We start from the raw sequence: 144,179 nt of genomic DNA, 5'->3' as shown, positions 1-144,179 counted from the left end.
AGGGTCAGTCCATGTATAGTCTTTAGGTAGTGGCTTAGTCCCTGGAAGCTCTGGTTGCTTGGCATTGTTGTTTATATGGGGTCTCGAGCCCCTTCAAGCTCTTCCAGTTCTTTCTCTGATTCCTTCAACGGGGGACCTGTTCTCAGTTCAGTCGTTTACTGCTGGCATTCGCCTCTGTATTTGCTGTATTCTGGCTGTGTCTCTCAGGAGAGATCTACATCTGGCTCTGTTTTATTATTACCACTAAAACCTGCTTTCTCTGAGAACAAATGGCTCCCCTAGTGGATACAGTGAATAAGAAGAAGCTGAGAAAAGGAGTATGTGAAGAAAACACAAAGGTAGAAACGTTGACCACTAGAATTTCTGAGGGCACCTCAGATTTAGAAGTTTTTGCAAGGGATATATAAAGGTGGAAAATGGTTGTTTCTTAGATCCTTTGCCATAATCAGAAATCTTGTTTCATTTTTTTAAACAGTCCTACTGCCTTGAAATTCACCACATAGTCCAAGATGACCTTAGTACTGCAGAAATGGTCTGCTGTATCCTCCTCAAAGCTATGATTAGAAATGGGGGCCATCATGGCTAACTATATACAAGATACATATAATTGATTTTAAAAATATGAGTAAACTGGGAGATTTGATCAGAAAGAATATCTGATGGATAATTTGCTTCTTATTAAAATTCTCTAAGGCATTCATTTTCAGACAGAAATAAGAAAGGGTAAATACCTATTTACCATTAAATGTATACTAGGAACTTTACATTTATTATGTAATTCTCTTTTTAGTCAAATTATATGTCTGATAGTATCAGGGTTTTTTTCTTATGAACATGACCACTAAGTCAGTGAATATTAAGGTATGTCTACATGGTCAGACAAACAAAGAGAGATGGGGACAGTACTGGGGTCTAGCTGCGACTGAGCTCACATCCCTAGTAACATACCACAAATGTCTACTTTGTGAAAACAAAAGAAAAAAAAACTGAAAATGAATACTTACACATTTCTACTGTAGTTTATAATCAGAAAAACTATACAATGATGCAATATCCTTGAATAGAAAGAATCCCATTTATGCTTAAACAAGTGTTACTTCAGTGTTTCTTTCATTTCTAAGTACCACACAAGTAACCAAAATGTATTACTTCTGTTTATGTTATCTAATGGTATTGAAGACCATCAAAACCCTTCTAAATTCAAACCAAAGAAATTTAGGTTCCCCAGATTTTGTTGCCAGAGGCCTTTGTTTCCATTCCATCCCAGAAGCATTCATCTTAAGTATGGAAGGCTGGAGGGAAGAATAGATCACAGCATCATCTTTACCTCTAGCTGCTGTGTCTTCTGACAGAGCTCCAGAGCATCAGGGCTTCCTCCTAAAGATTGTCTCCAGGCCAGTGAAGCAAATGACAGGCCTCAGTTTTCTCCTCCTTCATGCTGCTACCTCAGGGACTTCTGAAATCACACACAGCCATGTGCTCTCCTCATTCTTGCCAGCTCCTGCAGTGCTTGACTAAATCTCTAATTCTTTGCATTAAATTTCTCCCACTTGAAATACCTAAGTTGTCTTTTGAAAACTTAGGTCCTATGAGGTACCAAACTAGTGTCTAAACATGAAGTCCAGCTCACAGTCTGTTTTTGAAAATAAGACAATTGGGGGAGATTTATTTGAAAAGGGATATAGAATTGGTAGTTTCAGAAGGATAGAGTGCTAGAAAGGGAGGGAAGAAGAGTGAGTAGGGAATATGGAAAGAGACAGAAAAACTTGGAGCCCACCTAAGGGAAATAATAGAAACCTAATATAGTAGAAGCTTCCTAAATTATATACATACATGATGGTGAACTTAAATAAAAACCACCAAGTAATGAGGAAGACAGAGCCCCAGGTAGATATTGCTTGTCATCAAGTGAAGCTTCCAATACCTGGATTGCATTACATATAGTCTAAGTGTTGGCCAAGGGAGTTCCATGAGAATCTCCTCAGATCATAGGCTGTTGACAAGGGTACAGATTGTGCTTCACAAACTGACAGTGATGCTCTATTGCTGAACACAACACCTACACAACACATTGAACATGGAGAAGTTGAACTGGTATTTATATGGAGTCTTCTCCCCCATATCCTAATGTCTTTTGTACAGGGAGTTACTTTCTACCTGCTAAGAGAAATGTAAACACCAAGCCAGCCATTAACCCTTTGCTTTACAATGGTGTCCTGCCTACTAAGGCAATAGTGGCACAGAGTTTGTGGAAATAACCAACCGATATCTGATTTGACTGGAAGCATCTCCACAAAATAAAACTTATACATGATACAGCTTGTATGATCAAGCACCAAAGGCTAGATAGCCCAGGGACCATGGGTAAAGCAAAATACTCTTGTTTGGAAAACAAATAAAATCATCAAAAGTCAAATGGCAATAAAATGACTTCCAATAAAATGGCCTTTTACAATGCTCATAGGTCAGTGTCTTGTGCAGCAATCATCAGATAACCTTCCTCCCTCAGGAAATGGACACAAAATATAGAGACCCAAACCAGAAATTATGCAGAGTGAGAGATCTTGAAATGGTCAGCCCTAAATGGGATATCTTTATCAAATTTGCACTTTCAAGGAACCCTGAACCAGAGGGCATGGAGGGCATGAAGAAATGAAGGCCCTCTAAAGCAAACAGGATCACAGCTCATATGAACTCACAGAGACTGAGACAGCATGCACAGAACTTACACAGTTCTGCATCAAATCCTCTGTGTATACTATGACTTCTAGTTTAGCATTTGGGTGGGACTCCTGAGTGTGTGAACACGTGCGTCTCTGCTTCTTGCGCCGTCTCTTGAGTTCTTTTCCTTTTGCTTATTTTGTCCAACTTTTATTTGCTAGTTTTTGTTTTATTTTAATATGTTCTACTTCATTTTTATCCCTTAAAAGCCCATTTGTTTTCTAATGGGAGACAGAAATGGAGTAGATCTGAATGGAAGAGATAGGGAAGAAGTGGGAGGACCAGAGGGATAGGAATCAGAATATGTTCCGGGGAAAGACACCTATATTTTCAATGAAATGAATAACAAAATACAGATTTTTCTGTGGTCGTCTCTCTAGTGCTTTATGGAATCTCTATGGCTGGTCTTCCCTCTACAGTAGCATGGTTGTATAGTCCTGAATAGAGATCAAAACCCAAGTGTTGAAAAAGACTAGATTCCTACAAAGATATCCATGTCCTAACTCCTAGAACATGTGATAGTACTGTTGACATAGGTGACACTGTATGTGTGATTCAAGTTACAGGTTTTGATATAATAATATTACCTTGAATTTAATGGACTCAATATTAGCACCTTAAGAAGAAATCTGAAGTATGGGTTGCTATTTGAAGGTGGGTAAAACAGTCTCAGTCCATGCAGTGGAGGAGACTGAATGGTTTGAAAATAAAAGTGGATTCTCTCCTAGGACCCTCTAAAGAATTTTAGTCCTGCTGATAACTTTATTTGGAGCCCTCGGACCTCCAGAAATATAAGGTAATAACTTTATAATGTTTTAAGATCAGAAGTATATGTTATTGCCAAAATAGACAATAACAAGGAATGAAGGTCATTCTTAGACTAATATTGTCCTTTTAGAGTAGGATTGCTTCCTTTGGTGCACCAAACACTCTGTCATAAGGAAAGCCTGGAGTACTAACCGACATTTTGGTTTTGGGAAAGCAATGCTCTAGTTGGCCAAGGTTGACTGTGATGTTAATATAAAGGCATGGATACTGATAGTGGCGATGCTTATCCAAATTCAATTGGGAAATTAGTTTGAAAACATAAGCGTCCTCTGCCTCCAATGCTTGCTGAGCTTCATGGTCCTAATTCCTTCTACTCATGTTGTGTACTACCTTGGATTCATAACCACTCACCTCTACCTCACCATTCTTCTTCTACCCTGACAGGATCAGACAAGATTTCTTCTCAAGAATTTGGGTATTAACATCTTCTCCTTTATTCTTTCTGTAAAATTCAAACATTAGCTAGCCTGAATTTTTAAATCAAATTCCTTCTCCTTCATCTTCTTCCTATGTGTCTTGTTTTTCAATATGTCCTTTCCTTTGTAACTATTCTGCTTGCCTTTGTTCATTCTCTTAAATGTTTCACATTCTCCAGAAGCCTCCAGTGTACAGTTCATATTATTGTGTACTTGCCCTTTTCTGATCAATTCTTTCCTGTTAATACTCTCTCTTGACCACAATAAAGGAAGTTCTAGGGTGACGTATCTTTGAATTATACAGGACAGCTTGGCAGGTACCAAAATTTTTCTACCCACAGATTGATTGTCTCAGACAATTCTAAAAACACATCTGTCCCCAGTGATTTAATTTGCTTGATAGTAAATCCATTGTAATCTACTCAGATAACAACTTGCTATTTATATCAAACTAGTATCCCATTCTGAGATGTTAAATATAGGATTCTTCACATTTCCTGACAGTCATTTCTAATCAACCATGGCATATGTGAGAATGAACATTTAACTTTATAGAGAATTGGCCACAAGACAAAAAGGTTTAAGGCACCAGGTCAAATATAAGCCACCAGACAGACCTCTATTTCTAAACTAAATAAAGCATTAAAAAAAACCTATAGATAGAAAAGACCTTCAGATTACTCAGTGTAATCCATTTATTTTAGCAGCGAGTGAACTGACAGCATCCTGAGCTTGGACATTCATTCAAGGTCACATCACCAGCCAGGAGAAAAGGCTAGTTTGCACTGAGCCTCTAGTTTCAACATATAGAACTGATGCCCCTCCAGTCCTCTCGCAAAGCTGCACCAGAGATATACCTAGAGTTCCATCTCCTTTTACAGAGCCAATTGATCCCATTTGAAGCTCAGAATAGTATGTTGTAGTACATAAATGAGATGGACAAGCTAAAGTACATTTTTCTGTAAGAATTACATACCTAAGGCACAGCTCCTAAGGAGGACTCAGGCTGACTTTCACTTGAGACCTGAGTTTTATATTACAGGGAAAATGTCTTTGTTTTATGAACAGCAAAAACAATCTAGCAAATTTTGTGAATTTAATGTTGTATAATTAGCCTGAGATATAGACACTGCAAGGAAGAATATTATCCCATGCTGCTATGATTATAGTTGTTCTTCCTCTGTGTAACCTAAGTTTTTGCAAACGATGAGAAAATGTCATTGATATCAATTAAGACAGGCTAGTGGAGTACAACGAGATCATTAAGGGTGTGTTACATTGAAACTGGTTTCATTACACTGTGAGAAGTTCTGTTGAGACATGTTTATTCTTCCTAGAAATAGAGAGGTAAATTTAGGATCCAAAAAGAGCCAGGGACTGTCAGTGTAATGCAGTACAACAAATTCTAGAGACCCCCCCACCTTGAAAACATTGTCTTAGTTACTAGTTTTATGTTTATGTAAATTTTTCATCATTTATGTCAAAAGATACCTCTCAGATGACTCTGTCCATTATCATTAACTAAATGTAACACACACATATGTAACAATTAAGACAGAGATTACAATGCCATAGTAATTTTGCATAAACAACTCTAAGTAATTATATAACTTTATCAGCTACCTAGAAGGTGTGGACTCTTGTTATTAATGCAAAATGAAAAATTAACATCATCTAGCAGAAAAGACATCCACTACAAAAACAAAGTTCTAGGAGTCAGATTTCATTAAAAAGATAGAATGCAATAAAATGTTCTGTATTACACATTAACTCTCTTGTCATTATACTGTGTCAAACTAATAAAACTGGTGTTGAAATTTTATTAAGTGTCTTTAAATTCCAGGTGCTTATTACTCACTTGTTTAAGTATTATTAAGAAATATTGAATGCAGTTCTATTCTGTGTCTAGCCATGTTCCAGGATCTGAGAAAAAAACCTGGTGTCTTCACTCTAGAGAACATAACAATTGTCCAAGATTGAGTTCAAATTATTTTCATACTGATTTCACTAGCCAAATAGAACTACAGTATCCACTGAAGAAGTAATAATGGTAAAGAAAGGGCTTCAATACATAAGTTAAGGTGTGTGTGTGTGTGTGTGTGTGTGTGTGTGTGTGTGTGTGTGTGTGTGTGTACATTTAGTCAAAGTGATATTTTCATAATTTTGCATTTTACACATAATAACCTAACAGTTTGGTGGTAAGTCCATTAAGATCCATAGCACAGTATAGTAGAAATATCATTAACTAGAAAAAAATTGATGCTAGTCAGAGTGAGCCTGAGATTTTTAGTCATTCCACCACTTAGAGTGGAAGATGTGCTGTCATTAACCATACCAGGACAGTATATAAGAACCCAGATGTCACTGAAACACTAGAAGACCTACATAGTTTTCCCCCCTCTCAAAACAAGTACTGCCATTTATAAACTGCATTCATGTATTAGTAGTCAGCCTGGCACACTCCTCCTTAAAATCTTCATTGGGCATATTTTCATCCTTACAATAAAGTCTAACCAGACCAATGCTGCCTTTGAAAATCAGGCTGGATCAACGTCTCCAAACTTAGAACATCATTTTTCTTTGTCCTGTCCTCTTGACTATTTCACAGCATGACAAAAGTCCAGTCCCAAATGAGCTGAACTTCCTCAGTGCTGAATAGACCCCAGGTGTCTTCTGGCTCTGTTCTTCTCTTTAGTTGGGTTATCTCTTCAATCAGAACTCTCCTTAGCACCTTCTCTAACTTCCTATCAGGAGTCCTCAAGCATTCTTTTAGTTTTTTTTAACTCCAAACTTTACCCTTTCACTTCAGATGTGCATCTGTTTATTATTTTTGTGTACAATAGAACATTATAGTTGTGACGACATCACCTAATTATGGAATGGACTCTGGTAGATAAGTTTGATGAGTTTTTGTAAACAAATGCTGAGTTCATAAAAGTATTTACAGCTGATGGAACCATGACTGATTGTGTTAAAAAAAAGAAACTATAAATGAATATTTTTTTAAATCTGTAAATCTTGATTAAAATACTAATATTGAATTAGGTTTCTAGCCCAGAGCACTTATTGTGATTCCCGTCTCTGCTGTGGAATTAGCATCAAGACCTGTGAGACCAGGGCATGTTTGAGAGCAAGAGCGATAGGAGGCAAAGTGGATAATATGGTAGTGGAAATGCAGGCAGAAGTCTGATCCTGAAGGCCAAATATTATAAGACAAATTAAGCAATTTGTATTGTATCCTCTGGCAGTGGTGGTCATTAAACTAAGGTGAGATGTGGTCAGGGCTACATTGCCAGGGACGTTTCTGCTTTACTTATAAGAAATGGAGCAGGAAGCAAGACTAGATTCGGAGATACACTGCAGCTCTCTTATCCAGAAGTCCCAATTAGAGGGACCCTTGGCTATGTATCTCTTGGTTTGTTACTTAACAGTGTCATTGCCTGTATAGTTTAGAGTTTGGCTCTGTGTATGTAAAAGTGAACACAATATTCTGAAGCTACCTGTAATGTACTACTATTAAAATGGGAACTGGACAATGGGACTAATTAATCTGGAATCATTCTACTTACACTTGATCTCGTGTTGTATTTTAAAAAATAAACTCCCAGTGAGAAAACTGAATATATTTATAGGAAAAAATAAAGTATCATAAGCAAACAACAATGCTACCAGATGACCTATAATTTTAGCATATGTAGATATACCAATACTTATGAAAAGATGAAGAGAGTAACAAAATCATAGCTGAGAACCTCTCTTTCTAAAATTGCTAGCAAAATTTAACCAAAGAAAGAGAAAAATCTTCATACCAAAATCTACAACACCAATTAAGAAGTTAGAGATACCTAAATAAAAGTTTACCACATTTTATAAACTAGAAAAACACTGCAAAAAAGTTCATACTTCCCAGAGCAACCTACACATTAGAGACCATCTCTATCAAAATACTACTCAGCACTCATCACAAAAATGAGAAACAAAATTTCAGCTACATATGGAAAACCCACAGTGGCTCACACAATCCTAAGTAGAAGTTATAAAACTATCAAAACTACACTCCCCAACTTCAAACTGTGGTATGTCTGTCATAAGCAAATCAGCAAACAGAGCAATGGAACAGTTGAGAATTCAGAGATGCCAAAAACATGTAATGGAGCACAGATTTTCACCAAATAGTTTTAGGAAATCAGATACACTCCTACAGAGTATTAGAAACTCAACAGACACAGAGGGAGAGGGAGAGGGGGAGGGAGAGGGAGAGGGAAAGGGAGAAGGGAGAGGGGAGAGGGAGAGGGAGAGGGAGAGGGAGAGGGGGAGGGGGAAGGGAGAGGGGAGAGGGAGAGGGAGAGAGAGAGGGGAGAGGGAGAGGGAGAGGGAGAGGGGGAGGGGGGAGGGAGACAGACAGATACAGGAAGAAGAGGAAGAGAAACTTTACCTGAAACTCAAAACTTCATGTTAAAATATATGACATGAAACTATTAACAAAAATATAAACAAAAAGCTCAATGATATTGGTCCTATTAATGATTTTTGAGCATTGAATATCAAAAATATTGTCAATAAATGACAAAAAGTAGACAACGCGGTTTTCTTCAAACTGAGAATCTTCTGTGCAACAGAGAGAACAGTGATGAATATCAGGAGAATATTTTTATAGACTACATACCAGAAAAGTTGTTGATAGCCAAAACATATAACAATCCAAACACCTTGACAGTCACAAATCTACATGAACAAATTTAGAAATAGGTAAAAGATACATAAATGGGCATGAGATACATGAAAAATCATGCACTTTTTTTATAGAGTAATGTGAAGTAAATCCATGAGATAATACTTCAACCTGGTAAGAATGAGTACAGATAAAAAAAAAATCAAAGGCAATAGTGTTGTTGAGGATGTGCAAAATAGGAATGCTCTGACCCTTTGAACTTTAGTAGGAATATAAACTAGTAGATCATTGTGCTAAATAATATGAAGTTTCTGAAAAACAATACAGAAAAGACAACATAAGATCCAGCTCTATAGTTATAGGGAGGGAACTAGATATGCCAAAGAGGTTTGGAAAACTCTAATCTTTATAACTTATCTTTATACTGTATACCTAGACTAATTTTTACATACAGCACTACTCACAGTTTCCCTAATGTAGCTTCAACATAATTTATACCAGTGGACATAGACAACCTAACTGTAGGTCAAGGTTAATGTTAGACTGTAAGAATACATCCTTATTTTCTTTTGCAGAGCAAGATAAATACATTTAATAATAATATGGTTTTTTTTTTGGTTCTTTTTTTCGGAGCTGGGGACCGAACCCAGGGTCTTGCGCTTCCTAGGCAAGCGCTCTACCACTGAGCTAAATCCCCAACCCCAATAATAATATGTTTTATGTATTTCAAAGGATAAGGAAAATCCCAAATGTTCTTCAACAATTAAGTTGACGTATATCCAGCTATCTCAGTATGATCATCAGACAATTTATAAATGTATCAAAAATTAAAATATTGAAAACACAAACATTTCAATTATAATGTGTCTATCAAAAAAGGAGGATATTTTCTATTTTGTTTATTGGCATTTTAGCACAAATTGTTGACTATAATAATTTTATTATTCATGGTTAGGACTTTGAACAAAATGGATACACAAGAGATAGTTTGTTAAAATTAATTAATAAATATTGATTAGAAAATATATAAAAACTATTCATCATCATTTCAAGAAGTATTGCTGGTCAATATATTCTATTTTGTATGTCATCTTCAAAATAAAAAATCTTCTTGAATGGCTGCAAAATATCCCATTTTCTTCACATACAAATATTAGGCAATAATTAGAAATTTAAGTTGTTTTCAATTAAAACTACATAAGTGTGGAAGATTCACATTTTTGTTTCTCTATTTAGTAGTAGTAAATTCTACCCAAATCACTCAAGGTACTGGTTGAGGTTCACTGAGGGTGCTATAAGGGCCACTGAATTTTTGAGCAACAGGAAATAAGTGTTCCGTCTCTCCAATCTTTAGTATTTCAATGGGCAAATAAATAAGGTATTTGGAATAATTAGAAATGGTATACATCACAGATATGAAAATTCTTGTAAATGATTATACTACTTATTTATTCACCAATATATCTACAATTCTAAATTGGTTTTAAGGAGATATATACAGCTATATTCCCAGTTATAACTGAAGCATTCATGACAAAAAGATAAAATGATATGTGTTTCTAGTTCATGATTCATATGTCAAGATATTAAAAATTAGAAAAATTGACAAAACATTGAAGAGATTTCAGATTATGGTTCTTTTACATTGGGAGTAAACATGGAAAAATAAAAATAAAAGTAGGAATGACTAGCTGGGATAGAAGAGCAGTTTTATAAGGTTTCCTTTAAGCTATATCTTATTAAACTCAAGACATTTTAGAGAATTAATACAATTTGCTAGGCAAGTAAAATATTCAATATATACAAAACCAGAAAAACATGAAAACACTTCTTATAATGTAAACATTTTAATCCTCTGCTTTCTAGAGATCAAGGTTCCATAAAAGAAAAGTATAGTAAGCAAAATGAAAATTTTCCCTGACTCAGGATTTCATGTCCCCATTAGTAACAGATCAATAGTGTTATATGGAGGATTACTCTCAGCTTTGACACTGCAATTAAAATATTATCTGCCGTCATGTAAACGCTTACAGATCATCTGCATCACAATTTGCCTCAAAGAGCTACAGTGTTCTCCAGTTGTTTTTAATTCTTTTTCTAACTACATTCTCAACCTTTTCCAGATTTATAAAAAAGTATCTTAGCTATATGGCACATGAAAATGGTGTCTTCTTACTGCTTTCTATTCAGCATCCAAGGTTAGTTTCAATCAACAAAAGCATCTGAGCAAAAGTATTTTTTGATCAAAGCCTGCCAGTGTTTGAAAGTGTGGATGAGTATTCTCAAGTAAGGACCTCTAACAAGTCTGTAGGTCTTCTAGTGTTTCAGTGACATCTGGGTTCTTATATACTGTCCTGGTATGGTTAATGACAGCACATCTTCCACTCTAAGTGGTGGAATGACTAAAAATCTCAGGCTCACTCTGACTAGCATCAATTTTTTTCTAGTTAATGATATTTCTACTATACTGTGCTATGGATCTTAATGGACTTATTACCAAACTGTTAGGTTATTATGTGTAAAATGCAAAATTATGAAAATATCACTTTGACTAAATGTACACACACACACACACACACACACACACACACACACACACACACACACACACCTTTCCCCTGAGCTGACACAAACCAATGACAAGCTCGATGTGTTACATGGGTCATGAAGAGCTATTTTTGATTTCTCCCATGCCTCCTGGAACTGATGAATGAGTACATACTCTCAGAACTGACCTGAACTTACCTAGCAACAGGATGCAGTTGCTATTGGTAACCATTCCATGGGGAAATCTTGATGCTTGGGATCGTTGTTTTTACAGGAATAGAATATATTAATAAATTTTGTAAGTGTGAGTGGCAATGTCTCAATATCTATATCTGCATCATTCTCCTGTCACCTTTGCAGGTATGAATAACTGACTATAGGTTTTAATAGCTGAGTAGTATTCCACTACATAAATGAACCACATTTTCTGTTTCCATTCTTTGGTTGAGAGACATTTGAGTTGCTTCTTGTTTCAGGTTATTATGAATAAGGCTGCTATAAATATAGTGGAGCACATATCATTGTGATATGGTGGAATATTTAGGGTATATGCCCAGGGTGTGTGTGGTTGTGTGTGTGTGTATATGTGTGTGTGTGTGTCTTCAGGTAGAACTATTTATAATTTTCTGAGGATGCACCAGATTGATTTCCAAAGTGGTTGTACCAGTTTTCAATCCTGCCAGCAATGGAGGAGTGTTCTCCTTACTACACTTCTTTGCTAGCATATGCTGTCACTTGAGTTTTTGATCTTAGCCATTATTATTGGTGTAAGGTGAAATCTCAGTGTCATTTTGTTTTGGATTTTCCTATGACTAAGGACTTCAAACATTTCTTTTAGTGCTCCTCTGTCATTCAAGATTCTTGTCGAGAATTCTTTGTTTAGCTCTGTACCCCATTTTAAATATGGGTTGTTTAATTCTTTTATATACTTTGGATATTAGCCCTCTATTGAATGTAGTGTTAGTGAAGATCTTTTCACAAACCTGTAGGTTGCCATCTTCTCCTATTGACAGTTTCCTTTGCCTTACAGAAGCTTTTCAGTTTCATGAGGTACTATTCATCTATTTTTGATCTGAGAGCCTGAATCATTGGTTTTCTGTTCAGGAAAATTTCCCCTGTGCCAATGCATTCTATGGTCTTTCCAACTTTCTCTTCTATTCGATTTGGTGTATCTGGTTTTATGATGATGTCCTTGATCCACTTAGACGAGCTTGTGCAAGATGATAAATATGGGTCAATTTTCATTCTTCTATACCAGTTAGACCAGCACCATTTATTGAAGATGATTTACTTTTTCCAGTGCATGGCTTTGACTTTTTTGTCAAAGATCAACTGTCCATAGGTGTGTGAGTTTATTTCTGGGTCTTCTATTCTATTCCATTGATCAATGTGAGTGAGGCAAGCCAGACCCCAAAAGATGTGCATGGTATGTACATTCTGAGTTTTGCAGGCAAATGGATGGAACTACAAATATCATGAGTGAGGTAACCCAGACCCTAAAGCACAAGAATGCTATGTACTCACTGATAAGTAGATATTAGCCAAAAATACAGCATATGCATGATACATACAACATAAGAAGTCTAATAAGAAGGAAGGTGCAAATGAGCATGTTTCAATTCTACTTAGCATGGAGAACAAAATAATTATGGGAGGCAGAGGGAGGGAGGGAGGGAGGAATATGGGTGAGAGATGGAAGGTAGAGGGGAAGAGGGGGCAGGGGCAGGTATGAGGTAAAATAGGAGAGATGTCCAGAGGACCAGGAGAATGAATAGGGAAAAGTGAAATACAAGTAAATAATCTGTACCTATAAAATTCTAAACATGAAAAATACATGTAAAGCTAAAGCCTATAATATACTTATTATTTTTACAATTTTAAAGCAATTCATTTTTATTAGTTCATGTATTATCAGGTTTAAACTCCTATACTTTATTTTGTGACTCTAGCTATAGTGAATTGTAGAATATCTTATTATTGACCAAAAGTTTCTATATCCTGCTACAATATCAATTTTCTAATCAGAGGTTATTTTGAATGTGATAGTAAAACCCATAAATGAATGAAGCCTTCAGATTTGTATTCTTTGATATATTCCTGTTCTGTGACTCATATATATGGTATCCTCACTAATAACACCTTATTGTCTATGTTGTGTAGGTTTGTACTGCTACTGCTGTGATAATACACTAGATAAAGAACAATATGTGGAGGAAGGGAAGGAAGTAAGGACAGGAATTCAAGGCAGGAACCTAAAGTCAGGTGCAGATATGGGCGAAATAACATAACTTTATTTCCTTGTATATGAGATCTACTCATAGATTAATGTATTTCTCAATCATCAGAAAAGATATATTCAAAATGCATGGTGATTAACACAACCATTACTGCTCAAAGTACAGAGAAGAGACTGTGGAAAGCTCAGCTTTATGAAGGATATCTTTAACACATCCTTCCCTTTCATTGAGGAAGAAGGGACACAGAGTTTAAGAGCCAGAGGTGGTAAATAACTACAAGAAAAGAGTGTCTTTTGGACACAGCAGTACAGCCTCACTGTGGTAGTTGCAAGTGTAATACAAGGCCTGTGCAAGCCCATGATCGAACAAATTCCATTATGGAAAGTGAAGGTAGGAACATATCACTAGGCCAGGAGCTATTGTAATTTGATAGCCAATAAGAGAAAAAAAATCAAATTTTAGAGTTTAGTTCCTTGAGGAGCCAATACACATCAATGAAAGGCCATATACAAAAAACTACATGAACAGCAAAAATTGAATTTAATAGATATGAAAAATTAAATGAAGACACCAAGATGAGTATGTAAGAAAGGAGATTTTGATCTGGAGAATCTTGGTATGGTCAAAAATCATTGAATGAAATTCTAACAACTATATTTTTAAAATAAGTCAATGTGAGCTTTGAGAAAATTTTGAGACTGTTGAAGGCGTAGCAAATGCATGGCAGTGTATTAAGACTATGAAAAATGAAAACATAGTAAAGGGATGGATAAGAGCAGGTCTAAAACCTGGACTGGTGACCAGAATAGGCTATTTGGAGTAGAACACCTATCTAGAAGTAAGCTAGAACAAGCTTGAAAGAACTTGATATGCAGAGTCACACTGCCTTTTTATCTATAGAAATTACCTGGTATCTAAAACACAATCAAAACACCCGAGGAAGTGCCAACGTGAGTCTGAAATGTTTGCAAGTCAGCCTCTTACCTTGCTAGTAAGAGGGCAGCCAGTTTGGCCATAGTGGTGGATAAACAGATTTATTTTAGGGTGAGGATGGAGGAAGACTCTGAGGGACTACTAGAATCTGAGGTGGTAACTTCTCTGGAATCAGCTAGGTAGAAACTTGGGGCAATGGAGTCTCCCAAGAATCAATGAATATGACCCTAGCTAAGACTCCTAGCAATGGGAGATATGGAGCTGAACCGGCCATCTCCTATAATTAGGCAAGATATCCAGAGGAAGGATTGGCACACCAACCTGTCCACAATACATTCCAACCTACTGTTTTCCTTGCTTAAGATATGCTGGGGTAAAGGTTGTACAAAAATTGTGGGTCTGGCCAACCAATGACCCAGTGATCCATCTTGAGACACGTGTCATGAGAGTGACTCACCACTGACACTGCCTACAGGGCCAGGAGGAAGAGGCTGGAAAACCCAGAAATCCACAAAAGAAAGAAACATTAATGGCAAAAGAAAAGAAAAGTCAATGAAACTATTCTTAATGATATTCTGATCTATAGTCAGAGATTGACATCTAGTTCAATTATCATCAGAAAGTCTTCACTCAACTACTAATGGAAATTGATATAGAGGCCCATAGCTAAAATTAGGCAGAACTTAGTGAATCCCTTGGAAGAGGGGAGCCAGGATGGTAGGGGCCAGATGGGTCAAGAAAACCCACAGAACTAACCTGGGCCCATAGCACCACACAAAAACTGAACCTCCAACCAGAGAGCCTGCATGGGCCTGACTTAGGCCCTCTGTACATATGTTACAGTTGTGTAGCTTGGTCTTCTTGTGGGACTCCTACTGGGAACAGGAGCTCTCTCTCTCTGACTGTGCTGCATGCCTTTGGGATTCCTTCCCTCTACTGGGTTGCCATGTCCAATGTTAATTTAGGAGCAGACACCTACAAATTGATATGCCATGGCTGGTTGATATCCACTGGAGATTTGCCCTTTTCTGAAAGGAAATGGAGAAGTGGAATGTAGGGGAGGGAAAAGAGGGGAGGTCATCAGAGGTGCTGGAAGGTTGAAGGGATTTATTTATATGAAAGGAATATATGTACATTTAAATTTGATGGTGTTGGATCCAAAGGAAAATGATAAATTTGTACACAAGAATAGGCCAGAGTTAGCAGAAAAGAGGTCTTGAGGGGCTTAACTCCAATAGAAAAGAAGGCGTAAACAAACAGAAAGAAGGGAACACTAGGCTCTTGGACTAAAAAGCAAAGCAGTTTTGGTATAGAAATGATTCCATAGACTTCTATGTCAAGTCAGTAAAAGAAGCTACAGGACAGCTGAGGAAGTGATTTATAGGGACAGAAGTGAAACTGTGTCGATACTTTGGTTCTAGATTAGAGCTTTTAAGTAAGACATGCATACTCAGGGTAGGAAATGAAAACCTTGATCACAACTTAACATTTCACAGTAACCCTAAGTCTTTGGGGGTATTTCATATTTAATATGTTCCTGTGTTTCTGAAAAGACTTCTACTCTGAAGTCAAACACATTTAATGCAACTTGCAAGTTCTCACCTCATCACTACCATGAATCCTATAAAGATAGCATTTTCAGCAAATGGTGCTGGTTCAACTGGAGGTCAACATGTAGAAGAATGCAGATCGATCCATGGTTATCACCCTGTAACAAAGCTTAAGACCAAGTGGATAAAGGACTTCCACATCAAACCAGATACACTCAAACTAATAGAAGAAAAACTAGGGCAGCATCTGGAACACATGGGCACTGGAGAAAATTTCCTGAACAAAACACCAATGGCTTATGCTCTAGGATCAAGAATAGACAAATGGGATCTCATAAAACTGCAAAGCTTCTGTAAGGCAAAGGACACTCTGGTTAAGACAAAACGGTAACCAACAGATTGGGAAAAGATCTTTACCAATCCTACAACAGACATAGGGTTTATATCCAAAATATACAAAGAACTCAAGAAGTTAGACTGCAGGGAGACAAATAACCCTATTAAAAATGGGGTTCAGAGCAAAACAAAGAAGTCACAGCTGAGGAATGCTGAATGGCTGAGAAACACCTAAAGAAATGTTCAAGTCATAAGGGAAATGCAAATCAAAACAACCCTGAGATTTCCCCTCACACCAGTGAGAATGGCTAAGATCAAAAACTCAGATGACAGCAGATGCTGGCGAGGATGTGGAGAAAGAGGAACATTCCTCCATTGTTGGTGGAATTGCAGAGTGGTACAACCATTCTGGAAATCAGTCTGGAGGTTCCTTAGAAAATTGGACATTGAACTACCTGCGGACCCAGCTATACCTCTTTTGGGCATATACCCAAAAGATGCCCCAACATATAACAAAGACACGTGCTCCACTATGTTCATAGCAGCCGTATTTATAATAGCCAGAAGCTGGAAAGAACCCAGATGCCCTTTAACAGAGGAATGGATACAGAAAATGTGGTACATCTACACAATGGAATATTACTCAGCTATCAAAAACAATGACTTTATGAAATTCACAGGCAAATGGAGGGAACTGGAAAATATCATCCTGAGTGAGGTAACCCCATCACAGAAAAACACACATGGTATGCACTCATTGATAAGTGGCTATTAGCACAAATGCTTGAATTGCCCTAAATGCACAGAACACATGAAACTCAAGACGGATGATCAAAATGTGAATGCTTCACTCCTTCTTTTTTTTTTTTTTTGGTTCTTTTTTTCGGAGCTGGGGACCGAACCCAGGGCCTTGCGCTTCCTAGGTAAGCGCTCTACCACTGAGCTAAATCCCCAGCCCCCACTCCTTCTTTAAAAGGGGAACAAGAATACCCTTGGCAGGGAATAGGGAGGCAAAGATTAAAACAGAGGCAGAAGGAACACCCATTCAGAGCCTGCCCCACATGTGGCCCATACATATACAGCCACCCAATTAGACAAGATGGATGAAGCAAAGAAGTGCAGGCCAACAGGAACCGGATGTAGATCTCTCCTGAGAGACACAGCCAGAATACAGCAAATACAGAGGCAAATGCCAGCAGCAAACCACTGAACTGAGAACGGGACCCCCATTGAAGGAATCAGAGAAAGGACTGGAAGAGCTTGCAGGGGCTTGAGACCCCATATGAACAACAATGCCAAGCAACCAGAGCTTCCAGGGACTAAGCCACTACCTAAAGACTATACATGGACTGACCCTGGACTCTGACCTCATAGGTAGCAATGAATAGCCTAGTAAGAACACCAGTGGAAGGGGAAGCCCTTGGTCCTGCTAAGACTGAACCCCCAGTGAACGTGATTGTTGGGCAGAGGGTGGTAATGGGGGTAGGATGGGGAGGGAAACACCCATAAAGAAGGGAAGGGGAGGGGTTAGGGGGATGTTGGCCCGGAAACCAGGAAAGGGAATAACATTCGAAACGTAAATAAGATATACTCAAGTTAATAAAGAAAAAAAGCAAAATAAATAAATAAATAAATTAATTAATTAATTAAAAAAGATTTATTGAAAAGCTCTGGGAAATATCTTGGTCTTAGACATAAACAGGAATGCTGTAGCCTAGTTTTCCTCATTACAGCTAAGTATTAAAAATTCTTATTTAAACAACCATTAATATTTCTAATTTTACATTTGCATTTGCCAATTGACTGCTTTTCACATTTGCTTGGGCAAGTCACAGACCAATGACTGTAAAGTCGAAAGTGCAGCTCACCAAACTGGTGATCCTTCAGAGGCGCTCATCTCGAAAGAAAAACATTGCTGTTGAGATAGGATTCTTCTAATTCTGCTAACTTCTGTCTTAAAAATCTGTATTTGTGACCCTTTGCAAGCAACATATGAGGTATTCCTTTTTGATAAAAATATGATAAATTGTAGGCTTTTCATTAAGTAGTTATATCATTTCTGCTCAAATATAAACCTCAAATTCAAATGAACAGGTCAAATATGACAGCAGACTAAACTGAAAAAATAATTCACAAATTTCCAAGTATTACTGATAATTAACAATGAGTAGACTGATTTTGAATCTTCATAAAATTATTGAAGTCCCACACTCTTACAATTAGTGTACATCTGAACACTTGTCAATTAAGATGCGTTTGGAACATTATTAAGAGATCAAGATCTAGATTGGTTTACAATTAGGGCTGTTGTTGTTGTTGTTGTTGTTGTTGTTGTTTGATGTTTACATATACCTACATACAATGTATTCCCCCAAATAATCAATGTCAGTTTTAAAATCACACAGCAATGAGTAATCAGTCCTCTTTCATGTGAGGCATTAATTCAGTATGGCTGATATGTATGTATGTCAGTGGTGCTGGGGTGCCTGTACATACCAGAGATGATAAGGGAAACTAGAAGGCCAATCAAGCCCTCTGAACCACTCTGTTGGTTCCCATTTTGTCCTATTGATAGTGTCCTTTGCCTTACAGAAGCCTTGCAATTTTATGAGGTCCCATTTGTCGATTCTTGATCTTAGAACATAAGCCATTGGTGTTCTGCTCAGGAAATTTTCCCCTGTGCTTGTGTGTTCAAGCCTCATCCCCACTTTCTCTTCCGTTAATTTCACTGTATCTGATATTATGTGAAGGTCCTTGATCCATTTGGACATGAGCTTTTGAAAAGGAGGTAAGATTGGATCAATTTGTATTCTTCTACATCCTGACCTTCAGTTGAACCAGCACCATTTGTTGAAAATGGAATCTTTTTTCTACTGGGTCAAGTGACCAAGTGATCAAGATGAAGTGTATGGGTTCATTTCTGGGTCTTCAATACTATTCTATTGATCTACCTGTCTGTCTCTGTACCAACATCATGCAGATTTTATCATGAATTCTCTGTAATGCAGCTGGAGTTTAGGGATGGTGATTCCCCAGAAGTTCTGTCAATGTTGTGAAGAGTTTTCACTATCCTGGGTGTTTTGTTATTCCAAATGAATTTGCAAATTGTTCTATCTCACTCTATAAAGGATAGAGTTGGAATTTTGATGAGGATTGCATTGAATCTGTAGACTGCTTTTGACAAGATGGCCATTTTCACTAAATTAATCCTGCCAATCCAAGAGCATGGGAGGTCTTTCCATCTTTTGAGATCTTCTTCTGTGATTTCTTTCTTCAGAGACTTGAAGTTTTTGTCATACAGATATTTTACTTGCTTGATTAGAGTTACACCAAAGTATTTTATATTATTTGTGACTATTGTGAAGGTTATTTTTTTTAAATTATTTCTCAGCCTGTTTATCTTTTGGGGAGAGAAAGGCTACAGATTTGTTTTGTTAATTTTATATCCAGCCATTTTGCTGAAGTTGTTTATCAGACTTAGTAGTTCTCTGGTGGAAGTTTTGAGGTCACTTGAGTATACTATCATATCATCTGCAAATAGTGATATTTTGACTTCTTTTCCAATTCATATCCAATCTGTATTAATAATAGATGTTTATTAATTAGATATGAGAAGGGAAATGCGTATATGGTGAGGAAGGATGCAGGGCGCTGGGAAGCTGTGGAGAAGAGGAAAGGGGAATGAAACTTGAGGGGAAGAAAAATATTCAGTAAACAGGATAAGCAATGAAAAACAAAGTGCTTGGGTTGGGGGGCTTATTTCTTTGACTATTTTACCAGCTGTGTTTAAATTAACTTTGTGTTTAAAAAACACTAATTTGCTCAGAAGGTTTTTTTAAAGGCAAAACAATTATCATTATTTACATGACATATGGTAGAGATAAGGTCTGTGGTCCTTATTTGTATTTATAATGGACTCTTTACAATGAAAAATGTGGGGCTGGAGAGATAGCTAAGCAGTTACGTGCACTGGCTATTCTCCCTGAGGTCCTGAGTTCAATTCCCAGCAAACACATGGTGACTCACAACCATCTATAGTAGGTTCTGATGCCCTCTTCTGGCATGCAGGTATACACGCAGATAGAACACTCTCATATACAAGATAAATAAATAAATGAAAAACAGTCTGAATTCCAGAAGGCTTGGGGGTGGGGACCCCTGTCAGGAGTATGAGTCCTCCAATAGCTGTCCAGGACTCAGAGAACAGAGGTGTACATGGGACCAATCTACAAAAGGGTTATAGCATTGTTCCATTGTGACAGCATGGAGGTCAAATACCTCTTATGCAGATTCTGTAGAGACAATGATTTCCTAAATGTTTCATAAGTCAATGAAGAAACAGACTGTGATTATATTTGTCTTGCAGGGGAAAAAAAGAGAGATATAGAAAAATAAAGTACCTCACTCATGGTCACACTTAAAAAATAATGGAAACAGAATTATAACTCATTCATGTTAGTTCCAGAAACTATAGTTTACACTGGGCACATTATGTAATATAAAAAGAAAATTGTACATTTTTACATACTTTAACTTAATTCTCCATGCTATATTGACTCTAATGGCAGAATATTATTAGAACTGAGGTTCCTGCGGTTTTTCATTAACCTGGATCAAACCCTAACTCTCAGTGGAACACTTCAATCCAGATGCTAAAGCTTATTCATGGTCCAGCTCAAGTCTCTCTCTATTGTAGATTCACTTCAGATCTTGTCCCCAAAAGTACAGATTGGTCACTTTAATTTTCTGAAAGATGCTATTTTTCTGTACATATTTATATTCTCTAAAATACTCATCCCCTTCCTAGCATCACCACAGTTTCTCTCTCTCTTCATTTTCCATCTAATAGATTCATCTCCTTAAAATGAATTTAAACTTGCAGATAAATCACCTCTGATTTATTCAAGCACATTTTATAATCTTTTCCTATGTAGCTGCACATCTATATACAGTTGTCTTAAAGAATTTACTATATTTTCTCATTATTCTTTTATATAAAATACCCTGTCAGTTGAATGTGAAAATCTAAGATAATTATTATACATTATTTATGTATATATACTTAACCCTTTTAAAGTAACATGTAAGCTAAAAGTATTCAGTGCTTATTGAAAGAATAATTGTGAAGCTCTAATCTTGGATTTCTTATGTCCATCAGGTCTTGGCCTAAAGACCAACTCATCAATTAGTTTCTCTCCGACCACTTCTTTCTGTGATCACCACTTTCTTTATCTTACTTCTGTAATAGGATGAGCTAAATCATCTGATAATCCTCCCATCAACAGTTCAGTCAACTCCTTTCATTAGTTTCAGAAGACTCTGATAGTCAGAGACTGCAATCCTCTTCATGGAATCTTTTGAAACATGTACTCTGAGACTCATCAGCCACAGTGAGAAAGTCAAGACAGTGATGCAAAGGCCTCCTGTGAAGAGGAAGCACCAATAGTCAGTGACAAAGTGGAATCTCTGAGAGTCAAGTCACCACCATTGGCATCATATAGATAGTGTGTGCTATTCAGTCAAGCCCTGAAACAATGGCAACTATTGAGTAAAGAAAGCAATTGTTGTATTTGACTCATTAAATATATGTTCTTTATTGTATAAGTAATCTGCAACATCACTCAACACAATGTTTTGCATTTTATTTTAGTTTATTACATGTCTCTAAATGCAAGGATTGTTTTTGTCATGTGTCTAATCCAAGTCACTATCCTCATTTAATTAAGAGCTCATGTCTCTTATTACTTCTTAAAATGGTGCCCAGCACAGAACAAATGCTTAGTAAAGGCCTCCTGAATAACTGAGTGCACTTCTTAGAACTCTATCAGAAAATAATTTTGTGAATGGAACCAAGCACATTTGATTCAGTGTTTTCATAATTTCTTATGGAAAAAGAAATAATGTCTTCTATAAAACACAAAAATATTTCATGTTTCATGTTATAGGTAGTGACAGGTACTCCCTTTGATGTACTTCATAGTTATGGACTTTATGTTTTAGACATAGACTTGCTTTGGGTATCTTCTGGTGAGAAGTCTAGTGTACAAAAGTCATCTTGCTATGGAAGAGAAGCATGGATGAGTCTACAACAGAATAATTTTAAAATAAATAGTTTATATTTCACTTAAGAAAAAATGAAATAATTTTCTACAGAATTGTATGTTATTGTAAAAGTTCTCTGAAATACTATTTTTAATCCACGACCTTAATAAACTATGTTCTTTAAGAAATTCTGTCATGTTTTAATTTACTCTTAAATAATTATTCATGGTCTTTTAAAGTACAGAGCATAGAACTTGAGAAGAGAAAAATTATTTTCAAAGAAGGCATTTAAATAAAAGAACAAAAAGAATTCAAAGTTTTTATACATTTTTTTCAAAGTAGCAGAATATTATGATGATCAGAGAGGCATTTGCTCTCAGCGTACTCATTCCCAGCTTCACGCCCGAATGAGGTACTTCAGGTCCATGTGGGAAATAAAGTATCAGATGATCAGCAAGAAGCTGAACTTTAAATTTATGAGTGCACTTTCAATTTCTATGGAAATTGCACACTTTGTAGAAATGTGCTTAGATTGCCATTGTCTAGTCAAAGATAGTGAAAATGTAAGTTGAAGCAGCATAATTAAGGATGAAAAAAGAGCTGTGAGAAAAAGGCTGTCCTTCAGTATACCTAATCTGTACCTAGGATATATAGTTGGGCACAAAATGGTCAACACATTCTCGTCAGCACATGACTCCTGCTTTGTTATGTGGATGTATGCACTATTTCAGTAACTAGGTAGTTTGGAAGCTTGTTTGAACAGAAATGTTCTTTGTGTAAACTCCTTTAAATACTACTATGCTATATTTTCTTTGGGACCATGCAGTTTTTTAAGTTACCAATAAAATGGAAATACTATTATTGTGAGAAACAATATTTTGGCAACATGGTCAGTGAATGTGGAAGACAAAGAAAATTGCAGCCATTAAATATGCCATGTTTTCTGTGCACATGCAGAAATAGGAATGTCAGTGTGCTGATAGATTAGCTTTGAAGCTTACATTCCAGATCATTGTGACTCAGTTAAATGAGAACAACAAGTGTTTACTATCTGCTACCTACATGAACATTCAAACCTATATGCTATGTCCTATGAAGAGCATAGAGGATTAAGACCACAACCTATCATATAAACTTTAATGTGTATAGATAGTCCACTACTTAAGAATATACAGTTTTCTAAAAAGGTACCCCAAAATAGTAAAATGCTGCCCTGAAGTAGATGAGGAATACACCCTGAATATTATTATTCTGGCTCTATGGACTTTGTATAGACAGAATTGGTCAGGTGACATTCAGGAAGGTATATCTAGTGTGGCCCTGTAAAATGGATGCAAAGATGCAGAAATTAATTCTTTTGATTTCCAAATATTTTTAAACTGGTACAAAAAGGTTAGCCATAATCAAGAATAAAGCTATTCTCAAGCAATATTAGGTGAGTACAGATTTTCACTATTTGCCTACTTGTCTTGCTCCAGAACATACGGTGCTATATTCGTGCACTTCACTATTTCCATGACCCTGTAAGACTGAGCACATCCCAGAGGAGGAGGATTTTCTGGATTTCAGCATTCATCTAGCCCCAAAAGAGAACAAAATATGCTTTAAGCATACATCCACATTCTTCCCCATCCTCTATTCCTTATTTCAAAAGTATCTGTCTATTTTTTGCTATAAAAATGATTGGAAAGTTTTTCTTTCTTGTCTGTAGATTCACATCCATGAAATTAAATTTGCGAGATTGGTAGGTCTGCAGCCCATCTGCTATTTTTCATCTCCTTCACCTAGAGTGCAATTCTGATGACTTCAGAAACTCATTGACTGCAAGATATAAATACACTGTTTATTTCATGTTTATTTCAAGGGCGAGTTCCCTTGAAGACAAATAGAGACAATTAATTATCTTTAAAACCCCTGGCAAAACTCAGGTATACCTCAGTAGAAACCTGTTTCAAGTCATCCAATTCAAATCCAAGGGTGTAGAATGTTATCGAAGCTGAATGGGAGATTGTCAGAGAACAGCAGTCAGGGTGAAACCAGAGAATCATGTACACAGTACCAAGATATTTTTTTCTGTGGCAATGGGAACCTCTTGAAGAATTTAAAGTAGAGGAATATGATTATAAAATTTTCAGTTCAAAGGATCACTAGAAGCAGTGTGGAGAATGAATTGGAAGAAATAAGATTGCAGACCAAGACGTCATTTGCAATAATCTAACTAAAAAATGAAGAGTCTGCACTGAGGTGTAGAAATAGAAATGAGAAAGTGGAAAATAAAACAAGCTCAAGAGAAGCATACAAAGTAACACCAGTAAAATCTGGTGAGCCGACTAAGAGTAAGACTCAGGGAAGGGCATAGTCATAGTTCCTAACTTCTGGATTAATGAGCTAGATAAAGATTATTAACATCTAACAGAATAGAAGAAAAATAATAAAGTAGTAGCTGGAGATGAGAGTCATGATATAGATAATCTTAAAAGCATTCTACAGAACAAGATCTTCGATACAGATGTTGGAAAGTGTTTTCTTCTGCTTTAAAAATAAATAAAAGCCTATAGATAAATAATTATTTATGTTCTTATTTTTATTTCAAATTATATTTGATAAATACACTTTAGCATAAAAGTCCATATACAATGGGGCATCCTGTGAAGCTTTCTTAAATATTAACATATATAATATGTTTACATATACTATGTATAATATATATAAGCATATGTATATACATTAATTAATGTTTTCAGATGTATTAAAATATTTATGTTTTCCAGAAGAACCTATTGAAAACCATAGCTTCTTCTAGCTTATGGAAATACATAGCCCATTTTCATCAGCTATAGTCACCATACTAATACCCATACACCAGGACCAATTATTTCAAGCTAAATCTTAGCACTCATACTTGCCCTTCATTTATATTAGTCATAAATATTTGTCTAATATACAGGGATCCATGCATGGGTATGTATGTATATATATACATATATATATGTATTAAAAATAGGTAGTTGGCAATATTGTTATGGAGAATAGCAAGAATGGTATAGAGAGGCAAAGCAGAAAGCATCAGCAAAGCAAAGATGCTCCCAAAATAAACAAATAAAGGACCTGATGGGATGAATAGAAGACAATATCAGCAATATTAGTACAACACTGAAGTGGAATGGGTTAAAACCTGCATAAACATGAATACTCTGTATGCTTGAAAATAAATAAAGTTTTCCATGGAAGGAACACTTTTAGCATAGTATCTCATTTCATATATGAAATCTCTCTTTATCCTGCTTGATTCTGACAGGAAATATCAGATGTTCACCTAAGAGGTTCTCACAAGATACTCTGCCAGGACTCTCTTGTGCATACCATGCTGCTCTACCATGACAACCACCTCACCTTGATTAAGTTCTATAGCTCAGCTCCTCCTTTTCTTTATCCTTAATGAACCTTAACATCCTTCACTCCATCTAACAACTTCAGAAATGAATTTTCCATGCTGTGAATGGGAGCAGAAAGAAGAAAGTAAAATACTATCATAGTTGAAGTCTGCCTTTGTATGAACCTACTATAACCAAGCTCCTATGAATCTCCAGATTCTCTTCCACTGGAGGACCAGGATTCATTCAGAAGTGGCAAGTATGACAATCTATTTTGACCACCTTGGAAGAAAAGTTGAGAATAGATACGTTAAAATATTCATTAGGCCTGTCAGTGGAAACTGATAGTCTTGATTAAAACGGTTCAGCTATATTTTCTCTTGCATCTGTATAATTCTTACACTGACAGATTAACAAGAATAGAACAAGAAGTTGACTAAGTAGGTTACTAACAGTGAGACAATCTTGCACTGCACAGGATTTTAAACCTCTATGGAACAGCACTAAACAGCCTGGAAGACAGAAAACTGACTCAATCAGTTTCTGTCAGCCAGCTTCTGCTATTAGCCACTCCAATATTGACAAATTAGCTATACAATCAAGAGCTTCCATGAACCAAATGGCACTGGATCCCACTAACAAGGGATGATTTAGCCACTGAAATATCCACCATGACAAATATGATCTATTACTTTTCTTCCAGTAGGGCATAACCTGTTACTTCCTAGGAACTTCTTTTTTTCATACTTCTTCTACTCTACGTGAGGTAGAGATGAACACAGCAGACATGCACTTCATGTGTGAGTTTGCCTTTTATGCTAAATATATAGACATAAATATGCTTAATAGCCTACCATATAAAATTAATCATGAGGATTGGAAATGTTGATCAGCTGTTAAAATTCTCATTTAGCATCAACCAAACTTTGAGTCACTACCAGGACAGAATAATCCAGGTATGGTGAGTCACTACCAGGACAGAATAATCCAGTTATAATTTCAACAGTACTAAGGTGGTAGAAACAGAAAAATCAGAATAACTTCTTTCTTTGGACATATAGTAGATGGAGGCTAGTGTTGTATAACTGAGACTATAAAGGAAAAAGAAAGAAAGAAAGAAAGAAAGAAAGAAAGAAAGAAAGAAAGAAAGAAAGAAAGAAAGAAAGAGAGAGAGGGAGGGAGGGAGGGAGGGAAGGAGGGAGGGAGAGAGAGGGAGGGAGAGAAATGGGGTAAAGGAGAGAAAGAGAATGGAGGAGGAAAGAAAAGAGAGAAAAGAGGAAAGAGAAAATAAAAAGAAAAATGAGAAATAAGAAGTGATAAGAAAGAAATGAAAAAAATAAAAGTCTTTGTCCTCAAAGAGATCATATACTACTGCAAGTTGGCCAAGACTTGGTTCTGTTCTATCATCCATTACTGGATTCTGGAGAAATTGAAAATTACAAAGACGGGATGGTGAAGGAAGATAGTTAAACAGAGGTAAAGACATGATATAAAATATGTTTTCAGCAATTGAATTAAATCCCCACAAGTATTTACTAATAGAAAATTTTTCCTATAGTATGCTTCAAGCTACATAGAGATGGTATATCTGGGTTTACAATACTAAACAAGAAATTCTTAGATTCAGAGACGCTTAGGAGTTTCTCCCTGAATAATTATTAAATATGAAATGGAAAAAATTAATAAACCAACAAATCTTTTGCAGTGTATCAGAAGTGAGCAAACTGCAGGTTGTCAAACAAATTCTCACATGGCCATTCTCCCACACATTGTCTATGAAGTATCTACTCCACTGTGTAATAGGCCTTCAGACTTTGGATGACTGGCTCCATGGTAGAACCACCAGTCACACCTTGGAACCCAGAATGTAGGTACACATCAAAACAAAGATGTAATTCATCAAGTGCCATAATTCTGGGAAAATCTATAAATGGACTAGTGTTACATTTTGACTTCTATGTTTTGCTTCTGGCTTGCTAACTGAGGTGTCTCAACAAAGGCTATGCTTTTTGTGCTTAAATCCCACTGTGAGAAAGACTTGAAGCTACACTGAGGTCCCGAAAACCCAGCGTAATCACAAGTAGGCTATTAAAGACTTCCAATTGGCTTAAACCCATGGTCTTTTCTGGTAGTTACCTCACAACAATTGCTACAAATATGATTGGATTTTCTAGAGTCTATGCACCTGTGAAATTGAAACATTTATGCTCTGTCTTTGACAGAAACTTTGTAATGCCCTAAGAGTACCTCTATTCTCTTGTCCTTTTGATGCTATGGCTTGGTTCATGTTGCAGACAGGAAAAACAAAGGCCAAGATAGAGTCATTCCCCAGACACAGGGATATCTGTTCTCTATGGTTTCCTTATGTTATCAGACCCATAAATCAAACTTCTAATATTTTAATCTGAGTAAAAAATTTTTTGATCTCTCCACCAGGAATAAATGGGTATTAGGTAAATTAGCAGAGCTTCTTAGTTGTATTAATCATTAGCTTGTGTGTGAGCTGACTGTGGCTCTTTTATTACAACAAAATCATTCCTGGTAGATGTTAATCCTTGTGGTGTAATCCATAGCATGCCCCCAAAATTTTCTGAAGCTCTTTGTGGCTGATTCTCTAATTTTCTCGGTTACTGTTTATCACTCATTGATGGAAGTCTTCCAAATTCTTTTCATAAAACACTTCAGCAATCAGAATATTTCTTAACAGAACAACTTACATTGAAACAAGGGTTTATGGGCCCAAAATCCTATCAAGTATTCCCTATGGAGTCTACTCTGAAGGTTCATGATGAGATTCTTAGATTTCCTTGATTTTAGTGGACCAGACTGGAAAGCTGCTGAAAATTGAGAGATTTCTTCCAGTGTTACTTTTTCAGTTCCATTGTCAGCGTAAAGGGTTATTTCCACTGCCTTAACAAAGCCTTTGTGTTCTTTGATAGAAATAGAGCACATTCAATGTGTTCAATGTTTCCTTGTATTAGAAATAAACACCTTGACTTTCCACCATATATATCAAAAGGTTCCTCCGCCATTTCTTCTTCATTTGAGACTATGGAGGAAACCTCTGCTTATATTCAATAATAAAAAAATCAGATATTTTAACAGTAAGACAAACAAATATATTAGTAAGTATATACATGTTGATCAGTCCAACACACCTATGGAAACTAAAACATTTCAGGCAATTAGTAGGCATTAGCCTAGCTATGAAAAGACACTAGCACTCCAGAACAGAAGAGTGGCGAAGGCATCCTGAAATCTTATATCCTTTTGGTGTGAAAGAAGTAACTTAAAAAACCATAAGACCATTCTGACACCAGAAGTGTGCAGGTGTTTTGTTATAATTGTATTTGTGATAACCTAAACATATAAGGTTCTAGGTGAGAGCCACTGAAAAGCATAGCAAAGCAGAAAGAAATGAAGTACTGGTTTAAGTGAGCATAGAAAGAAAAAGAATTAAATCTTGTGTCTTGGAAAGAGATAGAGATTTCTTTTCTGGGAACAAGAGACAAAGTGATAAATGAGAATGAAGATGAAGTTTCTCATCTCTAGAATGCTCTACAAATAGGGACTTCTCATGAGAAAAGTGGTGGGAATTGGTTGTAATGTTTTGTTTTATTTAGGCTCCCAAAAGTCATGATTCCAGACTCTGCTCCCAGATGCCTTTGATTGATATTAATGATAAAGAATTGCCATGTAGCCAATGACTGGGCAGGGAGACTGGGTGGAACTTTTAGATTGGGGGGGGGGCAGAGAAAGGGGTAGGGAGAGGAAGGGGGAGAGTGGGAGGGGGAGACGAGGGGGTAATTGGAGGGGAGGGAAGGAAAGGATAAACAACATGATTCTGAGAGAGAAGAATCAGACTTAAGAGTTGCAGGAGGGAAAGCATCCAGCAATGTGCGTGGAAAGAGAATGCAGCCCTATTTGGGGGGGAGGGTGAGCTAGGAGGCTGCCCAGTAGGTAATAAGGCAGCAAAGATAAAAATATAGATTTAGAAGGAGCCAAAGTTGCTTAACTAATTCACCACTACAGTAAAAACTCTACCAGGAAAGACCTAGCACAGTTCTGACAACCCTTGTGCATATTTGAATAAAGTCTAGGTACCAGATTTGGTAGAACATAACAGAATTTCTAGCTACTTAGAAGCTTCAGAGGGAGGAACAAGTAAGCCCAGGAGTTCAAGGCTAGAGTAGGAATTATATGATGGTTAAACTGTTTCAATTCAGTCAATTGACAGCAACCCCCACAACAATAACAACAGTAATCATAGAGAAGGTGCTAGCATGGTAGCTCAGTTGACAAAGTGCTTGCCATGACGTCACCAGGACCTGAGTTTCATTCCCAGGCCCACAGAAAAAGCTATGGGTGGCTGCATCCTGTTTAAATTTACAGCCCTGTTCACAATTACAGATTGAAGATGATCCCTTGGATTTGCTGGGTGGCTAGCCTCACCTAATTGGCAAGCACTAGGTTCCAAAAAAATACCCTGTTTCCAACAACAAAACAAACCCCAAAGGATAAGCGCTAAGAAAACTGGAGCTGATCTCTGCATACACATCCCCATACACAAACTCACACATTTTATTTTTTTAAATCATACAGGAAATTTTAGAAAAAGTTTTAGTTTCCTTGCACTTACAACAAGCCAGTTAAAATGAGATCTCTAGTGGAAGGGGACCAACGATAGTAGTTCTAAAAGTTCCCCAGGGAAACCTATTGCTCAATGAGGCTTGGAATCACGAAAGCCAAAATGAATAGAAAGACATGTTTTTCTAAATCCATAAGGGAAGAAACCTACAGGTTTACTACTTGCTTATAATCTAGTTTTTGATACACACACACACACACACACACACACACACACACACACACACATATTACATTCAGTCTGTTTCTGTTGTAGTAGGAAAACGGGTATAGAAACAGATTTTTGTACTTATAGTAAAAATGTGAAGGTTTAAATTAATAAGCTAAGAAGACACAACAATTTATAGAGAAAGGCACAGAGTAAATTTTCACCTGGGTTTGGAATAATTGGATATTATCCTGCAGAAGAACCAAGAATATTGGTGACTTCCTATTCTCTTAGAACATGTGCACAAGAGAGCCCACAGGTGAGCTAATCAAATGATATTCTGAACCCTCCACTTCCTACCTTTGTTCACCTCACATAACATTATGAATGTCACAAGAAAAACTCAAAAGAAAAAAAAATGCTTAAAATTGTAACTCTAGCCAAATCATTAAAAATAGCAAGGGTAGCTTAGTGGCTTCATAAAAATTAAATCAGGTGCATGTTTCAAGTAAGCTTATTATGGAAATAGTAATCCAAAGAGCAATGTTAAGGTTGATGTCCAATCCAAAATCTTGCTATTATCTTCAGTGTTTTGTATATGCTGGAACGTTCCAGTGTTTGGCAATGTAAAAATGCCTGAAGGATGTTCCCTCCCCCAATGGGTGTTTTGATTTATATGGCCACCAACTTTATTCTACTCCCACTGATTAGTTTGCATTTACATTTTCATAGCATCCAGCTGCTCGGCATTCATGATTTATATTCATGCAATGTAATTAAAGTATTTGTTGTGGGTTTATAAGCTTTTTAATGGTCTATATTTCTGCATTTTGTGTCTCTCCTTTTCCAAATTTATTTTATTCATCAAGCTGTGTCCTAAAAAGCAGTAGAAACAATTACCTCTAAAGTATGTTAGTATACAGCATGAATAGCACTCAGGCTGGATTTAAAACTACCCTTGCTCGAATTACCAATTCAGTGCTGAAAATAAATGTGTCTCTCTCCAGAAATTAGAATCTAATTATGTATAATAAACCATGCTAAATAATATCAAGGGTCTAGCCTAAACCAACAAAGATTCAAACAGCCCCTACACAGGGCTGAGATGCTCTCCATGTGTTTGTTCTTTGCAGTCAGGTAAGTAGCAGGTATCTGTGGCACTGCAGAGTTTGTTCCTACTTTGAACAAGATAGAGTCAAAGTATATATTAAGGCATCAGGTATGGCCTACTTCTTGCCTGCTGGTGAGCACACACTCAGTGTGATAAATACTTTTAATTCAATGTCCTATAATTAATAGGTAATTAACTATGACTATGAAATTAAGAGTGAAATGCCAAATAAGCCATTTTCATATTGCAAATAAAATAGAAAATTTGCAGTTAGTGCTTCAGGGTGGTTTCAGTAGGTAAACAAACTTTAGATTTTAAATTCCCCTTGAATTCTAACTCAATGCCAGTGTGAAAGTTTTCAACATTTTGGCATTAATCACAGATTAAATCCACAGTACCCGTAGATATGTGCTTATTAAACCACCCATCAACTAACCTTGTCTTCCCTATCGTCTCTCTTAGCTCTTTCCAAAAACCATAATTTTCAACATCTAGCTAGGCATTGAAGCACACTCCGAGCTCAGGTCATAACTCAGGCCTAACACTCTAATGTAGCCCTGCTCAGCTCATGTCAAAAATTATCCACAGCTTCTAAGCTGTACAATGGTCAGCCTTTGGATAGATGATTTTACTCCAGTATCATTTATCATTTTAGTATGCACCTGTGTACTTTTTGACTATCTTTTCTTCCATTTTTGGTTGAAGGGAAAATACAGTATTTTTGTTTGTTTGTTTTAACTAGTGATAGAGAAGATCTGAACAATTGTCTTCAAAGAAATGGTGACTTGGTTGGGAGAATTGGGTTAGATGAAATGCAACTTTTTTTCAATATCTTTCCTGAAGGAAGTATAACATTTACAATTGAAATAGTTATAATTAAAATGGTTAGTTTTCTTCTGAAGGAAATACAGCGTTTGTAATTGAAATAGTTGAGAACATTACAACTCATTGCTCATAACTGTTGGCATGCTGGCTCTATTAAGGTGTGAAAAATGCTTCTACATTTAGGATAGACATTCATTGAGTAGCTTCTGAAGTTTTTATGTAACTCCCGTTTTTTACTGGCAATTTCATAATTGTAACTAAAAATCCTACCTCTGAGCTTTTAGAAATCAGAATCTAAAAGATGACTCCCATTTTAAATGATATTGTCTAGAAACTTATTTTCAAAGCTCATTTTTACAATAATTTCAAACCAATAGAAAAGCTTCAAAAATTCCAATTAGTTTTCTATTACTGCTAGAACAAATAACTTCCAATCTGTGGACTTGGTAAACAAAAATCTAAATGTCAGCAGAACTATGTTTCTTACTGGCATTTAGAAGCCTCTGGAAGCCCTCTGTGCGCGTTGTGTTATAGGTTTCTCTTCTATACTGGAGCCAGTGATCCAATATCTTCAAATCTTCCCCTGAACCTGACACTTCTTCTTGCTTCCTACATTTATAATGAAGATTTGATAAAACTCTTCATACCTACATCATTTAGTAAAATTACTATCCCAAAAATTAGCTTGAACTGAGACATGTGCATCATATGCCTTCTCCTCAAGGAACAGAGAACATAATGGAAAAGAGCAGAAAAACTGGAGAAGACAGAAGATAGGGATGCTGCCAAATAGTGTAGTCTGGAAGTGACAGGAACTCATAGCAGCTGTGGCGACTTGCCAAAGACCTTCAGCAAACATCATGGAGACTGTAAACATTGTCATTGTTCGGGATTTTATTCTCTCTCTCTCTCTCTCTCTCTCTCTCTCTCTCTCTCTCTCTCTCTCCACACACACACACACACACACACACACACACACACACACGCACACACACACATACACAGTCACACAAACACATACACACAAACACATCACACACATTCACAAATATACACACACATACCCTCACAAACACATTCATATACACACTCACACATTCTCTCTCTCTCTGTCTCTCTGTCTCTCTGTCTCTCTGTCTCTCTGTCTCTCTGTCTCTCTCTCTCTCTCATACACACACAGACACACACAGACACACAGACACACACACAGTTATCCTTTCAATTGTCACTGCATTATTTAACCAATTCAAAACATTATCTTTGGTAAAATATCATTAGCTAATCTGTAGTTATGTTTTTAGATTTTTCAAGTTGCCACAACAGCCACAGTCTCTCTTGAAGTAAATAAGAACCTCTGCACATGTTCTGCTCTTGCTGTTCTATCTCTTTAGGTTCCTTCAAACTAAAATATTTGCTCAATGTATGGCTATTTCTTCAATAATATAGATAACATTTGAGAGAAGTATAAATTAATTTAAAAATGTCCTTTGGTGTAGGTTTGTTTGATATATTCTTCTAATTAAGGTGATTACCTTGTTTTTAGTAGTATTTGTTATCAGGATGACTAAATTGTGCATCTAGTTAGGAGACACCCCAGAAACTATTCAGCTATGTTGGTTTCAGTACCACTAAAGAATAGGAAAGCCTGTCTGCCATTCCTGCCTGGACTTATTCCAGTCTACAAAGATGATCCAATTGAATATAGCACATTGTATCTAGAATTTGATGCTCTGATATTTTTATTCTAATTATAGGATCTTTCCCTTCATTTATATTGGGGGTGTAAGGAATCCCCCATGTTTAGGTTATTCAAGATGTTCTTTTCATTCTCCTCAGCCTGACAAACTTCAGAAGAGTTTTATCCTAACTGTAGAACCCTGCCCTCCTTCATCTTCAAGCTTTTAAATATAATTTCTTTCTCTGACTCTTTCCAATGCAAATATTCTCCCTGGCTCCTGTCAGTTTTACAGTTCAGAAATGTCTATCTCAGGGACCCAGGAGTCATTCCTTGGAGAAGCAATCATCAAAAATGACTGAGTGAGACTCTACTTTAAAGCAATATCATATTATTAAGATGTTGTGAGTGCAACTCTCGGTCATAGATAGAAGACATCATATCATAACAAATATCCAGACCCTCTGGCACTTACAGTCTTTCTGCACCATCTTCTGAGATAGTCCCTGAACCTTAGTAGAGGGATTATGTTGTAAATACATTAATTGGGATGTGCATCCCAAGGTCAGTTGCTCTCTGCATTTTGAGCAGTTGTTAATTTCAGTAATGGGCTCTGTTTAGTGCCAAAAGAAGCTTTTGTGATGGGGAGTGTGGCGGTATAATAAGAATGTCCCTCATATGTTCATATATTTGAATGCTTAGGGAGTGTCACTATGTAACCCTATTAGGCGGTTAGGAGGTGTGGTCTTGTTGGAAGAAGTGTGTCTGTCACTGGTGATGAGCTTTGAGGTTTTAAAAGTTCAAGCTAGATCCAGTGGCTCCCTCTTCATGCTGCCTGCAGATACGAATGTAAAATTCTCTGCTACTTCTCCAGCACCATGTTTGTCTGCATGCTACCTTGCTCTTTGCCATGAGGAGAATGGACTAAACTTCTGAAACTATAAGCAATCTCCAATTAAATACTTTACAAGAGTTGCCATGGTTATAGTACCACTTCACAGCAATAAAACACTGACCAAGATATGGGGTGAGAGCTACACTTAACTGTGGATATAAGAATAGGTTTTTTTGAATGCAGTTAGGAATCATTGTGGTTTTGGAAAACATCAATAGATTCTCCCGTAGGTTCCATGACCTCAACAACTATGTTAGTTAACTGGGTTTCCATTAAAATTCCCTCCTACTGTGCATGCCAATACACTATTACGTCATTATAGATATCTTAATGCTGGGTTTTGTTATGGTTCCTGGGCTTTCCAGCTTGGTAGGGCTATTGATAACCTTTCTCCTTTGCCAGCTTGCATAGCTTGGAAGAAGTCAGAGCTATTCCTTAGAGAGAAGACTCCCATGTCACTTCTAGGTCAATTACTCCAAGTCCTGGTGAAGTGTGCAGTGTCATCAAAAATAGGGTCTTTCTTAAATAAAGGGTTTGTGAAAGTACCAAACTAGACCACTCCATCTGTAGAAAAAATGGTTTCCTAGACATCAAACTTCTGAAGCTTGGGTTGAGGAGCAAAATGGTGGAAAACAAACAGATTCTATAAGATCCTTCAGCAGGGTATCTTTCTTGAACTGATTCAGAGTACTAGTATTAACCAGGAACTAGATGTATTTGCTGAGATAGGTGACCATTGGTGTGAAGTAAGGTTACTGCATTTAGGGCTCTGTTTGTACAATAACTTTTTTTTCAGACCTGACCAGCGACTGTCTGTTTAGGGAAGTGTCACTAGCATTGCGATTTGAGGGGACAGTACTAGGCCTAACATTCCAGCCTTTTGTTCATGATAATGGAGGACAATGGCCTTGGATAGGTTATTTGTCCTCGGGTAAAATGAGCCAATACAAACCAGGTTAGATTATATGAAATGCAGGCTTATTGGGAAGCTGCTTTCTGGCAAGTTCACTGCCCCAAGGACCGAGTTCAGGGAAGTCACCATAGGGACAGAGGGCAGGGGGGCAGAGAGAAAAGAGAAGTGAGAGAATGAGACCAAATTTTCTAAATTCTATAGCAAATAGCCTTGTGGGGGCGGGGGGGTGCGGGCGGTGCAGTTCGGCCACTGGGCTGGAAAGTTCAGGGTTGGGAGCAGGGTATGCCAGGTAGAGACTAAGCAATGCTCAGAGAACCTGGAGGACAGGTCAGTTTTGATAAGTAAACTATGAACCTCAGTCCCTTGTCCAGTCAGAAATCAAACAGTCCTAGGTCTATTTCTGCTGATTCAGAGAATGAGAAGCGGGGATTAGAATACTGGTTTAAAGCAGGCGACGGTAGGAAATCTGAGGTAATTCTGTCAGAAGCATTCCATTTACTGACTTGTAGGGTTATTTCACTAACTCTCTCTTGAAGGAACCTGAGGAGACAAGGAACAATTATTATGGGAAGGATAGAGACCAATCAGGTGAGGAGCATAGGAGCCAGGGACCCAAGGGAATCTAAAAGGAGAGCCCTGTAAGTTGGTCCCTGGAAGCTGCAGTTTGTGAGCTAGCTCATATAAGTCTTCAGTCCTCCCTTGCACTTGGCCAGACACGTTGACATTGACTCTAACAAATAAAAGCTTTCTAGTTTTGCAGAACCAAGGTCAAAGGAGTGATCTAGTTACAGAATAATTGTGAGGCTTCAGTTGGTTCCGGTATGGTGTCTGTTGTTGGTATCAGGAATTGCTTTTGCCTCCAGCAGTAATGTCACCTGATCACCTGCATCTGTTGCCATAGCAACTGCCATACATTCCCAGCATACATTTGGTTCCTTTCCCACCTTCATCTGGGAGCAACCACATCACACATCAAATAAAAGGCAGACCTTTCCTGACCCCTTCCTCTTCGCTTTCTCTCTCTTCTCTCTTCTCTCTTTTCTTCCTCTCTCTCTTCTCCCTCTCTTAACACCCCTTCCTGCCCCCTTGTCTCTGCCATCCCAATAAACCTCCTCCACGTGAGATAGTGTTGGCCTGGTGTGCTTTGTCCTGACAGCAGCCATGTTTTCCATCCCAACATCTGTCAACTGAATAGAAATCTGCTTGGACAGATATAGACTGTAGAAAAAGTGAAGTTAAGGTGCTCAAGAGAATATTTACTTAAAATGTTCAGACCTGTCTCACTGCCTGGGAGTTTTTAGAAAACAAAGAGAATATAACTAAGTGGAAAGTGAAGAAGGAGCCCATTCTCTCTAAAGCTTTTGTTTTGCTTTTACCTTAACAAGAGAAAAGTTTTAGAAATATTAGACCCCTGGCTTCTATATGCATTAAAATTCTCATTGTAGAGAAAGCAGGGTGATGTAATCAGAACTAGCAAATTAATGCTTTTTAGCCACAGTAAAAGTAAGGCCAGAAAAGTAACATGACAGAAGCATGAACAGTCTTTAGCTGGTGCTTATAACGTCCACTTAAAGCGTTGGTAGCCAGTGTTTATAACTAAATTAATGATTTATGACCTTTCCATTGATTTAAACAGAGGTTTAACACTAGTGTGTTAAATTTTGAACATTGAGTCTCATTTTTCTTATACCTTAAAATGCTTTATAAGGTCTGGAAAATACACATAACTCACCCACCCCACAATCTGAAAACATCTAATCATTTAAACCTTTATTACAACTTGCCTATTGAGAGTAGTCACTGAAAAAAAATAAGTCCTCTTCAAAGCATAATTGGAGCATAAAGGAATAGTACAGGCAATTTTTAAGTCAATAACAACAGCATGCTTTTTCTCTGAAACCTGTCCTATTAGCTCTAGGAAAAGGTAAGTCCTGAATTTTACACTTGAAGCCAATTTAGGCCAGTGGATAATTGAGCCTCGGCTACAAAGTCTTTTTATTTAAGAGTTAAGCTCTCCTTTAGGGTTCTCAAATTTGTGTTCTCAGCAAGCTTCATGTACATCTTTTGCACCTAAAGTTATTGTAAAGCTAAAATGTTTTTAAGGTGAAAGCAGACTTCCCAGCATGGGTGAACTGACCAGGCAGCCTTCAGAAGAGAGCTGGTTGAAGTCTGCTTGCTGTTGTAGCATCAGGTGGGAGGGATTCAAAAATGTATGATGAAGGTAGTCCCTATTATTAGGACTTGGAGTAGGTTGAAGTCAAACTTGGAGGAGCCAAGAGAATAGAGGAAGAAGTTTAGTGGTGTTGGCTGACTTTTTTAGCAGCTCTGTCAGAAAAAGCATTATGTTTCCAAAGCTATATCATTGGTCAGGGCCTTGTAATAAACGGACAGATTCCATAGCCTGATCAGAAGAGAGTATGGCATAGCCCACTTAATAGGAGCTGGTGGAGATGTGAGATGAGCTTCCATCTATGATCCTAGTATGGTCAGGATGTGACAGAGGAGAAAGGGAAAGTTGTGAGGTGTGTATTTAAGGTTTCAAGTGATTCTAGGCCTGGTGGTATATCCCTAGTCTAGGGAAAATAAAATAAACCATCCTACCTATACACAGATTTTTAACTATCAATGCTTTTTTGTTACAAGCTTCAAGCTAACTTTTTTATGCTTAGAGTATTATAGATATTTTTACATTACACCAAAATGGTCTTAAGAATGCTGAGAAAAATAAGTTTTAATTTCCATAAAACCTTTAATGATATCCATGGCCTTAGGTAGGACAGATTTTCTTCAACTATACTTTAGTGACTTTATATATCCTGAGATACAGAAAGTTTGCATTTCAACAGATCTTCCAAGAAACCCAAGGAATGGGGCAGTATTCAGAGAGCTAAACACTGGTGATTACATTTAGCAATTAATAACCTCCATTCAAGATAGCTTACCTCCTCTCTGTGCTGAAGAGCAAAGTGTTCCTCTTCTGGGCTGTTGGGTTTTGTTCTTTCCCCTGTCATAGAGCCAGGTGGCAAGCCTGGCCCAACACAGAGGTTTTGGAAACATCTAAACAAACATGTTTGTGTCTAGAGTGGGCAAGCCAAATCCTATCTACAAGAGCCAGTTTTTAAGTAGAGTACAGGACAGCTTGTATATTATAAATCTATAAAATGTTTGAATTTCTCTAAGACTGATTCCATTGATCAGAGGGATCAAATTTAAGTTTTTTTGTGTACTAAAACATACTCAGTTTTAAAAAAAACACAAAATAATATTTTTCTTATGGCTTTTAAATTATCCTTAGTATTCTTTCTTCTTTCCTTCTCCAGATAAAAGTTCCCTCCCCTTCAGTTTTCTAATTTCTTTCTAAACAATACCAATAATAACAAGACCAGTTGACATGTAAAAGTGATTGTAAATTCAAAGGCCCAATCCCTAAATGAAGAGCTAGAGGTAACTGGTAGTTAAGAGAAGGATGGATAATTAGTTTCTCTAGTGACAAGCCCACTGATAGGTTATTCAATCCCAAGTGATTATTACTAATCACAGGTTGTGTGTACTACTCATAATAATTATTGAAGAAGAGATCGTGAAGTTGAAAATGTATGGAGAACAAACAAATGAGTGGGGAGATGGGGAGACAGTGTGGTAGATGTGATGTAAATATACTATATATGGTAATTTAAAATAAAACTGGTCTTCCACAGGTTCATTTATTTAAACACTTAGTAGTGATCAAGAAGGAAGTGGCAGTACTTCAGAAGGATTATGGCTTTGTTGAAGAAAGTGGATCACTGGGATGGCACAAGACTGCCTGCAGATCAGGATGTAGCACTCTCAGCAACTTCCCAGCACCATGTCTTCCTGTACACTTCCATGATCCCTACCATAGCGATGATGGACTGAGTCTCTGAAACCGAAACAAGTCCCTAATACAACGCTTCCTTTTATAAGTTTCTGTCATCATATGGATTCTTCACAGCATTAGAACAGTAACAGAAACAGTACTTCTATATGGGCTTCTAAAAAATAAATTAAAAATAATAATAATAATAATAATAAAGATTTTAAAAAGTAGCATATTGAAAAGAGGATGGAGTCATGAAATTCTGCTTTCCTTTGATCTATTGGTCTCTGGGAGCTCAGAAACTTAATTCAAATCAATGCCACACATCAAACACCAGTGGCCTCAATCTATTCATAGACTTGCCCTCTGAGACTTGTCAATAGTTTTCAGTAGATTATCTCAGCTACTTTCTATCCTTTTTGCCTGCAGAGTTGTATTTAATCTCCCTTTTCTTTTATGTTATTCTCAGTTCCCTGCTGGAATAGATTTGAATGGAATATTTACCCATTTATTTTATGGGGTAGAATATTTGCACTGAAAATTTAGATAATTCATTTTAATGTTAAAATTAGTTTTCAATGAGAAAAACATAAGTAACCAAGCAATGACATATATAGTTGGTATTAGATATTATATTTTATTTCTGATTGTGTCAGAACATGGCACGTGAATGGAGTTGTGTGAGGAAATTTCTGAGAGCTTGTAAGAAAACTCCAAGTAAACAAGAGAATGTAACTTCAGTTCCTCTATAACATGGATTTATCCTTGGAATGTGTTTTGTGCCACTCCCAGGTGTAGTAAATAGGAAAGGGTTTTGCTTCAGATTACACATCATTTTATCCATTGTTAATCATAATGATATTTCCATGCAGGAGTTATTGTCCTGCTTGAATACAGTCTAAAACTCATGTGACCTTGCCCTTGTGATTGCTTACAACTTGAATATAAGTTGCTCACATGCCTTGCTTACCCTTCAGAATGCTCTTATATTCTGTAAAAGTAACTTACATTCACTAAATGTAATTTTCCTTTTCGAGGCTTACTGAGGAATAAGTTCACTCTTTCTAATTCTGAACTCTGCCTGGCTGGTTCAGCTGCTTTTTGGTTCAAACTCCTCTCCAAGCTGACTGATTCAACCTGGATCCTCTCAATTCCTCATTGAATTGATCTGCTATGTCTCAAACTAATTCTGGCAATTTGTTCTAATCTTCTGGTTCCTTCTTATTTTCTGGCTTCAACTGCCTTTGCTTACCTGCACTGAACTGCACAAACTCAAACCCACCACTGTCTCACTGAAATCAACTCAACTGCCTCAACACACTGAACTGAACTCAACTCAACTCATCTCCACTGCACTGCACTGCACTTAACTGAATTGCCCTTCCTACCTTACTCATTCTCATTGTTCTAAGTAGTCTCTCTTTCCTGTCTGTTCTGCTATAAAATGGGAGTATCCTATTTCAGACTCATCCATCAAATCTTTCTGTGATTCATCACTTTGTCTCCCTATTGATTAGATGTCACTTTCAAATATGGTTGCTTCCTTCTACAAACTAACATTATCTTCTCTTCACTGTTAGGTGTACTAAAGGGTATTAAATAAACAGTTAGATATATTAAAGGTGTATACTAAGGGTGCATCTCTATTGCTGTCAGAAGTATTAAAGGTATGGCATTCCAGTCAGATCACATAGACCTACAAGTTCTTTGGATGTGACTCCTTGCCAGAAATGTCATGTTGCTGCATTAAAATTCCTCTACAGTAGATAAATTGTCTGGTGCTCTAAATAAAGTAAACTATTGTAGACTTTAATCCACCTCAGTTTTAGGTTCTACTTTCCCAGGTTTACTCCACAAACTGAGTAGTAACAGTTAGTTTATTTCATTGAGACATGCCTCACTATGCATCACAGGCTTCTCTGGAAATCGCTGTGATTTCCAGAATGGCTAAAAATTCTTAATCCTCTAGTTTACAGACATTTCAGGCATGCCTAGAAATGTCTAGCTTTCTATTATCATCTATAATATTTCCTAGATCACTCATATGCTGTATTAAAATTTGTATTCTCATATAACTATGGTTCAATTCTTAATAGAATACCACATTTCTACATTCTTTTGTTGAAATTAAAACCCGTCTATATTTTATAAAAACTACTGTGTGTGTGGGTTCCTGAGAAATAACATATTACTGATTTTCACAATATCTGTCATTCTAAAAGCTTACATTTTCATTATTAACATTCTATGTTTATGCTACTTACAAAGAAGCAACTTCTACCAATATTTATGCCATTTAATATATCTATCTGTTTACATTCTTTGGAATGTAAACAATTTATTTAGAGGTTCACGAAAGTGTATTTGAAGCAACTCAAATTGTTTCAGACAGAACCTTGCTTTAGACAGTCACATTCTCAGGTTCTTTTTTCTCTATGCATTGGGGCTGTGGATGTGGAGAAGTATATACATTTTCTAAAGAGAAGTAAAGACTGTAGATTTTTATATCTCAGAAGAAGGTAGCATCTGATTACATTGCACATCATCCTCAGAATCCACCTCCATAATGGCTTCATTGTCTACTTAATTTATGGTTCTTCTTTCTACATACCTAAATTCTATAACTTTGTAATTGAAAATGTTCTTAACATTTTGAGAAATCTCAGAGTGCATCTGATTTTTTCTTTCAACTTCTCATTGGCTTCATTTTTATCCAAATTTCTTAGCCATACTTTTCTATCTTGAGTTTTTATATTTCGTGAATTGTAGAATACTTATTTCTAGTAAATTGACAAGGTAGTCTATCATTCATATTTAAAAGTAAGGTAGAATCCCAGTCAGAAGCTTTGTGTGTACCTCTCTAGATTTCCTTTAACTGAACAAGCCCACAGTAGTAGAATATTTCTACTTTATATATTCATTTATTTTATCTTATCAGTGAGAAATCCAACATAATTTTTTCTATTAGACTAAGATTTGGGATAAGACCTTATTTTCTATTGGACTAAGTTCATGGTATTGAAAGTATAAAAGATGACAGATATTGAGAATGTTAATTTCTTATGTGTTTGCTACAATAAATACTTGTAAAAAATAAATTATGGAATGAATTATTTGTTTTGATTTACAGGTCAAGAATACAGTCCACCAGAGAAGAGAACTCTAGATATCAGGAGCTTAAGGTAGCTGGCCACATTGTACCCAGAGTGCAAAACCAGAGAGAGATAAATGCATATACTTAGCTCACATTGTATTCTTTATTTCAAGATCCAACTCAACACATAAAAAGATGCCACATAAAATTAATGTCAGTCGGGGGTTGGGGATTTAGCTCAGTGGTAGAGTGCTTGCCTAGCAAGCACAAGGCCCTGGGTTCGGTCCCCAGCTCTGAAAAATAGAAAAGAAAAAGAAAATTAATGTCAGTCTACTGTCTTTAGTTAACCTAGTAATAAATAATGTTCACAGGTATGCCCAAGTTTGTCTCTATATACTTTCAAGTTAAAAATATTGACCACTAGATCCAGGGAGATTATGATTCAATATAGAACCTGATTTCATCCTAATTTAAGTTTGTGTTTCTGCATTAAAATTATCTGGTCTTGGGCTCTTTAGGGTTGGGATACTTTTAATGACTGCTTCTATTTCTTTAGAAGTTATGGGACTGTTTAGATGGTTTATCTGATCTTGATTTAACTTTGGTACCTGGGATCTGTCTTGTAGAATTCTATCAGACCTTTATAGAAAGACCTAATACCAATATTGTCCAAACTATTACACATAATAGAATCTGAAGAAACACTACCCAATTCCTTCTATGAAACCACAATTATGCGTATACCTAAACCACACAAAGACCCAGTGAAGAAAGAGGACTTCAGATCAATTTCCCTTGTGAATATCTATACAAAATACTTAATAAAATTCTCACAAACTGAATCCAAGAACATAACAAAATGATCATACAACATAATCAAGTAGGCTTCATCCCAGGGATGCAGGGATGGTTCAGTATATGGAAATCCATCAAGGTAATCCACTATATAAACAAATTCAAAGGAAAAAAAACCACATGGTCATCTCATTAGATGCTGAGAAAGCATTTGACAAATTTAACACCCCTTCATGTTAAAACTCTTGGAAAGATCAGGAATTTAAAGCCCATACCTAAACATAGTAAAAGCAATATACAGCAAACCAGTAGCCAACTCAAACTAAATGGAGATAAACTTGAAGGAATCCCATGGAAATCATGGACTAGAAAAGGCTGCCCACTCTCTCCCTACCTACTGAGAACAGTATGATAGTATTCTTAAGTGACCCCCAAAAGTTCCACCAGACAACTCCCACAACAGATAAAATGGCTTCAGCAAAGTGGCTGGATATAAAATTAACACAAACCAGTAGCCTTCCTCTACTCAAAGGATAAACAGTATGAGGAAGAGATGAGGGAAACAACATCCCTCACAATAGTCACAAATAATATAAAATACCTTGGTGTGACTCTAACCAAGTAAGTGAAAGATCTGTATGACAAGAACTTAGTCTCTAAAGAAAGAAATTAAAGAAAATCTCAGAAGATGGAAAGACCTCCCATGCTCATGGATTGGCAGGATTAATATAGTACCAATGGCCATTTTGCCAAAAGCAACCTACAGTTTCAATCCAATCCCCATCAAAATTCCAACTCAATTCTTAATAGAGTTGGAAGGAGCAATTTGTAAATTCATTTGGAATAACAAAAAACCCAGGATAATGAAAACTATCCTCAACAATAAAAGAACTTCTAGGAGAAAAACTATCCTTTACCTCAAGCTGTATTAGAGAGCAATAGTGATAAACACTGTATGGCATTGGTAGATCAGTGGGATAGAATTGAAGACACAGAAATTAGCCCACATATTGATTGTCATTTTCTCTTTGACAAAGGAAGTAAAAACCTCCAGTGGAAAAAAGACGACATTTTCAACAAATGGTGCTAGTTCAACTGGAGTTAGCATGCAGAAGAATGCAAGTTGACCCATTTTCTTTGACCTATACAAAGTTCAAGTACAAGTGGATCAATGACTTTCTCATAAAACCAATTGCAATGAAACGAATAGAAGAGAAAGTGGGGAAGAGGCTCGAACATATAGGCACAGGGAAAAATTGCCTAAACAGAACACCAATGGCTTATGCTCTAACATCAAAAATCGACAAATGGGATCTCATAAAATTTCAAAGCTTCTGTAAGGCAAAAGACATTGTCAATAGGACAAAATGGGAACCAATACATTGGGGAAAGATCTTACCAATCCTACATCTGATAGAGGGCTATATCCAATAGATACAAAGAACTCAAAAAGTTTGACTCGAGAGAGCAAATAACCCTATTAAAAATGGGGTACAGAGCTAAGAAAAGAATTCTCAACTGAAGAATATAGAATAGCTGAGAAGCACCTAAAGAAATGTCTAACATCCTTAGTCATCAGAGAAATGCAATTCAAAACAACCCTGAAATTCCACCTCACACAAGCCAGAATAGCTAAGATCAAAAACTCAGGTAAATTTCATGAAGTCATTGTTTTTGATAGCTGAGTAGCACTCCATTGTGTAGATGTACCACATTTTTTGAATCCATTCCTCTGTTGAAGGGCATATGGGTTCTTTCCAGCTTCTGGCTATTTTAAATAAGGCTGCTATGAACATAGTGGAGCATGTGTCTTTGTTGTATGTTGGAGCATCTTTTGGGTATATGCCCAGGAGTGGTATAGCTGGGTCCTCAAGTAGTACTATGTCCAATTTTCTGAGGAACCTACAGACTGATTTACAGATAAACTAGAAAATATCATCCTGAGTGAGGTAACCCAATCACAGAAAACACACTTGGTCTACACTCATTGATATTAGCCCAAAGGATGGAACTGCCCAAGATGCAATTCACAGACCACAGGAAGCTCAAGAAGAAGGATGACCAAAATGTGGATACTCCCACTGCTTCTTAAAGGGGGTAAAAATATCCATAGGAGGGGATATGGAAGCAAACTTTAGAGCAGCGATTCAAGGAATGGCCATTCAGAGCCTGTCTCACATGTGGTCCATATACATACAGCCGCCAAAACTAGATAAGATTGATGAAGTTAAAAAAATGCATGCTGAAAGGGACCGGATATAGATCTCTCCTGATAGACACATCCAGAGCATGTCCAGTACAGATGTCAAATGCTAGCAGCAAACCACTGAATTGAGAACAGGACCCCCGTGGGAGAATTGAAAGAAGGATTGAAAAAGTTGAAGGAGCTTGCAACCCCATAAGAACAACAATGCCAACCAACCAGAGCTTCCAGGGACTAAACCACTACATGGCCTGACCCACGGCTCCAACTGCATATGTAGCAGAGAATAGCCTTGTTGGGGCACGAACAGAAGGGGAAGCCCTTGGTCCTGCCAAGTGCAGGGGAATATGGGGGGCAGTAAGGGGGGTAGATGGGGGGAATACCCGTACGGGGGAGAGGGAGGGGATGGGGTTTAATGGACAGGAAACCTGGAAAGGGAGTAACATTTGAAATATAAGTAAAGAAATATATCTAATGAAAAATGTAATTTTTTTAAAAAAGTGTTTAAAAAAAATCAGATGAAAACAGATTCTGGTAAGGATGTGGGGGAAAAGGTACACTCTTCCATTGTTGCTGGAATTGCAAGCTGGTAGAACCACTCTGGATATCAGTCTGGACATAGTACTACTTGAGGACCCAGCTATACCACTCCTGGGCATATACCCAAAAGATGCTCCAACATATAACAAAGATGCATACTCCACTATGTTCAAAGCAGTCTCATTTATAATATCCAGAAGCTGGAAAGAACCCAGATGCCCTTCAACAGAGGAATGAATACAGAAAATGCGGTACATCTACACAATGGAGTACTACTCAGCTATCAAAAACAATGACTTCATGAAATTCTTAGGCATATAGATGGAACTAGAAGATATCATCCTGAGTGAGGTAACCCAATCACAAGAAAAAAAACAGTAAAAGAAACAAAAAAGAAAACAACAACAACAACAAAACAAAAAACAGAAAACAAAAAACCAAACCACACACATGGTATGCACTTACTGATAAGTGTATATTACCCCAGAGCTCAGATTACCCAAGATACAATAAAAAAACCACATGAAGCTCAAGAAGAAGGACAACCAAAGTGTGGATGCTTAGTCTTTCTTAGAAGGAGGACCAAAAATATTAATAGGAGGAAATATAGAGACAAAGGTTGGAGCAGAAACTGAAGGAAAGGCCGTCCAGAGACTGCCTCACCTGGGGATCCAGCCCATACTCATACAGCCACCAAACCCAGGCATTATTGCTGAAGCCAAGAAGTACATGGAGACAGGAACCTGATAAAGCTGTCTGCTGACAGGCTCTGCCAGAGCATGACAAATACAAGGAAGTATTCTCGCAGCCAACCATTGAACTGAGAATGGGGTCCCCTTTGGAGGAGTTAGATAAAAGATTGAAGGAGCTGAATGGGTTTGCAACCCCATAAGAACAATAGCAACCAACCAGAGCTCCCAGGTACTAAACTACCAAAGAGTACACATGGATAGACCCATGGCTCCTGCTGCATATGTAGCAGAGGATGTCCTTGTTGAACAACAATGGAAGGGGAAGCTCTTGGCCCGGCCAAGGCTGGACCCCCAGTGTAGGGGAATGTCAGGGCAGGGAGGTAGGAAGTGGTGTGCACAGGAGTGGGGAACACCCCATAGAAAAATGGGAGGATTGATGGGATAGGGGAGTTATGAACAGGAAACCGGGAAAAGGAATAACATTTGAAATGTAAATAAAAAAAAGAGAGAGAGATTTTTCTTTATGCTTTTATTATTCGTATTTTGTATGTATGCTTGAGTAGTTAATTGTATAATATTTTTTTATTTTTTAAATTATAATATAATTACATTGTTAAAAAAAAAGAAAGGGAGTCTCCCATTTTGTGACAAACTCAAAAAGCCTTTGAGTAATGGAAACTGCTACCTTACTACAGGGTTCTCCAACACACTTATTTTTGTAAAATATTCTAAATATTTACTGTTTATTTTAAAAGAATTCAGAAAGACCCAAATATAAATATAAAATTTTGGTCCATATATTTTAGCCAGTTTTACCATTCAATTTGTTATTGGATTTTTCTACTTCAGTACCACAGTTTTACAATGTCTCTCTTTCTAACAGATTTAATTAACTCCACGTGGTTATATGGTGATGAATTATTTGTACACCATGCATTTGTACATTACCTACGTGTATGGATTTGCTCTGCTTATTATAATATTTGCAATATTGACAGATATATACAAAATAATTATATTTCCTTGGCTATAAGATAGATTAAGCCTTTAATGTACCATTAATGTTCTTTGTCAGATAAAATAAAGATATGCGTTTGAGATAAGAAAATAAAGATGCTCAAGTGACCCATAGCAAGAAAGTTGTAGTGCTTGACTTCAAATCAATGCTACTCAGAATCTAAATCATTATCTACACTACTTCTGACTGACTTAATTATGTTGGAATATTTATATATAATATATTATATATAATACAATGTACTTTTTCTTCATCTTTCTATCATCTTATAGGATCTAGGAAGAGTGTTTATCTTGGAGCAGGTATTTGTGTCACTATAGATCTGATAATCTGACTTTATACTACATCTTTTGACCATATTATAAGAGCATAACTATAGACAGAAAACTGTAAATAAGCATTTATTATTTTGCTTCAGTTTGGTAGCAATATACAGTGATTTTATTGGTAATTGGACTTCATAGAAGCCATTAGTCTGAGAAAATTCCTGTATCTAAAATTTAAGTTGTTTATTGAGTGGTAGAGAAAGAGACCCACAGAGAGGTGTGTGTGATGGTTGTTTACTTCACTACTGCAATGAAGAATATATTATATAACCCCACTGTTCTATTTCTATAACTATTTTACATTTAGACATATTGTGTTTAAAGCCCAATGTACATGATTTAAGCTATTCATGCTTAGATATAGCTTAGACTGTATCTGGCAAAAAAAAGAGACAAATCCAAATACTATTTTTAAGAGGATACTTTCAATTTCTAGTGTGTTATATGCATAAAAATTGCTGTGTTCTTTCTAGAAAAGAGAGAATCCTAAAATGAGAGAGAGAGGGGGAGAGGAAAGAGAAAGAGAGAGAGAGACAGAGAGAGAGAGAGAGAGAGAGAGAGAGAGAGAGAACTTGTAGTACTGTGTATTTCCTTCACAACCCTTGCCTTTGTGTACACTTGTGCAATTACAGGACATACAAACACACACACACACACACACACACACACACACACTTTCTCATAATAATGAGGTTCTTTCCTCACACTAAGAAACAGTGACAATGGAGGATAAATACTTTTTCATTATATTTTCTGCCTTGTTTCCCTAAAAAGTCTTCTTACATTTTTAACCTTTCTGAGAAACAGACACCAATTTTAGAAACCAATAAACACTGCGGTTCTTAGCTGTATACTTTGGGCAAGAGACTCATTTACTGTTAAAATGTTCAATGACTGATGATTTACATTCACTTCAAAGCAGCCACAAGATGCAAAAGTCTTTCAAAAAGTATTCCTGAAGGCTTTAATAGGCAGTGTCCTTCCCATCATTAATATCTTTCTATAATTCTAAATAGATTGCATTTCCTACCCCACTCTCTAGATTCTTTACTTGAAAAGAAGAGATTTTCTCATGAATAGGGCTGAAGTATCTATGCACAGTCTTATAAAACATGAGTTGAAAAGTTAGAAGCAGTGACTTTTCAGGGGGAAACTGTGCACCGTAGCATATATTAGTTTTTGAGGGCATATTTGTGCAAAGATGTTTCATGTGTGCTTTTCTGCATTTTTGTAATTAAGTGATATAAAACAAACAAGCATTTCAATAATTGATATAACAATAAAATGAAATGAAAGCAAATAGTAGATATTATCTATATGCAGTAAGAATTACAGTGTTGTACAGCAATATTCAAAATAGTGAATCATAGCCCCACCCCCAGGAGCTTTTCTCTGTCCCATTTTCTCATACGTTGATATTATCTCCTCTATGTTACTCTTGGTTCTCTTTTCTTCTCATACTTAATTAAATTCTGTAATATAAATGTGGCTTCATCCTACTGCACACACCTTAATAACATACTATTTCTGTTAATATGCTAGCACTGCTATTAGCTCTGGATATTTGGGGAATTTGGTAAAAGTCTTTTTTAATTTTCCCAAACTCGTGGGGTTTCAAAAAGATAAATTTATCATTTACTTCCCTAATTTCTTCATTGGTGCCAGATGAAAAAATATAGTCTTGATTAATTTGACATTAATCTGACTCACAGGTGAGGTATCTTCTTACAAACCCAGAAGTCATAGAACAAGAGCATGTGGAACAAAAGAAGTGCCCAGCTTCGACTCTCAGAATATTACCTGTCTTTATCCTATAAATCTGACCTTTCTTGCATTTGGGAAGGAAACTACAACACTTTGGAGGTTTGCAGCATTAGAAATTATAGCATTTTTAATACAGCAATGCCATTTTCCTGGTTTCCATTCCCACTTGCAAAGTTTTATTTTTCTCTCACAGTTAAATTTACATCTCAATCTTTCTTCATAGTAGAGGCCCCTAAATCCTTAAACCAAAACATTCCTGAAAACATGAAAGTTATTATTTGACTTTTCCATTGCCTGTTTATCCGTTAGATTAGTGATTTTCATTAATGCCGAGAATTAACGAGGCAAAGCTCCTGATTCAGAATAGATTTTTATGATGAAATCAAATTATCAGATGAAACCTTAATTAGGATTTGTACTGGTGATCAAAGTAATAGCCAAAGGATTAAGTATGGGGAAGGAAACATAATTCACCTCATGCCCGTGGGTGGGTTTTTCACCCTGATACTTCTAAATGAACTAAAACAGATTTTTCCCTGTGTGGCTGGCCAATAGAAATATGTACCTACCTTACCTATGTATTGTTTTTAATGGACTCTAGCTCTCTTGCTCTCTTCTCTGCTCTCGTGCCCTCTTCCCCTTTGTTCCTTCTCTCCCCATTCCTCTCACCCCTTCCCTCTACATGCTCAGGGCCAGCCTTTACTTCTCCCCTCTTCTACTCTTCTTCTCTCATTAAACGTTTCCATGTGGAAAAAAAGGGAGGAATTCTAATTTTCACTATGTAAAACTCATCATCTTGAGTGAGGTCACCCATTCACAAAAGAACACGCATGGTATGCCCTCACTGGAATACACAAGATAGAATTCACAGACCATATGAAGCTCAAGAAGAAGGAAGATCAGAATGTGGATGCTTCAGTCCTTCTTAGAAGGGGGAACAAAATACTCATTGGAAGAAATACGTGGACAAAGAGTGGAGCAGAGGCTGAAGGAAAGGCCATCCAGAGACTGCCCCACCTGGAGATACATCCCATCTGCAGCCACCAAACCCAGTCACTGTTGCTGATGCCAAGAAGTACTTGATGACAGGAGCTTCCTAAGAGGCCCTGCCAAAGCCTTACTGATACAGATGGAGATGCTTGGTGCTAACCATCAGACTGGCATGGGCACCCCAATGGAGGAGTTAGAGAAAGAACAGAAGGAGCTGAAGGGGTTTGTGACCCCATAGGAAGAACAATATCAACCAACCACACACCCCAGAGCTCCCAGGGACTAAACTACCAACCAAAGAGTACACATGGAAGGACCCATGGCTCAATGCACAAATGTAGCAGAGAATTTCATAGTCCAGCATCAATTGGAGGAGAAGCTTTTGGTTCTGTGAAGATTCCTTCCCCCAGTTTGTGGGAATGCCAGGGTATTGAGGTGGGAATGGGTGGGTGGGAGAGGGAGCATCCTCATAGAAGTAGCAGGAGGGAGTATGAGGAAAAGGGGAACTGGGAAAAAGATAACATTTGAAATGTAAATATGTAAAATACCCAATTAAAAAATAAGACATTTCAAAAACAAAATAAAAGGTATGTATATCTCAATTAAATCAATAGTGTAAGATCTGCAAACTTGCCTGATTCTGCCTGGTAGCACCATCTCTTCCTTTGCTTCCATCCCGGGAGTAATTTATTACATATGAATCTTTTGAGGGATGAGACTAGGTCATTGAAGTAAACTTGTGAGATATGGCATAAGAGCATCTCTCAGTCACCATAGAGCAAACCCCTTAATTATTGTTCTAGGAATAAGCACAAAGGAATAAAAATCTAATATGTACAGCACATCTATCATCTGTTTCTAAAATCAGCTGTACTTGGCTGCCACCACATTGGAAAGCTGCTGCTGCTGCTGCTGCTGCTACTGCTGCTGCTGCTGCTGCTGCTGCTGCTGCTGCTACTGCTGCTGCTGCTGCTGCTGCTACTGCTGCTGCTCTGCTGCTGTTGAAGAGGTTCACGCTAAAGATTTGGTCTCTAAGGCACCGGGTCATTAGAACCATAGCCATTATTAGACTGTCACTCTGCACAGTGTTTGGAAGTAAGTGTGACTTCTCCCAAGACTCATTCTCTTTACTCAACTAATATTGGCTGATCATGATTACGTGCCAACTTCTTTGAGAAGTGCCAGAAATGCACAAAAACAATAAAAAGCATTTCATTTCTTCTTCTCCTAATGAGTTCAGTGTTCACTATTTAATGAGTTTAACAATTTCAATGAGCTATGAAAAGTGTTGCATTAAAAGTAAGTATGAGAAAGTACAGTGAGAACACAAGAATATTTTAATCTAGCTACAGAGGGATGAGGAATATTCCGGAATGTTAAAATGTTTCTCCAAAGCACAAACAACATGGGGATGTAAACTTTGGAGTGACCCAGGTTAACAAAGACCAAGTCAGAAAGGAGCTTATATTTCACACAAAATGAGTTAAGGTTTTAGAGCTTCAGAGATGGCTCAGAAATCAGAAGCACATACTGAACTTGCAGAAGATCCAGATTCAGCTCCCAGCACCCACATAGGATGGTTTTTAATCACTTGAAACTCCAATTCCAATGGATCTGATAACGTCCTCTGGTCTCTACAGGCACCCTCACATATACAGAATATAATGACACAGACACACATATATACAGGAATAAATCTGAAAGAATGAGTTCAGACTTCATCTTTAGGACAACAGGAGAAAACTGAAGGTCTTCGCATACGAATGCTATAACCAAACAGACTTATTAAACATGTCTTTTTTGTGGATCATCTGAATGAGCAAAGATAAATATAATCATTTATTCTAGAGTAATTTAAACCCTGATAACTGAGAGTAATAGTGGGGGTAATCCAGTTTAAAAATTTTAAAGATACAGACTTCTAGGATTGGGGAATGATTAGATAAAGGTAAAATAACGTTAAGGAAATTTAGACATATCACTAAAATTTCTTGCATGAGCCAATGGGGAAATGATGCTATAGTTTACTGAAATGTAATTGTATGAAAATTTCTGGAAGATTATATATGATAACACCAACTTTGTGAGTATTTATTGGAACTGGGTCTACATAACAATCATTGAAGCACCAGCATGCAATAATTGAAAGGGTGTGGAACACAGGCAACTAGTATAGGTTACTGTCATTTGGATGACACTGACATAGAAATAATGCATGGACCATGATCCTATCCTGGTAGACAGTGGAGATAGAAGAAATCTTAAAAGATGTACAGAGAAGGAGGAGTTCATTTTAGAAAAATGAACTGCATCTTCATCTACTACCTGCCAATATGATGTATATTTTGTTCTAATTTCTAATTCTTTGTCCAGTTCCTATTAAGCTATCTGTCCATCTCTAACTTTTAAAGTCACTGGTTAGCTCCCTAAATGCTTTAAGTGTCAGGTCCTGAAATAATCCAGATACTGTTCTTTTACCATCAGCTATTGAATAGACTTCTCAGAACACCCCAGCATCCAGGGGTGGATCCTTACGTGGGTCAGGTTAAACTCATGGGATATTGCGTTCCACTCTGGATTAGACTCAAGGTGGCCATATTGCTTGGGTTTGTTGAGCATCTGATTTTAATATTAATCTACTTGCACTCAACAAATATTGGTGAAACATGTTTCCACCTTAAAATGATGTAGCTTTTGATTAGTTTTTTAAAAGTTTCTTCTCTTCACACAGAATGGATTAATGATTACTACTAGCCCTCCTATTTTGAGGAATCTACAAACACATGTGCATAAGCTCCCGACTGAGTCTTGTGAATTAATACATTTTACTCATTTCTACATTTTATCTAGCTTTATTATAAAAACCTGAACATGGTATGGTGCTGTTGAAATAACTTCATGTTGTTACTGCTTAAGTGTTTATATTTTTAGACTTCTATAATTGGTTTAAAATTATTTTACTCCTGGATGATTGGTTTGGTATATGCCATTTCTCTTTTTAAGCCCAAGTCTTTCATTTGTAAAATAAGGAGAATATTATTGGTGTTATTTACTTCAAAGTTATCATGAACCTCAAAGATAATACATGTAACAACATTTGGAAAACTGAAAAGTTCTTTTAAAATATAGAATATTACTCCAAGCATTATGATCCACTCCTAGATGACATTAAAATAATTTCTTCCTACTCTCTGCATGTGGACACATTAAACATTCCCAACTTATGACAAGAAATATTTATTTATTGTTTGTATTTAAATTATCGTCAAAAGACTCAACTTGAAACATAAATTCAAGAAAACATATTTTTATGAATCTTAAGACTACACAATTTTTCATGATTTTATTTTAAGCATAAAATGTTTTATTATAACACACATACATACATATTATATATACATATATTATATATCTATATACATGTATATGTATATATATACATGCTATGTTTGTATATACGATATATGTATGAAGTTGATAATAGTGTATAGAGCATTTTATATTATACACATATAATATATGCAATATATGCAATACATTATATATTTATAATATGCTATATAATGTATGTGTATATGCATACATACATCATACATATAACTGTATATATAGAGAGAGAGGGAGAGAGAGAGAAGAGAAACTGACAATTTGAGTTTGAATACTTGCAATCTGATTGGTTATCAACAGGACAGTTGTTATGATGCTCATCTAGTAATCATTTATTTAATAAATATAACATGAATTTCATTATACAATATAGTGAAGCTTCAGTGAGAGAATGAATCTAAACCTTTCACACTCATTTATTCAGTACCACTTACTGTGCATCTACAGCTCTTCTCAATACATTCTTTATATGAACTCATTTACTCCCATATTCTATGAGGTGAGCAATATTTTACAGGTGGTGAAACTAAGGCACAAGGATGTAAATGACTTATTCCCAAACCACATATATAGTAACTCGAAGTCTGTCCTGCACCAGATCTCTACTTTTCGTTCTCAACTGCCACACTATCCTACCACTCTGAACACAATGACCACACTCATTACCACAGGGAGCATTCTGCTTTAGTGGACATTGTCCTTTGTGTGCAAATCAACTTCCTTTATCCCTGTTTGATATAATTGTCCATAGAACTTTAAAAATAACAGGTAACTTAATTGAAATAAAACAGTGAGACAGGAGAGTAAAATGTATAACCAAAAAAGGTTAGGAATTCACCAGCTGTTAGTTGAGAGAGCCCTCATTAGCAGTGGGATAAAGCACTCTTGAATGTGGCATAATTGTCTACCACTGACTAGAAGAAGTTATATCAAAGTTATGCTATTAGCTTAAAGTAAACCGTTATTTCATAACTATATCTCAGGATAGCTTATATAAGAAAACTCCGTATGGAATCTTCCCCTTTTTTACATGCTGAACTTGATAGCATGTAAAACCACTTCCATTTCAGGTTTGCCAAGCCCCTAACCATGGGGCTTTCTAAATAAATGAGTTGCTTAGTATTCCCTGTATTTTTCACTTCCTGCGGTTACTGTATGGAGTAAAGATAATATTCTAAGATCCTAAAATCAGGTCTAGACCAGAATTAATAATCAATAAATGGTGGTGATTATAATTATTTCAACACCCATAAGGCACTTTAAGACCTAGGTCTTCTTTTCCTGTCCATAGTTAATATTGATCATCTCATTCAAAAGCCCATAACTGTACTTCTGCCAACCAGCAACTTCAAAAAATGTTCAAACGATTTTATTATTATTTAGCATAAGTTTGTGTAGTCGTTCATTCCCTTTACTATCATTGTTTAGTGGATTTAATTTATTCCAACTACACACTTCTGTTCACAGTGGTTATCCATACAATTGAAAATGATGGGCCACAGAAATTGATTCAATGAGAGGCTCTAACTGTGCTTCACTGTGGTGTGTGTGTGTGGGGGTGTGTGTGTGCGTGCGTTTGATAATCTTGATTTAAGAAAAGGTAATACTCCAGGCTAACTTGGAACTCTCTGTGTGACCCAAGATAATCTCAAACTTAACCTGTTCTTGTGCTTCAGCATTGCATGAGGGATTACAGATGTGCAGCATTATGCTTAGCTTCTCTTAGCAATTCCATAGCTCCAGATGTGGTCACCCATCCAGAACTCCTGGGTAACTCTTGCCCATCAGCCTTGTTTCTGAATTTTCAGATAGGAAAAAGGGAAGTCTCCCTCAATATCTTTGTTTTGAAAAACCAAGTCACCTTTTGATGTTCCTTAAGAATTAGCCCACAGTGCATTATTTAGAATGAATCTCAGAAAAATAAAATGCTTAAAAGCTCATGGACTGAAAATGATCTTTACACATAAAATGAAATCTGATCAGTTTATAGCCCCACATGAACAGAACTCCCAAATTAGGCACTTCCAAATTCAGCACAGCAAACACTGCCAGGCACTGAAGGCTTTGAGCAATCAAAGCCTCTAAATCTCTCTTTCCATGACATATAAAAGATTCAGCATAGTAGAGGTCAAAGAATATGAGGCAGGGGAGGTATAAAGGAAAAGTAAAATAGATTACTTTTTTTAGTATGAAGGGATAGAACCTAATTACTCTTTTATGCAGAAAATCCCTTTGGCCGTACACAAGAATAAGAGCACTCAAGGCAGCAACATTTTTCTTATAATTAGAAGAAATTATGATGTCTCTCTTGAAAGGCAGAATTTTCCTTATCATGAAAAACAGTGTTCTTTATCATCCTTACTTTTTATTAGAGCCTTCAAAATGAGGTTTTCTTGAACCTCTTGAAATAAATCCATTCCACTTTGAACTGCCGGAACTAACTATTAAAATGTGGCCCGATTCATCCTGAGAAATGGCCACATGCTTGCTTGCCTGGGATAATAATGACGGCTAGGTAAATTATGAAGAAGACCAAATTACTTTATCCTACAATCAGAATTGTCCTGAAATGGAAAATGTATTGATCACCTTTTTTAATAGGCTGACTTGTCTCTTTTCACATTCATTTTCTTAATTTTTTCAACAAATATTTATTAGAGACTGGGAAAAGCATTGTACAGGAAGCTGAATTTGCTCTGGATGCTACAAAAATGACAGCAAACAGGAAAATATACAATGTACATGATAAAAAACAAAAAATATTAAAGAAATTTTTAGATTGTGGAGGGTTAATACTGCTTTTAAATTCCATGTTACTCTGCACAGGGCACAGATTGTACAACTGAGTTGTTATTGGCAACTCACGGAAATATCGACACCAGAGACACAAAATCAGAGTGCAGTAATGGCTGTGCTTGCTGTTCCTCCTGGCAATCTAGGAAGAGAGCTTCATTCTAGGGATCCTTCTGAGAGTTTGGCTTAGAAGTTGGCCACTCACTGCTTAGGGCCTTTTACCAGATGTGTAGAGTATTGGACATAAGATTCTCTCTATCTCCTTTGCTCACCTCTAAGGTTTCTTGTATTGTTTGTTCTTTCTTTCTTTTTTTTTGCCTAATTCCTTTTTACTTGTTTCCCAGAAATGTGAAGCATTTTGAAAAGGTTTATAAAGAGGAATAAATAAAAAACTTTTCTAATAGGTGTGCCTCTATTAGTTCCCATAAATGACTGGCAAACCATAGTCTTCTACTATTTACATTAAATTGTACTTACTAGTAATGATTAAGTAATAGATCCCTAGAAGGAAGAGTCTATATTCTACGTGTTCCTATACTTTCAACCACACTGAGTATTTGGAAAGGATTTCATAAGGAAATTTTTATGCTTCTATTGTATTTTATATATTCTACATAAGTTAGTTTAATTTTCTATAGAATCTTACCCATTTGTAAGACTATGCTACCAGACTCAGAGAAATGAAGATGAACAAAATAGAACTTCCAAATAGTCAGATGGGACAAGTACAATAAATGGAAACTAAGTATACCGAGGGCAAAAGCCTAGGATTTTAGATGAGCAGAAAGCAGTTACGACAAGACCATCCATAGGACTAAGACTGATGACATGAGCTATTCTTCACTCCCTCTTATTGTGTGGTTATAAAAATAAAGTATGTAAAAGTCAACATTGGCAGTAAGTCCAATGAAGAGCACAAGCCTACTGTGACTGCACTGTGGGTCTATGAAATGAGCTGTCAATATGAAAGGAGAGAGTGGCAGGGCTCAGAGGGACAGATGGGCATATTTGCTGAAGGAAGATGAACAGTTTTCTTGGGAAGATGCTATTTAATATGGACCTATAAGGAGAGTGAAAATGTCCTTATGGAAATCAAGGAGCATAATATATTAGAACAGTGCTCCTCAACCTGTGGGTCAAGAACCTTTTGGAAGTCAAAGGACTTTTTCACAGGAGCCACATATCAAATATCCTGAACATCATATATTTACATTACGATCATATCAGTATCATAATTATAGTGATGAAGTAACAACGAAAATAATTTTATAGCCAGTGGTTACCACAACATGAGGGATTGTTTTAAAGGGTCATACCATTAGGAAGGTTGAGAACCACTTTGGTATTTAAAAGGTGGAACAGTCAACCACTGCCACAAAAGTGCAGATAGGAAAGTAGGGACAGATTCAGGGCTGGAAATATTAGTTTGGCCATGGGATTATAATATAAGAGCAGTTAAGAGAATTTCAATGAAGTGAGGATATAAGAGAGAATCTTACCATATAACTTCGATCTACCTTTCCTATGGAAACACCTATACTGAAATAGCTGTAGTAATAAAGACCCTGAACTGGCTCTTACAAAGACAGACTTGGGTTCATTGTCTCATGTCTCTGAAATTGTTCAAAAACCAAGAAATGAAATGCCATGTAGAATCATTAAGTAGCAAGTGTTTAATAATAATTGATCGATAAGACTTTGAGCCTTAGAAAAGCCACATACTTTAGCTAAAATAAAAATCAGACATAGCCTTTGATATTTGAATATTAGCACACAAAACCATCTTTTAATCTAGCAACTGCATCAGAAAGGAGCCTGATGAAACCAAATGCTAGGCATTTTTATCAAATGTTGTATTCTTCCCAAGTTGGTTTTTTCTCTTTTGCATAGAAATGTTTAGATACATTATTTTATTATATAATTTTAAAAAAGCACTTCATTTTAAGAATGAATAGTATGCTATCCCAGCTATTAAGGGCTCATAACCTATATTTATACAAACTATGTGTATTAATCACAAAATGCAAGCACATCCTCTACAAGGCTGAGAAAGAAGATGAGCAATGTAATCTACCATGCTTAGATTTGGGTTTTTGCACTGCAAGATTAATCAACCATAGACAAGGTTCTGTCAATATAGATCCACTAATTCCTCCTTTAAACAAAATCACTAAGGTTACTGAAAATAGGTAGTCACTATTTTACCAGTATAATATCTCACAAAACAGTTTTTAGACAAATTATATCCTTATTCAATGCTTTATTTAAACATGTATTGATTCATGGTAAGAAAAATGGCATCAATATTTTAAAACTATAATGTAATCTTTGAGCTTCATGGATAAAAACACTTCTATTATAAATATATATATAGAGAGAAATATATCAGTATACACCCAAGAGATATGTGTGGAGAAACAAATGATTTTTTAGAAGTTCTTTTTCTGTCAATAGGATTTCTTAATTGAATATGCATAAACATATTATGGTTAAATCATAGCACTAGGCTTTAAAGATTAATTTTTCTTTTGTTTCTTTTACAGCAGTTCAGAATCAACCTGGCTTCTGGTTGGTCTGAAGATGCTTTCTTGTCTAGGTTAGAAGCTTTAAGAACACAGCCTTTGACAATTGCTTCTTCCTGGCTGCCGATAAGAGACATCTTTAAGAATCAGGAAATAATCACTTTGTGTCCCTTCTTGCTCCTCTGGATAGGCTAAATTCTTTATCAAGTCAGCTGTGAAAATCTACGTGTGCTGCTAATTTCTTCTTTTTTCTCAAGATGTCTGTCAGATGTGTCAAAGGATGAATGTTATATAACCTACTGGGTAACACAATTTCAATCCTGATTGGAATTGTTTGAAAAAGCAGTTGTATCTTGCAATCAATTCTCATCAACAACCTAGGGGTTCTTATAAAGATCTTTTTAGTTTACTCTTTTGGATGCAGGATTGGATCATAAGGAGTTAAAGTAGTTTAAGACTTGAAAGAGAAAAATGTTCCTGGCAGAAAAGGCTTACAGCTAAATAATGAACGCCAAGGTTGAGACTGCTCTTTGCTGCCTTACTGCCAGAGCCCAGTTACTCACAGCTGCCAATCAGCTAATCTGAAAAGAATTTGTTCCTTACTGAATTTTTCCTTTATTACTCCCTCCCCACTGGTCTGGTGTATATTGCCTCTAGCGACGAGGGTTTAGAAATTGTTCTTACATAGACAGCAAATGCTGGACTGTGAATCCAAGGGCAGTGGACACAGGAGAGAAAGGACTTATGCTCACCCCCATTTCCTTTTCACATTTAGCCTTTGCTACTGCAGCACTGAAAAGCCCCAGCTATTGCAGAAGGAGAAATTGCCTGTCAGTTTCTGAAAATTCAGTGCTGAACTGTTACTGAAGACTGGGGTGCAGCAGTGGTTACAGGATGCTGTGATAGAATGGAAGAAAAACATATTTTCTTGCTAAAAGAAATAAATTTAAACAAATACGAACACAGCAGTACTGCCTAAAGTGAGTACTATTGCATGTGAGACAAAGGGAGGGATGGGATTTACAGTTAAAAACAAAGAGCCCCACAGATGAAGCTGTTGTCTGTGTTCTACAGTTACCCTATCATTGACCCTATATTTTGAGTGTCCTTATGAATGCTTCCAACGCTAGAATCCCAAATACAAGAGGCCACTGGCATGCATGTGAGCAGTGCCTGCAGATAGTAAGATAGTAAAATAGATACAGGTATAAGTAATTGGAAATGTATCCTATAACCAAGTAAGGAATAGTGTCTTAGAAATTTTGATTAATACACCCGGGTACATTTCAGCCCTTTGGTATATTCATGAAGCACCAGTTAAGAATGTTGGAATTTATGGAGGTCTACTGGGGAGTAATTATCACTCACTACATTAGCAGTAAAAAAAAATCAGAGCTTGTTGCCAGCTTCCCCTCCACCCCCCAATTCCAAGGCAAAGCTTGACTTTCTCTCAGCCTGAGTCAAAGGGTCTTTGTTCATTTCCTGCACTAATTCGCCAAGTCGCAGTGCACCGGTGACATTTTTTTCAATTGCAGATGCGTCCATTCTATTGAAAACACCGATACAAATGTTCTTTCTTCAGTTTGAAAAAGGGAAATGGCTACACATTACAAAGCACATGCCCAGAAGATTTCTCTCTGGTACACTCACAGGTAGCTGAGATGGTACAGTCTGGGCTTGCCTTTTTATTGTTGGCCCCTGAGCCAAACACATAGATATGTTCTGATTATGTTGCAGCCTGAGGTGGATGGTCACCGTGCTTAACTCGCACATATTGCACACCAGCTTGATGGGATGCTGAGGCATCCTTACCAGTGCTGGCATTGTTGCAGCTTTAAAACATGCTCAGTCCCTCATCCTTGATAAAATCCTCTGCACTGCTAACCCAACAAGTCTCGTTACCTATCTTCTAATCCATTTACTTCGGACTCATGTCTCATTTGCTTCTGAGCCAACAGATCTCCTTCCTACCATCCCAGTAGCCTCCACTCCACTCCATATCACACCATGTCTGCAGGTGAGGCGAGAGTACAAGCGCTTTGTCAATCAGCGCACTGCAGAAGACGGTCACACAGAGGAAAACCTCATCTGACGTTAACCAAGCCACAGCAGTCTGTACAGCTCCAGCATTCACTTTCACAAAAGCACAAGGAGCTAAATCATTCAAACACTCAAATGACTCCTTCAATGTCACATTTTTGGTCACAGATACTTCATTGTTAAGAACAACCACAGAGAAACTAGCACACATATCATTTTGCCCTTCTGAGAGAATATGCATCCCTGCTATCTTGGCATTCATGTAACACCAGTTAAATGCAGTTTTGTGAGACATTAAGTATACTGATGTGGCTTGCTGATGTATATGTGCCTGTGTATGCCTAGGAAACATCATGCGACAGAGGCAAAGAGGGAGAAGGAGAATGGAGGGAGGGAGAGTAAGTGAATGGGAGCAAGAACGAGCTGCGCAAAAGGGGGAAAAATAGATCCAGAGGACTCACTGCAATGCAGTTTTACATACAGACCTGTAGGAGCAAACGGAATGTTATTAGACCATAAAAGCACATCAGGCTGATTTATGGTTTCTGATCAAGGTTTCTGTGAAAATTACTCTGCATCACCAGCTCAAGGTGACTGCTACCATTAATGTGTGGAAAATAAATGAGATAGGGAGTGTGATAGCCGAGGAAGGAGAGAAGCACGAGGCAGTTTATACAGCACAGGTTCCCCATTTTGTTTTACAGTGCAGAGAAGCCTGTCATCAAAATGATTGCTGTGGGGCAGGAAAGGCAATTCTTGGTAATTAGATCTTATGGCATGTAGCTGGTGCTTTCTTACATCCAGTGTGTTTGGAGATTAGGATGGACGCGTGCTTTCTACGTACCCGCTTCTCTGCTCTCTGCTCCTATTCAGGTATAGTACCTTCGATTTAGAGGAAAATATAATGTAATGCCGTTTCCCTGAGTCTATTTCTTTTTAATCACGCTCACTCCCCCTCGACTGTTTTGTTACTCTGTTTGCTGCTAAAGAGAATCCCTCTCTTCCAAATAAATAAGCTTTCACATTTGAGACTTTTCCAGGAGAACTAATACTCAAAACTATTTTGCATATCATCTTGTCAGAAACAATTCTACCGGCATTTCTCTTCTTGACGGTTGAGATTTCAACATGGAAACACTCCATAGATGGAATGCTGTTCTGTGCATTTAGATGGGAGGAAAGGCCACATATCACAAGATTGTTCAAACACGCCTTCTGCAAAAGAAAAGCTGTTGCCCCGCAGATGCCAAACCCTCTCGTTGATGATACTGAGCATCTACACATGGGTTGGGAGTCCTGGAGTGTGGTTTGCTTCTGGCTTCTTACTGTAAATTCTGGTAGAGAATCTGGCATTCTGAAATGCTTGAACTGAAACTGAGTATATCGAAAGGTTTCCAAATCCTTTCTCTGCATCTCTCTCCCTGGCTGTTAAAACTTGCCCTCTGGTGCTTTTGTGTAGCAGTCCACATCTGTATTGCACAGTGTCTGCTTCCACAGCTGGCCTCTGTTATGGTGATGGCCATTTAAAAAAATATGCATGCTTTCTGGAAATGCACAGAACAGAGAACATTCTGTACCTATAGCCAAGAAACAAGGAGACCAATGCTCCTGCTCTAACCCTGTCCTTTTTTGTTGCTTTTGTTGTTTGCTTTATTAACTTATACAGAGGAACATAGAAAATATTGGTTTTCACTATGACATTTTAAATGCTGTTTTCATTCATCTTCCTCCCTTGTTGCCTATCCTCCTAACTACCCACCTTTACAGTACAGCAAAGATGGATAAAATAGTGTTTGACCTCCACATGTACAGACATTCTCTCTCTCTCTCTCTCTCTCTCTCTCTCTCTCTCTCTCTCTCTCTCTTACCCTCCCCTCCCACCCTGACTGCCTGTGGCCCTCTCTCCTGGTTTCTGTCTCTGTCACACATTAAGCAGGCATTTCATTATCATGGATCAAGAAGTCTTTCTCAAAAGCTCAAATATAATCAACAGTTTGTTCCAAATACAGAGATCTCAAGCTAAGTTTTGGAAAGGGATCTTAGTGTCTATGTGACTGCTAAATTCCTTAGAGTTCTTCTCAGCTTGAATCTTCACTGGAAGACTCGGAGGTCACTGGACAGTGAGAGGAATACACAAACTCAGAAAACTATGTTTCCAACAGAGAAAGCCAGCCTGAACTCCCACCTCACTTTCTTCTGGTAGGAAACTATATAGTTTAGAAACAACAACAAAAACAAAGTTATTGGAACTGAGGGCTAGCTCAGTTGTTAAGAGAACTTAGTGCTCCCCCAGAATCCTTAGTTCTCAGCACCCGTATAAGCAATTCCCAACCACCTACAACCTCAAGCTCCTTGTAAGCACTATTTTGTTCAAAGTCTTCCCTGAGAAACACAGACATTAGTCAGGGAGGCACAGCCAATTACTATCAATGCTCACAGGAAAAGGAATGTATTTCCTAGATGTGACTATCTCCCACAACATACATATACATTCACACATACTCTGTGTTACAAAGAAAACTTTAAGCCAGGACAAAAGACAGATATCTTTGTGGGCATCCTAAAATGACTACATTTCAGCATTAAAATTTAGCTCGGAGGCTAGAGAGACAATTCAGTGAGCAAGCATCTTTGTTACATAGCCAGGGAGACCTGAGTTCAGTGTGGAGACCTAAGATACTCAAGGTCCATGGAAAGGCATCTGTAGCCAGATGCTCCCGAAATGCCTGTGTTAGTGGAACGAGGGCAGAGTGAATGATCACAAAGGTTTGTTCGTCAGTGAGCCTAGCCAAAAATGATGAGCTATGGGTTTATTGACAGATTTTGATTGAAAAAAATAAGGAAGAGAATGATGAAGGAATATTCTCCTTCCGTCTCTGCAAACATGTGTGTGGGTGTGTATCGTCTTCCATACACCTATATGTGCATACACACATACAGCATACCCATGCACACAGAAAAAAATTTATCTCTGAAAATAACCATGGAGTTCCTTGTACAGAACAAGATCATCTGTGAGTCCCAAAGGGATGAATACCCAAGGTGGACTTCCCGAGAGAAGGTGTCAGGATGCTGTCTCTTCATAGTTTGCTATGACGTGAAACACAACTAGTGCTATCCCCTGGAAAGATCATTCTTTTGCTACAAAATTTCATTTAAGTAACAAAATAGTTATGATCTGCTAGAGTTTTGTTTCAAGCTTCAAAAAAAAATCACTTAATTGACCCTCTAAAATGTTCATTTGTTAACTCCCAAAAACAATGATTTAGAATTTGGAATTCTGCCCCCATGTAATTAGAAGAACACAGATTCTATTCATGAGTTCTCACATTCTCATGCTCTGAATACCATCGAGACTTAGCACCCCTAACACAATTACACTGTGGGATAAATTTCAGTGTATACATTTTGATATAGACACACAATACAGATTATAATAATCCTGAGCCCTGCTTGGCTGAGAAAGCTGTACCAGATGCCTAATGACGTATATGTGTGCATTTGAGAGAAAACTGAGTCAGAGTAAGAATAGAAAAAGGGTGAGAGCCACTATCTTTTTCCATGAAAACAGCAACATTGACTACTCCCCTTTCCTCAGAAGACAAGAAATAAATATTAATCTGTTCTTCATAATGTACAGAGCAGAGATTCTCTCTTTATAGAAATCCTACCTTGCTTTGAATTCAGAATACTGTCCATCAGCAAAATGCTATGTTCTTTCTTCTCTAAGAAAACATATACTGGTAGGTCTGCTTGCATTTAGGGCAGTGGAATAAAAAGAATTTGCCTCTCATCCCTGGTAGTCTACAACCCCACTGCTTGCACAATGGTCTGTATTTTGTCAATTTTGCTGGGAATGTACCCAGCAATTTTTTTAAGTCCTGTAATTTAAAAATTTTCCATTTTTTCTGAAGACATCATCTAGTAGCCAATCAGACAAAGAAACAAAAAGAATGACAAAGCCCTTTAATATGCAGATAAGAACCTTTCCAAGCATTACATGATAAATGAATTTATCACAAGAAAGATTTCATTTTCTTTGTGTTCTCTACAAAGTTTAGTAAGCTTTTGTAGGAACCTTTTCTAGCCATTCATTTCTCGTGCATATAAAAAAAGAAAAATCAAAAACTATTTCAAATGTACCCTTTTTCCTAAAGGATGGAGACATGATACTACTGCAACCATTTTGAGGGAATTATAATATTGTTTCATGTCAACAAAGTCAAGATTTGTTTTGATGCAGGAACTAACTCTTACCTCACTCATTTGCCACAGAGTTTAAATTTAAATGTAAATGTTCTTTTTTTGTCAAAAAGGAGAAAAATGTACTTTCGATTGATTATACATTAGTATAAAGGTTCAAGTAAAAGATCTTGGAGGATAGTGAGGTATTGTGGGAAAAGGCTGAAAAGAAAGGATCTGGTACTTCCTCAGTCTGAACAAAAGCAGAGAAAGATAAACTTCTTGTCAATCAATTTGACTCTAAAAAATGAGATGAGTGATAGGAAAGGCAGTGTGATTTATCTTAAAAACCATACAATATTGCACTTTCCTGTCCTACAGAGAGCATTGAAACACTTGAAAGATACTCTTGGTACATGGAAGATCTCTAGCATCTCAACCAGCATGTAGCTGGCTCAACTAGCATGTGTTTCCATACAGGGTGCTGGTTGTTGTTTTTATTTTTTTTTACTGGATCACATTTATTTTCCTTTCCTTTCAAATAGCAGTTTTTCCAAGATAGTTCAAATAGAATGTTGCCTTCCAGATATATGAGTATTAAAATCCTATAGTAGATATGTCCTTTATTAATCTCAACACTAACCACACATTCCATTATTCTCTGGCCATGTTAAATTTGGCAAAAAATCCATAGGATTAGAATAGGTAACAGCAGATAGAAGAAATTGTGAAAATCATTGAAACTCAGGTGGTATGTCTTCTCTTGTGGAACAGTTTCTTACAATTCCTAAGTATTCCACTCAGTTCGTGAGCAGATAAGACCCAGTTGAGATCTGAGAAGCAGACACATACAATGGCATAGAGTGTCTCTTCTCCATATTTCTGTTGGAAATCTGCCCTCCACAGTAGTAGTAGTGGTGGTGGTGGAGGTGGTGGTGGTGGTGGTGGTGGTGGTGGTGGTGGTGGTAATAGGTTGAATCACAATTTCAAATGCTGACCCACTTGGCTTTTTAAAATAGCATTTTGATGGTATAATATAATAGATTATTTAAGAATAATTGAAAGCTAAGGAATTTTATAACAGATACTCATCGAAGAGTTATTTTGGTAAAGAAAACTCCCGACCCCCGGATCCCGGCCCGCAGCAGCTCTCTCCTCCCAGACACCCTGGGAGAGAGACCCGACTGCCTGGTCAGGTGGGCACTCCTGAGGCTGCAGAGCAGAAGAGACCACCAACACTGCTCACCCCTGCCCACATCCCTGGCCCAAGAGGAAACTGTATAAGGCCTCTGGGTTCCCGTGGGGGAGGGCCCAGGAGCGGCAGGACCGCTGCCTCTGAGACACCGCCAGAACCTGAAGGAAACAGACCGGATAAACAGTTCTCTGCACCCAAATCCCATGGGAGGGAGAGCTAAACCCTCAGAGAGGCAGACACGCCTGGGAAACCAGAAGAGACTGCACTCTGCATACACATCTCGGACTCCAGAGGAAAACACCAAACGCCATCTGGAACCTTGGTGCACTGAAGCTCCCGGAAACGGCAGCACAGATCTTCCTGGTTGCTGCTGCCGCGGAGAGCTCTTGGGCAGCACCCCGCGAGCAAACTTGAGCCTCAGGACCACAGGTAAGACCAACTTTTCTGCTGCAAGTGACCTGTCTGATGAACTCAAGACACAGGCCCACAGGAACAGCTGAAGACCTGTAGAGAGGGAAAACTACACACCCGAAAGCAGAACACTCTGTCGCCATAACAGGCTGAAAGAAAACAGGAAAACAGGTCTACAGCACTCCTGACATACGGGCTTATAGGACAGTCTAGCCACTGTCAGAAATAGCAGAACAAAGTAACACTAGAGATAATCTGATGGAGAGAGGCAAGTACAGGAACCCAAGCAACAGATCCAAGACTACATGGCACCATCGGAGCCCAATTCTCCCACCAAAACAAACATGGAATATCCAAACACACTAGAAAAGCAAGATCTAGTTTCAAAATCATATTTGATCATGATGCTGGAGGACTTCAAGAAGGACGTGAAGAACTCCCTTAGAGAACAAGTAGAAGCCTACAGAGAGGAATCACAAAAATGCCTGAAAGAATTCCAGGAAAACATAATTAAACAAGTAGAAGCCCATAGAGAGGAGTCACAAAAATCCCTGAAAGAATTCCAGGAAAACACAATCAAACAGTTGAAGGAATTAAAAATGGAAATAGAAGCAATCAAGAAAGAACACATGGAAACAACCCTGGATATAGAAAACCAAAAGAAGAGACAAGGAGCTGTAGATACAAGCTTCACCAACAGAATACAGGAGATGGAAGAGAGAATCTCAGGAGCAGAAGATTCCATAGAAATCATTGACTCAACTGTCAAAGATAATGTAAAGCGGAAAAAGCTACTGGTCCAAAACATACAGGAAATCCAGGACTCAATGAGAAGATCAAACCTAAGGATAATAGGTATGGAAGAGAGTGAAGACTCCCAGCTCAAAGGACCAGTAAATATCTTCAACAAAATCATAGAAGAAAACTTCCCTAACCTAAAAAAAGAGATACCCATAGGCATACAAGAAGCCTACAGAACTCCAAATAGATTGGACCAGAAAAGAAACACCTCCCATCACATAATAGTCAAAACACCAAACGCACAAAATAAAGAAAGAATATTAAAATCAGTAAGAGAAAAAGGTCAAGTAACATATAAAGGCAGACCTATCAGTATCACACCAGACTTTTCGCCAGAAACTATGAAGGCCAGAAGATCCTGGACAGATGTCATACAGACCCTAAGAGAACACAAATGCCAGCCCAGGTTACTGTATCCTGCAAAACTCTCAATTAACATAGGTGGAGAAACCAAGATATTCCATGACAAAAACAAATTTACACAATATCTTTCTACAAACCCAGCACTACAAAGGATAATAAATGGTAAAGCCCAACATAAGGAGGCAAGCTATACCCTAGAAGAAGCAAGAAACTAATCGTCTTGGCAACAAAACAAAGAGAAGAAAAGCACACAAACATAACCTCACATCCAAATATGAATACGACAGGAAGCAATAATCACTATTCCTTAATATCTCTCAACATCAATGGCCTCAACTCCCCAATAAAAAGACATAGATTAACAAACTGAATACGCAACGAGGACCCTGCATTCTGCTGCCTACAGGAAACATACCTCAGAGACAAAGAGACACTACCTCAGAGTGAAAGGCTGGAAAACAACTTTCCAAGCAAATGGTCAGAAGAAGCAAGCTGGAGTTGCCATTCTAATATCAGATAAAATCAATTTTCAACTAAAAGTCATCAAAAAAGATAAGGAGGGACACTTCATATTCATCAAAGGAAAAATCCACCAAGATGAACTCTCAATCCTAAATATCTATGCCCCAAATACAAGGGCACCTACATACGTAAAAGAAACCTTACTAAAGCATAAAACACACATTGCACCTCATACAATAATAGTGGGAGATTTCAACACCCCACTCTCATCAATGGACAGATCATGGAAACAGAAATTAAACAGAGACGTAGACAGACTAAGAGAAGTCATGAGCCAAATGGACTTAACGGATATTTATAGAACATTCTATCCTAAAGCAAAAGGATATACCTTCTTCTCAGCTCCTCATGGTACTTTCTCCAAAATTGACCATATAATTGGTCAAAAAACGGGCCTCAACAGGTACAGAAAGATAGAAATAATCCCATGCGTGCTATCAGACCACCACGGCCTAAAACTGGTCTTCAATAACAATAAGGGAAGAATGCCCACATATACATGGAAATTGAACAATGCTCTACTCAATGATAACCTGGTCAAGGAAGATATAAAGAAAGAAATTAAAGACTTTTTAGAATTTAATGAAAATGAAGGTACAACATAACCAAACTTATGGGACACAATGAAAGCTGTGCTAAGAGGAAAATTCACAGCGCTGAGTGCCTGCAGAAAGAAACAGGAAAGAGCATATGTCAGCAGCTTGACAGCACACCTAAAAGCTCTAGAACAAAAAGAAGCAAATACACCCAGGAGGGGTAGAAGGCAGGAAATAATCAAACTCAAAGCTGAAATCAACCAAGTAGAAACAAAAAGGACCATAGAAAGAATCAACAGAACCAAACGTTGGTTCTTTGAGAAAATCAACAAGATAGATAAACCCTTAGCCAGACTAACGAGAGGACACAGAGAGTGTGTCCAAATTAATAAAATCAGAAATGAAAAGGGAGACATAACTACAGATTCAGAGGAAATTCAAAAAATCATCAGATCTTACTATAAAAGCCTATATTCAACAAAACTTGAAAATCTGCAGGAAACGGAAAATTTCCTAGACAGATACCAGGTACCGATTAAATCAGGAACAGATAAACCAGTTAAACAACCCCATAACTCCTAAGGAAACAGAAGCAGTCATTAAAGGTCTCCCAACCAAAAAGAGCCCAGGTCCAGACGGGTTTAGTGCAGAATTCTATCAGACCTTCATAGAAAACCTCATACCAATATTATCCGAACTATTCCACAAAATTAAAAACAGATGGAGCACTACCGAAATCCTTCTATGAAGCCACAATTACTCTTATACCTAAACCACACAAAGACCAAACAAAGAAAGAGAACTTCAGACCAATTTCCCTTATGAATAACGACGCAAAAATACTCAATAAAATTCTGGCAAACCGAATCCAAGAGCACATCAAAACAATCATCCACCATGATCAATTAGGCTTCATCCCAGGCATGCAGGGATGGTTTAACATATGGAAAACCATTAACATGAACCATTATATAAACAAACTGAAAGAACAAAACCACATGATCATTTCATTAGATGCTGAGAAAGCATTTGACAAAATTCAACACCCCTTCATGATAAAAGTCCTGGAAAGAATAGGAATTCAAGGCCCATACCTAAACATAGTAAAAGCCATATACAGCAAACCAGTTGCTATCATTAAACTAAATGGAGAGAAACTTGAAGCAATCCCACTAAAATCAAGGACTAGACAAGGCTGCCCACTCTCTCCCTACTTATTCAATATAGTTCTTGAAGTTCTAGCCAGAGCAATAAGACAACGAAAGGAGGTCAAGGGGATACAGATCGGAAAAGAAGAAGTCAAAATATCACTATTTGCAGATGATATGATAGTATATTTAAGTGATCCCAAAAGTTCCACCAGAGAACTACTAAAGCTGATAAACAACCTCAGCAAAGTGGCTGGGTATAAAATTAACTCAAATAAATCAGTAGCCTTCCTCTACACAAAAGAGAAACAAGCCGAGAAAGAAATTAGGGAAATGACACCCTTCATAATAGACCCAAATAATATAAAGTACCTCGGTGTGACTTTAACTAAGCAAGTAAAAGATCTGTACAATAAGAATTTCAAGACACTGAAGAAAGAAATTGAAGAAGACCTTAGAAGATGGAAAGATCTCCCATGCTCATGGATTGGCAGGATCAATATAGTAAAAATGGCCATTTTACCAAAAGCGATCTACAGATTCTATGCAATCCCCATCAAAATACCAATCCAATTCTTCAAAGAGTGAAACAGAACAATTTGCACATTCATCTGGAATAACAAAAAACCCAGCATAGCTAAAACTATCCTCAGCAATAAAAGGACTTCAGGGGGAATCACTATCCCTGAACTCAAGCAGTATTACAGAGCAATAGTGATAAAAACTGCATGGTATTGGTACAGAGACAGACAGATAGACCAATGGAATAGAATTGAAGACCCAGAAATGAACCCACACACCTATGGTCACTTGATTTTTGCCAAAGGAGCCAAAACCATCCAATGGAAAAAAGATAGCATTTTCAGCAAATGGTGCTGGTTCAACTGGAGGGCAATATGTAGAAGAATGCAGATCGATCCATGCTTATCACCCTGTACAAAGCTTAAGTCCAAGTGGATCAAGGACCACCACATCAAACCAGATACACTCAAACTAATAGAGGAAAAACTAGGGAAGCATCTGGAACACATGGGCACTGGAAAAAATTTCCTGAACAAAACACCAATGGCTTATGCTCTAAGATCAAGAATCAACAAATGGGATTTCATAAAAGTGCAAAGCTTCTGTAAGGCAAAGGACACTGTGGTTAGGACAAAACGGCAAGCAACAGATTGGGAAAAGATCTTTACCAATCCTACAACAGATAGAGGCCTTATATCCAAAATATACAAAGAACTCAAGAAGTTAGACCGCAGGGAGACAAAAACCCTATTAAAAAATGGGGTTCAGAGCTAAACAAAGAATTCACAGCTGAGGAATGCCGAATGGCTGAGAAACACCTAAAGAAATGTTCAACATCTTTAGTCATGAAGGAAATGCAAATCAAAACAACCCTGAGATTTCACCTCACACCAGTGAGAATGGCTAAGATCAAAAACTCAGGTGACAGCAGATACTGGCGAGGATGCGGAGAAAGAGGAACACTCCTCCATTGTTGGTGGGATTGCAGACTGGTACAACCATTCTGGAAATCAGTCTGGAGGTTCCTCAGAAAATTGGACATTGAACTGCCTGAGGATCCAGCTATACCTCTTTTGGGCATATACCCAAAAGATGCCCCAACATATAAAAAAGACACGTGCTCCACTATGTTCATCGCAGCCTTATTTATAATAGCCAGAAACTGGAAAGAACCCAGATGCCCTTCAACAGAGGAATGGATACAGAAAATGTGGTACATCTACACAATGGAATATTACTCAGCTATCAAAAACAACGGCTTTATGAAATTCGTAGGCAAATGGTTGGAACTGGAAAATATCATTCTGAGTGAGCTAACCCAATCACAGAAAGACATACATGGTATGCATTCATTGATAAGTGGCTATTAGCCCAAATGCTTGAATTACCCTAGATGCCTAGAACAAATGAAACTCAAGACAGATGATCAAAATGTGAATGTTTCACGCCTTCTTTAAAAGTGGAACAAGAATACCCTTGACAGGGAAGAGAGAGGCAAAGATTAAAACAGAGACTGCAGGAACACCCATTCAGAGCCTGCCCCACATGTGGCCCATACATATACAGCCACCCAATTAGACAAGATGGATGAAGCAAAGAAGTGCAGACCGACAGGAGCCGGATGTAGATCGCTCCTGAGAGACAGCGCCAGAATACAGCAAATACAGAGGCGAATGCCAGCAGCAAACCACTGAACTGAGAATAGAACCCCCGTTGAAGGAATCAGAGAAAGAACTGGAAGAGCTTGAAGGGGCTCGAGACCCCATATGTACAACAATGTCAAGCAACCAGAGCTTCCAGGGACTAAGCCTCTACCTAAAGACTATACATGGACTGACCCTGGACTCTGACCTCAAAGGTAGCAATGCATATCCTAGTAAGAGCACCAGTGGAAGGGGAAGCCCTGGGTCCTGCTAAGACTGAACCCCCAGTGAACTAGATTGTTGGGGAGAGGGCGGCAATGGGGGGAGGGTTGGGAGGGGAATACCCATAAGGAAGGGGAGGGGGGGAGGGGGATTTTTGCCCGGAAACCAGGAAAGGGAATAACACTCGAAATGTATATAAGAAATACTCAAGTTAATAAAAAAAAGAAGAAGACAAATTTCCTTTTAAGAGTTGTATTCTCTACAAGTGCTAGCCCTTTTACATTGTTTTATAGTCTTTTTTGTTCTTTGACTTTTTTAGGACATATTGATTATATATCCATCTACCATAATATAATTTGAAAAACTTAAAAAAACAAAGAAAACTCCCAAGGAACTGATAATGAAGTTGAGTTTTCTAACAAACACACTGGTTCCCAAATTAATTGTATAATTTGAATGCTACCCTCCTCTGATCTCTTCCCTACCTTAGTTAATATTGGTGAGAACTGTACCTTCCTCCTAGCCCTTTTTATATCACACATGATTAAATGAAAGTTTCTCCTTCAGCCCTTTCTTTCCTCCTTCCACTTTCTTCCTTTCCTTCTTTCCTCTTTTCCTCCTTCCATTAGTTCCTATTGCCATTCTTTAACAGTGAGTGAGTGTGTGTGTGTGTGTGTGTGTGTGTGTGTGTGTGTTGCTGCAGAAAAGCACCCAGGGTTTTATATATTCAAGGTAAGCATGCAGTTCCTAAACTTTATACCCAGTATGTTGATTTTGGTTTATTCAAACCTTCTACCAAGATAACTCAGAGACATCAAAATCTTGAATTCCCAAGTTAATACGTTTGTATTTGTCAATTGCCATCTACGAATAGTCATATTCTTTCAGACTTTGAAAAATTCTCCTCACTAAGAAAAATAATTTCCATACTAAACTCTCCACATATTCACTTTATCTGAACAGAGAATGATTTGCTTCAAGCCCTCAGCATGCGACTTCGAATTCTTACCTTTTCTTTTCTTCTTTGTTTCTTTGCTACTTATTTGGTTTTTCTGTTTGTTTCTCTTCTCCTTATGCTTGGACCATCTGATTGGAGCTATATCGCTACACTTGCAGCAACCCATCCATAGACTAGAGTTGGCTGTGACTTCTGTGCTTATTTCCATGTTGTACCTTATTCTCCCTCTACAAACCACTTATTCATTCTCCTTATTGAGCATTAGCCATTCATTGTGCTATTCAAATTACTATTTACTGCCTGCAATCTTTTCCTTCCAGAAGATGCTACTAAAATTCAGATTATTACTTTGCCTTCTAAATGGATTTCTGCATCACTATCCTATAAAGTGTTGATGAAACACTAACTCATGACTTTCATATTTTATGAATCTGGCCCGAATATCAATAATCCCTTGTCAAACAATATACTTAAAAATGGAAGAAAAATGAGAAGTGGCCTGAAACAAAAATCAGAACACCTCAGTTCGTGGGGAATCAAATGGACATAGTATTCTCAGGTCAGAGCATACTTCACAGGATATAGTCCAGAGGGCACCAGAGCTTCTGACTGATATCTAGGTTTCAATGAAATGGTTTCAAAATACAATGGGAATGACATGCAACTCTAGGGATTACAGAAGGTGATCATCAGGGCTGGGCTTCATTGGGCTTAGGGAGAAAGGTGTTGCATTTGTTGAACTACTATAACTTTTTATTTGGTCTGCTAAGATTATAGCAGGGTTGTGTATGATGTTAAGTAGGCCAAATGGTTTAGAACTGGAGAAACAATCCAATGAGTGATAATCCTTCATGTCTTTACATTAAAACACTGAATTACCTTTAGTAGTCAATAAATCCTCAACTGCGTCCCTGAACATTCCAGTTTTCTCTACAGCAGCTCCTACAGTAATCTATCTGACCTAAAAACATTTCTATACTTTTCCATTTCTTGGTTTCGATTCCTAAAATGTTCTTATACTTGTTCCAAATACTTTCTGCTATTCAAGCACTGGTTTGAAGTCACCTCCTCCTGAAGGCATTTTTGTATGAGACATTCAAGACAATTTACAAATTCATTGGGTCTTTCTTACACTGTCTTTCTGAAAACCAAAACTGCCAACCTAACTATAAATCTGTACGCAACGCTCAAAAAAATACAGTTTTGTTCTCGGTCTTACACCGTTGACATTTTATACTTATTTAATACAAAACTATATACATTATCATTTTTTCTTTCAGATACGCCATGAATCAACTCATTAATCTTGTGAAAACTACAACAATGTTGTCCGTGTCTAATTCAAAACAGGACTAATTAAGATTTTCATTAATTTAATAAATTACCCCATTATATAACTAAACTACATAGATTAATACTTGAGTATTGTCCCTAACCATGCTAAGGTACTCCACAATGAAAGATAACTAGTGGTTACTAACATTTACATGCAAAGCCTCAAAGCTCTACTGCCCCTCCTGACAGTATTGAGGATCTCTAACTGATTACGTGTATTCACAAATCTGTGCCAACTGTCACAGAATGTAATTATTTCCATATATGGACAACATAACCTAGGTACCTCTGTCACAAGAAGCTGAAGTGTCCTTCTCTTCTTCAATTGCCACTTGAATTACTGGAGATCAGAAAGCCCAATCATGATATCAGTATTTTGTGCCATGAGAAGAAACCAGTTCACTGCATTGTGTTTAATTCAAGATGGGATGGATATAAGACCAAAAGCAAGGTCTTTAATTAGGTCCCATAATTGTAAAACCATAACTCAGTAACTTCTGCTCACTACCATAGTTAATAAAGCCACCATTTTGCAGTTCTGATAGTTTACATTTCCTGGGCCTGTAAGATAAAAAGAATCATCTGCTGGACCATTGTAATGTAGTGTTCTTTCTTGGATGAAATGTTATGATCAGGATTACTCTTCTACATTCCTTTAGAATGTGTTGCCAGAAAAGCGGAATAAACTAAACTTTCTCTCTCTTTGTTTGCGTCTTCCTTCCTTCCTTCCTTCCTTCCTTCCTTCCTTCCTTCCTTCCTTCCTTCCTTCTTCTTTCAACTTGCATATGTACATGATAAAGTGATCTTCCATTTATAATTTCCATGTTGCCTAAAATGTATGAAATTGTGCATTGACCACACACCCTTTTACTCTCTTTGCCCTTTGGGGCTGATTGTTTTGCTGTCTTTTTTGATCAGGAAATATCTCTAGAAGGCCCTTTCTTATCCAGAACAAGCCTCCATTAGAGTCACAGTGATCCATTTAATGAGTATGCAGCCTAGAACTTCATTAATGGTCAGGTACAAACTGTTATTTAATTCCATGAGATGTCCTGTCCAATAGTGAATTTAAATGATATGAAAAGCATTGAATGGCTACTGAGCCCTTGGTCCTGACCATTTAACTTACTAGTAACTATCTGATACTATAAACTATTTAAAACATCTACAATCCTTGGAAATACAAGGAATTTAAAATTGTAGTTATTATGTGTAGTTGGTCATAAGCCCTATTAGCTAAGCGCATAGTAATATTTGCTAGGTCTAGTGAATACAACTCTATCAGTAAACCACCCAAGTCTGGGAGAAAATACCATAAGCGACAATTCAGAACAGCCAGAGAGGACTGAGAAGACTGCCTACTTATGCCAGCCAGACTGAGAAATTTTATCACTCATAAACCACTAATGAAAAACTTACACTGACCCCCAACTAGTCAAATGTTTGAATCTGGCAAAAGACTAGGAACAATAAAGTAGTCAATCAATAGAAACCAACAGAAACACAGAAAATATCTTAGAATTATCAGAGGATATAACATACATATTTGAACTTTATTGATATATTCAGAGAGTCAGCTGGAAACATGAGAGCTGAACAATAACAGTCAGTAGGAATGAGGTCCAGTGTGTTCTAGCACAGAAGGGAGCTGTAACTGGAAAATGCTGAACTTTCCATCATATGTAATGGATATTTGTCTGAGAAGATAGAAATTCTAATTACTCTAGTCTGACAATTATTCAAGGAAGATATATAAAATTATCAAAATGTATGCTCTAATTATGCAGAAATACCATATGTCAATTAAAATTTTGAAACATCCAAACTATGGTGCAGAACATACAAATAGATGTGAATAAATAAAACTTTAAAATAGAAGAAAAGAACAGCCACCAGGATAAGGTGATTGTACACGGTACCTGCCTTGTCCTGTTGGCTAACAAGATTTCTTTTTCTATTCTTTTCTAAAATGTCTATTCAGATCATTTGTTTGTTTGTCATGGGGTTATTTGACAGGTATGTCTTCTGTAATATTTTTTATTCTCTAGGTTATTTCATCACTCTGCTGCTTGTTTTCTTTCGAGTGCAAAATTATATTCATTGTCATATATGAAAGAGAAAATATAAATCTTTTAGAAAATTCTGATTTCCCAAAGCTGGAGGAGAGTACCGGAAGCCTCAGAGCTACTGCATAAAGGGGTTCCTGCACCCAGGAAATCTTTAAACTTGTTCTTTGTTTTACTTTGTTGTGCTTTGTTCTTTGTTGTTCTTGGTCTTTATTGTACAATTGGGAGATATAGTTTATGATAACATGTTATGTACTTTATAACAATCTGTAAAAAGAAAGGCTCAAAAAGTCCTATCATAAAGGAATTATAAGGGAGATGGATACTTGACATGATCATTATATGCTCTTTCAAGACAGTAAAGTAATCACATGTCTTTGAATAATATGTATCATTATTATGCTAATAAAAAAATAAAGGCCCAATAAACACTGTAAATGTTTATTTGTATTATTAAATGTAAATAAAATGTACATTTAATAGAGACACACTATAATTTTAAAAAACTGCACCACAAAAGACAGCCGTAAAAAGGTAGAAGTAACTACCTCTACCTTCATTAGAATTCCAGAAACAGTAAACTGTAAAAGATAATTAAGGTTTTACTTAATAACAGAATCACTTACTGATCACATAATAGCAGTGTGCATCTATACTCACCAGTGTTGTAGTGCTGTGAAGAGACACCATGGCCACAGCAACCCTTATAAAGAAAGCATTTAAGTGGGGCTGCCTTACAGTTTCAGAAGTGTAATCCGCTGTCATGGTGGAGAGCATGGCAGTGTGCAGACAGACATGGTGCTAGAGAAGTAGGTGAAATTTCTACATCTGGACCCATAGGGAGCAGGAAGAGAGACTCTGGGCTTGGATTGGGCTTCTTAAAACCTTAATGCCCTCCCCCTACTGTTGCACTTCCTTCAACAAGGCCAAACATCCTAATCCTTTCAAATAGTACTAAGTCCTGGTGACAGAGTGTTTTGCATCTATAAACCTTAGGGGACTATTCTCACTCAAACCAATGGAAGTGAAAAGGTAAAACCCTCACAGTTATATTTATTTTACATATGAAGTGATTGGTTTTAAGAATTGTCTCCATGTCATTACTGGAGTCAACAAACAAGACATTTATAAAAGGAGGCCGCAGGCTGGAAAACAGCCTGGGGGTAGTGTCTCCTCCAATTTTAGGGAATCTACGTGAATATTTTAAGTTATTGGACTACTTTATTTGCTAGTAAGGAGATTATAAGGGTAAAAAATCAAAAAATATGTAATTGCATTTTTGCTGAAAGGGTTATGTTCTAGTATGTGTAAATAATACACCAATAATAATAGCATTCATTAAAAAAAACAAAATACCAGTATTATAACAAATTCTGTTATAGAGGTCTATCCAAAAAAACAAGTAATCTGACTCTGTGAATCCAGTTTTCAGATGTGGAAAGAGCACAAAGATCTTTTCTGTTCACATCTCTAACACCAGGCTCTCCTTTTGGGTCACATTTGTTCACCTCCAGGGCAGTCCTGATTCCTCTGATCTGGCTGGCTTACAACTCGCAATTCTCTTCAGGTTTCCAACCAATGCCTCTTTCTGGTTTCCACAGGCACTGTATTCATGTGGTTCACAGGCATACATGCAGGAAAAAAACACTTTTATACATGAAATAAAAATAAATGTATGTTCTGTTAAGAGCTACAATTTACTTTTAAAGAAAAATAATATTGCCAGGTGGAGAAGAGCAAACCCTGTGCCCAGGATATGATTCATCAACTTTTTATAGCAAATGATTTTGACCTGAGAGAAAATCATCAAGTTACTTTTAATTGAAATATGGCATATTGCCTGTAATATGTGGAGAAGTTGAGACAGCAAGTGCCCGTGTCCATGGGTATCGCTTGTGAACTTACAGCTTCTCTCCAGCTCTTTACTATGACAATAATCTCTTAGTTGAACTCCTGGGTATAGGGTCCAAATATTACTCTCTGTCTTTTCCTGTACTTTGGTAGGAACTATTCCTAAGAAAATGCGAAGGGATGGAGAATAGAATACATCCTCTCAGAACAGAACTCTAAATGCCAACCTCCATCCTACTTAAACTTGGAAAGCTGACCTCTGCCATTGCTTTTGCTTCATCCTCATACTTAGCCTGCACTGCACTGTTTATCTGATAATGAAAAGAAAATTATACAGATTTAAGGTTTAAAATATAAAATTAAAAGAATAAGTTTCAAAATCCAGACAGGGCGGGGTCCGCCCTACAGCCAAGACTGAAGGGTCACTAAGATACAGAAGGGCACCTCCCCCAGCTTACTCGGAGTCACACCTTAACCAGATGTCTTTCAAACCCTGATAAGTCCCTAGCTTCTAAAATCCTGTACGCCCCAGTCAGCACATACTCTTCTGCTGTGTTGTTTGTTTGAATGAGCCAATCACTTATAGCCACGCCAAAAATTAGCCAATTGTGTGTAACGGTGCCAAACCCCCTAGCTTTCCCTATATAAACCCCTGACTTTTAAGTTTCGGGGTCGGCCCGGAGATCCCCATAATAGATCTCCGTAATAAACATTGCCTTTGCTTATTACATCCAAAATGGTCTCTCTGTGTCTGGGGTCCATGATTTCCCAAGACTTGAATAAGGGTGGCTCTCAGACTGGGATCTTTCAATTCCTACACTCCAAGAGAAATTTCCAGACCTTACTCATGGACCTGGCAAAGTATTTTCTCTTCTTCAATGACATTCTTAAATTTCTCCAAAGAAAGGACTGAGTAACATTTGTTACACCTTCTCTAGCCTAAGCAGTGATACCTTTTTATCATATTCCCTACAAAACCTTTGCTTTATTGAGCTAATTTTTTTGTTGTTGTCCTTCAGATCTCTCATATCCAGAATTTAGCAGCAAAATTTCTCAACCTTGGCACTGAGGGCATTTTGGAACAGATTCTGGTATTTGAGGGATATTTCCTCACATCTTTGAATGCTTTATACTACCTTCACCCTCTAATAAAAAGTAACATACTTCCCACCTCATTTAAGACATTCAAGAATTGTCAATGATAGGCCCATGAGATGGATCAACTGGTAAAAGTGCTTGCTGTATTAACTGACAGCCTCAGCTCAATTCCCAGAAACCATGTTGGAAAAAAATACTGACTCCAAAATGTTCTATTTGACCTCCACAGCTTGCTATGATAGACAAACACATCCTCACCCCATAAACGTATCATACGCACAAAATAATAATAAATAGATTGAAGAATTATCAAGACCGTCCTCTAGGCAAATATTCCTATGCTTGGAAACCACTTGCCCAATCCATGTTTTGATAAATAGAATTCATAAGAACTGGGAATGTCTAAACTTACAAATATAAAGCACATTAGTTTTTATGTCTGACCAGAAATGTGAAGAAATGTCATAGTATTTCATCCCAAAAGAAGTGTGTTAGGTAGGAAGTGGGATAAGACAAAAAAAAGTGACAGTTAGGAGCCTGTGACAACAAAAAAGAAGACTCCTTACAGCAAATATAGGTGCTATGTTTCTGCCAGTCTAGCTACTGAGGCAGGAGAAGAACACTGTGTGCATTTCCCTATAGGAATACAGAATTAACCAATACGAAGGCACTCACTAAATGGGGCAGGACCATGCCTCAATGTTTACAGCTAAAATGCAAACAGGGTTTACTGCTTCTTCATGTGAACAATAACTGTTTTTCCCCAAAATAGATCACTAGCCTACTGGAGATCTGAGGAAAAAAAAAACAAAAACTAATGAACTCTCAACTTTTAATGGGCTGAAATGGGGATGGCCTCTCTTTTCATATGAGAATATGATCACCAAGGTTTGGGTGACAGATATATATTCTAATGGACTGAGTTTTTAGGGCAGGTCAAATATATTTCTGCACTGCAATGAACATGTGAGTATCATAATGGAAATGCAGAAATCATAAATAGCAAAGCCAGTGCCAGCACAGCAGCAGTACAAAAGATCAAAAAAGAAGCATGACTGGGTGTTAAAAATAAAATAAGTTCTGAAGAGACACACTGAATATAGGCATCTTTTGTTTTGTTTTTTAAAGCCACTGTAACGAATGATGGTAATAGCAACCTTGGCAGGCTGTTCAAAGCTGGGTATCTCAAAAAAGTGATTCTGTCTTCTTTAGAAAAAATAAGATCCAAATGAAACCAAGGTATTTATTTCCTTTTTAACACAGCAGGGTTCATTTATAGAAAATAAGTCTAACAACGTGCTCCTTGAGAGAAGCACTCATGGTGCTGAGGAATGACTGTCACTGTTATCCACAGGATGAATTCATGCAGTGTCAAACCATGTCTGACAAACCTGCCCTTGCCTTCCAACTGCAAAGCACGAAACCCTTTACTCCATAAAAATTTTCAAGTAATATTACATGGAAAGAAAAAGCCTGAGCAATCCTTTCTCACCTTACTCTTTACTGACGTTCAAGGCACGGAAGAGAGTGATGGAGCCCAACCGCAGTTCAGTGGTTAGGAGCAAGATGTAGGAAGTCACCACCTGGGCAATTCTTTTTATTCAGCAACTCTGTTTTGTCAATCATTTACATCGTATTCAAATAACTTTCACTATGCATACAAATAACATAAGGAGGCCACAAACCCAAGAAGCAAGTGTATACTACTTATAAAATATGTTTGAGGATCAGAGACCAAGGCCAAAAAATCCTGTCTTTGAGGTGCTCAATCAATGATGGCTTTCAAGAGAATTATTTAATTGTTAAAGTGTGTGCAATGGGCACTTAAAAGCAGAATAGACGCTTATCAGCCTGAGAGAAAATTAGATTTAACAGCACTTGAATCCAGAGGGGTGAGTTCAAGGGCATCAGTGAGGCTGAAACTGTACCATTGAGCAGGCAATCCAGTCTTCCTGCCTTGCTTTTGTCTCTTCTGAAATGTCTTAATACTATTTTTTCAAAGTTTTATAGTATATTTAAGCAAAATAATTTACCTTGTGTTTGAATATGCAATAGAGTTATTATTACAATGGCTTCCAGAACAATGAACTTTAAATGACTTGGCAAAGAAAAAAACAATCACCAAATCTATAAAAAGTGTTTTCCGTTGATTCTGGAACTGAGGGTGAACTGCTTTTCTTCTTTGGATCTTTTTTTTGCATATTCCACACATCCTATAATAAGAATATGTTATTTTATAATCAGTAAAACATCAGCATTTAAGACATATTTTAAATTTAAATTCATTGAATGAATTATTTGGCAGGATAAGAAATGTTAATATAACTGGCATAATGAAGTGGCTTTTGAATGTACAAATCGGTGATTATGTTGAACATTGAAATTGTGCCAAACATGTCCGAGGTCACATGTAGAAATAGACAAGCCCCCTCTTAGTTCTTGAGAAATTAGCTTGAGAATAAATATGCCCTCTGATTCAATTTCTCTCGACTAAAGATGTCTAAGTGAAGAGCTATGTATATGGATGATGGAAAGCGTCCTGGAGACCCTCAGTCCCAGGCTCAAGGACTGTGAACTCAAGCTCAGTTCACACTGCAGCTATACTCAGCTCTCACTGACTGGTATTGTTTGCTGGTCATTTTCTGTGTATTGCAACTATAAGTATGCACAAATGAAAAATGTGTAGTTTCAGATATTGTTGTTAACTACCTGTCTCTGTTTCTTTGTCCTTCTATGGGGAAAAATTAAAGGGGATTGCAGCATACCCCATGACCAGTATCAAGGACAGAAAGCCCTTTGTCACTGAGTTGTTCCACTTGTATGCAAACATAGGAGGTCTGAATTAGTAATAATAATATTGCTTTGATTCTGGATCCTTCCCAATTGACACGTTTTTAGCTTCCCAGTGATAAGAATTGTACATTCTTACTATCTTTAGTTCTTTCAGTGTCTTTCTTTTTTGATTTCACCCCAGAAACTGACTATGCTATGCCTCTGTTCACTTGGGAGAGTAGCACTTCTCTAAAGTGATGGAGTAAATATAGCTGTGTTTTTTAAATCACTAAAACAAGTTATAAATTATATTTACAAATAGATGTGTTCAGTAGCTCAAGCAGGCTATAGGGTATGTGTTTTCACTGATCAACCACTCAAGGATCTCCTTCCTACATGGAACAATCCCATAACCACAGTATCATCCCAGTCCCCAGTGTCTGTAAGGTCAATCAATGGTGAATCCTCCACTCCTATTTTATGCATACTAACAGCAGTGCAGTGGTAGAGTTTAGCACTCTAAACTCTTTGAAGAACTATCTTTATAAAGCAGTTCTTTGTATAAAGAAAGAAATAAAGAAAGTTATTTGAATACGATGTAAATGATTGACAAAACAGAGTTGCTGAATAAAAAGAATTGCCCAGGTGGTGACTTCCTATATCTTGCTCCTAACCACTGAACTGCGGTTGGGCTCCATCACTCTCTTTCGTGCCTTGAACATCAGTAAAGAGTAAGGTGAGAAAGGATTGCTCAGGCTTTGTCTTTGTTTATGTTAGTTTAGCTTTTCTTCTTCATTTTTCCTATTTGTCCCAAGATCTTTTAATACTCAAGTGGGTTTAGACCTTGAGCTTTAAACATATTGTACTTTTTATCTAAAATAGTGCCTTCATTGAGCCCATCTAATGTTGTGGGTTTAAATAAGCAGTATCCTGAAATAGCATGTACAGTCAAGTTCACAACTATGAGCTCCATCTGTATCCTGGCCATCTAAACTCAAGTTTGAAGGTTAACACAATGAATAAGATCCTAACCAATTCTCCATGGCAGTGTGTTCCTTTGATTATTCTGATTATTGTAGCTCGAAACTTAAAGTTACTTAGCATTCTTTCTCTCTTTCACACCCCACATCTGGCATTCTCACTGGTATCCCCTGAACAGTGAAGGAATTCAACAATGCTTCATCACTGCTGCCAGCCACACTCTTTCCATACAATCACAATCTTTCACCCTGTTTCAATTGCTTCCTAATTATTGACTCACCCTCTGTTACAGGTCCCTTTCAGTCTGGCTTCATTATGAGTAAGTGTAGTTTTTATAAACTTGTCATCTTGAAATTTCACAGGGTTAGACATCAGAAGGGAGAGAGAAAGCCTGTGTCTCACAGAAGTTTGCCCACTGCACCAGAATGTCACTACTCTTACCTCAAGAGTAGCACCTTCTCCAACACACAGGCACAAATATTCACACACACACATATGTGTGTGTGTGTGTGTGTGTGTGTGTGTATTCACACACATAGACACACACAGAAGGAAAGAGAGGAAGGGAGAGAAAGATACAGACACAGACACAAACACACAGAAAGACAGAGAGAGAGAGAGAGAGAGAGAGAGAGAGAGAAACAGAGAAACAGAGAAACAGAGAAACAGAGAAACAGAGAAACAGAGAAGCAGAGAAACAACAGAGAAACAGAGAAACAGAAACAGAAACAGAGAAACAGAAGAGAAACAGAGAAACAGAGAAACAGAGAAACAGAGAAACAGAGACAGAAACAGAGAGACAGAGCCTGTTGGAGAAATGTTTGCCCTAGAAAGCTCCCTTGGCTATTCCTCTGTTTTTATTATATAATTACATGCTCACATGCCTTGTTGACTTCCTTAGGTAAACTTTAACCCTGTTTTTTGCTTCTCAACTATATTATTCAGTTACATAAAATAGCTTTGACATATAATCATGACAATTAGCATGTTTCCAATACATCATACTTGATAATTAATGATTATATTAAAATATTTAAAATAGTACATCTACAATGTGTGAGTGAAGGCATTACAATTATCAACAATAGTATAGATTTTCATTGACTTCTATCTGCACACTTAAGACTCAAAGAGGAAAATTGAATTCAATGGTGCCGGAATAGGTAGCCATTTCTCTACAGCAGGACAAATGCCACAGTAACATGAAGAGTACAAGAGAAAAAAAATAGTAACAATTTTATTTGGCAAGTTCATGACATGAACTTTTTATTCTCAAACATACACAGCTCAAATGACTATAAAAATATCCCTGAAGAGATATACAAATCAAAGAGATTGAGTTTTTAAGTTTAAAAGTACATGTATGAACTATAAATAACTGGACAACTTGAGACTCATTGTCAACAGCGACCCTTTCTGCAAGCTTTTATAGTTATGTATGCTCATGTGACTAGTTCTCATCAACGTCATGGGATATTCACTCTGTTGTAGCAGTCATGCATGAGAAAACAAAGCCATACAATTCTAGCTATGAAAGCTACCAAGTCACCCTATAAAAGACAGTAACCTCACTGAGTACATTAGTGTGGTTATAGATCTTACATAAATGACAAATAACATGATTTTCAAAGTCACTGATATGTGGTATTGTTTGTGATAATACTTAAATGAAACTTACCTAACTCTTTCCATACACATAAACATCCATGTGATGCACTATGTGTAAGGGATGATACAGGGCAAGAGGAAAGGCATTAGAACATTCAAGAATCATTAGAAACTATGAGTAATTTTAATAAAATACAAAATGTCTTCCATACTAAAACCTGTATGAAAGGGAATGGAAAAATGTGCCCCAATTGTATGATGTAATAGATCATAGTAAATGATCCAATGAGAGGATAGCAGTGGGAATTAAAGGCATACAGTTTATTTTTCTTTTCTTTTCCTTTCTTGCCACTTCTCACTTTATTTCTTGACAGGTTTTTGATCTAGAAGCTATTCTATCCTTGAACTCATCCACCATGCAGTGTATTCCCAGGTGACCTAAAATGTGTAAGCATTGCACCTCAGTCTCTGGCATGCTAGGATAACATCTATGTGCTCCAAACGTCTTATGCTGTGTACATGTGGAGTGAGATGTGCCCACCAGTGATTGACACAATGACCCTTCCTCGGGCATATGGATTGTTGAGATTTTTTCTAGTCCACTGTGTTTCTTAAACCTTCTCTAGTCTCCACACCATAAAGGAATACCAGCATTTCTAGATGCCCAACATTTCAAATACAGGTTGTAGGAAGTGGGGGTGCTGGTTCAGGTGAGTTGTCTATCTGGAGCTTTTCTGCAACATACCAAATTCTATTTTCTGTGCCTTTTCATCAGTAAGAACACACTGTGTTTTTTGATTGACTGACTGAGTTTTGTATTTTTCTTCTAAAGGTTCTAAATCTTGATTCATAAAGATAATGTAATCTATTTTTTTCCTGTCTGGTGTAAAATTTTCTTTTACAACAGTTTGGTCATAATACATTTGTAAGGTTTTTTGTTTTTGTTTTTGTTTTTTGTTTTTTTAACATTTTTCCTGCTAGGCTATGCTCACTGTCTTTCTTTTGTCTGTGTTTTGATTTCTTTCATCTATTTTAGAAACTTAGTAGTTGTTATCTTTTAAAATATTGATCCTGTTGTATTTGCCAGCTCATATCTTACTGATGATTTAGTGACACATTAGTAAAATTAATTACTTATATTTCATGCTTCATTTGTTCATCTTTTTAATCTTCTTGTCTCTATGCATCTTGGAAGGTTTATTCATGTCCGCAGATTCAGTCCCTTTCTTTGTTCAAACCTATGTTCAAAAAATAAGTATTAAGTATTTATTTGTTTTATAGGCTATAATTACTTAATGAATACCCTTTTTTATGTCAGGTTTTTCTCTTATTTAGCCAATCTATTTATACTGCAATCTTTATCAAATGACTATCTCTATTTTCCTGCTGATAGATTTTTTCCTAAATTATTGAGCATACTATTTTGTTAGTTAGAATGAATTAACTTTTAAGTTGTGTGCCAGATACAATGTGTATGATAAATTGAATTTATATTTCATATGAAGATTTTGAGATGAATCAATTGGTAGTCACTTCTTGAAGATCTTAGATTGATTACCAGGATCTACAAAGTAGAAAGATAAAGAGAAGTAGAATTCACTACAAGCTGTCCTATCATCTCTACTGTGAACCACGGGATACATGCACTTGTATACATTATATAAACACACAAATCAATACATGAACTTAAGTTTTCTAACTGATGGAAATTTCCCCAAGAGTTTAGCATTCCTTGTATTGATATGGTGAGTTGTCGGGTTGATCTTTACAGTCTCTCAGGCACTCAGACTAGTCAAAGCTGGAACTTAAAAACGTCATTCAACTTCTTTGTCCAAAGAGATTTTCTGTATTTGATATATGCTCTTCTCTCTCAAATGATATTTCTTCTCTTAAACAGTATGAATTCTATAAAGACTTAATCCTAGTAATTGATCTGCCCAAACCCCACATCACTGTTCCACTATTCAGGATAAAAACATATCCTAAGTTTGAGGTCACTCTGTCTTCCAGTCATTCACTCTACCTTACATCGGCATTGGCCTTAAACTACCTTCTGTTTTTCCCAGTTGACCTTTGCCCCATGGAAAGAATGGACTCATTTATACTCACATGTGGCTGAAGCCCTAGGTAGAAAATATCTGGGGAGCTCATTACATCAGGGGAGGGATCTTTATCTCAAGAACAGTTGAAAATCACATATATATTTTTTAAAATGTAAGTGTTATTTCTTTCTCTAGTTAATACAATGAGAATTGTAAACCTTGTCATTACCTATGATATTTCAACTACTAGAATTTCATTAGAGATTTAGGCTTTTTAATTGGTTATAAATGTAGGATGTTATATTTATTATTATTATGCTTTAGTCTATTGAACTTAATTTTAAATACTAATTATGTTATGCAAAATATTAGAAACTATTGCCAGTTCTGTGTCTTCCATAATACCTTTTGATTAGCATATCATTTACAAATTTAGTCAATGAATTAACTAAGGCTAAGATATTCTGATTAGGGCTAACTGTAATTGTTTCTTGCAAAATAATAGAAAATGTTCTTGAATTAATAATTTTATCAATGATGCTAAGCAAAAATAGATGTTAGATCCTTCATTATTTTATTGTAATTTTTCTACCTATAAGATTGTCACTGGGTATCATAAGAAAAATAATGCTCTCAATCAATGAATTGGTTTTATTTAGTTCATTTATTCATATAGTAGGTTTATTTAATTTTCCGACAGTACCATATGTAGCAATAGTAGCTTAGAAGTTAATATGTTAAATTTGTAGCTAATACTTTAGTAGTAATGATAATCTATCTGTTCTATTTTAACTACTGTTTCTGTGATAAAATATTCTGACAAGATTAACAAAAGCGAGGAGCATGCATTTAACTCACAATCTCAGGCTACATTCTATCATAGGCAAGTCAATCTCAGGCTACATTCTATCATAGGGAAGTCAATCTCAGGTTACATTCTATCATAGGGAAGTCAATCTCAGGCTACATTCTATCATAGGGAAGTCAAAGCCACAGGAACATAAAAGGAAGTCATAGCACATCCACAGTCAAAAGTACAGAGAAGTAAGGACATACATGCTCTCTAGCTTACTTCCTCACCTTGATTTATCCATTCTCATATGGTTCAGGATATCCTAACCGAGAGAGAGAGAGAGAGAGAGAGAGAGAGAGAGAGAGAGAGAGAGAGAGAGAGAGGGAGGGAGGGAGGGAGGGAGGAAGGAAGGAAGGAAGGAAGGAAGGAAGGAAGGAAGGAAGAAAAAAGGTAAAAAGGTACTTGGATTCTGCCTGCAAAAATTTTAATCAATATTTTTGTATCGCTATTCATGAGGGAAATTGGTCAGAAATTCTCTTTCTTTGTAGGGTCTTTGTGTGGTTTAAGTATAAGCATAATTGTGGCCTCAAAGAACAAATTGAGTAGTGTTCCTTCTATTTCTATTTTGTGGAATAGTTGGAAGAGTATTGCTATTAGGTCTTCTTTGAAGGTCTTATTGTTAGCATTCTGTCTAAGCTCCACCCCACAGTTACCAGGCAACAGCAATGTATGCTTCACCCCAGTTACCTGGCAACAGCCAGGTATGCCTGACCCTTTAAAAGGGGCTGCTTGCCTGCTTCTCACTTTCTTGCTCTTGTTCTGTCTTGCTCTTGCTCTCTTGCCGCTTTCTCCCTTCTCTCGCCATTCCCCTCCCTCCCCTTTCTCTCCACCTTCTCAAGGCAGGCCTCTACTCTACTCCCCTCAATCTCTATTCTTCTCTACTCTCTCTCCCTTTGTCTGCTCTACTGCTCTCATTAACCCCCCTTACCTAGCCCTGAATAAACTCTATTCTATATTATACTGTCATGTGGCTCATTCCTCAGGGGAAGGGATGTTTCAGCATGGGCCTGCTGAGGCACCCTCTTCCCCCAGACCCACATAAAACATAATTCCCTCTCTTTATCCCTTTTATAACACAACATCGATGCCAAACCTGGGACCCAGGACATATCCTCTATCTTTTAAAAGACAACACTGATAGAATTAAGCACTAAACCCATCTGTTCCTGGGCATTTTTTGGTTGGGAGACTTTTAATGACTGCTTCTATTTCTTTAAGGATTATGGAACTGTTTAGATGGTTTATCTGATCCTGATTTAACTTTGGTACTGGTATCTGTCTAGAAAATTGTCCATTTCCTCCAGATTTCCCAGTTTTGTTGAGTATAGTCTTTTGTAGTAGGATTAGCTAACTTTTTTTGAACTTCCTCAGTTTCTGTTTCTATGACTACCTTTTCATTTCTGATTTTGTTAATTTGGTTACTCTGTGCCCTCTGGATAGTCTGAATAAGGGTTTAATCTATCTTGTTGATTTTCTCAACCAGTCCTGGTTTTGTTGATTCTTTGTATAGTTCTTTTTGTTTCTACTTGGTTGATTTCAACACCGAGTTTGGTTATTTCCTGCCTTCTACACCTCTTGGAAGAATTTGCTTCTTTTTATTCTATAGCTTTCAGGTGTGCTATCAAGCTGTTAGTGTATGTTCTCTCCAGTTTCTTTTTGGAGGCACTCAGAGTTATGCGTTTTCCTCTTAGCACTGCTTTCATTGTGTCCCATAAGTTTGGGTATGTTGTGTCTTCATTTTCATTAAATTCTAAAATGTCTTTAATTTCTTTCTTTATTTCTTCCTTGACCAAGTTGTCATTGAGTACAGCATTGTTCAGCTTCCATGTGTATGTGGGCTTTCTGTTGTTTTTATTGTTATTGAAAACCAGCCGTAGTCCATGGTGATTTGATAGAATGCATTGGATTATGTTAATCTCCTTGTATTTATTGAGCCTGTTTTGTGACCAGTGGTCAATTTTGGAGAAGGTACCATGAGGTGCTGAGAAGGTATATATTTTTTTGTTTGAGAATGAAATGTTCTATATATCTATTCAATCAATTTGCTTCATAACTTCTATTAGTTTCACTGTGTCTGTGTTTAGTTTCTGTTTTCATGATCTTTCGATTGATGAGAGTGGTGTGTTGAAGTCTCCTACTATTATTGTTTGTGGTGCAATGCATGCTTTGAGCATAAAGTTTCTTTTATGAATGTGACTGCCCTTGCATTTGGAGCATGGATGTTCGAATTGAGAGTGCATTTTGGTAGAATATTTTTTCCTTTAATGAGTATGAAGTGTCCTTTATCTTTTCTGGTAACTTTTGGTTGAAGGTCAATTTTATTCAATAATAGAATGGCTACTCCAGCTTTTTTCTTGGGACCATTTGCTTGAAAAATTTTCTCCAGCCTTTTAGTCTTAAGAAGTGTCTGTCTTTGTCACTGAGGTGTGTTTCCTATATGCAGCAAAATGCTCGGTCCTGTTTACATATCCAGTCTGCTAGTCTCTGTCTTTTAATTGGGGAATTGAGTTCATTGATGTTAAGAGATATTAATGAATAGTGATTTTATTTCCTGTTATTTTTGTTGTTAGAGGTAGAATTATGTTAATGTTGTATCTTATTTTGAGTTTATTGCAAGGTTACTTTCTTGCTTTTTTTAGGGTGCAGTTTCCCCCTTGTGTTGGAGTTTTCCTTGTATTGAGCTTTGTAGGGCTGGATTTGTGGAGAGATATTGTGTAAATTAGGTTTTATCATGGAATATCTTGGTTTCTCCATCTATGTTAATTAAGAGTTTTACTAGATATAGTAGCCTGAGCTGGCATATGTGTTCTCTTAGTTTCTGTATGACATCTGTCCAAGATCTTCTTGCTTTCATAGTCTCTGTTGAGATCTCAGATACAATTCTGACTGGTCTGCTTTTATATATAAGTTGATCTTTTTTCCTTACTGCTTTTAATATTCTTTCTTTGTCTTGTGCATTTAGTATTTTGACTGTTATTATAGAAGAAGATGGGATTGTCCAGTATCAATAGGGAGAAAATTTCTTGGTCCTTTAAGGGCCTGTATTCTCAATGTGGGGGGATGCCTGGGTGTTGAGGTGGGAGGTGGTGGGTGGGAGTAGAAGCATCCTCACAGAAGCAGGGGGAAGGGGAAGGGAGCAGGGGAAAAGGGATGTCATTTGAAATGTAAATACATAAAATACCAAGAAAAATAAAATTAAAAATAAATTAAATTAAAATTGTACTACATTGAGTAGTCTCAAGATTATCATATCAAAAGCTTAGTTATGATAAATGTCCATGCTAATAGACTAACCCAATATAAACTGTTCCTAACTGAGTTCCTTTTCAGAAGTGCCATGTTGACAGCTAAAGCTAACTGTTGAAATATTGTTCAAATTTTAAAACAACGACTTCATGAAATTCATAGGCAAATGGATGCAACTAGAAAATATCATCCTGAGTGAGGTAACTAAATAACAAAAAAGCACATGTGGTATGCACTCACTGATAAGAGGATATTAGCCCAAAAGCTTGAACTATCCAAGATACAATACACAGACCACATGAAGCTCAAGAAGAAGGAAGACCAAAGTGTGGATGTTTCAGTCCTTCTTAGAAGGGGAAACAAAGAAATTCATAGGAGGTGATACAGAGACAAAGTTTGGAGCAGAGACTGAAGGAATGGCCATTCAGAACCTGTCCCTGAGGATCCAGCCCATATACCGACACTAAACCCAGACAATATTGCGGATGCCAAGATGTGCATGCTGACAGGAGCCTGATGTAGCTGTCTCCTGAGAGATGCTTCTGGAGCATGACAAATACAGAGGTGAATGCTCACAGCAAACCATTGAACTGAGATTGGAGTTCCTTTTAGAGAAGTTAGAGAAAGTATTGAAGGAGCTGAAGGTGATTGAAACCCCATAAGAACAACAATACCAACCAGCTAGAGCTCCCAGGGACTAAACCACCATCCAAAGAGTACACATGGACAGACCCATAGCTCCAGCTGCATATGTAGCAGAAGATGATCTTATTGGGCACCAAAGGAAGGAGAAGCTCTTGATCCTTCCAAGACTGGACCTGACAGTGTAGGGGGATGTCAAGGTAGTAAGGCCGGAAGGGGTGTGTGTTTTGGTAGGTGAAAGGAGATAATATTTGAAATGTAAATAAAAAATCTAATAAAATATTTAAAACAGTACAAACTAAATAGATAAAAACTCCATCTTAAGTTTGAAATGTAAACCATTACAGAAAATACAGGATTCATTTCTGAATCACAGTATATAATAGGAATAATCAACGTGTAAGAAGATGCACGAACAAGTTACAACACTCCTTGGCAGGTGTCTAATAGAATGGTCATTTCCAATATCATGGAGTGCTTATTGCAACCCATGCCTCACTTTCACAACTTCACGAAAAGTCTCAAACAGGGTCTCCTCTGGCACATGTTCCCTAGCTTCTGAGTCTTTCTGAAATTTCATAAAAAAAAATCCATATGTACCTCTCTTATGGCTTGAAAGCTATGCCTTGCATGGATGAGACTGCAGGATTTAGTTGCCAGCTTGGGATGGACTTTTGCCCCTTGGAATCTTCTAAGCAGCAATATTTGTGATTCCTAGAAGCTGAAAATTTCTTCACCTCCCTGTCACATGTTGAAAACTGAGCTTAATAGGCTCTTGCCTGGGAAGTACCTTTCTTAACTTTATGATATAAACCAGGTTCTCTTTAATGGTGCTAATCTCCTTAGCAAGTATAACCTTTCTTTCGGCATATACCTTGACGGTAATATTAAGCTCCTGGCTGCCCTTTTCTCTCTACACTGTACATTTTATATTCCATTCTGTTGCAGTTTCTCATTTTCATCATAGGCCTTCATGAAGAAAATTAATAATAACTATAGTGCAGACTCAACATTATAAAGTCTTGAAGTTTCCTCCACCAAAGAAATTAGTCCATTACTTTTAAATTTTGCCACAGGCAAATTCTTAGGACATGCACAGAAGCAGCTGGATTATTTGACAAAATGTCACAGAAATAGCCATTAGCTCCCTTGCTGTTAAAGTACTTGCTTTCTCTGAAATTTCTTCAACTGGTCCTCTATAATACACATTATTGCCAATACTGCTGTCTTCCCAGATTCTTTTGCAACAACCGACTAAGTTCTTCTTATAGCATTCAGTACCTTTTCTAGTCCAAAGTTCCCAAATCTCCTGAATTCCTCAAAATATACACAGTCAAGTTCTCCACCCAAACATCTGACGTTTAGTAACAACTTATGTTTCAGTAACTTTTCTGTTGCTGTGAAAAAACACTATAAACAAATAATGGAAGGAACAGGGATTTTTTTGCCTTACAATTTCATACAGTCATAAGGGGCATGGGCAACTGGACAAATATGCTGAGATACCCCATCTGTATACACAAGCAGAAAGCAAAGAAAGCTAGTTTTGTTTCTTGTGACAAGTGTCTCCTCTTTTGCCATGACTGGCCTCACACTTGCTCTCTTAAAAAGGATAAGAATATCCAAAAACATATATTGATTCTCCTCCTATATGCTGTGGTTTCAGGTGTTTGCCACCATGTGATGGAATAACTTATTCAGTAGAGTTTTGTTCATGGAAATCTATTTTTATTATATACCCTTTAAATTCATTGCATACCCATTCATGGCATTTTGTAATTCACTTAGAACTTAGTCATTGGTTCTTGTACATTTTTTCAGATTCAATATGTTTCATAACACTTTATCAAACGCTATTGATCCCAAGTGACTATGGGTAAGAAAAATCCTAACTTCACTACTATTGACTTTGGTTCTTTTAAAGAAATGTTTTCTTATAGTGAGAAATTAAGTATGGTTTCTAGGATTATGATCAATTTCACTCAGAGCTTGGACAAGAATAGAAAAATGAGAAGAAATAGTATCTGTCCATATACCATTAAATAGCTATGTCTTTAAAATGTCTAATCCAGTAGTATAAGAAAATTAGAAAGTGTGAAGAGCAAATAAAAATTGCCCATAAAAATGTAATAGAGTTGTGAAGAAAAATGAAACGGGTTGGTTTCTGGCACCTAATGAGTCTGGAGACCAAAGCAGAATTCTCTGGACCACAAACTCCTGATGATGGAGTTGCTGTGTCAAGCATTTAGTTGTGACATGAGATCTTCTTCTAACCAAGTGTCCTTAGGAAAAAATTTCTATGACAATGGGAAAGTTTTAAAAATACAGTTTGTTAGTTATACAAAAGACTAAATTAATTATATAAAAGACTATCAGTTGGGTTTGAATTGCAATCATGATGAACAGGAAGTTCAAGTATTATGCTTAACAAACACAAGTCAGAATTTCTTCATCAGTTACCTCTTATGCCTACAGCCTAGATTACGCCAAAGCCACAAACTACCTAGACTGCTAGCTGTATAACCACATAGATTAAATTGTGCTATGATTGAGCTGCTAATGGTGTAGGTAGTAGTCTAGAACAATAGTATGGATTTGAGAAATAAGATACAAGCTGAAGGCATAAAGAAACACGTGTTTAGAAATAAATTTCAAGAAGCTGAGTAGATGGAAGAAAGCAATTTTAGTATTATTTCAAGGCTTGGGGCTTGGGAGAAAAGAGTCTGTAAAAAACAAGTATCTCGATGGTTGCTTCAGGACCAAACAGCGCTGACAACTATGAGTACTGAATTCAGTATCACCTTCTGTTGTGTTGAGCAGAACACTTTAGTAGCTGTGATAATGCAATGAATGCAGAATGAGCCTGGGAACTGAAGTAATTAATAAGTCAAAGATCAATATAGATTAGCGATTAATGTGAGAGTAAGCCTGTGCACACCGGAGGCTGATAATGTATGAGAACAGAAAGAGCAGATGCTGACATCTCACAGGACAGTGACATCCAGCCTTGATGGAGAGCTTCCCCAGGGAGATCCCAAACTCTCATTTAAAATGTTCAGCTGTACATTAGCTCCACACATTTTCAAATGATGAGATAATTTGCTAGCCTGCATCACTATTGTTTTAAAATGACTATAGGTTTTATGTGATTAATGAAACAGAAATTTATTTTAAAAATTTATCAATCTATCCAAATGCTAACATATTTACAGGATAATTATTTTCTGTGAAAGCTTGAATACCAGTGTACAGTTACCAACAAATATCTTCCTACAAATGATGTTAGACATTAGAAAATAGTCCACATAGTCATGAAGAATAAGGATGAGTACTTCAGTAGCAAAAGCAGAACCATCTGTATAGATACCTTCTAGCAGGGGTTGCAGTACAGGAACGGTAGTGGTCAAGACTAATTAAAATGGAGAGAAGTGAGATGAGATTGTCATGAGTTCAGATCCATCTATACATTAACTTATTGTGAGATCTTTGGAAATTATTTATCTTCCTATGGATAATACAATTTGAAGATAACACTGTATCCACATTTAAAGTGTTGTTATAACACAAAAAGGTACTGTTTGAAGAGAGGGTGGGCCTGGATAGGTACCTTGCTCTGTGCAGTGGCTTGAAAAAGCCCATTTTGAGTCAAGGTCATTGTACTTTTGTGAGCTGCCATGGGAACTGCTGGCCCAAAAATAACGTGAAGAAATAATTAGGCAGATTTAAATCAACCAGAAAATTGAATCAAAGCCAATAATAAGATATAAAATAGTTACCTTAGCCAACCTGTACACACATGACAAGGAAAAGGGCTTACTATGTAAGCCACTGAGATGTGGGCAGCTTGAAGCATACATTATGACCACAAAACCTGTTTGATACAGTGTGAATGTATTTAATATACAGGATTTAATATCTTGGAAAATAACTCATAACTATTATTTTCCACATATCTTATCTATTCTCAGATAAATATTTTCATATAAGATTTCATAGTATTTATAATGCATAGGTCATAAAAGAAAAATTCATTGCTATTTATAAATATATAATGTCTTTCCACTTTCCGCAGATCTTATTTCATATTATATGATGGAATTTCACAGGGTTTCTATTTTATATTTTTATTATGAGAATTTCATACACTCTCTTTTTATCCATCTTCCCCATCTCCTCATTTGTTTTTTTTTAATTCACTGATTCCCCTCAGCTCTGCTTATATATTCAAATGTGTGGCCACCCATTGGAGTATGTTAGATTTACTAAGAACCAGATCCTTAAAGAAAACTAACCACCCCTCCCAGGAGCTACTAATTGCTAATAATTCCTCAACTAGGAATGAGTTTGTCACCCACCTTTCCTCTCCATGCTAGGATTTGTCCATTTTGAGCCAACATGGATCTCATACATGCTGTTGTAACTACTTCAGATGTACAAATGCCCCACTGTGTCCAGAAAACAGTTTCCTTGTTTACACCACCTCTAGCTCTTACAGTTGTTTTACCCACCTTTCCTGTAATAATTCCTGAGTACTGCGAGTAGGAGATATGACACAGATGTCCCATTTAGGGCTAAACATTCTAAAATCACTTATTACTGCACCTTCACTAGTGTGAGTCTTGGCATTGATTTCCATATACTATTGGAAAAAGAAGCTTCTAGATGAGGCTTAAGAAATACACTAAATTTATGAATATAATGAGAAATCTTAAACAATCTCTTTAATTCAAGATCCTATTAGCAGAAAGATAGTAGCAGGTTCTCCCCTTTAGCCTTGGCCCTGTCTAGCCAATGTTCTTGGCCTGGAAGACTTTGGTAAGCATGGCTTTCATTTTATGAAGCAATACTTAAATCCAAGCAGCAAGTGTTTGGTTTCTTCCATGGTGTTTGTACCACTATTGCACCAGTAGGTTTAGATTTTCAGGCATGTCATTATGCCATGCCATTAGGCTCTATATGCCAAGCATGGTGTTATTATAGCTTGATATGACAGACATTCCTGGAGCTTTCAACGTTCAAAGCTAGGAAAGATTGAAAGTACTTTTATCTTCTGGTAATATATGTACAGCACTTTCTGTAATATTACTGCAATAAATACAAAGTTAATGCTTTTTGCATGGTAACCTTACATCTGACTACATTTTAAAATATTTTTATTAAGTGTTCAGGCTTTATTAATTTACAGTTTTTGAAGCTATCTAATTCAGTAAAGAACACTATTGTATTCAAATGTTTTCTCAGTATTTATTGCACTTTTGCCTTTTTGTCTCAATGTATAGAGTATTATGAAAAAAATCTCATTGACAACATGATTGAGAATAGAAAGATTGTACTCTGAATGAATACATAAAGATAGAGACAGAATATTCTGATGAAAATAAATAATTTTTGATAATAGTGAATAAAAATTAGCAATGCTTGAGGTAAACCATATATTATTATATACTGAAAGGCAACATTAAGAAAAACATAGGAGGGGAGTCAATTGTTCTACAAGAATATCCTCATAGACCAATTCCTGTTAGAAGCAACCCTGTTCTTTGAATCTGGATAGATAGAAAATTGTGTTTGGAACATAATACTGTTAGAAAGCAGTATATACTTCTTTAAGATTTATTGTTTATTTTGTGTATGTGAGTACACTGTTCTCTATTTCTGTCTTCAGACACACCAGAAGAGATCATTGGATCCCATTATAGATGGCTGTGAGCCACCATGTGATTGCTCGGAATTGAACTTAGGGCCTCTAGAAGTGCAGTCAGTGTTCTTAACTACTGAGCCATATCTCCAGCCCCATGTATTTTTTTTCTTTTTTCTTTTCTTCGGAGCTGGGGACCAAACCCAGGGCCTTGCGCTTGCTAGACAAGCGCTCTACCACTGAGCTAAATCCCCAACCCCCAGCCCCGTGTATTTTAATACAAGCAGCTAAGGTGAAAACCTGAATAGCAGGGAGCAGGGGGAGGACGTTTGCTCCTTTTAACTGAAACTCAAAGGGAAAGATACACTTGGTTTGGATAGAACTGTGGTTACAAATGTGGATTTTCCTGTAATGAACCCTAGAACAAAACGGATACACACTAGTGAGTTTTTTGTCAACTTGATATAAATTAGGGTCATCATGAAAAAAGGAAGCAGAATTGACAAAATCCTCCATCAGATTGGCCTATAGGTATGCCTGTAGGACATTTTCTTGATTAAAGATTTATTTGGGAAAGCTGTGCTAATTATGTGGTGGCCAGATAGTCCTGAGTGATTTAAAAGAGCAGGCTGAATACGCCATGGAGGGTGAGCCAGTTAACACCGTCTTTGCTTCAATTCCTGACTATGGATCCCTACCCTGACTTCCCTCCTTGATAGAGTACATGCTGCTTGCTAAAATAAACACTTTCCTCTCCACAAAGCATTTGGTCATGGTCTTTATCATAGCAACAGAAGTCAGACTAGTGTACAATGGATCTGCCTGTTTTATGTAGCTATATAGAGAAGGGTAAAAGTAACCTTTATTTACCAGATGTAACTGTCATCGCAGAGGCTTTCTGCAGAAAAAGTTGTTTCTTAGTTTCTTTTAGGTAGTTCATCTTACCAAGTTATTTCTGAACTAGGGATGGTTGGAAGAACTCAGCTGTTGTGGCTCAAACTCCTCTCCACCCTGATTGATTAAATCTGACTTCTCTCAGCTTCTTATTGAATTTCTCTGCTTAGCCTCAATCTAACTCTAGTAATTTGTTCTATATTCTGGCTCCTCCATATTCTCTGGCTTCCACCGCCTCGCTGACCTCCACTGAACTGCACAAACTCACAGACAAACTCCATCACACTGCACTTACCTCACTGACTCCCCACTGGCTCCCAGAAGTCAACACTACACTATTGAACTGAGTGAACAGAACTGACTCTATTTCCCTACACTGCTCTTAAATAACTCCCCCCCCGTGCTGTTTGCATGAGAGTTAGACATATCCTATCTCTAACTCATACTGTCAAATCTTTCTCTGATTCATCGCTCTGTCTGCCCCTCAATTAGATTTCACTTTCAAATGTGGCTGCTTTCTTCTCCTAACTAATTTTACCTTAAGGGTGTGTGCTAATGATGTGTATATATTCCAGTGAAGTGGGATTAAAAGTGTGTAGTCCCTTGCCAGAGCAGTTATATTACTAAAAAACTTCCTCTGCAGAGGAGTAATGATTCCTTTGTGTACTGTAGTAATTTAAAGATGGAATATTATCAAAAGTTTGCAAAGATACGGGTATCAAGAATTCATAATATAACTTCCAAGGAGCATAAAAAACAAATAAAAATGTCTTAGGCAGGTGCCTCTATATTTGTCAGTCTACCATTAAGTGTTTATTATATTAGAAAGTTTGCTGCCCTCCATATTAAAACAAAAAAGTAAAAAGGAAAGGTATGGCAAACTCTTTCACAGAGAGATTTAACACAAAACTACCATTCTCCTGAGTGCAGTCTATTAACTTATGAAGTTGCATTGTAAATGAAGGCTGTTTTGGGCTAACTTGTTTTGTTCAGCAGACACTCTACCACTAAACTTCACAAAGAATTTTTTTAACCTTTTCCAAGTATAGTTCTGACACATATTCAATCAGGCAATGAAATGACTGTTGTGAATATTTCAAAGTTTCTAGACTTATGATTCCAGTCATAAGAGGCTTCATTCATTACAAAATATCTCCATTTGTAGAAAAATTATTCATGAGTTATATTGGTCAATAAGGAAATTGTTTGATAATTGTAGAATTTGATATCAAACATGCCAATTTTGTTTAAATAAATACAACTGTATAATTAAGAATGGAATGGTAAAATGTAAGAAATTTCCTCACAAATTAAGGAAATTCTGCCCAACTTTCTGGAGTGTTTATTCATTTGTTAATTGATTCTAGATAACTGTCAGTGTGTTGTTTTATTTTGTATTATTTTGCTTTGACTGTACCTTGACATTTTATACATTCATTTATAATTTAATATATTAACATTGTGAAAGACTTTTCTAAAAATTTCCTTTCTTAAACCATGTTCTCATTTTTGAGCTATGATGAATTTTGATGATGGTTTACTAGAAATTTAATATACTCTTACTGAATGTTGAAATGTTAAAAATTTAATGAAATCCTTGTCTTACATTTTTCTCTTCATCAACATTTCTAGAGATTTTCCTTATCTTTTCGTGTGTGTGTGTGTGTGTGTGTGTGTGTGTACATATATATTGTATGTAAAGATATGCTCATATGGATATGTTCAGGTACACATGTGCTTGTGGGTGGGTATACATGTATATTGCATGCATATACATAGTTTGGAAGGCAATGTCAATTTCTTAGTTCCTCATACTTGTGTAGTAATCACAATGCTATTAGTTGCAACACTCAACTTTGATCCCCTGGGAAGACTGTCTTAACAAGAAATAGTGTACATTAGATTGGCCTGTTAATTTTTCTTTAATTAGGTTCTTTGAAGTAGAAAAATGTACCTGGAATGTAGGGAGCACCATTTTATGGGCTGGTAATGGAGAAGGAAGCTAAGCATAAGCAAGCAAGCATTCATTACTCTGTCCGTAAATAGGGATACAATATGGCAAATTCTCTCAACTTGCTACCATGAAGGATTATAATATCCATCAAATGTGTGGAATGAAGTCAACAATTCTTTCCTAAGATGCTTTCTTCAGGGTGTTTTATCATAAAACAAAACAAAACAAAAATAAGACTTCCACAATCTATATCCATAGCTTTCCAATACTATTTATTGTCTATATTCATGGCTTTCATAACACTTTATTTCATGCATATAATGTACTTTGGCCATATTTACTAGCACAAATCCTCCCCTCATTCCCACAAACATATTATTTAAATGTTGCATGTACGGAGCTGAACATGTGACACTACTCTTTTTAAACGCTCTTGCTTCACACATGCTTCATGCATGCTCCTGAAAATTAACATTATTTTGTTCTTAAGAGCAAGATAAAAGTTTCATCTGTTAGGTTTTGTTTATGCCTTCTCCCATAGTAGGCATCTGGACTTACCCTATGAGTTTTCTAGTGTGAACAATATTGCAACACACATGATAATGCAGATACCTCAGTGGTGTGTTACCTGGAACCCTTTAGGTGTAAAACAAGAAGTACTACAGAGTCATATGCTCATTCTAGTTGTAAATTTGTGAAGATCTCCCATATTTACTGTCACAGCAGCTACATTAATTTATGTTACCACCAGCAATACATAAAGGGTCTTCTTTGCCCCCATCCTCACCAAAATCTGTTGTTCTGTTTAGAATCTGAATAGAATATAAAAGATTTGCATAAACATTTGCTTTGTTTTCCATGGAAAATTTTTAAGTTCTTATTTTTTTTCATTTGTCTTCTTTATATTTAAAGTCTTATGTAACCAGGACTGTCTGTGAACTCCTGATGTTCATATCTCTGCTTCCAAATATTGAATTAAAGGTATATACCACAATCTCCAGCTTAATACCTCCGTTGGGATCTATCTTGGCTTTGATCTTTGTCTTGATGAAGTATACTGACATGTTGTTTGTTGTTTTCTTGTGAAATCATTTCATCAATATTTTTCTACAACTGTTGTGCAATAAATATCCACAAAAAATCTAGCAGATTAGAACAATAATTTACTGGCTCACTAATCTGCAATTTGGGTAAGGATTACTGAGACAGATTGTGTGTGTTCCACATGGCATTAAATATGGAGACTGTTGAAGCTGAATGGTTCACTTCCAAGAGAGTTCATTCTCATGGCTCATAAGCTCTTTACTAGAACCTGAGCCTGCCCTGTTGGGCAGAAGTGTCCATTATTTTCAATGTGGATATCTTGAATTCATTGGAGCACAGTGCCTCAGGTCTAAGCACAAAGTTCTAAGTGACAGGAGCCTCTTTAATTCTGAATCCAGATGATTTCCAGATGAAATCTTTCCTTCCCTATTCTGTTGGTGGAATTGTCATAACTCCCAGGAAACAGACATGGACACTGTGAGAATGCCAAGGACATTCAACTACCACATCAACTTAAAAAAGTGTTAATATAGCCATGTTACATGTCACATTTAAATTTTTATGCTACATGAGGGTTTCCATTTTGAATACCATTATTATCTATTTTTATTTTTCTTCAACTTTTTGAACCTTTATCTTATATAGCTTTTTTTCTGAAAAATTAGCCAAATTTTAGCTTTACCTAGCTTTTGTTATAGTTCTGCTATTTTATTAATTTATATTTTTTCATTGTTTCATTTAATGTCAGCTGTCACTTTAATTTCATTGGTTGATTTCACTTTTGATGCAAGTATTTATGGAATATAATTTGCTCCTTGTAGAACTACATAAACAGGACTCCATAGCATTATATCTATATGTGTGTACATGTATGTGTATCTGTATGTGTTTGTGTATGTATATGTATTTAGCTTACCAAAATAACTGGCCATTAAGTCTTCAGTGAGATTCTAAGACTGGCAACCTGGCATTAACATTCTGCTGGGAACATTAAGCACTCCTATGATTACCAGAAAAAATCCTTTTGAAGTTCCTTTTGTTTATCCAAGATTTACCCTCTGTGCCTTTTCTCTTGGTTATGTTACTATTAGTCACAGATGTAAACAAAGCTATATGCTGATTCCTGTCAGTCTTCTCAGGAAACTATCAAGGAAAAAATATTATATTTACCTATAGTCTACCTACCTTGAGACATGATCTATTCATAATGACTTGGTACTTCACTAACTAAATAATAATGCTTTCATGAACTCATTATGTATTTTTAAAGGATCTTATAAGTGTGTACTATTCCCTTTCAAATATGTTATTATTAACTTATAAACCTGTTATCTTGTAAGGGAACTGAAATATATAAACTACTTGACAATTTTGAGACTTACTTTGAAGTCAAATATATGTTTTCATAAATCATTCTGTTGTGCTTCAAAAATGTCTGCTACTATACTAAACCACTATATATATACATGCAAATTATAAGAATATGTACTTCAAGGAAGACAAATTACTTGAGACCTCTGAAATAGCTAGAAAAACTTCCTTTTGGTATTTATCAGACACTGCAAGCAAGAGGTGTAATAACAGAGATCAGGTGCTCCCTAAACAATTTAGAGGCATAAAAAAAATCACTCTTGGGCATATACCCAAAAGATGTCCTACCATACCACAAGGAAGGTGCTCCAGCATGTTCATAGCAGCCTTATTTGTAATAGCCAGAATCTGGAAGCAATCCAGATGCCTCTCCACCGAAGAATGGATAAAGAAAATGTGGTTCATTTACACAATGGAATACTACTTAACTATTAAAAATGAGGGCTTTATGAAGTTTTGCAGGCAAATGGATAGAACTAGAAAATATCATCCTGAGTGAAGTAACTCAAACCCAAAAGGACATGCATGGTAAATACTCACTGATTAGTGGATGTTAACCAAAAAGTATAGAGTACCTAGGAAAAGACCTACAGAACGTAAGAAGTGTAAATGGTAGAAAGGCCTAAGTGAAGATGTTTTAATTCCACTTAGAAGGGGGAAGGAAATAATCACTGGAGGCAGAGGAAGGGAGGAATATGGGTGGGAGAGGGGAGAGAGAGGGAAAAATGGAATAGGATCAAATATGGGGGTGGGGAAGGGTAGGAGAGAAGCATAGAGGGCCAAGAGAATCAATAGAGATAAGCAGTAGTGGGGGCAAGGGGTGAGGTGAAACCCTCTAGAAAGTACTAGAGACTCGGAAGGTGAGAGACTCTCCGGACTCAATGAGGGTGACCTTAGCCAAAATGTCCAAAATTGGTGAGAGGGAATTCAGAGAGCCAACTTCCTGTAGATAGACAGGGCTTCAAGTGAAGGGACAAGACCCAGAACTGTTTCTGTCCAAAAGAACTGCAGGGACAAAAATGAAGAAAAGACTTAAGAAAGGCAGTCCAATGACCAGCCCAACTTGGGATTTAGCTCATGGGTGGGCACCAAGGCCTGACACTATTACTGATTCTATTGTGTGTTTATAGACAGTAACCTACCATGGCTGTCCTGAGAGGCCCTTCCAGCAGCTAACTGAGACAGGTGCAGACACTTATACTCAACCATTGGACCGAAGTCGGGGACCCTATGGTTGAATTAGGTAAAGTATTGAAGAATCTGAAGGGGAGAGCGACCCCATAGGAAGATCAGCAGTCTCAACTAATCCAGACCCCAAGGAAATTCCAGAGACTGAGCCCCTAAGCAGAAGCATACACTGGCTGGTCTGAGGCCCATGGCACAAATATAGAAGAGGTCTGCCTGGTTAGGCCTTAGTGGGAAACTTGAGGTCCCATGGAACTGGGAGCCTGGGAGGTGAGAGGGCTCCCTCTTAGAGGCAAAGGGAAGGAGGATTGGAATGAGGAACTGTGTAAGGGGGTTGCCAAGTTGGGGCAATGACAGCAACATGAAAAAATAAAGTAAAAATTGAAGAAAAAAGAGAAAGAAAGGAGAAAGGAAGAAATCAAATATCAGAGAAAATCACTGTTAGTTTTAAGGAAGTAGAGAGTCTAAGACTGATGATTCCAGTGGTGATTCTGGCTTCCTGGAAACTGGGTGGCTGATTCACTGAAGATCCAGGTCCTAAAACTCACTCACAGGGCAGTCTTCAGAGCACAGAACCAGAGCCCACTTTTCATTGTCAAATTCAAACTAGACATCTTAGAGTAAAAAAAAATATATATTTCTGATATTTCTGTTAGACTTCCTTTGAAAGAAAACATAAATAGTGGACATAAATGCTGATGCCAAGAAATTAGAAAATTAGCAAGACCCCACAGGATGTGTCATGGCATGGGCCACCAGATATGGTATAGTACAGTATAGTGAGCATGCTGCCTTCAGTGGAAGGGAACTGGTATGGCCAGTGTGATGGCTTGAATATGCTTGGCACAGAGAGTGGCACTATTAGAAGGTGTGGCTCTGTTGGAGAAGGTGTAGCCTTGGAGTGTGTCACTGTGGGTATGGGCTTTAAGATCTTAGTCCCAGCTGCCTAGCCAGTATTCTGCTAGCAGTCATCAGATGAAGATATAGAACTCTCAGCTCCTTCTGCACCATGCCTTCCTGGTTGTTGCCATGTTCCCACCTTGGTGATAACAGACTGAACTTCTGAACCTGTGAGCTAGACCCATTTAAATGTCATCCTTATAAGAGTTGCCTTGATTGTGGTGTCTGATCACAGCACTTAGACCCTAAATAAGACAACCAGATTACATCTACACCCTTCCTGCTCTCATACTTCATGCCAGAGCACCTATGCTTGGTTATGTAATTGCTTATAGGGACCCTGAGTTGTGTTGAAACCTGAGAAGTGTACACAATGTTACATCTAAACAGAAACCTTCCTGGTGCTGAGAATTGTTCACCATGGATCCTAGCTGTGCTTGCTGCATCACTGTGATAGGAAATCTATTACTTAAAAGCAAGATAGAATCTCACACGGTGTGTTGTGTGTAGATTCCTAAGCCAGAAGAGTGGTGTAGAACACTAGCCATACACTGGACAGCCTTCAGCATGGGAGAAGTGGACTATTCTACCTACATAAGGGGTGGAATTACTCAATTCCATAAAAACAAAGGCTGTGACATGATAAAGTTGGTTATGTTTCTGTTTCCCAGACAGAGAACTGGCTTCCGAGAAATCATGTGACAGGCAGTCTGTTAATCTTGCAGGTAAACTTCCAAGGTCCCTGTCCTTGCGGCTGTTCTTGCCCCTTTTTCGTTTTTAATCCCATGGCCCTGACTCAAGATATATAATCTAGGCTCCCTAACATGTACCCAGAGCCATTTATATCCACCGTCCTCACTGACAATGAGATCCTATACCTCAGATACTCTGCATCCTCAGAGAGTCTGTACTTAAGGGCCAATGGGGACACGATACCTACAGCATACAGCACTGGACCACCACTGGCACAATGGTACTCAAAGGTTTTAGTTCCCCAAGTTGTTTATTAATTCTGTGCTCAGATGATCTCCATCTTGGTTAACTTTAGGGGCTGCTGGTTTTATTCATTAATGGAGGCAAAGGTCACATTCTATCAATGGGAAAAGTTTTTAGTATTTTTTGTAGTTTTCTTAAACGTATATTTAAAACCATGAGTCTCACCCAATTATAGACTTAGTCTTCTTGGTATAGGAACCTGGTATACAGGTGTTTCCTGATCCTACTTAACTCCAATAATAATGGTGGCTTCAAGTTTGGTTTTCCTTACTCTTGAATTTTTGTTGCCATAGGAGTCTACCTGACCTGAAGGTAAAATGGGCACCCATCTTTGTGGGAGACTATTTCCCTGTTATATTGTTGCTATCTAATAACTTTCAATATTTCCTTTTTCTGTTCTTTTAAATATTTTTCTCCATCTTTATTAACTTGGGTATTTCTTATTTATATTTCCATTGTTATTCCTTTTGCCGGTTTCCAGGCCATCATCCCCCTAACTCCTCCCCCTCCACTTCTACGTGGGTGTTCCCCTCCCCCCATTACCTCCCTACCCCCAACAATCACATTCACTGGGGGTTCAGTCTTGGCAGGACCAAGGGCTTCCCCTTCCACTGGTGCTCTTACTAGGCTACTTATTGCTATGTATTCAGTTGGAGTCCAGGGTCAGTCCATGTATAGTCTTTGGGTAGTGGCTTAGTCACTGGAAGCTCTGGTTGGATGGCATTGTTGTTCATATGGGGTCTCAAGCCCCTTCAATCTCTTCAAGTCCTTTCTCTGATTCGTTCAACGGGGGTCCTGTTCTCAGGTCAGTGGTTTGCTGCTGGCATTCGCCTATGTATTTGCAATATTCTTGCTGTGTCTCTCAGGAGAGATCTACATCCAGTTCCTGTCAGCTTGCACTTCTTTGCTTCATCCATCTTATCTTGTTTGGTGGCTGTATATGTATGGGCCACATGTGGGGCAGGCTCTGAATGGGTGTTCCATCTGCCTCTGTTCTAAACTTTGCCTCCCTATTCCCTCCCAAGGGTATTCTTGTTCTCATTTTAAAGAAAGAGTGAAGCATTCACATTTTGGTCATTCTCATTGAGTTTCATGTGTTCTGTGCATCTAGGGTAATTCGAGCATTTGGGCTAATATCCACTTATTAATGAGTGCTTACCATGTGTGTTTTTCTGTGATTGGGTTACCTCACTCAGTATGATATTTTCCAGTTCCATCCATTTGCCTATGAATTTCATAAGTCATTGTATTTGATAGCTGAGTAATATTCCATTGTGTATAAGTACCACATTTTCTGTATCCATTACTCTGTTGAAGGGCATCTGGGTTCTATCCAGCTTCTGGCTATTATAAATAAGGCTGCTATGTACATAGTAGAGCATGTGTCTTTGTTATATGTTGGGGCAACTTTTGGATATATGCTGAAGAGAGGTATACCTGGGTCCTCAGGTAGTTCAATGTCCAATTTTCTGAGGAACCTCCAGACTGATTTCCAGAATGGCTGTACCAGTCTGCAATCCCACCAACAATGAAGGAGTGTTCCTCTTCTCCACATCCTCGCCAGCATCTGTTGTCAACTGAGTTTTTGATCTTAGCCATTCTGACTGGTTTGAGGTGTAATCTCAGGGTTGCTTTGATTTGCATTTCCCTTATGACTAAAGATCTTGAACATTTCTTTAGGTGTTTCTCAGCCATTCGGCATTCCTCAGCTGTGAATTTCTTGTTTAGCTCTGAACCCCATCTTTAACAGGGTTTTTTGTCTCACTGCAGTCTAACTTCTTGAGTTCTTTGGATATTTTGGATATAAGCCCTCTATCCGTTGTAGGATTGGGAAAGAACTTTTCCCAATCTGTTGCTTGCCGTTTTGTCCTAACAACAGTGTCCTTTGCTGTAAAGAAGTTTACAGTTTTTGAAATCCCATTTGTCTATTCTTGATCTTTGAGCATAAGCCATTGGTGTTTTGTTCAGGAAATTTACTCCAGTGCCCATGTGTTCGAGGTGCTTCCCTACTTTTTCTTCTATTAGTTTGAGTGTATGTGGTTTCATGTGGAGGGCCTTGATCCACTTGGACTTAAGCTTTGTACATGGTGATAAGAATGGGTCGATCTGCATTCTTCTACATGCTGACCTCCAGTTGAACCAGCACCATTTGCTGAAAATACTATCTTTTTTCCATTGGATGGTTTGGCTCCTTTGTCAAAAATCAAGTGACCATAGGTGTGTGGGTTCATTTCTGTGTCTTCAATTCTATTCCACTGGTCTATCAGTCTGTCTCTGTACAAATACCACACAGTTTTTATCACTATCGCTCTGTAATACTGCTTGAGTTCAGGGATAGTGATTCACCCGGAAGTCCATTTATTGTTGAGGATAGTTTTAGCTATACTAGATTTTTGGTATTCCAGATGAATCTGCAAATTGTTCTGTCTAACTCTATGAAGAATTGGGTTGACATTTTGATGGGATTGCATTGAATCTGTAGATCGCTTTTGGTAAAATGGCCATTTTTACTATATTAATCCTGCCAATCCATGAGCATGGGAGATCTTTCCATCTTCTGAGGTCTTCTTCAATTTCTTTCTTCAGAGTCTTGAAGTTCTTATCATACAGATCTTCACTTGCTTAGTTAAAGTCACACCGAGGCATTTTATATCATTTGGGAATATTATGAACGGTGTCGTTTCCATAATTTCTTTCTCGGCTTGTTTCTCTTTTGTGTAGAGGAAGGCTACTGATTTATTTGAGTTAATTTTATACCCAGCCACTTTGCTGAAGGTGTTTATCAGGTTTAGTAGTAATCTGGTAGAACTTTTGGGATCACTTAAGTATACAATCATAGCAACTGCAAATAGCGATATTTTGACTTCTAACTTTTCAAACTGTATCCCTTTGATCTACTTTAGTTGTGTGATTGTTCTGGCTAGGAATTCGGGAACTATATTGAATAAGTAGGGAGAGCCTTCTCTAGTTCCTGATTTTAGTGGGATTGCTTCACGTTTTTCTCCATTTAGTTTAATATTAGCTACTGGTTTGCTGTATATTGCTTTTACTATGTTTAGGTATGGGCTTTGTATTCCTGTTCTTTCCAGGACTTTTACCATGAAGGGGTGTTGAATTTTGTGAAATGCTTTCTCAGCATCTAATGAAATGATCATGTTGTTTTTATCTTTCAGTTTGTTATAGTGGATTACGTCGATGGTTTTCCTTATATTAAAACTCCCTGCATCCCTTGAATGAAGTCTACCTGATCGTGATGGATTATTATTTTGATGTGCTCTAGGATTCAGTTTGCAAGAATTTTATTGAGTATCTTTGCGTCGACATCCATAAGAGAAATTGGTCTGAACTCTTTCTTTGTTCGGTCTTTGTGTGGTTTAGGTATAAGAGTAATTGTGGCTTTATAGAAGGAATTTGGTAGTGCTCCATCTGTTTCAATTTCATGGTATAGTATGGATAGTATTGGTATGAAGTCTTCTATGAAGGTCTGATAAAATTCTGCACTGAACCCATCTGGACCTGGGCTCTTCTTGGTTGGGAGACTTTAAATGACAGCTTCTATTTCTTTAGGAGTTATAGGGTTAATTAAATGGTTTAATTGTTCCTGATTTAACTCGGGTACCGGGTATCTGTCTAGGAAATTGTCCATTTCCTCCAGATTTTCAAGTTTTATTGAATATAGGCTTTTATAGTAAGATCTGATGATTTTTTGAATTTCCTCTGGCTCTGTTGTTGTGTCTCCCTTCTCATTTCTGATTTTGTTAATTTGGGCACACTCTCTGTGTCCTCTGGTTAGTCTGGCTAAGGGTTTATTTATCTTGTTGATTTTCTCAATGAACCAGATTTTGATTCAGTTGATTCTTTCTATGGTCTTTTTTGTATCTACTTGCTTGATTTAAGCTCTGAGTTTGATTATTTCCTGCCTTCTTCACCTCCTGGGTTTATTTTTTTCTTTCTGTTCTAGAGCTTGTAGGTGTGTTGTCAAGCTGCTGATATATATGCTTTCTCCTGTTTCTTTCTGCAGGCACTCAGAGCTATGAGTTTTCCTCTTAGCACAGCTTCCATTGTGTCCCATAATTTTGAGTATGTTGTACCTTCATTTTCATTAAATTCTAAGAAGTCTTTAATTTTGTTCTTTATTTCTTCCTTGACCAGGTTATCACTGAGTAGAGCATTATTCAACTTCCATGTATATGTAGGCATTCTTTCCTTACTGTTATTGAAAAACAGCTTTATCCCGTGGTGGTCTGATAGTATGCATGGGATTATTTCTATCTTTCTGTATCTGTTGAGGCCTGTTTTATGACTGATTATATGATCAATTTTGGAGAAAGTACCATGGTGAGAAGAAGGCATGTCCTTTTGTTTTAGGATAGAATGTTGTATAAATATCTGTTAAATCCATTTGGCTCATGACTTCTCTTAGTCTGTCTATGTCTCTGTTTAATTTTTGTTTCCATGATCTGTCCATTGATGAGAGTGGAGTGTTGAAATCTCTTACTATTATTGTGTGAGGTGCAATGTGTGCTTTGACCGTTAGTAAGGTTTCTTTTATGAATGTAGGTGCCCTTGTATTTGGAGCATCGATGTTCAGGATTGAGAGTTCATCTTGGTGGATTTTTCCTTTGATGAATATGAAGTGTCCTTCCTTATCTTTTTTTTGATGACTTTTGGTTGAAATCGATTTTATTTGATATTAGAATGGCTACTCCAGCTTGCTTATTTAGACCATTTGCTTAGAAAGTTATTTTCCAGCCTTTTACTCTGAGGTACTGTCTGTCTTTGTCTCTGAGGTGTGTTTCCTGTAGGCAGCAAAATGTTGGGTCTTCATTGTGTATCCATATTTGTTAATCTGTGTCTTGTTTTTGGGGAATTGAGTCCATTGATGTTGAGAGATATTAAGGAAGAGTTATTGTTGCTTCCTGTTATATTCATGATTGGATGTGAGATTATGTTTGTCCTTGTCTTCTCTTTGTTTTGTTGCAAAATGATTAGTTTTTGGCTTTGTCTAGGGTGTAGCTTGCCTCATTGTGTTGGGATTTACCATTTATTATCCTTTGAAGGGCTGGATTTGTTGAAAGATATTGTGTAAATTTGGTTTTGTCATGAATATCTTGGTTTGTCCATCTATATTAATTGAGAGCTTTGCTGGATACAGTAAACTGGGCTGGCATTTGTGTTCTATTAGAGTCTGTCCAGGATCTTCTGGCTTTCATAGTCTCTGGTCAGAAGTCTGATGTAATTCTGATAGGTGTGCCTTTATATGTTTCTTGACCTTTTTCTCTTACTGCTTTTAATATTCTTTCTTTGTTTTGTGCATTTGGTGTTTTGACTATTATGTGACAGGAGGAGTTTCTTTTCTGGTCCAATCTATTTGGAGTTCTATAGGCTCCTTGTATGTTTATGGGCATCTCTTTCTTTAGGTTAGGGAAGTTTTCTTCTATGATTTTGTTGAAGATATTTACTGGTCCTTTGAGCTGGGAGTCTTCACTCTCTTCTATACCTATTATCCTTAGGTTTGATCTTCTCATTGTGTCCTGGATTTCCTGTATATTTTGGGCCAGTAGCTTTTTCCATTTTATATTATCTTTGACAGTTGTGTCAATAATTTCTATGGAAGCTTCTGCTCCTGAGATTCTCTCTTCTATCTCCTCCGTTCTGTTGGTGATGCTTGTATCTACGGCTCCTTGTTTCTTCTTTGGTTTTCTCTATCCAGGGTTGTCTCCCTTTGTGCTTTCTTTATTGCTTCTATTTCCATTTTTAATTCCTTCACCTGTTTGGTTGTGTTTTCCTGTAATTCTTTCAGGGATTTTTGCATTTCCTCTCTATAGGCTTCTGCTTGTTTATTTGTGTTTTCCTGCATTTCTCTAAGGGAGTTCTTTATGTCTTTCTTGAATTCCTCCATCATCATGATCAAATATAATTTTAAATCTAGAACTTGCTTTTCTGGCGTGTCTGAATATTCAGTGTTTGCTTTGGTGGGAGAACTTGGCTCTGATGATGCCATGCAGTCTTGGTTTCTGTTACTTGGGTTCCTATGCTTGCCTCTTACCATCACGTTGTCTCTGGTGTCACCTTGTTCTGCTATTTCTGACAGTGGTTAGATGGTCCTATAGGTCTGTGTGTCAGGAGTGCTGTAGACCTGTTTTCCTGTTCTCTTTTAGCCAGTTATGGGAACAGAGTGTTCAGCTTTCAGGTGTGTAGTCTTTCCTGTCTACTGGTCTTTAGTTGTTCCTGTGGGCATGTGTACTGAGTCTACCAGGAAGGTCACTTGGAGCAGAAAAGTCTGCTTTCGTCTGGAGCCTGCAGTTGCTTCTCAGATCCAGGTTTCAGCTCTCTGTGAGGTCAGCAACCAGAAGGGCCTGCCCCACCTTCGCTCAGGACCCTATGCAGAGGGGGCCCAGATGGAGCTAGGCGTTTTCCTCTAGAGTCAGAAATGTGGGAATAGTATAGCTTCTTCTGGCTTCCCAGGCATGTCTGCCCCTCTGAAGGTCTAGCTCTCCCTCCCATGGGATTTGGGTGCAGGGAGCTGTTAGACTGGGTCCCTTCAGATCCGGGCGGTGTCTGGACTGCTGTGATGAGTGCCCCTATCTTCCTGTTCCCAGAGGCCCTGTAAGGTTTCCTATTGGGCCCCGGATGTGGGCAGGGGTGGGCAGTACTGGTGGTGTCTCCTGCTTTTCAGTCTCAGGAGTGTCCACCTGTCTGGGAGGTGAGCTCTCTCTCCCAAGGGGTTTGGGAGCAGGGAGCTGTGGGCTGGGATCAGCGAGGTTCGGGGCCCCAGCTAGAAACTGGAAGTGCCCGGTCCCCTATTTTAAGTCTTAAACATAACAATTGCATGCTTTTTATTCAATCAGAAAATTCTACTCTTATAATCTGAAGTTTGTCATCTCCAGTGTTTCCCTCTGTGAACTAGTTTCTGCCACACATTTCTTCTATTTCTTCTCATGTTTTGTATAATTATGGACAAAATAAGGATTTTTTTGTTGGCTTCTCCTTAAAATATTGCTTCACTAGTTAAGAAATTTATTCTTTTTTTTTTTCGGAGCTGAGGACCGAACCCAGGGCCTTGCACTTGCTAGGCAAGCGCTCTACCACTGAGCTAAATCCCCAACCCCAAGAAATTTATTACTTCCATGCTTTATGTATTTTTTATAATATTTTAACATCTTCACTCAAGGGTGTTTTTACTTTGAATAACATATTATTTTCTCCAAATTAAAATATTCAAATGGTACATTTATAACATTTCAAATTCAGTGAGCTCCCTTAAAAGTCAAATTATTTAAAAAGTTTTATGTTTTTTAATATTTAATTTTTATTTTGTTCACATGTCACGGCCATAAGAAGCACTGGTTCAGTTATTACTGACAGAGCTATCTTGAATCAATCTAAGGAAGTAGACTATATCAGGCCTCTTCCTCCCAAAGTGCTGGAGAGATCTAGAGATGGTTTAGAAAGATTCAAGCATGTGATGACAAAACAGAACTGGTATTTGAGAATAAAAGCAAGCCAGTTTCCTGTTAGCAGTCATCAGTCATGATAATTCGGTGGGCACCTCTCCTGCAAAGCATAAATGGAGGAGCAGAGTGCAATGCAAAGTTGATTCAAGGGATGTTAAGGATAAGTAAAAGCAAATCAGAATACAGCACCAATTCCTGGTTCCTTGTCTCATTCCTTAAAACTGACTTTTTAATAATCAACCTCCAGAACCTGTGCTCTGCTGCTAAATATTTAAAGTATTTGTTGTTTCCCAACCGAAAAAAACCACAGGACCAGATGGGTTTAACACTGTATTCTATTATACCTTCATAGAGGACCTAATACAAATATTCTCCAAACTTTTCCACAAAATAGAAACAGAAGGAACACTACTCAATTGGTTCTATGAAGCCACAATTACATTTACACCTAAACCACACAAAGAGCCAACAAAGTAAGAGAACTTCAGATCAATTTCCCTTATAAATATTGATGCCAAAATACTGAATAAGATTCTCACAAACCAAATCCAAGAGCACAACAAAATGATCATCCATCATGTTCAAGTAGGCTTCTTCTCAGGGAAGAAGGTATAGTTCAGTATACAGAAATCCATCAACACAATCTTATAAAAAAAAGCACATGATCATCTCATTAGATGCTGAAAAAGCATTTGACAAAATTCAACACCCCTTCATGATAAAAGTCTTAAAGAGATCAGGAATTCAAGGCCCATACCTAAACATGGTAAAAGCCATATACAGTAAACAAGTAGCTATCATTAAACTAAAGGGAGAGAAACTTGAAGCAATCCCACTAAAATCAGGGACTAGACAAGGCTGCCCACTCTCTCCCTACTAATTCAGTATATTCAAAGTCCAATCCACAGCAATCAGATAACAAAGGGAGGTCAAAGGGATACAAATTGCAAAGGAAAAATATCACTATTTGCAGATGATATTATAATATGCTTAATGACCCCAAAAATTTCACCAGAGAGCTTGTACAGATGATAAACAACTTCAGCAAAGTGGCTGGATATAAAATTATCTCAAACAAGTAAGTAGCCTTCCTTTACTCAAAGGATAAGCATGCTGAGAAAGAAATTAGGAAAACAACACACTTTATAATATTCACAAATAATATAAAATACCTTGATGTGACCCTAACCAAGCAAGTGAAAGACAGTATGACAAGAAATTCAAGTCTCTGAAGAAAAAAATGAAGGTCTCAGAAGATGGAAAGATCTCCCATGCTCATGGATTGGCAGGCTTTATATTGTAAAACTGGCCATCTTGCTGAAAACAATTCACAGATCCAATGCAATCCCCATGAAAATCCTAAATCAATTTTTCACAGAGTTAGAAAGAATAATTTGCAAATTCATTTGGAATAACAAAAACCCCAGGATAGCGAAAACTATACACAACACAAGTTAGAATAGCTTAGGTCAAAAACTCAGGTAACAACAAATACTGGCAAGGATATAGAGAAAGATGAACACTTCTCCATTGTTGGTGGGATTGCAAGCTGGAAATCAGTGTGGAGTTCCACAGAAAATTGGACATAGTACTACCTGAGAACCCACCCAGCTATACCACCCTTGGGCATATACCCAAAAGATACTCCAACATATAAAAAGTATACATGTTTCACTGTGTTCATAGCAGCCTAATTCATAGCAGCCAGAAGCTAGAAAGAACCCATATATCCTTCAACAGAAAAATGGATACAGAAAATGTGGTACATTTACACGATGGAGTACTACTCAGCTATTAAAAAACAATGACTTTGTAAAATTCATAGGCAAGTGGATGGAACTAGAAAATATGATCCTGAACAAGGTAAGCCAATCACAAAATACATACATGGTATGCACTCACTGATAAGCCCATATTAGCCCAAAAGCTTGGAATACCCAAGATACAATTCACAAACCCCATGAAGCTCAAGAAGAAGTAAGACCAAAGTGTGAATGCTTCAGACCCTTTTAGAAGGGGGAACAAAAATCCTCACAGGAGGAAATATGAAGCCAACATGTGGAGCAGAGACTGAAGAAAAGGCCATCCAGAGACAGCCAGACCTGGGGGAATCCATCCCGTATACAGACACCAAACGCAGACAATATCATGGATGCCAAGAAGTGCATGCTGACAGAAGCCTAACATAGCCGTCTCCTGAGAGACTCTGCCTGAGCCTGAGAAATACAGAGGCAGATGCTTGCAGCCAACCCTTGAACTGAGAGCAGGATCTCCAATGGAGGAGTTAGAGAAAGGACTGAAGTAGCTGAACAGGTTTGCAACCCCATAAGAACAACAACAACATGACAAAACCAAATTTACACAATATGTTTCTACAAATCCAGCACTACAAAGGATAATAAATGGTAAAGCCCAACATAAGGAGGCAAGCTATACCCTAGAAGAAGCAAGAAACTAATCGTCTTGGCAACAAAACAAAGAGAATGAAAGCACACAAACATAACCTCACATCCAAATATGAATATAACGGGAAGCAATAATCACTATTCCTTAATATCTCTCAATATCAATGGCCTCAACTCCCCAATAAAAAGACATAGATTAACAAACTGGATACGCAACGAGGACCCTGCATTCTGCTGCCTACAGGAAACACACCTCAGAGACAAAGACAGACACTACCTCAGAGTGAAAGGCTGGAAAACAACTTTCCAAGCAAATGGTCAGAAGAAGCAAGCTGGAGTAGCCATTCTAATATCAAATAAAATCAATTTTCAATTAAAAGTCATCAAAAAAGATAAGGAAGGACACTTCATATTCATCAAAGGAAAAATCAACCAAGATGAACTCTCAATCCTAAATATCTATGCCCCAAATACAAGGGCACCTACATACGTAAAAGAAACCTTACTAAAGCTCAAAACACACATTGCACCTCACACAATAATAGTGGGAGATTTCAACACCCCACTCTCATCAATGGACAGATCATGGAAACAGAAATTAAACAGTGATGTCGACAGACTAAGAGAAGTCAAGAGCCAAATGGACTTAACGAATATTTGTAGAACATTCTATCCTAAAGCAAAAGGATATACCTTCTTCTCAGCTCCTCATGGTACTTTCTCCAAAATTGACCATATAATTGGTCAAAAAACGGGCCTCAACAGGTACAGAAAGATAGAAATAATCCCATGCGTGCTATCGGACCACCATGGCCTAAAACTGGTCTTCAATAACAATAAGGGAAGAATGCCCACATATACGTGGAAATTGAACAATGCTCTACTCAATGATAACCTGGTCAAGGAAGAAATAAAGAAAGAAATTAAAAACTTTTTAGAATTTAATGAAAATGAAGATACAACATACTCAAACTTATGGGACACAATGAAAGCTGTGCTAAGAGGAAAACTCATAGCGCTGAGTGCCTGCAGAAAGAAACAGGAAAGAGCATATGTCAGCAGCTTGACAGCACACCTAAAAGCTCTAGAACAAAAAGAAGCAAATACACCCAGGAGGAGTAGAAGGCAGGAAATAATCAAACTCAGAGCTGAAATCAACCAAGTAGAAACAAAAAGGACCATAGAAAGAATCAACAGAACCAAAAGTTGGTTCTTTGAGAAAATCAACAAGATAGATAAACCCTTAGCCAGACTAACGAGAGGACACAGAGAGTGCGTCCAAATTAACAAAATCAGAAATGAAAAGGGAGACATAACTACAGATTCGGAGGAAATTCAAAAAATCATCAGATCTTACTATAAAAACCTATATTCAACAAAATTTGAAAATCTTCAGGAAATGGACAATTTCCTAGACAGATACCAGGTATCGAAGTTAAATCAGGAACAGATAAACCAGTTAAACAACCCCATAACTCCTAAGGAAATAGAAGCAGTCATTGAAGGTCTCCCAACCAAAAAGAGCCCAGGTCCAGACGGATTTAGTGCAGAATTCTATCAAACCTTCATAGAAGACCTCATACCAATATTATCCAAACTATTCCACAAAATTGAAACAGATGGAGCCCTACCGAATTCCTTCTACGAAGCCACAATTACTCTTATACCTAAACCACACAAAGACACAACAAAGAAAGAGAACTTCAGACCAATTTCCCTTATGAATGTCGACGCAAAAATACTCAATAAAATTCTGGCAAACCGAATTCAAGAGCACATCAAAACAATCATCCACCATGATCAAGTAGGCTTCATCCCAGGCATGCAGGGACGGTTTAATATACGGAAAACCATCAACGTGATCCATTATATAAACAAACTGAAAGAACAGAACCACATGACCATTTCATTAGATGCTGAGAAAGCATTTGACAAAATTCAACACCCCTTCATGATAAAAGTCCTGGAAAGAATAGGAATTCAAGGCCCATACCTGAACATAGTAAAAGCCATATACAGCAAACCAGTTGCTAACATTAAACTAAATGGAGAGAAACTTGAAGCAATCCCACTAAAATCAGGGACTAGACAAGGCTGCCCACTCTCTCCCTACTTATTCAATATAGTTCTTGAAGTTCTAGCCAGAGCAATCAGACAACAAAAGGAGGTCAAGGGGATACAGATCGGAAAAGAAGAAGTCAAAATATCACTATTTGCAGATGATATGATAGTATACTTAAGTGATCCCAAAAGTTCCAGCAGAGAACTACTAAAGCTGATAGACAACTTCAGGAAAGTGACTGGGTATAAAATTAACTCAAATAAATCAGTTGCCTTCCTCTATACAAAAGAGAAACAAGCCGAGAAAGAAATTAGGGAAACGACACCCTTCATAATAGACCCAAATAATATAAAGTACCTCGGTGTGACTTTAACAAAGCAAGTAAAAGATCTGTAGAATAAGAACTTCAAGACACTGAAGAAGGAAATTGAAGAAGACCTCAGAAGATGGAAAGATCTCCCATGCTCATGGATTGGCAGGAGTAATATAGTAAAAACGGCCATTTTACCAAAAGCGCTCTACAGATTCAATGCAATCCCCATCAAAATACCAATCCAATTCTTCAAAGAGTTAGACAGAACAATTTGCAAATTCATCTGGAATAACAAAAAACCCAGGATAGCTAAAGCTATCCTCAACAATAAAAGGACTTCAGGGGGAATCACTATCCCTGAACTCAAGCAGTATTACAGAGCAATAGTGATAAAAACTGCATGGTATTGGTACACAGACAGACAGATAGACCAATGGAATAGAATTGAAGACCCAGAAATAAACCCACACACCTATGGTCACTTGATTTTTGACAAAGGAGCCAAAACCATCCAATGGAAAAAAGATAGCATTTTCAGCAAATGGTGCTGGTTCAACTGGAGGGCAACATGTAGAAGAATGCAGATCGATCCATGCTTATCACCCTGTACAAAGCTTAAGTCCAAGTGGATCAAGGACCTCCACATCAAACCAGACACACTCAAACTAATAGAAGAAAAACTAGGGAGGCATCTGGAACACATGGGCACTGGAAAAAATTTCCTGAACAAAACACCAATGGCTTATGCTCTAAGATCAAGAATCGACAAATGGGATCTCATAAAACTGCAAAGCTTCTGTAAGGCAAAGGACACTGTGGTTAGGACAAAACGGCAACCAACAGATTGGGAAAAGATCTTTACCAATCCTACAACATATAGAGGCCTTATATCCAAAATATACAAAGAACTCAAGAAGTTAGACCGCAGGGAAACAAATAACCCTATTAAAAAATGGGGTTCAGAGCTAAACAAAGAATTCACAGCTGAGGAATGCCGAATGGCTGAGAAACACCTAAAGAAATGTTCAACATCTTTAGTCATAAGGGAAATGCAAATCAAAACAACCCTGAGATTTCACCTCACACCAGTGCGATTGGCTAAGATCAAAAACTCAGGTGACAGCAGATGCTGGCGAGGATGTGGAGAAAGAGGAACACTCCTCCATTGTTGGTGGGGTTGCAGACTGGTAAAACCATTCTGGAAATCAGTCTGGAGGTTCCTCAGAAAATTGGACATTGAACTGCCTGAGGATCCAGCTATACCTCTCTTGGGCATATACCCAAAAGATGCCTCAACATATAAAAGAGACACCTGCTCCACTATGTTCATCGCAGCCTTATTTATAATAGCCAGAAAATGGAAAGAACCCAAATGCCCTTCAACAGAGGAATGGATACAGAAAATGTGGTACATCTACACAGTGGAATATTACTCAGCTATCAAAAACAACGGCTTTATGAAATTCGTAGGCAAATGGTTGGAACTGGAAAATATCATCCTGAGTGAGCTAACCCAATCACAGAAAGACATACATGGTATGCACTCACTGATAAGTGGCTATTAGCCCAAATGCTTTAATTACCCTAGATGCCTAGAACAAGTGAAACTCAAGACAGATGATCAAAATGTGAATGCTTCACTCCTTCTCTAAAAGGGGAACAAGAATACCCTTGGCAGGGAAGAGAGAGGCAAAGATTTAAACAGAGACTGAAGGAACTCCCATTCAGAGCCTGCCCCACATGTGGCCCATACATATACAGCCACCCAATTAGACAAGATGGATGAAGCAAAGAAGTGCAGACCGACAGGAGCCGGATGTAGATCGCTCCTGAGAGACACAGCCAGAATACAGCAAATACATAGGCGAATGCCAGCAGCAAACCACTGAACTGAGAATAGGACCCCCGTTGAAGGAATCAGAGAAAGAACTGGAAGAGCTTGAAGGGGCTCGAGACCCCATATGTACAACAATGCCAAGCAACCAGAGCTTCCAGGGACTAAGCCACTACCTAAAGACTATACATGGACTGACCCTGGACTCTGACCCCATAAGTAGCAATGAATATCTTAGTAAGAGCACCAGTGGAAGGGGAAGCCCTGGGTCCTGCTAAGACTGAACCCCCAGTGAACTAGTCTATGGGGGAAGGGCGGCAATGGGGGGAGGGTTGGGAGGGGAACACCCATAAGGAAGGGGAGGGGGGAGGGGGATGTTTGCCCGGAAACCGGGAAAGGGAATAACACTCGAAATGTATATAAGAAATACTCAAGTTAATAAAAAAAAAAAAAAGGAGTAAACATAAAAAAAAAAAAAGAACAACAACAACAGCAAAATCAACCCCCAGACTCCCTAGAGCTCCCAGAGACTAAAGCACCATCCCAAGAGAACACTGGGATGAACCTATAGCTCCATCTGCTAGATGCCTCAGTGTAGGGGAATGCCAGGGCTGAGAGGTGGGAGTGAGTGTGTGGGTGGGTGAAGGAACACTCTCTTAGAAACAGAGAAAAAAATAAGGAAAAGCAAAAGTTAAAAGTATTTGCTAAAATGTTGGCTCTTTTTCTAATCTTTAGTGTTTGAGACAATAGAGGGAAATCTTTGATAGTTTGAAATGTCTGAATTTTGACGTATTTGTTCAATAACTATATTTTTAGATAAACTGTATTGAATACACTTATTAAAATAATATATTTTGTATTAAGTGAAATTTTGCATACAGGTTTTACCTCTAAAACCATTCCAAATAGCACTAAACAACGTTATTTAGAGTGGGCATTGTGATGGGCATGTTTCAAAAACCACAGCATTAGTGTTTCATTACGTTATTACTTATTTGTTAAATTATAATACATAATTTTTAAAAGTTACTTCTTTCTAGTTAATATTTCATAAGAGTGCATTTTAGTTCTTATCAAATTCCATCTTCTCTTTTATATTAAAAACATATTTTTCTAATTCAGTGTGTGTGTGTGTGTGTGTGTGTGTGTGTGTGTGTGTGTGCGCGCGCGCGCGCGCACGCGCGTTTATTTATTTATGTATTGGACATACTTCCCTTTCATATTCATGAGTGAATTTTGGCAGTAGGACTTTTGTGCTCAGTTTACCAGGTTCTGAATTAGGCCTCTTTTTACTTCAAGAAATAAATGTTGAATTTCTGATGCAATTTGACGTAGAAGTGTCTAATCTATGGCGGTTTCGGCGAGTGTCTGATACACTGCTTTGGTTCCCAACAGATTGCACGCACGCGCACACCAGCTATCTTTGGATTCGAGAATGAAAGACTGTCACACAGCCTATTTTTAAAATGCTGTGGCTACCTCCAAGGCTGGGCACTCCTAAACCTTCTCCTGCTACCCCAGGCTCAATCATGGAAGTGGGCAGTGGCCACGCACCTGAATTCTCACATGGCTGGCTTTATCTCCTGCAACTACAGGGTCGTATCCTTCTTTCCCTGAGTCATGACAACTCTCTCCTGTTCCTCTCTGTGTCCTCTGAATCCCGGACAGTGCACATCTAAGGTTCCCACGCTGTACCTAACCATTGGTCATTGGAATCTTTATTGATTGGTTAAAAAAACAATTGAGGACAAGAACTTTTAGCATTTGGACACGCAAATTCCTGATTCAATCATAGCATTAGTACTAATCTCCAGCTTTCTCTCCAAATTAAAAATAAAGAACAACAACAAAAAAGCTTTCTTTCCTCAGACATAAATCGAGTACAACCAGAATTATGTAAATCATAGCATATGATATACAATAACATCCAGGCCATCATATTTCTCAGATAGGTAAAGTACTCCACCATCATTTTTAACTTAAAGAGTTTATGATTATATACCTGAATTGTGATTATTTAGTTTTTTCCTGAATTTATGAAGGCATTTGTCTTTTGCAGCACCTCTATTAAGCTACAGCTCTATTGGGTAAGCTTTACCCCTATAATTTCATTGTCTTACTAGGGAAATGTCTTAGGATTTAGGTTTTGATATTCAGTAATCCAAGACTGTATCAGAAATTTAGTTTTAGTTAGTTTTTTTTAAATTTTTCAAAACTTAAATTTACTAGACTATTCTCAAAATTCAGTATAACTAGCTTGCAGATTCCCTTATATAATGTGCTAAGATTTTGTTTGTGCTGATACTTGGTAGAATTTTTGTATCACTCTATGAGCAAATGACATAATTATGCTCTTTTTTTAGAGGGTGTTATGATATATGAATATTTATAAATTAGTCTTGATTGAGTTATTTAATACATTTTTCTTTTTCTAATAACTTTCTACTATCTTATGAAAAACTTCAATTAAAGTGCTCTTATCAAAGAGCATATTAATCAAGGTTTTGTATTTCTAATAATTTTCAATTTACATGTTTAGATGAACTGTTATTTGAACCTGAAAGATTTATGACTGTCATATCTTCCTGATAAATTATAGCTCTAGGGATCACTAATCTTTCTTTTTCCTATTTAGTCTTTATAGTCATAGACTTTATGCTGCTTAATATTCATATTGAATATCCATGTTTTCTTTTTATTTGCATTTCTTAGTATCTTTTATACCATTTCATTATTTTTCAACTTGTCTTGATGGCTCTCATGAACTATGTATAATTGTGATTTTGACTTCCAGCACAACACTAAACGTGTAATTTTAATAGCTGAAGTCAGCCATCTTGCATTCAGTGGGCTACTTGGCCTCACTTCATTCCTCTCTCTTACCTGATGATCCTTGTTGCATTTACTTCCTCACTGACTACTTTTGAAACTGCGATGCTTCTTCTTTTCTCTTTACAGTGTATAAGCTCTATGCTTTTGCTTTTCTTAAGTCCAGAGGGAATAAAGCATTAGGAAAATTATTAAAACAAAGGACTTTATGCAAAGTACATGATAAAAGCATCAATCATAGCTGTACTGACAGTAAAATGTCACCTGAAGCTTTGTCATTAGTAAAGCAGGCAAAGTTCAAACTCAAGCAAAGGAATACTTTGCTCATTTTCTTCTCTAAAGGAGAAACATGGCTCCAGAGGGACTGTCCTTCTTTGGAGGGAAAAATGACCAGGAGAATTGGTATTCCAGGATGCAGATATCTGAGAAATGAACTAGATCAGTCTTTATCTAAATCATATTGTTTTTTTTTACTGCTATTTTTTCCAGGTTTGTTTGTGCAGTCATTTCTGGGAAACACTGTTTTGCATCCAACTCCTGGTATCTTGGGTCTCAAAACAATTCAGCTTCTCTTCTCATTTTTTTTCTGGGTCATTGATGGAAGATCTATAATGTAGATACATCCATAGGTTCTGGATTCCCAATGATCTGTTAATATCTATATTGTATCCAATTACTGTTTGCTATGAAAGTCTCTACTTGTCATAAAAAGAAACTTCCTTTGAAAAGTGATGGTAGATACAGTTATGGTAAGAACAAGTTTTAAAATATCAAAAGATTTATGCTTTTCTAACAAAATAGCTGTAGTAGGTTCGTTTCTGAGTTTCATAACCTCACTAGCCCCCAGGAATCTAGCTAGGTTTTCAGTACTAGGAATGATGTTCTATGGGTTTCATAGAGATTAAGACCGATCTTCATTGCCACCAAAATGGTCAAGGAGAATGAAGAATAATAAAAAGTTGAGAAAAATATGTAAAATTAATCAATACCCTAGATAAGGTTTTACTGGACGAATGACAAGTGAAAACAGGTCAGTGTCCTAAGAAAGTAGAGATGAGCTTTCTCTACTACCTGCCAAGTGTATGCTTCCTGGAGCAAAATTGAGGCTGTCGCTGGGTCTTGGGTCAGTTATGCATAGCCTGTCACAGGTCATTCTATGTAAATGATTGAGATTACTACAACAAATTCTATACAGCTGCATTGAGTTTGTAAGTGTTTGAACAAGGTTTTCTTTGTCCCTGTCTGCCTTCCCAGGTGAATTTTACAGAGTATTCAAACACTAAAGCAAAACGTGAGGCCATTGCAGTTTTCTCTGGGTTTGTCATCCCAGGAGGCTGTTGTGGACTGAAAAATCCTCACGGGTGAGATCTGAAACAACAAGTACTCAAGTTGAGGAGATCAATAATGAATCACTCTGTTATTTCTTTCCAAGTTTGATTAAAATAGCACTTGAGCTTCTGAATATAGAGAATTGTTGGTAGATGAAGTGAAGAGATGCCCGGTAAGAAACAAGGCGTGCTCATTGAGGACTTGGTGCTTTATAAAAAAGGACAGTTTTCTCAAGAAACATATGAATAAAGTGTTGAGGAATCTGGAGTTTGTGTAAGAGGACTCTCTGGAAGTAAACTGACTGTCTATCCGCAATCGCTTGCTCAGTTTTACCAGTATACAATTTATTTGCAGTCTTATGAGTATATCTTTCAGTACTATGCCTTACCATTACACAAGAATTAACAAATATCTATTTCTATTGCCAATGGATAAAAACAGTTGAATTAGACCTAACCCTCATTGGGAAGGGCAAACAGCTATCTTACAATCATTGCTCAGGAAACTAGCTATATTGTACTTTATTTTAAAAGAAATAAATCATAAACACACATCTGTGTTACATTTTGTTTCTGTTTTGTTTTTAAGATGCAAATAAAATAGAATAGATTATTTTGATATTAGGCAAGTTTCTAAAAGGACCAGATCAACTAATGTGAAAATAAATAATAGAGGAACCAAAAGAATAAAAACATGTAACAAAATTAAATAAGTAGAATAAAAGCAAATACTACATTCAAATATGGAAACACTTTGACCTATAAACAATTCCATTCTTGTAACCTTTATACAGCATTGTTAGCTAACTTCAAATTTTCCTGTAGGTATATATGGCTCATTGAAAATAGGAATCATTTAAATCACTACAGCTTCAGAAAGAATGTGCCAAGAATATGTTTGGACTTTCCAAGAAAGAATAAGTACTTGGAGAAGAATGATCTCAAAGATGATGAGAAGTAAACACCTCCTCTATTACCCACCCAATCCCATAATAACAAGATTTGAATTTTACATCTTCTTACTCTCTTTGGTTTCTTTTATCCACTTTATCGTGGACCTTAAAATGCACATCTCATTTCTTCCTTCAATTTTCCTGTGACATGACATCATTTCCTTCATGCCCCTCATTAGATTATTTAACGTTCTCATCTCATTACACCTTTCCCATCTTGCATCTTATTAGAGCCCTTAAACATGCACATCTCATTACACAGTCCTTACATATCTCATTACATGATTCCATTTTTGTATCTCATTGTCATTTCATTTCTGCATCTTATTACACTAAAACCTACTTCCCATTATATCTTACATATTTTGAAAATTTATATACTCTCTTTTCCTTTCTTTATGCATCTAATTATAATGTTTCTCCTTTATGTGACCAGCTCATTACACTTTCCTTTCACCCATCTCAATTTAGCCTGAAGGATGCCTATCTTACAGGACACTTCCTGAGACATAGCTCATTAAACCATCTCACGTATTCACCTCATTACAGCTTTTTAACATATACATCTTATTACATAGAACTCTCGAAGAATCTCATTAAAATCTTGAAAGCCACAATTCTTATTTTCTATCACGTTCTTCTTGTCATAGCATCATAACTGTACTCATTAAAATATTTACTACTTCAACATAGCCCTTCATTATATATTTGTGACACTTTGCTTGTTATTATTCCAGTACTTTGTTGCATTTCTACATTTTACACATAGCAAGAATAGTCTCATGTCTTTCAATATAGAATTTTGCTAAAATTTTATTTCTCATTTTGTTATTTTGTTCTTCCTTTGATGTTTCTCAAGTTCCTGAGTATATTCATATACATGTAGTAAAAATATTGAAGTATATTTGGGTTGGCAAGTTTAATGAGAAAACTTAGTTCAATAAGAACTTGGGTTGCTTTTTATTTCAGGGATTATTGGAATTGTTTATATTTCATAGAGAATTATGAATATTCATGAAAGAAATCAGACCACTAGCATTTCTCAGATGGGTGGGAAACAACATATTTATATCAAATGCATTAATTACTCTCTGAAATTTCATCTCATAGAGCAGTACAGAAAAGTCTTCATTGAATATTTGATAATCACATCTGCATAAAAGTCTAGTTTTACCATCACTTAGCTTGCAACTCTATGCCTCCTTGTAGAACTAATACCACAAGTGTTTCCTTGACAAACACCTCATCAAAGTGTTTCTTAAACTTTGATGGCTATCAAAGATGTGTATTTAAAAGAGTCATTAAAAGTATCAAAACTCATCCATGTGGTTTTGGAATATTATTTAACAAATACGGACCTTCATGTTCTTTATAGTTTTTCCAGAATATTATGAGATACATCAAAGTTTCAAGTAGTGCTTTCTGGATTCTTACTAAATCATGCTCTTTGTAAGAGCACAATGAAGGATACATCTGTTAAATAATCAAGTCCTGATCATGAAATCATAATCATTCAATTGTAATAACTGTTTGCTTTCTCCCTAGTCACAAAACAAAGATATGCAAATACTTTCCAAGATTTGGGCTGCTTATCTGGCCATACTCTGAAGTTATTCACATATTTGGCACCCTAGCCTTTGTATCAGACACATTAGAGTTTAAATCCATTCACTTAGGATATCTGATTATCTTGGGAACAGATAATATATGAGGTGTTGGAGTCAGTTTCCCTCCCTGTGAAGTGGAGTGATGACACTATCTTACATCATTATTGATAATAACAGAGCAGGTTAGCATAGCCACGTTCCTTATCATCTCTGGCATACAGCGGCTCCTCAAATAGCATTGGCTATTACTGAAAACATTGTTTTCAGCCTTTTATGTCCACAGAGACCAGAACACTTTTGAAATGACTACTGGGTATGAACTGACCCACAGTTAACAGATGAAAGGAAGTAAATGAAGACACACCAAAGTCGTGTGACCTTACAGGGGTTGTTTCCATTCTTGATTGTTTGGCAGCTGTGCAAATGCCACTGCTAATCCTTGTGACTGTCTGAGGGAGCATCCCATTGGAACCTCCATGTTCCAATATATTACACAAAATAGCAAATTCAACCCTACAAAGAGAACTTAGCATTTTTCTGTACTTATAAAAAAAAGTTAGCTCTCATGAGAAGCTTGGTTCATTGCCAGCCAGTATATATACAATATGCCCTCCAGACATCAAATCTGCCCTTTTAACTAACCAAACTTATTCTATGAAGGAATCAGACATAGATCTATATAGTCTGCTTCATATTACTTTAAGAGATGTCGGGAATCATGGTGTATGACTCTAATTCCATAGCTTGGTAGGCAAAGTGGAGAAAATTGGGAGTTTAAGCCTAGCACCATCCATAGAGCAAGTATAAAGCCAACATGGGCTACCTAATACTTTGTCTTCAAAATGCAAGACAGAAATCCTACTGATACTGAGGCAAGAATACTTTGTAAATAGTAAGCATTGCCTTCCTCAAACATGAATAAGGAAAGCTGATAAGAAATTCTCAGAAGGAATGATATTCAAAACTCTTTAATAACCCTTTAATTGTTCAACAAATTATCCAACATTCATACCCAAGGTGCAGTCAAGGAAAAGCAATAGCTTATAGCTTAATGGTGTCACAGTGACTCTTAACTGACAATCTCCAAATATTGTGACTTTCTCTTAAAGACCCATGAAGTGATGGGGGCCAGGCGTGATTGTACTCTCATTTGTTTTCAAACTCAGAATAAGTCTCTACTTTGCAACTCAATTTAAAGTACATTAGGATATATAACACTGATTACTGAAGTCTAAGCAGAAGTAACTATGTTACTCTTAGTGAAAGATGTGATGTAGTCTGCTATGCACTACTTCACCACAAAAAGACTAAACATGTAGAAGAGGGGTCCCACACTTGGGTGGCTAAGTAACTATAATGACCGAAGTCCTCAACCAAGCCAGATGATAACTTTATAACAGAGTGGAGAAAGTACATTCTAAAATGTATAAAGAACAAGAAATGGTTATTGACCATTATATCATTAGCCAGTCCAAAAGCAGTATGGAAGGTACTGGAAAACTAAAGAAAGATGCTGGAAAACTAAAAACTTGTCTGACTTTACCAAAGCAAAAGGAAGCATGAAATATTCTGGTTAAAATATTAGATAGGGGTCCAAGACTCACAGAGTTTTTTCTTTTTTCTTTCTTTCTTTCTTTCTCTTTCTTCCTTCCTTCCTTTCTTTCATTCTTAATTTCTTTCTCTCTTTCTTTCTTAATTTCTTTCTTTATTTCTTTATCTTCTAGATTACTACCCAGATAATTCTTTAGCTTGAAAGCCAAACTACCTTTGAAAAATGTGTGACCTTTCTGCCTCCTAGAAGTTCAAGAACAAGGTGCTTATGTAACATGGAAAATAAATGGGCCAGGGTCCTTGAAGGAGGTAGAGTAAAAGGAAAGATATCTGCTCCAAGGAACTGCCTGCTGAACTCAGGACACACAAAGGCAAAATTCCTCTGAGACCAGACACTTCCAGTTTCTAGCTGTTGCCCAAACCTTGCTGATCCCAGCCCACAGCTCCCTGCTCCTAAACACCGAGGGAGAGAGAACTCATCACCAAGACATGCAGGCAATCCTGAGACTGCAGAGCAGGAGAGACCATCACTTCTGTCGACCTTTGCCCGCATCCCTGCCCAAGAGGAAACTGTATAGAGCCTCTAGGAACAGGAAGATAGGGGCAATCAAGCTACAGGAGCCCTGGGGTCCAGACTGTGCCCTGATCTGAACGGACCCAGTCAAACAGCCCCCTGAAACCAAATCCCTTGGGAGGGAGAGCTAGACCTTTAGAGGGGCAAACATGCCTGGGAAACCAGAGGAGACTACACTCTGCCCATATTTTTGACTCTAGAAGAAAACATTTAGCACCATCAGGGCCCCCTGCACACAGGGACTCAGAAGTAGGGGCAGACCCTTCTGGTTACTGCCCTCATGGAGAGCTGAAACCTAGCCCCAAGGAACAACTTCAGGCCCAACACCAGAGGTAATACCAACTTTTCTGCTCCAAGTGACTTGCCTGATGGACTCAGGACACACGGCCTCAGAAACAGCTGAAAGCCAGTGGACAGGAATGACTACATGCCTGAAAGTAGAACACTCTGTTCCCATAACTGACTGAAAGAAAACAGGAAAAGAGGTCTACAACACTCCTGATATACAGGCATGTAGGATGGTAAAGTCACTGACCGAAATAGCAGAACAAGGTAACACCAGAGACAACGTGATGGCAAGAGGCAATCACAGGAAGCCAAGCAACAGAAACCAAGACTACAAGGAATCATCAGATCCCAACTCTCCCACCAAAACAAACACTGAATATCCAAACACACCAGAAAAGCAAGATCTAGATTTAAAATCACATTTCAGCATGATGATGGAGGAATTTAAGAAAGACATAAAGAACTCCCTTAGAGAAATGCAGGAAAACACAAGTAAACAATAGAAGCTCTTAGAGAGGAAGCACAGAAATCCCTGAAAGAATTACAGGAAAACACAATCAAACAGGTGAAGGAATTGAAAATGGAAATAGAAGCAATAAAGAAAGCACAAAGGGAGACAACACTGCATATAGAAAACCAAAGGAAGAGGAAAGGAGCTGTAGATACAAGCATCACCAACAGAATACAAGAGATAGAAGAGAGAATCTCAGGAGCAGAAGATTCCATAGAAATCATTGATACAACTGTCAAAGATAATATAAAACAGAAAAAGTTACTAGCCCAAAACATAAAGGAAATACAGTGAGAAGATCAAAACTAAGGAAAATAGGCATAGAAGAGAGTGAAGGACCAGTAAAAGGACCAGCAAATATCTTCAACAAAATCATAGAAGAAAACTTCCCTAACCTAAAGAAAGAGATGCCCATAAACATACAAGAAGCCTACAGAATTCCAAATAGATTGGACTAGAAAAGAAACTCCTCCTGTCACATAATAGTCACCAAATGCACAAAACAAAGAAAGAATATTAAAAGCAGTAAGAGAAAAAGGTCAAGAAACATATAAAGGCACACCTATCGGAATTACACCAGACTTCTGACCAGAGACTATGAAAGCCAGAAGATCCTGGACAGATGTCATACAGACTCTAATAGAACACAAATGCCAGCCCAGTTTACTGTATCCAGCAAAGATCTCAATTAATATAGATGGAGAAACCAAGATATTCCATGACAAAACCAAATTTACACAATACTTTTCTACAAATCCAGCCCTACAAAGGATAATAAATAGTAAAGCCCAAAACAAGGAGACAAGCTACACCCTAGAAAAAGCAAGAAACTAATTGTTTTGCAACAAAACAGAGAGAAGACAAGCACACAAACACAATTGCACCTCTGAATACGAAGATAACAGGAAGCAACAATCACTGTTCCTTAATATCTCTCAAGATCAATGAACTCAATTCCCCAATAAAAAGACACAGATTAAGAAACTGGATATTCAATGAGGATCCAGTATTTTGCTGCCTATAGGAAACACACCTCAGAGAAAAAGCCAGAGACTCCTTCAGAGTAAAATACTGGAAAACAACTTTCCAAGAAAATGAACTGAAGAAGCAAGCTGGAGTAGTCATTCTAATATCAAATAAAATCAATTTTCAACCAAAAGTCATCAAAAAAGATAAGGAAGAAAACTTCATATTCATCAAAGGAAAAATCCATCAAGATGAACTCTCAATCCTAAATATCTATGCTCCAAATACAAGGGCACCTACATTCATAAAAGAAACCATACTAGAGCTCAAAGCACACATTGCACCTCACACAATAATAGTAGGATATAGCAACACCCACTCTCATCAATGGACAGATCATGGAAACAGAAATTAAACAGAAACATAGACAGACTAACAGAAGTTATGAACAAAATGGACTTAACAGATATTTGTAGAACATTCTATCCTAAAACAAAATGATATACCTTCTTCTCACCACCTCATGGTACTTTCTTTAAAACTGACCATATAATCAGTCACAAAACAGGCCTCAATAGATGAAGAAACATAGAAATAATACCATGTGTCCTATCAGACCACCACGGGCTAAAGCTGGTCATCAATAACAATAAGGAAAGAACACCCACATATACATCAAAGTTGAACAATGCTCTACTCAAGATAACCTGGTCAAGGAAGAAATAAAGAAAGAAATTAAAGACAGCTTAGAATTTAATGAAAATGAAGGTACAACATACCCAAACTTATGGAACACAATGAAAGCTGTGCTAAGAGGAAAACTCATAGCTCTGAGTGCCTGCAGAAAGAAACAGGAGATAGCATATATTAGCAGCTTGACATCACACCTAAAAGCTCTAGAACAAAAAGAAGCAAATACAACCAGGAGGAGTAGAAGACAAGAAATAATCAAACTCAAAGCTGAAATCAACCCAGTAGAAACAAAAAGGACTATACAAAGAATCAACAGAAACAAAAGTTCGTTCTTGGAGAAAATAAACAAGATAGATAAACCCTTAACCAGACTAACCAAAGGACACAGAGAGTGTATCCAAATTTAAAAAAATCAGAAATGAAAAGGAAGACATAACAACAGAGCAAGAGGTAATTTAAAAAAAAACATCAGATCCTACTACAAAATATAATTCTACAAAATTTGAAAATCTGGAGGAAATGAATAATTTCCTAGACATATACCAGGTACCAAAGGTAAATCAGGACCAGATAAACAATTTAAACAACCCCATAACTCCTAAAGAAATAAAAGCTGTCATTAAAAGTCTCCCAAACAAAAGCAGCCCAGGTCCAGATGTGTTCTGTGCAGAATTCCATCAGAACTTCATAGAAGACTTCATACCAATACTATCCAAACTATTCCACAAAATTGAAACAGACAGAGCGCTACTGAACTTCTTCTATAAAGCCACAATTACTCTTATACCTAAACAACACAGAGACCAAACAAAGAAAGAGAACTCCAGACCAATTTCCCTTATGAATATCGATGCAAAAATACTCAATATTTCTTGCAAACTGAATCCAAAAACACATCAAACCAATCATCCATCATGATCAAGTAGGCTTCATCACAGGTATGCAGGGATGGTTTAATATACAGAAAACCATCAACGTTATCCACTATATAAACAAACTGAAAGATAAAAAAAAGCACATAATCATTTCATTAGATGCTGAGAAAGCATTTGACACAATTCAACACCCCTTCATGATAAAAGTCCTGGAAAGAACAGGAATTCAAGGTCCATACCTAAACAGAGTAAAAGCCATATACAAAAACCAGTAGCTAACATTAAACTAAATGGAGAGAAACTTAAAGCAATCCCACTAAAATCAGTGACTAGACAAGGCTGCCCACTCTCTTCCTATTTATTCAATATACTTCTAGAAGTTCTAGCCAGAGCAATCAGACAACAAAAGGAGATCAAAGGGGTGCAGATTGAAAAGGAAGAATTCAAAATATCACTACTTGCAGATGATATGATAGTATATCTAAGTGATCCCAAAAGTTCTACCAGAGAACTAGTAAACCTGATAAACACCTTCAGCAATGTGAACGGGTATAAAATTAACTCAAATAAATCAGTAGCCTTCCTCTGCACAAAAGAGAAACAATGTGAAGAAGATATTAGGGAAATGACACCCTTCATAATAGTCCCAAATTATATTAAATACCTCGATGTGACTTTAACCGAGCAAGTGAAAGATCTGTAAGATAAAAACTTCAAACTTTTGAAGAAGATCTCAGAAGATGGAAAGATCTCCCATGCTCACAGATTTGCAGGATTAATATAGTAAAAATGGCCATTTTACCAAAAGTGATCTACAGATTCAATGCAATTCCCATCAAAATACCAATCCAATTCTTCATAGAGTTAGACAGAACAATTTGCAAATTCATCTGGAATAACAAAAAAACCCAGGATAGCGAAAACTATTCTCAACAGTAAAAGGACTTCAGGGGGAATCACTATCCCTGAACTCAAGTAGTATTACAGAGCAATAGTGATAAAAAACAAAACAAAACTGTATGGTATTGGTACAGAGACAGGCAGATAGACCAGTGGAATAGAATTGAAGACCCAGAAATGAACCCACACACCTATGGTCACTTGATTTTTGACAAAGGAGCCAAAACCATCCAATGGAAAAAAGATAGCATTTTCAGCAAATGGTGCTGATTCAACTGGAGGTCAACATGTAGAAGAATGCAGATTGATCCATTCTTATCACCCTGTACATAGCTTAAGTTCAAGTGGATCAAGGACCTCCACATCAAACCAGATACACACAAATTAATAGAAGAAGACGTGGGGTAAATCTCAAACACATGGGCACTGGAAAAAATTTCCTGAACAAAACACCAATGGCTTATGCTCTAAGATCAAGAAAGACAAATGGGATCTCAAAAAACTACAAAGCTTCTGTGAGGAAAAGGACAGTGTTTTTAGGATAAAATGACAACCAACAGATCGGGAAAAGATATTTACCAATCCTACAATGGATAGAGGACTTATATCCAAAATATACAAAGAATTCATGAACTTAGACTGCAGGGACACAACCCTATTAAAAAATGGAGTTCAGAGCTAAACAGAGAATTCACAGCTGAAAAATATCAAATGGCTGAGGAACACCTAAAGAAATGTTCAAGATCTTTAGTCATAAGGGAAGTGTAAATCAAAACAACCTTGAGATTCCACCTCATACCAGTCAGAATGGGTAAGATCAAAAACTCCGGCGACAGCAGATGCTGATGAGGATGCGGAGAAAGAGGAACACTCCTTCACTGTTGGTGGGATTGCAGACTGGTACAATCATTCTGGAAATCAGTCTGGAGGTTCGTCAGAAAATTGGACATTGAACTACCTGAGGACCCAGCTATACCTCTCTTGGGCATATACCTAAAAGATGTTCCAACATATAAAAAGACACGTGCTCCACTATGCTCATCGCAGCCTTATTTATAATAGCCAGAAGCTGGAAAGAACCCAGATGCCCTTCAACAGAGGAATGGATACAGAAAATGTGGTACATCTACACAATGGAATACTATTCAGCTATCAAAAACAACGACTTTATGAAATTCTTAGGCAAATGGATAGAAATGTAACATATCATCCTGAGTGTGGTAACCCAATCACAGAAAAACTCACATGGTATGCACTCATTGATAAGTGGATATTAGCACAAATGCTTGAATTACCCTAGATGCACAGATCACATGAAACTCAAGGACGATGACCAAAATGCAGATGCTTCACTTCTTCTTTAAAAGGGGAACAAAAATACCCTTAGGAGGGAATAGGGAGGCAAAGTTTAGAACAGAGGCAGAAGGAACACCCATCCAGAGCCTGCCCCACATGTGGCCCATACATATACAGTCACCAAACTAGATAAGATGGATGAAGCAAAGAATTGCTGGCCGACAGGAACCGGATGTAGATCTCTCCTGAGAGACACAGCCAGAATATGGCAAATATATAGGCGAATACCAGCAGCAAACCACTGAACTAAGAACGAGACACCTGTTGAAGGAATCTTAGAAAAGACTGAAGGAGCGGAAGGGGCTTGAGATCCCCATATGAACAAGAGCTTCCAGGGACTAAGCCACTACCTAAAGACTATACATGGACTGACCCTGGACTCCAACCTCATATGTAGCAATGAATAGCCTAGTAAGAGCACCAGTGGAAGGGGAAGCCCTTGGTCCTGCCAAGGTTGGACTCCCAGTGAACGGGATTCTTGGGGGGGGAGCGGTAATGGGGTGAGGATGGGGAGGAGAACACCCATCTAGAAGGGGAGGGGGAGGGGTTAGGGGGTTGTTGGCCTGGAAACCAGGACAGGGAATAATAACAATTGAAATGTAAATAAGAAATGCCAAATCTAATAAAGATGGAAGGAAAAAAAAGAAGTTGTATGAGAGACTTGAATTGTCCCCAGGAGATTCAAGAATACTGAAACTGAAGAAAAAATGGGAAAGGGGAGCGAGAAAGGTGCGTAGCATTGATAGGAAGATGATGTACAAGCAGAAAGAAGAAGATGAGGGAAGAAAAGAAGCTATATATGCGAAAACTTGAAGAGATTGTTAGACACTAGCATATTTTTCTGAGTCTAGTTCGGGGAGCTTTTTTTCTAAGTGATATAATGCAATTCGTAAATAACCAGATCACCTAATGCAGCACAAATTGTATTTTCAGCTGACTAGTTCATAATAAATAAATATTCAGCAAAGTACATGCTACTTGAGATTAGGTCATTTAGAAATTTCCGTTCCATTAAAAGTAAGTTTCATTTGCTTGGCAAAGGCTACTAGCTGAACCGTCAATTGCCTGTCTTAATGGATGACACCTGTAAGTAAAATAAACATATTTTTAATGGAATGGATGGTCACAGTGACCTTATCTCAAGATATCATACCCTTTGGTGAATATTTATTGCTGAATTAGCAAGACGCTAATATGAAAGGACGGCGTTCCTCTCCATTACCTTTTCTTGCTACATAAAGGCAGTCATTTTTAAATGCCCAAATTGCTTTCAGAATTTACCAATTATTGAGCAAAAACTTAATACATAACAAACAATATTTATAATGAGAAATCTATCTGCTAGTCTGAATTTCAAGTTTTAATACGATAATATTGCAGATAGTACCCATGCAGCCTATTACCAAAACTTCTAGTATTTTTATGGCTGATACCTTATCAGAATTTATTAAATAAATTACATTTCTGAACAATGTAGTTAGTTTGAAATACAATTTTAAACAATAAATAGCAAAACTAAGGACTATTGGTGACATGGTACTAAAATGTCAAGCTGTCTCTTTCAAGTTAAGAACAATTTCAGTGGACCATGCGTGTTTCACTCTTCTGTCTTGTCTACATAGGTTTTCTCAACTGATAACATGAAGAAATGATGCAAAGTATGCTATTTCACTAAACTTAATGAAAATTACAGCAAACCAAGAAAGGCAAGGATACCCCACATTTTTAAATAGTTTTCAAAATATGTTTACATTTATAATACCTAGTATTTTCAAATAACAAAGGAATAATTGAATTGAAAGCCAAGCAACATTTTAAAAATGTGTGGTAATTCTTCCTCCTGGAAGCTTGTGGATGAGGTACTTATATGAATTGGAAAAGCAAATGAGCCAAGTTCCTGGAGAATGCAGAGAAAGAGGGAAGCTATCAGAACCAGCATGCATGCCATGACTTTGGAATTGTACCCAGGAGATGAAAGAATAACTGGAAGGAAGAGAAAGAAAGTAGAGAGAATAATATGGTTAAAGTTTTATGAGCTTAACACCAGATTTTAATATTTCAAAAAGTGTGGCAAGTTTCATATTTTGTAATGTCTATAGAACAACCAGAGCATGGAAAGAAACTACAAGGTCAGCTTCCAGGATCTAGCTCATGTTGCGCAGAAACTACAAGTTCTACCTGCACAGAGTCACAGCCCCTTTCTTCCTGGGCTCATTTGCCAGGGTATCCAGAACCACTTGGGGGAGAAATTCTAGGATCCATGGTGAAAACTCAGTACCTCTTTCCTATTTGAGAATCTGATATAAGAGTATACTGTTTACCATTCTTCATCATTTCTGTACCCTCTGTCTGACACCTCCTTTGCTCCATACCCTTTCAAATTCATGATCTGTTTTTCATATATATATATATTCAGAGTTTTTCAGATATAGATATAGATATAGATGATATAGATGATATAGATATAGATATAGATGATATAGATATAGATATAGATATAGATATAGATATAGATATAGATATAGATATAGATATAGATATAGATTCAGAGTTCCCAGAGGAACTGATAGAATGAAGGAAAGGATGGATAAATATGTATCCATTTATTAGAGTTTGTATTTGTTTATTATTGTTTGGAGTGGCTTACAGGGTGTGATACAGCTAGTATCTTTTGATACAAAAACAGGAATCCAATAGTTTTCCAACCCCCAAGGTTAGATGTCTCATCTGCTTTGCAAGGGAATTGCAAGGAAATCAGTTTTTATACTAGCTAAAGAACACCTCAGCAACAGGTAGATGGGCTTGCCAGAGAGAGTGCAAGGAAGAATGCAAAAGGAAAATCTCTTCTTTGTCCATTTACACAGGCTGTCACTAGAAGATGTGGTCCAGATTTAGGGTGAATCTTCCTGTCTCAAAAGATCTAGTCAAGAGAAATTCTCACAAGCATGTCCAACTGCTTAGGTTTTACAAGTTGATTTCAAATGTAGTCAAGTCGCCAAATAAGATTACATCACAACATGTAAATATATAAAGAAAATCTGCTGAGTCCATGTATATGGGTTGACCACTCGGTATTGGATATTCAACTAGAGGAACCAACTGGGGAGCCATTGGGACCTAGAGGAGACCCTACTACTGCCACTTATCCAAACCATTAGAATTTCTAACTGCATTTTAATAATTTCCTGATACCTACAGACAGATTGGTATAACACTTACTCCTCATCAAAGAAGCTGATGAAGACCATTGGAGGGTCTATGGCACTGTGTTACAAGAAGACATAAGAACTGGCAAGGTTGAATGAGCTCAGACTCAGGGAATCTCAAAGATCTGAGACAGGTAGAAGTGGAGCTGCTCCCTACCTATCTGTATACCTGCTCTGGAACATGTAACCACAACTGTCCTCTGAGGACCAAGGGCACTGGGTCATGTGGCATAACACCTGGAGTTATGCTCCATGATAATGAGATATCTAGAGAGCTCAGAACCTTCAGCCAATAAGTTTCCCCTCCTGGGTATTCCTTTCTGTAAAAGATATTTAATACCTGCTTTACCCTGACTAAAATGCATATATTTAAATTCACCATCAAATAAACTAGTATGAACAAGCCAGAATCCTCTCGCAGGCTCTAGGGAAAAGCCTTCAACTAAAGAGCCTAAGACTCCCAAGTAAAGCTTTCTTCCCTTCAGTCCCTCCAGTAAGTCAGCACTCACTCCCAGTCAGACTGTTCTATGCTCATCCATGGGTCTGTCTTTCCTCTCTGCCTGGCACGCACACTACCAGAGAGAGAATATAGACCTCGGATCCTTGGTTCCTAACTTCCCCTCCCAGTGGTATACCACATGCACCTGGGTACCTAGGGAAGAGATCTGAAGCCACTGTGGACCTCCAATCCAGACTTGGCACTTCCTCCTCCCAGTGCCACACCCCATCATCCCCAGCAAATAGGCAGGATGAAGACAGGTCATTACAGAAAGTAACAACTGGTTAAACTTGATAAAATAACTGACCACAGAATGGTCAGCCCCAATTGATATATCTATAATATAATTAGAACAGATTATGCCAGACACATGAAGGAAAGATTCTAAGACTTGTATACCAGGATACATGTTGAAAAATTGTGTCTCATATGTATAACAGGAAAGTAGCACCCATAAACTCTCAGTAATATGGTTGCATCCATGAGACCCGAGCAATGGCAAACTCGGTCCACATGCCAACATAAATGTTGGAAATCTCTCATGGTTCCACTTCTAGATGAAGAGCTACAGGTAATTTAATACTCTTTCCAATAAGTTATTTCCACCATTGGTAATACAAGACCAGTTCTAGTCTAATGGGAAAGGATTCAAGGCTAGTCAGTAAGACATTTTAGGAACAAACTGGAATCTTACTGCCAGAGTCTTCCCAATGATTCATCTCAGTAATAAAATCAAAATATTCTCACTTACCCCTGAGACCCACAAATGTTTGATGTCATTCCTTTCTCTCAAGGTGATCTCAAGTGTCCTTCTACATAAAGGTTCTTTGGCTACGCTCACTCCTTCAATAACAGGCTCTGGATCTCAAGTTCTATAACTGTGATGAACTCTGCAAGGATATTCCACAGCATTGAGCTGAGCTTCTAGAGACTTTGTTCCAGCTTCTGATTTACTCTTCCTTTTTCATGATAAAGGATCAGAGTTATCTAAATCTCCTTTCTGTTTATCAGAATTTTAGAGTTCAAAGGGCCTCATCTCATTTTGTAATCTCTGTCTCTTCTACTTTAAGGTAATGGTGAATAGCAACAACATCCTGCTAAAAACCTCAGTGCTTTATTTTAATAGAAGGAAATCTACCCTTGTGGATGCTTATTTTGGAAACCTGTTTACTCACCACAGAGATCCAAAGGTCTATTCTAGCATTTCAAAGACACGCCCTTGACATTCTTAAAGGGATGCTTTATCTTTGAGACATGACTTTACAGGTTCCTGGAGTTTAAATAAAGTTTTTAGCCTATTATCTCATTTTCTTTCCTAGCCAGGAGTTCTCAAATTATGTTTTAAGGAACCTTAGTGTTACCAAGACATATCAAAGAATCTATGAGGTCCAAACTCTGTTTATAATAGCAATAAGACATGATTTTTTTATTTTACTTGACAGACACAGTAAACTTTTCTATAAGCTACAAGACCTGTTATATTTTTATCACCAATCAAATAGTTATTAAATAAATTTGAAAAAACAATGATTGTATTATAACTTATTTTTTGAACATGTTCTTTGAGTGATAGAAAGTAGTTGGATTCTCAATAGGAGAGAAGGTTGGGAGGAACTAAGAGGAGTAAAGGGAGGGGAAAGTGTAATCAGGATATACATGTTAAAAGGGAATCTATTCTCAATAAAAGAAAGAAAGGTATTCTTGTGCAAATATAATAATTTGTTATCATTTTAGGTAGGTTAATGGACATTTAAAATTTTCAACTTAATCTCTATAATCAATAACCAAAACACACTTATGAAAAGCCCCTTAACACTCAGGCATTATAAGAAAGTACAGAGTACCTGAGAAATGTTTTTAGAAGTGCCTACTTTAGATTTGTGTTTTGTTTACAAAAGCCATACTTGTTCAACATATAAATCATATCATGTAAAAATTAAAGATTTTTCAAGTAGTACAAACAAAAGATGAAAATATAAAACTTATAAACAAAGCCAAATCTTTCTGTGAAAAAAACTAAACACACAGAGTGTGGCACACAAGTCAGCAGTTCTCATCAAGGCCTGTTCAAAATTCACCCTAAGGACTATATGGTATTATGATTGTCTATAAATTAATATGAGAACCATAAGTAACCAAAGAATTCAACCCAGAGGAGGCAGAAGCCATCTGCTTTTTCTCTCCTTTTGACTGAAAGCCATGTATAAGCAATCCATCAATTGATTACAACTGTGGTTAGGTTCCTATGCAAAGTCCAGTAAATCAGATTAAAAGAAAGGGAAGAGGCATAAGGAGCCAGTTTCATCATGTCCATTCTGTTGAAAAATTCCTAAGATATTGAGTATTTTGTGCCATTTAAATATCTAAATGAAAGTGATCCATAGATAAGGATTTTTAACTAAGCCAAATCTAGCAGCTTAAGTTACACAGCCATTGTGACTGATATACCATATCTATCTTAAAGGGATATCCAAAGAAGAACTTCTTTTTGTTAGAACTTAGGGTTAAAAATGAGAAGAAAGACGGCTTCTAAAAGTTTCAACACAGCTAGGTGAGCACTGAAGGCCATAGCTCCTGAATTACTTTGTGCCTTTAGAAAACGCCTGTCACTTCCCTTAATTCCTTGCTCAGTCATTTAGAACAAAACACAGCACAACAAAATCTCAATCCATTCTGCCAGCTCAACAAAAGGCTTTGTGTGGGTGTGTGCAAGAAAGTAATTATGAGGTTTTTATTTCACTAATTATTCTTCAGCCTTTGAAATGTCAGTGTAGGTCAAAGTAGCAGCCAATGTTTTGAACCAGATCTGAATGAAAATAAGGAAGCCACTACAGGAATAACAAGGAAAAGAATCAAGAGTGAAGTAATTTGACACCATGAATGACAGAAAATGTAGTTCAAGGTCACAGGAACTTACAGTCTCCATCCAAGAAGTTTCCAACCGCCATCATCATGAAAACTTTATTGGGCAGTGGTAGCATGATAGACTGCTCCACTGTTTTCACCATAGTAACGCTCTGAACATGTGTAAGGAGAAAATTAAGTGATGAAATTAATTACAAATATTTTCAAATTGCAGAGAGCATTTTCTACTTTTAGGGTCTATAAATGTATCCCAAATCTTACATAGCTTATTGAACCATAGATAAACTTTGAGGCTAGGTACCACTATGATTTTAGCAATTCATTTTTATATACATTACAGTGTGACATTTTTCTAACTTTTATAGAAGGTAAGCACACCCTGGGAGGAGAGAATGTGTATAAGACAGGTGAACTGATTGATGTGTCCTCTGCTAACTAATATGCATGAATAAGCTGAGTTTCCTTTAATAAATTATCCAAGGAGCTTAGTAGACTTAGGTTCAACACTGATTTCTCTGACCCCAAACCTCAGGACTAGCTAAGTTTGCACAGTAAAAGCAACGCAAAGTGGAGTAAAGTGATTCCATTCATTTCAGTCAGGCCCATGACTGATATCCAGTGTCATGACCAAATTGATCACACAATGGTCTCCATCAATCTTTGCAACAGGAGAATTGAGGAGATTAGTTGGACTGTGGCCTGTTCATTGTACCTTCTATAGATACAGCTCAATCTAAGAGAAGAAAGAAAAAGTTAATTAAGGAGATAGGCTTCCCTGGATTGTTTCTTTTCCCAAATTTTGATGTCCTGTAGGTATAAAGCTCCCCAGTCTGTTTCTTTAAGTGCATTTTCCAAGCCCATTGGCTTATCAGCTAACACTGATTCTACCCTCAAGAAGGTCTCCTTCCTTCAGCATGGATCTATACACTTGCTATTTTGAGAATCTACTAGCCATTTGGGGAGTGGTTGAGTTTTCACTATTAAGCAAAGTTGTTTATATCTGAAATATATTCATGGTTTGAGATCAAGAAGTACTTACTACAAAAAAACAAGGCTTCCAGAACTTCTGATTTCAGCCCTGCATGCATGCAAAACTGAGTAGTCTCTGAAACGCAAACACTCTCTGAACGATTACTTTGGTTAGCCCACTTTCTGATACTTTACCCCAGAGCAGCTCAAGAAAAATGTAACATCAGATTAAAATGTGAGTCACACCTTGAATTTCTCCATGTAGAAAGCAAAAATAGACAGAAAACATTACATCAATATACCCTTTAGCTTAATATGGTCAACATATTGTTCGATATTAAATAAATATATTAATGAAATATTATTTGTGAGCTAGTTATTATGAATCTTTATAATTGTACTAGGACTTCAACATTGGGTTGTAGGTCATGCATTGAGCATCTATTGGTCAAAATTAAGTACAAGCTAGCACTCAGGAGATACATATTAACAGAGGTTACAGTAATAACTGGCACAGTAATAACTGGCATCTCATCTTCATGGATGGAGATGATGGGCTTAACTCATCCTCCCTAAATCCTATGTGACTCATGGAAGCATACTTTCTTGGCTATTGAAACTGTGTTTTGATTGCAGACTCTGAAATTTGTATTATATCACAATATTAATATTGTGTGTGTATGCATGTATATGTGGATATGTATTTACATGTGTGTATGTGTATATGTGTGATTGTTATGTATGTATGTGTGTTTGTGTTTGTACATGACACATATGTACTTGTGTTTGTGTATGTATATGTATGTGCGTGTCTTTGTGTGTGTGTGTATGAATACACACATGTGTATATGTTCCAGTTTTAAGAATGTTCAGCATTCTTATTATGTAGGTTATTACCTATTCTCTGTTATGTAAGTTATTACCAAATGAGTTCTGCTCTTTGCAGCCTAGCAGTTGACATAAATCCTTCCTCCTAGCATATTCTCTAGGCTTATCACTAGATCAAGGAAACTTGCCATGTATCTCACAGTGTAGTTGATGACATAAAATTTGTTCTCCCTTCCTCAGTTTCTTCATCTGAAAAAAAAAATAAAAATAGGTAAAGAGCAACATTCCCATCACAAAGTTGCCATGATAATGCACAGAACCCAGCCCAGTGTCTGGGACGTAAGGAGTTGATAAATGTTTATTGTTACTTCTAGCTTTTCTTCCTCTTAAATAACAGCTGAAGAGAAAAAGAACCCAGGGAAATAAACAAAGAAAAGAAAACAAACAACAACAAAACAA

General features: G+C 37.2%; 1 long non-coding RNA gene across 1 annotated transcript; it reads right to left on the bottom strand.

Moving 5' to 3' along the window:
* Positions 1–42,946: 42,946 nt before the first annotated feature.
* Positions 42,947–142,081, bottom strand: LOC134479376 (uncharacterized). The gene is made up of 2 exons (XR_010052651.1): positions 141,976–142,081; positions 42,947–43,095 (listed from the first exon to the last, which is right to left on the bottom strand). It is a non-coding gene; the product is annotated as an uncharacterized LOC134479376 (long non-coding RNA).
* Positions 142,082–144,179: the final 2,098 nt, after the last annotated feature.

This window comes from Rattus norvegicus, chromosome 6, assembly GCF_036323735.1.
Source record: "Rattus norvegicus strain BN/NHsdMcwi chromosome 6, GRCr8, whole genome shotgun sequence".
Taxonomy (NCBI): Eukaryota; Metazoa; Chordata; class Mammalia; order Rodentia; family Muridae; genus Rattus; species Rattus norvegicus.
Note: the sequence above shows the minus strand (reverse complement) of the source record. Positions and strands in the feature narration are given on the sequence as shown.